The 144,179-nt window shown below is 37.9% G+C and overlaps 8 protein-coding genes, 1 non-coding gene and 1 pseudogene across 29 annotated transcripts; 7 read left to right on the top strand and 3 right to left on the bottom strand.

The window, feature by feature from the left end:
* Positions 1–2,365, top strand: part of LOC122137314 — a 4,425-nt pseudogene extending 2,060 nt beyond the window's left edge.
* A 1,403-nt stretch (positions 2,366–3,768) lies between these two features.
* On the bottom strand, positions 3,769–7,042 carry LOC122137311 (ATP-dependent Clp protease proteolytic subunit, mitochondrial-like). Of its 2 annotated transcripts, none has more exons than XM_042723132.1 (8): positions 6,904–7,042; positions 6,626–6,718; positions 6,191–6,292; positions 5,951–6,022; positions 5,757–5,853; positions 4,731–4,918; positions 4,551–4,656; positions 3,769–4,440 (listed from the first exon to the last, which is right to left on the bottom strand). In XM_042723132.1, exons 2-8 carry the CDS (start codon positions 6,635–6,637, stop codon positions 4,214–4,216), a joined length of 804 nt encoding a protein of 267 aa, XP_042579066.1. In that variant the 5' UTR covers positions 6,638–6,718; positions 6,904–7,042; the 3' UTR covers positions 3,769–4,213. The 2 variants fall into 2 exon arrangements, with proteins under 2 accessions (XP_042579066.1, XP_042579074.1); XM_042723140.1 differs by having other exon boundaries at positions 6,626–6,734; positions 6,904–7,017.
* Positions 7,043–7,593: 551 nt separating this feature from the next.
* Positions 7,594–9,905, top strand: LOC109053342 (guanine nucleotide-binding protein G(I)/G(S)/G(O) subunit gamma-5-like). Its single transcript, XM_019070746.2, has 3 exons — positions 7,594–7,797; positions 8,535–8,661; positions 8,761–9,905. Exons 1-2 carry the CDS (start codon positions 7,711–7,713, stop codon positions 8,658–8,660), a joined length of 213 nt encoding a protein of 70 aa, XP_018926291.1. The 5' UTR covers positions 7,594–7,710; the 3' UTR covers position 8,661; positions 8,761–9,905.
* An 892-nt stretch (positions 9,906–10,797) lies between these two features.
* LOC109050087 (histone-arginine methyltransferase CARM1) lies at positions 10,798–24,276 on the top strand. Of its 8 annotated transcripts, none has more exons than XM_042723104.1 (16): positions 10,798–11,051; positions 14,173–14,298; positions 14,685–14,791; positions 15,000–15,104; positions 15,519–15,629; positions 16,308–16,485; positions 17,369–17,459; positions 17,644–17,725; positions 18,664–18,749; positions 18,875–18,964; positions 19,698–19,835; positions 19,933–20,022; positions 20,101–20,198; positions 20,347–20,427; positions 21,314–21,382; positions 22,517–24,276. In XM_042723104.1, exons 1-16 carry the CDS (start codon positions 10,910–10,912, stop codon positions 22,663–22,665), a joined length of 1,743 nt encoding a protein of 580 aa, XP_042579038.1. In that variant the 5' UTR covers positions 10,798–10,909; the 3' UTR covers positions 22,666–24,276. The 8 variants fall into 8 exon arrangements, with proteins under 8 accessions (XP_042579038.1, XP_042579017.1, XP_042579027.1 ...); XM_042723083.1 differs by having other exon boundaries at positions 10,799–11,051; positions 20,347–20,445; XM_042723093.1 differs by having other exon boundaries at positions 10,799–11,051; positions 20,101–20,213.
* LOC122139132 lies at positions 18,380–18,577 on the top strand. The gene has a single exon (XR_006156007.1). It is a non-coding gene; the product is annotated as a small nucleolar RNA SNORA74 (small nucleolar RNA).
* Positions 24,277–24,634: 358 nt separating the features above from the next.
* Positions 24,635–29,103, bottom strand: LOC109050098 (protein YIPF1-like). The gene is made up of 9 exons (XM_019067770.2): positions 28,857–29,103; positions 28,697–28,773; positions 28,465–28,613; positions 28,271–28,351; positions 27,372–27,459; positions 27,119–27,235; positions 26,659–26,825; positions 26,399–26,581; positions 24,635–25,251 (listed from the first exon to the last, which is right to left on the bottom strand). Exons 2-9 carry the CDS (start codon positions 28,725–28,727, stop codon positions 25,147–25,149), a joined length of 921 nt encoding a protein of 306 aa, XP_018923315.1. The 5' UTR covers positions 28,728–28,773; positions 28,857–29,103; the 3' UTR covers positions 24,635–25,146.
* On the top strand, positions 29,097–31,375 carry LOC109050106 (mitochondrial import inner membrane translocase subunit Tim29-like). Its single transcript, XM_019067780.2, has 3 exons — positions 29,097–29,219; positions 29,596–29,939; positions 30,252–31,375. The coding sequence occupies exons 2-3, from the start codon at positions 29,843–29,845 to the stop codon at positions 30,923–30,925; spliced, it is 771 nt and encodes a 256-aa protein (XP_018923325.1). The 5' UTR covers positions 29,097–29,219; positions 29,596–29,842; the 3' UTR covers positions 30,926–31,375.
* A 16,933-nt stretch (positions 31,376–48,308) lies between these two features.
* On the top strand, positions 48,309–58,074 carry LOC109048032 (calcium-binding mitochondrial carrier protein SCaMC-3-like). 2 transcript variants are annotated; one of them, XM_019065709.2, is made up of 10 exons: positions 48,309–49,323; positions 51,294–51,417; positions 52,147–52,234; positions 52,446–52,557; positions 52,664–52,822; positions 52,936–53,082; positions 53,181–53,294; positions 54,713–54,880; positions 55,740–55,890; positions 56,049–58,074. In XM_019065709.2, exons 1-10 carry the CDS (start codon positions 49,123–49,125, stop codon positions 56,228–56,230), a joined length of 1,446 nt encoding a protein of 481 aa, XP_018921254.1. In that variant the 5' UTR covers positions 48,309–49,122; the 3' UTR covers positions 56,231–58,074. The 2 variants fall into 2 exon arrangements, with proteins under 2 accessions (XP_018921254.1, XP_042579001.1); XM_042723067.1 differs by lacking the exons at positions 48,309–49,323; positions 51,294–51,417; positions 52,147–52,234 and having other exon boundaries at positions 52,420–52,589.
* Positions 58,075–59,240: 1,166 nt separating this feature from the next.
* On the top strand, positions 59,241–66,674 carry LOC109113586 (BUB3-interacting and GLEBS motif-containing protein ZNF207-like). 3 transcript variants are annotated; one of them, XM_042723047.1, is made up of 12 exons: positions 59,241–59,395; positions 60,222–60,348; positions 60,507–60,645; positions 60,737–60,913; positions 61,002–61,077; positions 61,200–61,270; positions 61,397–61,542; positions 63,862–63,942; positions 64,666–64,887; positions 65,203–65,359; positions 65,974–66,158; positions 66,346–66,674. In XM_042723047.1, the coding sequence occupies exons 1-11, from the start codon at positions 59,355–59,357 to the stop codon at positions 66,132–66,134; spliced, it is 1,398 nt and encodes a 465-aa protein (XP_042578981.1). In that variant the 5' UTR covers positions 59,241–59,354; the 3' UTR covers positions 66,135–66,158; positions 66,346–66,674. The 3 variants fall into 3 exon arrangements, with proteins under 3 accessions (XP_042578981.1, XP_042578980.1, XP_042578984.1); XM_042723046.1 differs by having other exon boundaries at positions 65,974–66,674; XM_042723050.1 differs by lacking the exon at positions 63,862–63,942 and having other exon boundaries at positions 59,242–59,395; positions 65,974–66,674.
* A 13,545-nt stretch (positions 66,675–80,219) lies between these two features.
* On the bottom strand, positions 80,220–137,334 carry tnrc6c1 (trinucleotide repeat containing adaptor 6C1). Of its 10 annotated transcripts, none has more exons than XM_042723021.1 (23): positions 136,592–137,334; positions 128,796–128,898; positions 128,240–128,261; positions 109,166–109,456; positions 92,741–95,104; positions 91,847–92,041; positions 91,350–91,513; positions 91,181–91,258; positions 90,895–90,952; positions 90,669–90,817; positions 90,415–90,546; positions 90,139–90,282; positions 89,892–90,011; positions 89,663–89,746; positions 89,264–89,510; positions 88,624–88,788; positions 86,159–86,347; positions 85,196–85,345; positions 84,799–84,900; positions 84,080–84,295; positions 81,990–82,063; positions 81,754–81,893; positions 80,220–81,654 (listed from the first exon to the last, which is right to left on the bottom strand). In XM_042723021.1, exons 2-23 carry the CDS (start codon positions 128,856–128,858, stop codon positions 81,276–81,278), a joined length of 5,526 nt encoding a protein of 1,841 aa, XP_042578955.1. In that variant the 5' UTR covers positions 128,859–128,898; positions 136,592–137,334; the 3' UTR covers positions 80,220–81,275. The 10 variants fall into 10 exon arrangements, with proteins under 10 accessions (XP_042578955.1, XP_042578952.1, XP_042578960.1 ...); XM_042723018.1 differs by having other exon boundaries at positions 136,597–137,334; XM_042723026.1 differs by having other exon boundaries at positions 92,741–95,101; positions 136,597–137,334.
* Between the last annotated feature and the right edge of the window lie 6,845 nt (positions 137,335–144,179).

The following is a 144,179-nucleotide window of genomic DNA, read 5'->3' as shown; positions in this document are numbered from 1 at the left end:
GGTGTGCTATTTGATAGCAATCTTTCCTTAGAAAGCCACGTTTCTAGCATTTGTAAAACTGCATTTTTCCATCTCAAAAATATATCTAAATTACGGCCTATGCTCACATTGTCAAATGCAGAAATGTTAATCCATGCGTTTATGACCTCAAGGTTAGATTATTGTAATGCTTAATGCTTTATTGGGTGGTTGTTCTGCATGCTTAATAAACAAACTCCAGTTAGTCCAAAATGCAGCAGCTAGAGTTCTTACTGGAACCAGGAAGTATGATCATATTAGCCCGGTTCTGTCAACACTGCACTGGCTCCCTATCAAACATCGTATAGATTTTAAAATCTTGCTTATTACTTATAAAGGCCTGAATGGTTTAGCACCTCAGTATTTGAACGAGCTCTTGTTACATTATAGTCCTCCACGTCTGCTCCGTTCTCAAAACTCTGGCAATTTGATAATACCTAGAATATCAAAGTCAACTGAAAGTCAATCAAAAGGCATCTACTTAAGATTTTTTTTTATTATTATTATTATTAAATGTAAATAAAAATAAATACTTTTTTTGGTCTTTTGGAAATCCACTGACTCAAACATCTGAGGAGGCACATCTGCAATATGTTTAACTCAAGTCACATCTTTTTTTATCAGGTAACTGTGCTATTCTGAAGCCATCAGAAATAAGTCGAGCAACCGAAAAGCTTCTTGCTGTACTCATTCCTAAGTACCTGTCCCAGGTAACCCTTGGGGAAAACCATATGGTCTAACTTAAAGGTATAGTTTACCCAAAAATGAAAATTTGATATTTATCTGCTTACCCCCAGGGCATCTATGATGTAGGTGACTTTGTTTTTTCAGTAGAACACAAAGATTTTGAACTCAAACCGTTGCAGTCTGTCAGTCTTATAATGTGGATGGGAATCACGGCTTTGAGAGTCAAAAAAACATATACAAACAAAACCAAATTAAACCCTGTGGCTCGTGACGATTCATTGATGTTTAAAGACCCGATAAAAACACGATCAGTCTGTGCAGGAAACTAGACAGTATTTGTAGCATTTTTTTTTTTATTTGTATTGATTTTTCACCGCAATGTCCGAACTGTCCTGAGCGTGATCTTCTCAACAGCAGATGCCTGACGCGTCTTCTTCTTGCTTTACGGCAGATCACAGACTTATAAGTCCATTACCACCACCCATCTCTCAAATGGACAATTGACACTCTATCTACAATCTCAATCAAGTATATAAACTATATAAATACTGTTCAGTTTCTTGCACAGTCTTTGATGTGTCTTTACACATCAATGTATCGTCACAAGCCGCAGGGTTTAATTTGTCTTTGTGTATGTTTTTTTGACTCCCAAACCATGATTCCCATCCACTTACATTATAAGACTGACAGACTGCAATGGTTTGAGTTCAAAATCTTTGTTCGTGTTCTACTGAAGGAATGAAGTCACCTACATCTTGGATGCCCTGGGGGTAAGCAGATAAACATAAAAAATAAAATAAAATAAAATAAACATTTTTGGGTGAACTATCCCTTTAACACTTCTTAGTCTCATAGTGCTACTGTGTTCATGATATGTACTGCAAACCATCCCTTATAAATGGGTTTGTTTGTGTCGTGTGTGTTTTTGTCTTGTAGGAGTGTTATGCAGATATTTGTGGCGGAGCAGAAGAGACCAAGACATTGCTGGAGAATAGATTTGATCATATCTTTTACACAGGTTAGAATTTGCATTGTTATTAATTACAGATTCAAAAAAAGTTGTCACCTTTCAATATTTGCTTCAACATCCCAAGTCTTCTCTTCTCCAGGCTCGCAGTCAGTGGCTCGTTGCATCCTGCAGGCCGCAGCGGTGCACCTCTCCCCAGTTACTCTGGAGCTGGGTGGAAAGTGCCTGTTTGATATATGGCCGGCTAGACATGAAAGCTGTTGCTCAAAGGCTGGTGTGGGCAAAGTTTTTCAATGCAGGGCACAGTTGTGTGGCTCCAGACTGTTTTATGCACTGCTGAGACGAGAGACATGCTGTTACCTCATATGAAAGAGGCTCTGGAGAGTTTCCACGGATCTGAGCCCCAGCAAAGCCAAGACATGGGCCATATTATGACAAACAGGCTCTGGGACCGACTGGTTGAGCTGCTAAAAAAGTTCAAGGGAAAGATAGTAATAGGAGGAGAAAGTGACAGAGACCAAGTACATTGGTGAGTAAACAAGGTGTTCAATTTATATAGTTAATACATACACAAAAGGTATGACAGTTTCCACAAAACTATTAAGGAGCACAACTGTTTTCAACACTGATAACAATAAGAAATATTTCTTAAGCAGCAAATCAGCATATTTGAATGATTTCTGAAGGATCATTTGACACTAAAGACTGGAGTAATGACTGCTGAACATCCAGCTTTGCATCACAGGAATAAATTGCATTAAATTGCAATATTCATTTTTTTTTAACAATCTCTCTGTAATTTTGGTTAAATGCAGCCTTGGTAAGGATAAGAGACTTCTTTCATTTAAATAATCTTACTGACCCCACACTTTCGAGCAATATACCAGTTCAGTGCATTGTATACAAATATCCTACTCTTACTATTGCTGTAATATGTATTTTCAGAATATATCGGTTTCTGCATGACCTACAGAAACACAAGCCTTATCTTTGGATTTTCATTTAAATCACCACCAGAGGTCAGCATTGAGTTGCTTCTTCTGGATGCTTCTATGGTAAGAGAAAGAGGCTATTTTACTAGCAAAAGAATTAAGTTTATTTTATCTACCATTGTTTGAAAACACTACTCAACTTTTTATGTGCTTATTCGCATCTGATGATTTAAAAAATCCATTCTTTCATAAAATGGATCACCCATATTTATCATCAAACATGAGTATAAAGCATTATTTTACTTAAGGTAATTTAGCATCTTTACTGTTACATATTTTGCTATATAGCTCATAATAGTTAAGGGCTTTCTATTTACTGAAAATATCAAGGAGCATTTCTAGTTTGAGTTGTATGCTTGTGTTAGTTTCATCGTTAAAGTTGAATACAAAAATAAAGTCTGACAAACACGTTTTCCCTCAGAAAGCATAATGGGGATTTATTTATATTATTGTAATTGCATTTTGCATGTGTGTGTGTGTGTGTGTGTGTGTTTTGATGAAACTCCTTAAGGTTTTGATATAACTTCACCTACATCATGATGTAACGTAAATTATTTTGACATACAGTACTGTTAAATAGTCTGGGGTTTGTAAAAATGTTTAAATGTTATTTAAAGAAATATTCTGTGCTCACAAAAACTGGATTAATTTGGTCAAAAATACAGTAAAACTGTAATATTGGGAAATATTTTCTATTTGAATATATTACAGTCTTCAGTGTCACATTACTTCAGAAATCATTATCTGATTTTCTGCTAAAGAAACATCATCAATGCTGAAAACAGTTGGGCTGTTTTAGAAATCATGATATAATTTTTAATGATTCTTTGATGAATAGAAAGTGCAAAAGAATAGCAATTATTTGAAATGGACATATTTTGAAACAATATGTTTTGAAACAAGTTTTTACTGTAACTTCTGATCAATTTAATGCATCCTTGCTGAATAAATGTACATATTTCTTTTATTAAAATTCATACAGTCCCCAAAGTTTTGAACTGTAGTGTACCTTTGGTAAACTATTCAGAATTCATGAGCTTGAAACCTTTCACAATTTGAATTGTGCCCTTCATGTTTAGTAAAAAAGTTAAAATGACACGATAACCATCCTAATTTACCCAATGATTTATTTGAATATCTATCAATAAAATCTCTTGCTTTAAATCATTTTGACATATATTATATTAATCAAGGAGCACATTTACAACTCAAAAGTATATTGTGTAACATGGTAACACACTACATTCAAATAATACAGACTTGAAACCTTGTGCTGTAAGCTTGTGTTCCCACCGAGTTTGATTACTATTAACCTAATTCTTGCTAAAGATACCTACATTTGTACATACAATATAAATGCTAGATTGAGTATCTTTACACTTGCATCTGTAAAGTCCAGATTTCAGTATTGTCTAAATAAAATTTACAAAAGGAAGGTCACAAGGTTCAGATATGATATGTGAGCTGGTGACTGTCATCGCAAACATCTGCCAAAACAGACACTGAACCAGTGATGCAGTAGTTCACTCGCTCCTGCTCGGAGTCTATTTCAGGGTTCAGGTTTGTGTGAGGAGGGAGGGTTGCTGCCGGACTGGCCCGGCTCAGAAGCTTGAGGTTGAGGGGAGGTGGAGGCACTTGCGATGCTGGTGGGCTCTTTTTGAATAAGTTCCGGCTCATCCTGTCCAGCCTGTGGTGGATGAACCAGGACCTTGTCAATGATCCCGAAATCCTGCGCTTCTATTGGGCTCATGTACCGGTCTCTCTCCATCACGCTCTCTAAGTGAGGACAACAGAACACAGAAACTTGATATCAGGATGTCACGCAATATGCCTTTAATTAAAAATGTTTTATTATGATAATGAAAGATTTATAACAGAAAAATTACCTAAAGTCTCAAAAGGCTGCCCTGTGTGTTTGCAATAGATGTTGCTGATCTGTCTTTTAAGTTTGAGAATTTCCTCAGCCTGGATGGCAATATCTGTTGCTTGCCCCTGAAATGATGAATATAGGCGTTAAAGTTGTGAAAGCAGTTCCCGCTTTTTCTTCTTTTGTCCCCCATTCTTACCCTTACTCCTCCGGAGGGCTGGTGCACCATGATCCGGGCATTGGGCAGGGAATGCCTCATGCCTGCGGTTCCTGCGGCCAGAAGCAGACTGCCCATACTGGCGGCCTGACCCACACACCAGGTTGAGATGGGATTTAAGATGTACTGCATAGTGTCATAGATCGCAAGCCCAGCCGTAATCACACCACCTGCAAGACAGAGACAAAGAGACAAAAAAAATAAAAAATAGACTGCTGGCTTCAAACATTTCTGTATGGGCTATCAAAAACAAAAAGAATTCAACACTATAGCAAACTAATTATATAAAAAGTATATAAATATCAGTTGTCACTCTATTTCTCCCAGTAATATATCTAAGTAAGATGATATTTACACACAGTTTATAATTAAGGCGCTGAAGTTTTCATTGTGGGGTCAAAACATGTATTGCAATGCAATGATGGTTGCAAATATGCATGTTGTACAAATAAACATTCCTCAAATGCCTGTTGTATCATATTTGATGCATTTTAACATGATTTTTCTATCGTGCTTACAAAACAACATTTATTCTCACATTTACTTCCTAAAAACCACAGAAAAGACACGTGTGCCACAACCTGAAAAATAAACTTACAGGACTTTTACCTTGTAAACTTTTTATAAACTATTAATTAAATGACAGAAGACTGGTAAAAGATTGTGTACAACAGGTTTTTTTGTAAGATTTTTAAAAGTCTATTTTAGGACTTTTGTGCTTGAAGAACAAAATTATGAAATGGGAAAGTGTCACAATGAAGTGAATGAATGACAACTGAGACATTTTTTCACAATGCAGTACACAAAGTTCTGTTTTGTGTACAGCATACAGTAGTGCAATGCATAAGTAAACATGTGCCTTCAGATTTACAATACTGTAAGAATGTGAAAGTGGATTACCATACAGGTACCAAGCAATCTCATATGAGCAACAGAAAATTTAAGACGGGACAGATTAAGATCAAGATGAATAAACATTTTTTATGTCAGTACAGTTATGATTCTCACCAGGACTGTTGATGTACATGTGAATAGGCTTGTTGTTGCTCTCAGACTGGAGAAAGAGCAGCTGAGCGATCACCAGAGAAGCTACAGAGTCATCGATCTAGATAAAGAGAGGGACAGACAGGAAACGCCTGAAAAAAGGGCTTTCTGAAAACCATTTTAGATTATTTCATGTCTTTCCTTTTATTTTAACTTACTGGACCCATAACACAAATGATTCTCTCTCGAAGCAGCCTTGAGTAGATGTCATATGCACGCTCTCCTCGGCCCTGGAACAGAAAAGGGCTTATAAAGTAGCAGTCAAGTTCCAGCAGCACTAAGAAGCTGCACTATTAAACTATTGAAGTTACAGTCATGGGCTCTCAAAGTTACTTCTTGATACTAGATGATAAGTTTAAAGAAAGCCATCCAGAAAAGTGCTACTAATGTACTCTTACCGTCTGCTCCACAACTATAGGTATGAGTGGACTTCTCCAGGGCGCACTCTGATGAAGGCATCGACTGACTTTGAGTGCAGAAACACCACATTGTAAAACCCTCTATAAAGACAACAGTTACGAGGATGACAGACAGTCAGCATTGTGTATCCAAGGTCGTTGGACATTTCCGTGGCGAGCTTGACATCACTGTGCACGCGACAGAGCACAATTCAGCCTGATGACATTACGCATCAAGTTTGGTGAAAATGAGCAAAGCTTAAAGATGCCTCAGTTTAACATAAAGCAATCCTACTGGCAAAAGAACAACGGCTGTTGTTGTACAAAAGCGTGTTTATCATGAATGCCGTCGCTGCTACAGAGTTGTTTCACATCCAGAGACACATTTATTTTTAGAATTAGTATTTAATTTACAGAAGACATTTTGATACTTACACGTAACAACATGTTTCTATTGAGCAACCCTCACGCGAACCGTACTGACCCGGATGTGATATTCGGCAGCTTGATAGTGAAGCCGGAGATTCTCTATTGTAGAAAGAGATTGAGAAAGCGAGAAAGTCTACGTGTAACGTTTGCTGATCGCATATAAGTGAAGTGTCAAAAAATGAATCACACTTGTTTTAAATGTGTGTGTTTTTTTCATGTTATCTATGTTATTGTTATTTTTTTCTTTCATGTTATCTCTGTTATTATTTAATCCCGTTTGTTACCTTTGCCAGGTCTCTCTGTTAAAAGATAGTTTCGATCTCAATGGGACTTCCCGGTAGAATGAAATAAACTGGCACGTCTCTTCCACTGACTTTCCATCAAACAGATCCCGACGCGTTTAGCTGACTTTGGAGCCTCCCCTTGCGGAGAGCTCTTGAAGCACATCCAGTGTCACATACGCCAACACTAGGTGGCGCAATTCACCGCAGACTCAGCTAGAACCTTTTGTGAAAGTAATGTAATTTTAAAATAATAAAAAAAGCCTTAATAGAAGAAAAAAAATGTCTTAATAGCACGAATGTTATGTTACTAGCAATAATAGGCTATGCATTAATGATGCATCTCACCCACCTAATCCAGCACATATTCATTCATTTGTAAGTAAAACCTGAAATTGTATCACATTGTGTGGAACAGCCAACATACCCACGAGGAAAATGGCGTCATAAAAAAAATATTAGTTTGAATGAAAATGTAAAATGTGGATAGGTTTATTGAGAGGGTTCTGTGTAGAGAATAGAACATAGGATGAGCTTATTAAAAAACAATACAAGTGAACCGGGTTCCTTAGGGTGGTATTTATTTGTATGTATGTTTCTTTGTTTCTTTCTTTATTGCTTGCTTGCTTCCTTTTAATTCCCGTTCATTTACAGGTGAAGAAACGCTATTTAAACAGGCATCCTCCTGCGCTCAGTGCGCTGTCGTGGTTTAAACCAGTCGTTAGTTTCGACTATAGGGGCGCAACTGAGTTTCTGCCAAGTCAGTCGGGTCTCGACATTGTAGCAAACTTTCTCGGTCTGTCAGAAGACATGTCCAATAACAGCGCAAGCGGTTTGGTGAGCCTGCAGAAAAGCGTCAAGCAGCTGCGAAATGAAGCAGGAATCCGCAGAATTAAGGTGAGTAAAAGAAAAAAAAATACCCCAAAGATTGGAAATCTTTGCTAACAGGGTGTGACTAGACAGACTTGTTGATCCTGTCCGAACATCTTGCTACTTTGTGTAATTATTGTACTGTTTATTACATTTCCTTGATTCATGTGAGAGTTTTTACAACAATCCTCATGCAGGTGAAGTATAGGCCTAGTTCATAATGTTATCTGTTCGCCAGCTTTTATATTGTGGCAGGTTATAACTACACTTCGTTTTCAGCAGGTGACAGCTTACTTTTAATCGAATGCTAACACACGTTGTCATCTAACATTAATAATTCAATACACGTGTGAGGTGTATGATAATCGCGATCTCCAAACTTGTCCTCGCGTATTTGATTTGAGACTCTGTCCAGGCAGAAGCGCGCGACGCTGCTGTGACACAGTGGAGCTCTTTGTTGATTGTGAGCGTGTGACAGTGTCACATTTGTTGGCCGGGAAAATCCAAACCTATATTAGCTAGGCTACTACTGCCCCAAAAACACACTATTTTAAAAACAACACCAGGCTTTGTGTGCTGTTATTGAATTTATCATGAATCAAATGAACAATGTAACTTCTGACCGCGTGATTTCCAAGAATCTGTGATAGCCAATAGAATTTTTATTGCTCCACAAACCTCTTTTATCTGTTTGCATACATATGCATGTCTACATATACATAGCTTTGTCTGTTATATTTTATTTAATCACTCTTTCCCCCTAGGTTTCTCAAGCTGCGGCAGATCTGAAGACATTCTGCTTGCAAAACGCCCATAAGGACCCTCTCCTCATGGGGGTGCCATCAAGCGACAACCCCTTTCGACCACCCAAATCATGTGCGCTCTTCTGAGGTATCAACGATAAGCTCAGTATTACTTTTTTCTTTTTTAAAACAAGGAATATAAATATAAACATAAAAATGAATCTCTGTCTTTCTCTTCTCCCTAAAGGAGTCGTGAAGAATTTGGAGAAACTTCTGAACGTTCCTCATTTACACAAATGTTTTCACTACACAACCCTCAGATCCCCTTTACATTACAGCAGAGCTGGATCATCACTACTATTACACTAAATTTTTTCATTTGGAAGCTGTATTGTGACTTGAAGTCTTTCTCGTTCAGCGGTGTGAGTTACGAAGAAAACCTCTGAAAAGTGTTTAATTTGTATACTGTTAAATAAGGGCACGGTAGTGCAAAAATGTTACACTAGTAGGAGGAAATTAAAGTGTTCATTTGCTCAAACGGTCCATTGGAAAAGTGATGGCAAATATGCAAAAATATTCTTTTTTCTTTTTTATTGTGTAGCTAAGTTTGAACACCAGCCTACGAGAAAGATTGCAAAATGCTTTCTTGTTGTAACATGTTCAGTTTAGGATGAAACACTGATTTTCTTTGTTTATTAATACAGTTAGGCTTATATACATGGACTGTTGTTGCCATGAAACTCATGTATTTAAGGTATTTGATTGTATTAACCACAAAGCTCTGTTGAAGGAGAGAGATGTCTTGAATCTCAGGTTCTTTTTGATAAAGACTGATGCCGTGTTTCTGATATAAATTCACTTTTCTAAATACTGAATGAGGTACTACTTTTTATTCTAATGTATTTTCTCCAATGTAGTGGGTAAAGGTTTTGGCATCATTTTGACATTTCTTAACTGTTGTGCATAGGGTTTAACACAAGACACAAGTGCAGAATTATATGTGTTTTTAGTGATATTTGCTGGTGAAAGGGTGCTGCCTGCCTGTTGCGCTTTTACTCTAAGAATTTGAACACCAAATGACTTTAGGAGCGTATCGGATGGCCCGTTTTTGCATATTTTCTGCCCTTGCATGTTTATTTATCTCATTTTATATCTGTACTGTATCTTTATCGGTCAACAACTGGACATTTATCCAAATGTAATTTTTACTGCTGTCCTGCATTGTTAACATCTCAGTCTGTTTACCTCATGTATGTCTTGCGTTCTAGGTGATCGTGGCTACAAGAGCAACATCTGATTTGTTTGCGGCAAGATATATACCTTTCCTTACAAAACTGAATCAAGATGTTGTTGAAAAATAAATTAAAATGACTGAGATTGATAAGATTCTTATACTGTTTGAACAAGATCCCAGTTTCATTTTCTATGATTTTAACAATAAGAGCAACTATTACGCTGGAAACTATAACAGGGTTTTTATTGTTAACTAATGCTAAAACTATCGAAAATTTTTTGTTAATTGAAATAAAGCCGAAAGAAGAAATACAAATTTAACTTTTTTTTTACCAGTGCAACATTTTTTATTTTTGTTTAGCTTAAGTTATTAGATGAAAAACTTAAACTAAACAAAAATAAAAAAAAATGTTGCACTGGAAAATAAAGTTTAAGTTGAACTTGAAAAACTAAAACTTAGTTCTAGTAAAAATTCTAGTACAAATACTAGAATTAAAATGAACATTATGAACAAATGAAAATGTGAACATATAAAGCTATTTCAAAATACTAATAAAAACTAATAGTATATCTCCACTTCAGTAGAACACCACACTTTCAAATTTTATTTCTATCTATATTCTTAAGGTTTTTACAGAGGGATTTGTTCATATATTCCCTTGATTTATAAAACATTTAATATTCTTTTTTTTAAAGGTACTATAAAAAAAAAAAACATTTTGAACCTGGCTTTATCCAATATTCAGATTTCTGTTCTGAAAATGTATGTAAAGTAGTGTAAGCTACATTTAATTAGATAACAGCTTATTTAAATATTTAAAGACCATTTCAGAAAACTTGCAATACAAAACTGCTGTCTTACTGTACTCTGATCAATCATATCGGGAAGTATGGTGACGTCTAATAGGCCTTGTTCACCTGTGGTGTTTTTTCTTCTTCACAGCCTTCTGTACAATAAAGTTTTCAACCCACACATTTAATGTATTTATTAGTAAACGTACACCTGCTTTTTCTTTGTAGCCCGTATCATGTCTTGAAATTGAACGAGAGCTGTGGGAAAAAAGGAGATGTGGCCATGTGGAGGCAGTAGTAAGTCAGGCCTAGCTTGACCACTGATTCCGGGGAGATCTGCGCCGCTGCCTGTTACTCTCCCCAGATCGAAGATGGCGGTGTCCGTGTTCTCAGGCGTGCGCCTCCTCTCCATCGGAGACGCCAACGGAGACATACAGCGACATTCAGAGCAGCAGCCTCTGCGACTAGAAATCAAAATCAACCAGGACGTGGCTCTCATAAGCCTCTCGAACAGTGAGTAGACGCTGGCTTTGAAACACTTTGAATCCGGCCTCAGTTGAGCGGTGTATCCTAGCTTAGCCTAATGAGAGTGGTGTGTGTGCGGCATGTGCGTCTGTTGCGCCGCCTGATCACCGGGACACCGGCGTCTTTTGAGTTATGAGCTCAAACGCGGCCCATTCACCCCTGCATGCTTTCTAAAAGATGTAAAATTGCTGGAGCCATGGGTTTGGGTTCAACACGCATGCCACAAACCACGTTGATCGTAGCATGTTAGCATCCGTAAACCCATCGTATTGTGTTATGCTGTTTATAGTTAGTTACTACCCAGCTAATAACGCACGGCAGTCCAGCACTGGATGTATTACTACAGATAGAAATATACATGCATGTCTTTGAATGCATGAGGCTTCTTTAAGGCTTTCCTCCAGACTTTTAGCAGGACCGCAAGGAAGGGCTTTGGATAATGTGGATTGGCGCCTGTAAAGTTAGCCGCAGTCTGAACCTTCAGTCATACTATTGAGCTTCAGAAAGTGTTATAGAAATGTCTTTGTTTTGCACTGGGTTTTATTGGTGTAAACATTTGATTTGTCTGTTGATATCGTTTTAACCTGGTTGGTTGATGGGCTGAATGGATGCTGAGCTCAGTTTGATGGATTGCGCAGTTCTGCGCCACCTCTCTACTTTTACTATGCTGTACTTCACCATCAGACAGCCCGGTTTATTTTTCTTAAAGTGCAGAAAGCACTGTTAAAGTAATTTGGAATTACGCGGAGGTTTCTTGTGGCTGCACCAGTTGGACATTCATCTTTGTTCTGCGGGGAACAATAGCGGGTCCCCCGCCTCCTTTTCTCCAGTGTCCCGCCTGTTCATTCAGCGCTCAGGGCTTTTGTTTGGAGCCTCATGCTGCCGATGTCCCGTGCATGAGATGAATGTCTTACTGAAACAGATGCGCGACCCACATCGCATAGATCTCTTTTGAGAAGTTATTACTGCTCGAGCCCCAAATGCCACATCACTTACTATTTTTTTCGTCGAAAGCCCAAGTTTATTAAGTGTAATTCATATTTGTTTGTGACAGAGTTACATTTTGCACGTTTTAATGCGAGAGCCTGCTCTTAAATATTTATTGTTGTGTAGACATCAATAGCTAGCAAAGGTGCTGAAGTTAGTTTTACTCTTTACAAATAAATTAACACTTCATGGGCATATTTAAACGATTTCATTCCACTTTGTGTTAAATAAAAAATCAGTACCAGTCTGTTTAATTCTACATGGAGAGGGTCGCCCCCGTATGCGTCCAGCATTGTTGACGTCACATGTCTGACCTTGTTGTGCAGTGGACAAGGTTGCTAATGATTGCAATAATAGTAATAATAATAATTCTAATAACTGTCTTTACTGTATGTATGCTTTTAGCCAGTGTTCAATGTGCTTTACAAATCACAAACAAAAAATGTAAACATATCAGCATGTGAAAATCATCATAAAAAACAAAAAGGAGTGTGGGTTGACCAAATAAATTAGTATACTGTATGTTAGCCAGTGAAAAACGCAATACGTTTACCTTGAAGGAAATTTTTTTTTTTTTTTGCGCTTTCACTGTGGTAAACCCGTTGTCTCTTAACTTGTTAGAAACAGTTGTTTAGTCTTTTAGGATGTTTTAGGAGTCCAAAGAGTAAAGCCTTCAGTTATGAACAGTAGATGGCAAGCATCCATGGGCGTCAGAACCATTGTATGTGGGTGGGACAAGACCCACCCACATTTTAAAACCAATGATGGGCGTCGGAACCATTGTATTGTACTTTTTATGATCGAATATGTCTGTTCACTTTTCAGAGCGCCATCAGTCAAATCCATTCCACTTGAGGAATGCCCTAATACAGTGGTTCCCAATCCTGGTCCTGAAGAACCCCCAACACTGCACGCTTTTGATGTCTCTTATCTGACACACATTTGAGGTCTTGGAGTCTTCACTAATGAGCTGATGAGTTGAATCAGGTGTGTTTGAATAGGGAGACATCTAAAATGTGCAGTGTGAGGGGTTCTCCAGGACCAGGATTGGGAACCACTGCCCTAATAAATTAAAGTTCATTCAACGGTGTTTTAGTTACAGCCTTGGCTTTCATGCTGCTGCTTCCTCAAACCCATTCCACTTGGCTCATTCAGAGTCCATATAAATGAAACTCCATTCCGTGTTTTCAGTACTCGCGCCTGCTTCTCCTGCTTCACTCCCGAATGTAATCAAAGCATTTAAGAATATCTGCTGGTCAGGTGGGTCTGGCTGTGTGCTCACATACTGTGACGACATAAACTGTGATTTAAGGAAATGTTCATCATTTGTTCGCCTGTAGCTTTTAAAGGCATCATGTATTCTTTGTTGCAGCATTAAATTACAGTTACACTTACACTATGTTGGACCCACCCAATTTTTTTTTTTTTTTTTTTTGCTTCTGACACCCATGCAAGCGTCAGTCTAAAGCTCAGATTGTCATGGCCTTATTCCCCTGCCCTCTGTTTAAGAGGTGTTTTCTTGAGCCGCTGTAGAGACTGTACTTGTTTTCAACTCAATTATATAAATGAATACCAGCCTAATCTGTCTATGGAAAGCTTGACCTAATCCTACAGCAGCTGGGCAAATAAATGACAAAATCCCTCATCCTGGCATCACAGCTTACTTTTGCAGTGGTTAGAAGGCCAAGTTAATGTTTTTGAACTGGTCTAGTTTAGTTTGATTTGCTTGATTTTTGTTTAGGTGGTAGTAACCTTTAAGGGCCGAGCATAATTCGTTAATTTCTCCTGTCCAATTTTAAAGCAGTAGTTCACATAAAAATGAAATTTTTGTCATCACTTACTGTACCTCGTATCGTTCCAAACCTGTATGACTTTTTGTTTTTCTATTGTGCACAAATGTTTATAAAGAATGTATTTTTTTTGTACATAAAATGGGTCCAGTGTTGTTTTGGACCCCACTGACTTTCATTGTATGGATAAAAACTGTTAAAACATTCTTCAAAAGTAAGCAATTAATTCAGTTTTTCCTTAATGAAAATTGTAAACAATGAGATAATATCAGAACACTGATCTGTTTTAGGGTGAAGCATATTTACCTCCATGCATTTGCTTTCCTCCACAGATGAGGAGACGTGTGTCTTTAAGTGTTCAGTATCACGAGAGACAGAATGCAGTCGTGTTGGGAAGCAGTCCTTCATCATTACTCTGGGCTGTAACAGTGTCCTCCTGCAGTTTGCATCTCCAGCAGGTAAATCTCACCACCTTTTACAAGCACATCAGGCTTCACGGTAATTCAGCAGTTCATTGAGAGACAAGCGAAGCATATTTTGACTCTGTTAGGACTCTTTTCAGTTTCACTCTTTCCACTTTTCAGTTGACTCTTAAGAAACAAGTTTTAGAATTTTAATCAAAGATAAATCTATCATATTTTTAACCCCCGTTTCTCACCATGACTGTAGCCTTGTTAGCTGGCATGCCATTAACCATTAAACAAACAAACATTCAGATAAGCACAGCTGCAGTCAGTCATTGTGTACAGACTTTTAATTTAAATGATTGTGTGCAAACCTGAATGAAGAGATGGTGCTGTGAAGCTTTCTCTCTTGATGTATTCCGTGGTGTTGTGTTTGCCAGATTTCTCGTCGTTCTATAACCTCCTGAAGAACTGTCGTGGACATGGAGGTGAACACTCGGTCTTCAGTGAGAGGACGGAGGAGTCCTCAGCTGTACAGTATTTCCAGGTGTGCTTGGCTTCTAATTAACATGCATAAACAAAACACATTGTCATTTGTACAGTTGAACAAATTTTAATCCTGGTTTACAACCTTAAGAGGTATTTTTAAATAAGTTTTAAAAGGTATCCAGGCTAGCTTTTATTTCTAATGGAGAAAGTTGACTTGTAGCATCAGCAGAAGTGGCATGATATGAATGTCCTCTTTTTTTTTTCAGTTTTATGGCTACCTCTCTCAGCAACAAAATATGATGCAGGATTATGTGCGAACTGGAACATATCAACGGGCCATCCTCCAGAATCATACTGACTTCAAGGATAAAGTACTGTTATTTCTTTTGTTGATACATCTGTTACTGTATAGATTGTAGGTTATATGTTTGTAGATGGCATAGTGTTGAGTAGTTTCAGAATTGCTTTCATTGTGCTTAACGTAGCATTTTTTGTTCTCCATTTATAAAAAATTAAAAAAAACTCATTAGTCAGGCATTTTGGCTATTGTGTCCTTGACTTTTAGCTTTGATGTTGTCCAGACCAAAATATCTAAAAGTGGAATAGTTGACTTATTACAACTAAGTGAAAATGGACATTTGAGTCGACTTCATTTAAAACGGCTATTCCTTGTGAATGCTTCTCTGAATGAACTACTATTAAATTAAACCTGTAGTTTGGACCTGGTTGTGTCAAATCATGTTATTCTTGTTCTCATTCTTTCCTGTCCGTTCTTTTCATTTCAGGTGGTTCTGGATGTAGGTTGTGGCTCTGGGATTCTGTCATTTTTCGCAGCTCAGGCTGGTGCCCGTAAGGTTTATGCTGTGGAGGCCAGCACCATGGCTCAGCATGCAGAGGTATGACAGATTCCTCAATCACTAACATGCAGTACTGTTCAAAGATTTGGGATCAATTGAAAGACATCTCTTCTGCTCAACAAGGCTCCATTTATTTGATCAAACAAACAGGAAAACAGTAATATTGTTAAATATTATTACAATTTAAATGTTTGTTTTCTATTTGGATATATTTTTAAATGCAGTTTCTCTGATGACAACAGCTGATTTTTCAGCATCATTACTCCAGGCTTCAGAATCCTTCAGAAATCATTCTAAAAAATCATTCTAATATGATCATTTGTTGCTTTCCTTATTATTATCAATGTTAAAAACAGTTGTGCTGCCTTATATTGCCCAAATGTTTGAATGCTAGTGTATATTTCACATGTGTAGTCCCATTTAATCATTTATAAAAATGCAAGTAATTGAGTGATGTGGGATATCTGTACCAAAAATGTATGGTGATATAATTGATAGTAAACTTTAATTATATAATTGTTATCTTTTTTGGAGTATTGTTTATTCCTCTCCTTTAAAAGGACCTGAATGCTTGACAATCTAGATTTAGTATTGATACCAAGAAGCTGGTACTGTACCAAAATGCAGAATTTCATTATAAGATGGCTTTTGGCATTAGCTAATTGAAAGTCATGCCAAGTAGTAGAAGTAGTAATGCTAATAATTGTGTGTCCACAGGTTCTTGTGAACAGTAACAGGTTGTCTGAACGTGTTTTGGTGATTCCTGGTAAAGTGGAGGAAGTGTCCCTACCCGAGCAGGTGGACATAATTATCTCTGAACCCATGGGTTACATGCTGTTCAACGAAAGGATGCTGGAGAGCTATCTGCATGCCAAGAAGTTCCTCAAGCCCAATGGTAAAAGGGTTTTTTCAATAAAAACAACCAAACAAAGGCATGCTGATATACAGTGCCCTCCACTAAAATTGACACCTTTGGTAAATATGAGCAAAGTGGCTATGAAAATAAATCTGCATTGTTTATCTTTTTGGACGTTCATTCAAAAAACTCACACTATTCTAACCTTTCATTGAAGTAAAACAATTGAAAGTGAGTGGAAACTCATGTTATGAAATAAACGGTTTTCTCTAAAACACTTTGGCCACAATTATTGGCACCCCTAGAAATTCTTTAGAGTGAAATTTCTCTGAATTATATTCCCATTCATAATTAAAAAAATTTAGCACACCAGGGTGGCTAGGAGCATGAGATTGTCCAGCCTTGACTTCCTTCTTTAATGTGGTGGGCCTATTTGTCTGCTGGAGGTCCTGGACATGGCATCATGGATTCTATCAAATACCAACAGATAAAAAATCACTACCTCTCAGCCTTAATTAGAAATCTTACAATGGGCTTTGGTTAGATCTTCCATCAGGACAATGATCCAAAACAAACATCAAAATCAACACAAAAATGTGTCACGGAGCACAAAATGAAGCTTCTGCCATAGCCGTCCCGGTCCTCTGGCCTGAACCCTTTAGAAAATGAATGGGGTGAACTAAAGAGAAGAAGCACCATCATGGAGTTGGTGGAGAGATTCTGTATGAAGGAATGGTCCCTGATCTCTTGTCAGGTGTTTTCCAAACTCATCAGGCAGTACAGGAGAAAACTAAGAGCTGTTATCTTGGGAAAAGGGCGTTGCAATAATTGGGTGCCAATAATTGTGGCCAATGTGAACTATAGAAAAACTTTGAACATTGTATCAATATTTGTACATAACACGCCTCTGATCTCTTTACAGGCAAAATGTTTCCCACCATTGGAGACGTGCACCTCGCCCCTTTCACAGATGAGCAGCTTTACATGGAGCAGTTTACAAAGGCCAATTTCTGGTGTGTTTTCTAAAATGAGAATAAGGACATTGGGTGGGGGGAGAGTACAGATGCAGATGTCAAATAATAGTCTCAAATTGTGTAAATAAATGGGCAGTAATTTAAGATGGTAGCAGATGACCAAGACATAACTCTGGATCATTTCTTTTGTGCTTATACTTACTCCCAAAACTGATTCTTTCAGGTACCAGCCATCTTTCCATGGGGTGGATCTGTCTGCGCTGAGAGGAGCCGCAGTAGATGAATACTTCAGACAGCCGATTGTGGTGAGAAATGGGAGGGAATGACTGGCGGATTGGCTGTTTGCATGTTAATTCATAAAAACCTGCTAGCTTTTTAGAGTTAGCCACAGCTTGGAAAGTTCATTGAAGTATGTGTGAAGTATGAAGGTAACTGGAGATTTGTTTCCTCACCGGTTATAGATGAGCGGTGAGGGCTTGGGGGTAAACACGGACAGGATTGGGTTACTTACTTGAGCCCAAATGTGAATGGTGAGGATGTTTCTAGGAAATGGAGAAAGGCAGCATGCTTCATGGATTAGGAAAATAGATTCAGTGGCAGTTTCATATAGGAGACTCAAGTGAAGCATGTATGCTCGCCCTTGTGCCCGTGATCAAAGGCTTTACTTCATGGTCAGGGTTTCTGAGCTCACGGTTTGTGTGGTCAGAGGGGATGCAATGAGTTTAGATCTATCAGGGATTTATGAAGCACATCTTTAGGTGTACAAGTACTCTACGTGTGAAATTTTGTTTCTTGATTTTTATCTAGGATCCACAATGTTTTGAAATCCGTCAGAGCTACTTTTTCCACTTGCGTGCACTTGAGAAGCCAATTAAGTTGTGGATTATGTGCTTTTATTTTCAGTCCACAGATTTCCAGACATCATAATTGTAGTTTACAGTCTGTGTGTGTGGTTTATGTCCAGCAGTAGTCAGCTGTTTAGGCATATGCTATGCCTGTAATGGTGTTACATTGCTGGGACAGTGACCTGCTGTGGTCTGGCTCCAGAGGGTGCTGTTATAGTACCCTTCAGAGTTCAGGCTGAGGCGGGAGAGCCCTCTGAGCTAGGACTGAGTCTGATTAACTGTGGCTCAGCCCTTGACAAGAGGCCTCACAGCATGTCAGTTTGTTTTCTTCAAAATGCTTCATCCTCTTCTGCATGCAGATACCTGCCTTATCTCATTTATTCTGTCATCTCTTTCAGGACACTTTTGATATCAGGATCCTGATGGCCAAATCAGTGAAATATACAGTGAACTTTTTAGATGCTAAAGAAGAGGATCTTTACAAGTATGAGTTCACTAAATGCATAATTTTATTGTGTTTAAATGCAGCCTTTTGATATATGGGAAAAGTACAAATAGAAGTCTGTCAGCTTGTCACATTTTTATACATCCTTTTCTTACTTGTTTCAGGATAGAAATCCCCTTCAAATTCCACATGATGCATTCAGGGCTTGTTCATGGGCTGGCTTTTTGGTTTGATGTCGCATTCATTGGATCAGTGTAAGTTCCAACATATTCTATTCACAGTGTTTTCACACTTGAGTCCTCTCTCACAGAACCAAATTCAGACCATTTTAAATAGATTCAAATGTGAACTAAGTGAAAGAACCTGATTTTCTGTGCTTTTTTTTTTTTTTGTAATTCCGATTAATTTTTTACATTTATTTGAATATTGTATTAATTTTTTTTTTTGTCAATAATAATTTTGTCGCAGTGCAAATTATAAGATGAAGGGTTCAGTTGTTTTTTTTTTTATTTTGTTTAGTGTGGTGATGTGTAACTTCTGTCCAGAATTTTTGTGGACCACTGTAATAAACCAAGTTACCATTATTCATTTTTTAAATTCATATTGTCAGATTTAAAAAATACTTTTGTAGACCCCTTAAATTAATCAAGTTACCATTATTTTTTTTTAATGCATATTTTATTGTCAGATTTTAAAAATGCTTATAAGTGATTCTTGAATGATGACTCTTACTAAAGAATTGGTATGTGGACTAAAAGCATATGTCAGTTCAAATGTAGTCATTCCACCAAATTTAATTTGATTGAGCTCAAGTAGATGTGTGATCATTTATTTTCATTTCCTTTTGATTATAACCATTTTCAACATATGGGAATATAGTCATGATTTTAAAACGTTTTGAATACTTGGATACGAGGGAACTATTTGAATGTTTTGCAGTCGGAACATTTTGACAGGTCTGCTCTTGTGCTATGTCTCTCTGAACAGGATGACAGTGTGGCTCTCTACAGCCCCCACAGAACCCCTCACTCACTGGTACCAGGTGCGCTGTCTGCTGCAGTCACCTCTCTTTGCCAAGGCAGGGGACACAATGTCAGGCACTGCACTTTTAATCGCCAACAAGAGGTGAGCGCCCAGAATGCTTTGTGTTTTAACCCTCTAGCTGTTTCGCATTTTACTTCTCGTGGTCTCATTTTTTTTTTTTTTCCACTTCCTCTCACAGACAAAGCTATGACATTAGTATTGTTGCTCAAGTAGACCAGACAGGCTCCAAGTCCAGTAATCTACTTGATCTCAAGAACCCATTCTTCCGGTGAGAGGATGCATTGCTTTGACAAGCAATAAAGAATGTCTGAATGGTGTGTTGATTATGCTATGCTGTGTTCTGCAGGTACACGGGCACAACACCCACCCCACCTCCAGGTTCACACTATTCCTCTCCCTCAGAGAATATGTGGAACACTGGGGGAACCTACAGCATGAGCCAAGGCATGGCTGTGTCGGGTACCTTACCAGGAAGCCTCTTATAAAATCATTCCTCTTTTTAGATATATATCAGCTGACGTTCCTCCCATCCGGCTGCTATTGCATAACTGGAGTGATGACACTAATATTCAACTTTGTCTGTGTTTGTCAGGGATGCCTACAGCCTATGATCTCAGCACTGTCATTGGCGGCAGTGGGACTACAGTGTCCCACAACAATCTCATCCCCATTGGTACAGACACGCATGCACGTATGGATATTTACACACACACTCACACATATACACACATGAGGAGAATATTAATATCTTCATCTGTGTTTCAAAGATGAATGGAAATCATACAGATTTGGAACATCAGGAGGGCGAGTAAATGACTGAAGTTTCATTTTTGGGTGCAATATCCCTTTAAGTACTAAAGGCTGAGATGAAAAAAAAAAAAAGTTTATCATTTCAAAAGGGGCCACATCATGAAGGATCAAATTTTGATCTTTAACCTTTGATCTTTTGAGATAAGAACTTGATGTTATAATGACAAAATACTGTAACTTGCAGAACTCATCACCTCCCCTGTCCAAATAGACCTTCTATTAAAACTAAGCTCCTAAAATGGCCCATTCTGAATTTTCTGACATCAGAAAACACAATCATCCATGTGTACTCATCAGTGATGACTTTTGGATGACCAGAATTTTTACATTGTGGTAGAGTGTCACTTAATGTGGTAAGTGATGCTTTTCCCATGTGTAAAGGGTAATTGCATATAGAAGCATTAAGGGTGCAGCAGCAGCAAAAAATATTGATACATTTTGAAGGTCGGGGAGAGAGTAGAATATGGCCATAAAAACAGTCAAAATTATGTTTTGGTGCAAAAAAAAACCTATCTCTGGGGAAAAAAAGTGTATGATATGGCCCTTTTAATGTATACCACATGATTATTTTTATATCTCTTCTAATATCCTTTATAGTACAATTAATAATTGTTTATTGTTATTGAAAGGTTTTCTACACAACAGTACTACAGTTTTAGATTATATCACAACCTTTCTCCTTTAGCTTTGTATATCAGATTTTATTCTTGTGTAAATTGAAAATAGATGTCTCTTTGTTTCCCCGCCAGTGAACACGGGGATTGTGAATCACACTCACTCCAGAATGGGTTCGATAATGAGCACCGGAATCGTCCAGGGTGAGTGACTCTGCTCTCAGTGTTTTCACAGAGTAAAGCAGGACCTGGACTCTTACAGATAAATGTATACTTCTCCCAAAAATAAACATTCTCTCATATTTACTCACCATCATGTTGTATCAAATAGAAAAATAAGGCCTTTGTTCATCTTCAAAACACAAATGAAGATATTTTTCATATTCTCTCATCATTTTTGTCCAGACATTGAAAGTCTACACTTTACAAAATTCCATGCATAAAAATTGACGTAGTCATAAAGTACCTTTTCCGTAAAAGCTTTTATTTCTCAACCTTTCTCAAACCATGTTGCTTTTTATCTCCTCTCAGGGGCTACAACTGCCCAGCAGGGTCCCAGCAGCAGCAGTCCTTATTACCCCGTCACCAACCAGTTCACCATGGGTGGCCCGGCTATCTCTATGGCATCTCCTATGGCCATCCCTAGCAACACCATGCACTACGGGAGCTAAGGCCAAGGGACGACCTCTGCATGTCCAATTACCCCCCCACCCCACCTCACCCCACCCTACCCCTGCAAACTGACCGCAGCCAAATTCAGAATACCAAAACCAGTGCACCAGTCTCTGACCATCACTTTATTCTCACTCTCTCTATATATAGATATACATGTATACGTATATATATATATATATATATATATATTCTAAACTGTTTTTCACTGGTGTTTTATTCTTACATATCCGTCCCGCGGCCCTATAACGTCAGCGTGCGCAGGCATTCAGCCAGTTCAAGACATCTTAGGTGTATCATTGTTACTCTTTCCTCCCACCCCAAACACACACAGCACCTGCTCCACAACCTGCCACTAGGAGGCAGCACTTGTCTGTAAGCATGCTGAAAAAGCACAAACCAGAGACTCAAGACTCAATGTAAAGGACTGGTTGGCAAGAACACTGACGATGGGACACATTTAGATTTTTTCTTTTTATAAATGCTTTACAGATGTGCACACGTTCCCTCTTACTTCATGAACTCCCACCTTTTTTTTTTTAGCTGCATAAATGCCGTCATTGACTCATTGACTATTGAAGATCTAATGCAGGATCTTGCCACTGTTCCTAACAACTCCAGCTCAATTGTACCTACACTTCACCATCGGCTTTTTTACCTTTCCAGTGATCTCAACCGGCTATCACATCTCGATTCACTCAGCATGGGCTTTTGATGGCCATCTCAACTCATCTAGATGTTCACAACCTCTCATCTCTCTCCTCAAGCGACGGACACATTCTGTAGATGCTCACCAAGTTCATTACAACTACTAGCACAGTACCGCTGGATCCTGCCTGTAGACAACCATAGTGTAGATAGAGATCATCTTACTTTTGATTCCATTTCTGACTATGTGTGTGTTAATGTAGTGCAGTCCCAGATTTATGTGTCGCTTGGTGTTCCCTGAGGTGAATTCTGAGCGTGGATTATCAAGACTGCTGCTGTCAACCTCCGACTCCAACACGACGCAAATCTGACTTATAAATTGGCGCATTCATTTTTAGTCAATTATAAGGACACAAAGGTTTTAGGAATAAAAATACCAGCACCAAAACCTTCGATTACCAGCCAAGGAGGATGGTAGAGTGCTGGGAAGGACAGTCGGCACTGGGGGGAGGAAGACAGATGGATGAATGACAAACAGTGAGGTCCCTGGACACACACTGACTGCTGCAGCAGGAATTGCAGTATCCTAGTTTACATCCCCCGAGCCCTCATCTTGTCAACTTCTGTGTGTTGTGAGACTCGAGGAAACGAGGAGATCAAGTGATGCCTGACAAGCTATAACTTTCCTCCTCTTTTCCTCCCCTCTCTCCCTCCTTCCTCTCCCATACCGGGGATATTATATGACGAAAGCCCCATCCAAGACTTTGAAGTTGTATGCACCGCTTCCAGTCACTTTTTTTTTTTTTTTTTTTTTTCAGTAAATTCAGTTTGATTTAGAACTATCATGAGATGAAAACAACCATGTCTGTTAGTTTGTAGAATTAAGGTTTTGTTTTGTTTTCTTTCACAAAAAAAAAGCAACAGACAAAAAAAAAAAAAAAAAAAAAAGCAAATTAAATGTTGATGGAGAAGTCCCAAAGTGTGGCTGCTTACAGTAGCATTATTTTTTGTTTTATGGATGAAGTTGAAAAAAGGATAAAAAAAAAAAAAAAAAAAAGTATAAAATCACACTTGATGGTTCAAGAAGTTAAATGATCTGGGGAAGCGCACCCCTGGATGGGTTATAGATGGTGAAGCAGATGTATCTTAAATGGAGAAGAAAAGAAAATCCAGTAACACTTTGTATTGGCGTTCCATTTGTTTGTTTTTGGTATCATGAAATTCATTTTTACAGCATTTATTATGGTTAATGTCGGTTTATAAATATAGTATTGTTAATTAATTCTTGTTTATAATATGTTTATACATCTTAATGTATTAAAAATTATGTAGAAATGAACATTAACCAAAATAAAGGCTGCAAAAATAGTAGCATTATTGTAAAATATTATAGAATATTCTGTAACGTTACTTGTTGTTTGAAACCCATATGACTTTCTATCTTTCTGTCTTTAATGAAACAAAAAGGAGAAATTTTGCTGCCTAAGCTGCTCTTTTCCATATAATTAAAGCGGCCAGTGCACAATTTCAACAGTCACGTCTGTCTTTTTCTAATATAAAGCTGTTGTATTGTTTCAGAATACTACTTTTAGTCATAGGAACTCATTTTAAGGTGTTATGTCCTTTCTGTTTGTCAACAACTGGGCACTGTCCACTTTTCTTTTATGAAAAAGCGAAGATTGGACTGGATTGGTGGAAGAAAGAAAGTCATACAGGATTAAAATGAGGGTTGAGAATGAGAAAATACATTTTTGGTGAACTATCATTTTAAATGATTTTTGAAAAAAATTTATTTACTCGTTTAATTTAAAAAATATTACTTTCTTTTGTGGAACATAAAAGATATTTAAAGAAATAAGCGAAGCGTTTACTTCCATGCAGTGGAAGTCACCGGGCACCAAAATAGTTTGGTTACCAACACTTTTCAGAGCAAGTTTCACAGAACAAAGGTATTCAGGTTTGGAATGATATCATGAGAGTAAATGTTGACAAAAGTTTAATTTTTGGTTGAATTACCCCTAAAACAGACTTTTATATTAAATAAGTGCAAAGCATAACTTCTTAGAAATGTGTGGCCCAAGTAGGAGTGGTGATGCATCTGTCCCCAATCATACCAGACAAGCTCAAAATGACATGTTTGACCCTGACAAGAATGATTTTAATCCACAGTGTCAAACTGTCCAGGAAAGCAACATTAAATACTTAATACAGGTACTTCCTCTCAATTTACAGAATATAGAGAGAAAGTAGCCTAAAAGGAAAGGAAAAGCAGTCAGGGGTTATAAGGCAAACCTCAAAGCAGTTCACAGTAATACAAGACCACTCGTATAAATTACTCTATTTTGATCGAAAGAAACAAAAATGGGCAAATCCTCTTAAATTATAGTTAATAAATGGACACAAGTGACCATAACACTTGAGGAAAATAATAACAAGTAGGTCACTTTACGTATTAAAGAAAAATGGTACGAAATAAAATCGTTGTGATCTGATGGAAGTTATTTGTAAACTGGAAACACTTTCAGTGTGTTTGCTGGGAATGCTTGTGTGCATCCCTAATCTGAACTCCTCCATTGCTCGTTTATCATAATTATTACACATTTTCCATGTCCCTCGAATATAAAGACTCTAGGTTCCCATTCAGTTGGTCATTGATGCTTTCCCACGGTGAGTGTTGTATGATTTGCGGCTGGGGTAGTCTGTTGTCCGGAGTGTGATGATCCTGTGTATGTAGGCGTTTGGAAGAAGTAGAGCTAAAAGGACAGATGGAAATTATTATTAAGTATTAAGTACTAAAGCTGAGTGCTTGTTGTAATGGATGGTGTAATTTTACCGGAAGAAATGACGTGTGCGTGTGCAGTTGGAAGGAGAGGTAATGCTTATGCTATTCATCTCAGTCCTTCTTACAGGATACACTATCATTCAAATATTTGGGGTCATTAATATTTATAAAAATACAGTAAAACAGCAATATTGTGAATTATTACAAGTTAAAATACCTGTTTTCTATTATTAAATATTTTCAAATGTAATTAATAATTACTCCAGTTTTCAGTGTCACATGATCCTTCAGAAATCACTCTAATATGCTGATTTGCTGCATTTCTTAGAGATCTTTTTATTATTATCAATATTAAAAACAGTTGTGCTTAATATTTTTGTGGAAACTGATTTGACATTTTAATACAAAGTTCAAAACAACATTTTATTTCAAATAGAAATCCTATGTAACGTTGTAAATGTCTTTACCTTTACTTTTATCAATTGAATGCATTCTTCTTAAATAAATTAATTTAAAGTGTGTGTATAATATATATATACACATTATATATATATATATATATATATATATATATATATATGTATTTATAGATATACACACACACACACACACACACACACACACACACACACACACACACAAACACACACACACACACACAAACACTGACCCCAAACTTTTCATTAGTAGCGTGTCACATTATTAATCACTTTAAGCACTATCAACAGCATATGTTCTTGTCAGTTGCCACATAATTTAATAATTTAATATGGGTTTGTAAGAATGAAATATCTTAAAAAGTTTATTTGCTGTGATATTAGACTGGTTCCAGTTAAGTGTGTTAGCATAAGACTGGTGTGAAAACAAACACCAATCTCTAAATCTGCCATAACCAACTATAAATGTAAACAAAGCTACTTTTCCTTTGTTTGTATTCACAGAAAGATTACAGGAATTATGGTAACACATAAGCAGTTGCTCCTAAAAAACACTTCCACCTTAAAAATCTATTTTAAAGAGTTTTATAGCTCAAAGATGAGTCAAAATGCTTTCAGATATAGCTGATTGCGTTTAAGGTGTATTTGACTTGGAATAGTCCTTTGAAGAGTTTCTCTCACCTTAAAGCCAACAGCCAGAAGGGCATGAAGTGACACTATCACTGCCATGGTAGCGAAAGCCGTTAGCTTTGTGTCATCACGAATAGCCGGCCAGAATGTCATTACCAACACTGAGCCAGAGATCACCATGGCAACGACAATCAATAGCCACTCGAGCCAGTAAACGGGAATCATCCATAATATCTAAAAACAGAGGCCGAGTATGATTTACTGGTCTAACATCAAGTCTGACAGTGCCTTGAACATTATCTCCAACTTACCGAGGCAGGGATATAAATGAACAGAGAGTAACCGTAGACACACACGGTCTCTAAAAACGTGTAACCGCTGATGTGTCTCTCAACACTTTGACGCCACGTCAGGAAGCCCCAAACTCCTAGAGGCACCAGCCATGCATAGAGGAACACAGTGACGGCTGCAATCGAGACTAAAACCAAACAAAATCTGTATTTAGTATATTCATAAGGGATTGACATAAACAGCACTGTCTGCTACATGTTCTTTTTAATAAAAAATAAAAAAAAGACTCAAATCTTGAATCTATTGAGTTGTGGGTTTAATCGGTGGTTGACCTTTAGATTACTGAAACCCAAATCTGATTGGTTGTTTATATAATAATATTTAGTTTATTTATATATAGTTGAGTTCTTTTATACCAATTACTCTTAAAGTACTAAAAGAATCATTTTCCATAAATTTCCATGTCTGCCACCGTCTCACCTCTGTTGAACTGAGGTCTGTAGTGATACCCTGGGTCTCCCATTCTGATCAGAAATGTGTAGAGGTCTCCACTGATGGCCACTGAGAACACTAGAGTCACACAGATCCAGAAAGGACCTGACGAGAGGAAGGATAACAAAAACTACAATGTCTGACAGTTTCATGATAATCCACATCCATTCAAATATTAAGAAATTGTTTGGCTGGGTTGTTAAGAGGTTCTCTGCAAGATTAAAAATAATATCTACATTACCATAGAGATCAGGGTTATTTCGAATGTGGTGTTTAACGAAATTCCGTCCTGGCAAAGGTATGACTGAGCCCTTTATCCTATCCAGCACCTAAAACAATAAAGATAACAGTATATACAATTACTAGGGCACTAGAGTTGTTGATGCTATGATTTGAATGTAGTTCCAAGCAGCTAAATGACCAAGCAACCAGAATCTCCCTTTAAAATATTAATAATTAGTTCAAAATTACCAAGATATAAGATAAAGGCTTAAAGTTAAATTTTCTATTACTATTAGTACTGTCAATGTTGTCAAAAACACTGGTTAACCTCTTTTATTTTCCTTGATATTTTGTGACGTTTCTCATTTAGAGTCATGAACATGAATGCAAAATGTTCTATGTTTACATCATTTGCAGGTCAATCTGCACAAAAACTGTATTTATTTTGGTGGCGTTGTCTTTTTCTCAACTACTCCCCAAGTGTATTTACATTTATGTATTTGGCAGATGCTTTTATCTTAAGAAATTTACACCGAGTTGACAGCGTACATTTTTTTCGAACCCGTGATCTTCGCATTGCAAGCGACAGGCCTATGCTTCTTCTGTTTAAGCATTAGCAAAGCACACAGAATAAATGTTTTTACAAACTTCTTCCATTTTAAATGTTTAAATGCTTTAAAAATTGGTTACCAAATAGTTACAATACCTTTTATAAAATTTACAGTTTGTAAAAAAAAAATATATATATATTTTATTATTCATATTATATATGATTACTTTATGTATTTAATTATATATTTCAGGTTATGTGTGGGAACTATTAATGTTAAAAGTTTACTGTTTTTACCTGTGTGACCAAAGATTCGTTACATAATATGAGGGGTACAAAGAATACCATAAGTAAGGAAACACATGTACCTGCATCGTATCTACATTGAAGAATGACTGATAGTATTCAAATGTCCAAAAACCACCAGTTTGTTTTTCACCTCCAAGCAGCTGTGGGGAAATGGAGCAAGAAAAAAGGCTTTTAACATGACTTCTAAACTAAGATGCACACGAAATGAGCAGCTACTCGTGACCTTATTTGCCTGTTTGGTTTAGCAGCTCACCTCTGAACTCTCTTGCCGACTGTCTTCATCTTCTGACAGATCCACTCTGACATCTGCAGAGGAGGCTGCTGCTCCGGGGCCGGGGCCGGAGATGCTGAGGGTTGAGGCTCCAGGATCTGAAGACAGGAGATCTGCGGCTTCCTCAAACTCTGGAAACGCGCAGAATTAAGATTAAAGTAGAAAGACAGAGAGACTAAACAAGAAGGTACATATAAGACACATCAGAAATTACCCTGAAACGTTAAATCATGTGGACTAGCCATGACTGGAGATCACAGGATACTCAGAGAGTTCTCATAAGAGTACTGTCTGCACGGAAAGAAGACAATACACAAAATATAACCAAACGACAGCCGTCAACACCAAAATCATATTTAGTCTAATTTTCTCACCTGTCTGCTACAATATGGTAATCCTTCGGTAACTTACGCCAATCCTGACTCCTTCTGGCAACTTTAACAATCAAGCTTGTTTCGTCAGCCCGGATGGTATTTAGTGACTTTCGACTAACTGAGAAAAATCATTAGCCGATTCGACTGTAGCTAGAATAGATCTGACACCGTCTTAATACGCAGGGATTTATCGTTTTTGTCCCCATATTCCACGTCACCTGCAGGGTTCCGGTGCGTCAAAACACAATCACGTGACCGGAACTAAAACTGGAATGTTTTTACCTGTTTTACCTCTTTTTCTAGTATACTGATGGCTTAAAGTTAAGAATCAGCATGGCAGGTTGTATTAGATCTTAGTCAAAGGTGTGTGTTTTATATATATATATAAACCTTTGTATTTTTATATATATATATATATATATATATATATATATATATATATATATATATATATATATATTTATATATATATATAAACCTTTGTATTGTTCCTATTAATTCTGTTGTTGTAATTAGGCTACTTTGATAAAACAATTTCCCAACTGTCATATAATAGTTTCATATATTCGACAGTCATATTTACATGAAATTGTCAAAAGTGTTGTGCATTAAATTCATAGCGCAAAAGGATATTTGCTTGTCAAATTCTACATTCAGTTCCAAATATTTGATACAAACTAATTCTAGACCTGTCTTTTTTGCTTAACATAAAGACTTTAAAAACATTATCTGTTTGCAGTTCCTTTCTTAGAGACATTGCTCATAAGAATGCATGGTGGAACCGAAAAGACAATATTTTGTTTCCCCATCGGGCCGATAACATTACACGTACAGTGTTTCTCGCCATTTTGGCTCATCAGTTTCACCAGCCTCCGTTGCTACGTTGAGCCAGTGTTGGAAACTGTCGCCAGGAAGCTCTTCCTGTGCTACATCCACCGTGAACTGTGAACTGTGAACTGTCACACTTCGTGAGTTCATTTGCGAACATGGCCGCCTCGTGGCTGCTGAAGAGATGGTGCTCCACAGCAGCTACAGAGACAACCAAGGGCACCAGGTGGCAAAGACTGAGAAACAGTCGCGCAGGTAAGACCAAGCCACGGTTATAGTTTTTGCTTCAGACATAAGTATAAAAATACTGTTCGTATTACGAGTTGGAGGTCAGTCACGTGGGTCAAGTGTACAGTTAGTTATCATCTGAATTGAGTGCAGGCGTGTTAATTATTATATCTACGAAAATACAGCTGTATTCGTTTGCTAACTAGTTTTCTAAATCTGTAATAGTGGCATTAAAATGTAATTTCATATTGCTTTATTTTTTTTCTTATTGCGTTATCTTTCATACAATTGTATTAGCTGAACATTAATCAAGACTTGCTATTTCTTCACTGTTTTTAGGTGTATGGTGCCGTAGTCTTTTAAGCGATTATAAGGAGGCTTGTCGTGAGGCAGTGCTGGGGGCCCGGGAGCGACCCCTCAAAGCCTCGGTCTACTTGGGGCTTCTGGGAGGAATGTACGCCTGCCATTACACCAACCCTGATGATGCCTCCTTTGAGACCAGCCTGCTAGAAACCTCCAACCGTCTGGCTCTCCTGTCTCCATGGATACGCAGTGGCACCTCAGATGGACACGTCCAGACCCTTGTGAAACTGCGAAACGAGGGCAGGCTGCGCTATGCCAGTCTGGGCATTGCATCTTTGACTTATTACACAGACTACGACTCCGAGTCGAGCCTGTATGAGGCGCATTGCTCGGCGATCTCTGTGCCCTGGGCAGAACTGCCAGAGCGTGTGCTGGATGTGGGCTTTACAGGACGCTGGTGGGTGCTTGATCATAAAATGAAGGATTTTGATATAAATGAGGAGGAGTTCAAACATCTTCCACCTGCTTTGGTGGCAGCAGTTCCACTGTCACCCCAGATAACAGAAAGGAATGAAAGAGTGCATCAGGAATCATGGAAAGCCGTGGTGATGGAAGATGAGAGCGATGAATTAGATGGTATACAAAAAGCCATGGACACGCCTGTTAAAGGAATAGAGAGAAACACAATAAACAAAGCACAGACCTCTTGATCAGTGTGTTAGCTTTAAAGAGGACCCCTAAGAAACATGCTTGCTAGAATCAGCTGTTGATAAGAAATGAAAAGTAAAGGACACATTAACAGGAATCATTATTATATTATGTTTATGGAAGTAAGCAATATAATAATGTAGACTGTCAATTTTACTACAAAAAAAATTGTGCAAGTAAGTGTGATTGGTTAACTGCAAATACATTAAATCAACTGCGGTGTATGCCGACCTTGTTTTATGTGACAGAATAGCAGTACATTATCACTACATAAACTGATCAAAAATATAACTTTTATACAAACTTAATACTACTACAATTTTTATATAATAATTCTCAATCTGTTAGAAAGAGAAGCAAGTTTTTTGTTAGTTTTTTGTAATTTTCAATAATGGTGCAATGTGTCACACAAATAATTAATAATATGAATAAAATTAACATTTTTAAAAATTCATTTTTCAAATGAATGGTTTTCTTCTGAACTTTCTATATGTCAAAGAATCCTGAAGAAATCCTGATTTACAGTTTCCACAAAAATATTAAGCACAACTGTTTTCAACATTGATGATTAAAATGTTTCTTGAGCAGCAAATCATCATATCAGAATGATTTCTGAAAGATCATGTCACTCTGGAGACTGAAGTAATGATGCTGGACATTCAGCTTTTCCATCACAGAAATAAATCACATTTTAAATATATATTTAAATAAAATAGCTATTTTGAATTGTAATATTATTTTACAAAATTCCTGTTTTTACAGTATTTTATTCATTATTTAAGGTGAAAAAAATGCCATGGTGAGCACTGTTTCTTGTTAAATATCCAATTATATTTTTGCTGGCTTTCAAAAGGAGTTAATTTAAAATAGAGTTGAGTTAATTATGTCCATTAATCCCGTTACCTTTGACCTTCTATTTCACAGGCCGACTTTGATTCATTTTCAGGGGAAATCCTTTTTTACATTAATCTCTTTACTCTTCCACTCTCTGGCTTGTCTTCCTCCATTAGTCTTTCGCTCGCTCCCCCATGCCGTCCTTTTTAAGATGGTTGGTATTGATTTGCTGGCTGACGGAGCTGCATTCAGCTCTTTTTTTTCTGATTGGTATCTCAGCTTCTTGAGAGGATTGTTCATTCTGATCGTGCGGTTCTTCTGCAATAAAACATGTGAACGCTCTGCTGACCCGTTCGTGTCAAGCTAGAGCAAATCATATTCTCACTAAAAGGCCAAATAATAAAAGTAAAGGATAATACGCACTTAATGATGAAAAGCACTTAAGATGCGCTAATGAAAGTGTAGGATCCCATTGGAAGACATTTCTAATAAACGTAATAGTGGCAGACTGCAGGGGCTTATCTGAGTGTAACTTAACCCCGCTACAGTCAATGTTGAAATAATAACGCCATTACGGTGCATTTACAAACTGCCTAACAGAAATATTGCATATCACTCGAGACGTATATTAATGAGAGAAGACCTATGGCTTGCTTCAGGCGAAGGCTGAACCATCTGAAATCCTAATGATCCCCTTTTAACTTCTCTGCTGTTATAAATGACTCTTACTGTTGTATATTGAATTGGTCGCTTAGCATTATCACACCACTCTTATCCAATCACTAAAGATTTTCAGCCGGTAGGAGGATGTTGCTTTAGCCTCGGCAGTGGTATCTGATGTGTCTCGAACCTCATAATCTACTGAAGCACTCTGTCTGTCCATCAGGGTGTCCACAGGGACCCAGACATTGGCTGATTGCTAAAATGGAGGAGCTTTTCTAACAGTGTACTGCTCTCTGCAAGACACTCCCAGCTCAGACACGCCGCCGCTGCGTCCCAGTGCTTTTAAAGTGCGGTCCCTGGCCTGTCTTATTGCCTTCAAGCTCACTGATCTGAGATAACTAGGCAGTGGGAAGCAATGGAGCGGAAGCCCACCATGTTTTTCAGGTAGTGTCACTGCTGACTTGTTTGTGTTTTACTTGGCTAAATGATAAGGGAGATGGAAAACTGGTACTCATTCATTTATGAATTTGTTTCACCTTTATATTTCAAAGATCCTTGGGTCTCCATTGTCACAAACAACTTTTTTCCCCATAACCCCAAGAAACTAAAATAGCTAATAGAGTCTTTAAGGGATAGTTCAGGTAATAATCAGCATTTACTCACTCTCATATTGTTCTATGACTCTCTTTGTTTTTAAGAAACACAAAAGGAGATAATCTGAAGAATGTTTTTGGTCATACAATGTCTAAAACTACAGAAGTCCTGAGAGGCCATGGATTATTAATATTTTTCTTTCTTGTGATCACGACTTAATTAGCTTGTTATCCCGTTCTCGAGAAAACAACAAAATTATAAAAATTCGTAAAAATTTCAGTTAAATGAATCATTTTTGTTGACGTAATTAAATGGGCAGTACATCTGTAGTTCCCAGCATGTTTTGCATGGGACTGCGTTAAGAGAAAATGTTGAAATTGAAGTGTAATTTAATGTTTTCAATTTGTTAGTGTTTAATGCTCAGTTATGATGGAGATTTAGAAGAGTTTCAATTGTTTTTGAGTTCTGTTGTTACCACTGTGCTGAGGGTTACCAGTTATCACTCAGTTAGCAATAACTATATGCTAAGTAGTATGTACTAGTAGCAAGTGCTATATGCCAGTAATGAGATCAGTTGCTTATTGCTTGCTAATATAGCTAACATGCTATTGTTAGTTATTATCTAACACAGGTACAACATTAATTTGGTACTAAACATTATTTGTATCAATTAACTTGTTTTAATCTTGTTGTACAAATCTAAACTAATTATGTGGAAGAATGTTCCTTAATTGAATTAAGTTCATTGAACTATTTTTTGAGTGCACAAAGATATTTTTCAGAATATCTTCTTTTATGTTCCACAGAAGGAAGGAAGTCATACATGTTTGAAACAACATGAAGGTGAGTAAACGATGGCAGAATTTTCATTTTAAGGTGAACTGCCCCCTGTACTGCTACAGTCTCCCTCCTCGTTCACCCTTCGATCGACATGATCCTCCCCCACCCTCCACAACCCGTGTCCTGTATTGACTATTGACTGTCACTCTATCCATCTTCAGCTGCCAGTGTCAGATGGATACGGTGGCTGAGGCCGATCGGTGGTCAGTTTGGAAAGGGGGAGCTTGGGGTCAGCCAGGGCATGTTGGGAGAGGGGTGGGGGTCATACGCAGGGGTGAAGGAGTCTAGCCACGGCACTGACCCCAATGACCACGACGACTCCACCCCCTCCCATTATGTCTGATCAATATGTCACTATGAAGGGAGAGAATATGGAGAGCGTGAGGGGGAGGAAAATGTTAAAGGCATGTCGACTTGACCAGACACTGGATCCGTTAATGCAGCGTCTGAAAGTAGTGTGTCTGTGGGGAAAATACTTTGTATAGTTCTTTTCCTGATACCACATGTACATCGGGTGTCTTTGTGATGGCAAAGTCTCATGCATGTGCCATCCGATAAATTGAGTTTGTAAAACTTCACAATTATTGTAGGCAGAATTTTTTTGCAGAAGTCTCATTATTGATTGGAGGTATTTGTACATTTAGTGTGGTTCTAGCACAATATACTGAAACAAACATATTGAAAGCAGCTAAATCATAAGCACTTAACACAAGCATTTATGTATATTTTAGATATTGTGTACTTTTTTCTGCCTGTTACATTTTTGTATGTTCAAGAAATATTTAGGGTATGTAATTAAAATGTAACTACAGAAAACAAAGTATAATATTTGATATGAAGTTCAAAAAGAAAAAAAAATGTTTTAATCTAATAAATGTAAAAACTGTTATTTTCTATTTTCCAAGTTGAGTTGCATGGTTTATTAAAAGTAAAAAAAAAAAAAAAAGACTTGCCCGAAATGGTTAAATGTAAGTTTTAATAAGCATTTAAGACCAATTACTGAAAAAAAGTAGTCTAAACCTAAAAAATGGATAATATGTGACAATAATCAAAATATACAACACTGAATAACCATTGATATTGTCTGACACCAAGCTGCATAAACTATTTTTAGGGTAGTGGCTCACAGAATGCAAAGGGTTAAGTGTCTGGCGCACAGCGAGGAAAGCATGAATGTGTGTGCATGTGTTTAAATGTGGAGGACAGAGAGTGAGTGATGAGAGAGAAAAAGAGGGGAAGGGGGTAAGTATAAAAATATAAATTCTGTCTGGAGTGTGAAAATGTTTGAAGATGGGAGGGAATACAGACAAAACATGCACCCAAAAGAAGGTGAGAGGAAAAAAAGAGTGCGCAAGAGAGTAGGGTGGGGATGAAGGGGGAGGGAAGGAAATGAAGAGAGAGGGAGAGAGAGAGAAAGAGAGAGAGAGAGAGGGGGAGGAGAAGGAAGCGGAGCGCATTCACAATTTTCATTCAAACTGACACAGCCTGTGTGTCCCGGTTTGCACTCCCCACTAGCTCTCTCTTTCTCTCTACACACACACACACACACACATACAGAGAATGAGAAACACCAGACCGTCTGCAGTTAAGTTAATAGCGGCTAGAGGATGGCTTCAAGAAGAGTGAGAGACCGGGGCGAGAAAACCTGAGGAGACTGGCGGAAGGGGTGAGAATAGAAAGAGGAGGTATGGAATTCACAAAGAGATGTCAGGGTGGAAGGTGAGTAGGGAGAGGACGAAGAGTTTTAAAATAGAAGAGAAAAAGGGAGGTGGAGGAATGCATGGGGTTGGACGGCCGAGCTCGACGTATGGAGGGGGCAGAGATCGACTGGAGCCAGACTGGGTGTATGCATCTGAGAGAGTCACTGTGGTAAGTGTGTTTTTCTTCTCGAACCCCTGCCACCTCCTCCTCCTCCTAAATGAAGAGCCTGTGCCCTACTGTGACTGCTTGAGTGCATGCGAGAGGACTTTTCCATTAGAATGCATTGTCATCCTATTAGAATGTTATACAAATTTGATTTGACAAATGTGACAAGTGTTGCTTATGCGTTCAGACATCACTGCAGGACATTTTAATGTGATGTTATCCACCAAGGCATGCATGAGTGTTGTGTTTCCATGTGTTTGTATGCTAGTTAATGCTGCTAGTTAATGTCCGGGAGCTTGTTTTTTTACATTTATGCTTTTGTAAGAAACATAAATGTCTTTTTTTCAACTTCTAACTTTGACTAATTGTTGGTTGTAAAGATTAGTATAGAGAGTGTGTCACTATATGTTGGACATAATAGTCTCCTAATGATGTGTGTGTGTTTGTGTATGCATGCTAGGTGATATCAATCCCTATGGAAGTGAATGGCAATTGGATTAAACTATTGATTTAGTCTGGAGCAGGTAGACATACACCCAGTTGGCCAGACGAGGGGGAAGGGCCATCCACATTACTGCAGACATCTTCATCAATAATCCTCTTGCACCCAAAACTAAACCAACAGCAGTGACCGGCACAATAATGGCATGTCAAGTGTTTGGCCCTGCTATAAAAGATCAACTTTTGCACAAATAGGCACATGCAGACTACCACGTGAACTTTATAGGCACGTCATAATGTGCTACTTCTGCTAACTTTTTTTCTTCAAAAGAAATGTGTGGTCAGTGTCTTTGTGTGTTATAACTTTTTTGTATGTCATGATGTCATTTTATATTTTAAGAGGACTTTTATACTGTTGGAAAAGACTGGATTCTTGTAAAAACGCTTTAATAATTTTGTCAGCTACGAGAGAGTTAGAGACACCCCTTCTAGAGTTTCCCAATTATGTATTTAAAACTTCTATATCCAGTTTTAAAAGTTTCCCAGCAAACTTGCTTCATCCACAAAACTGTCTGTGACGCATATGAACTCATTCACCAGAGGGTCATGAGTTCAAGTCCCAAGTGAGGGACGGGGGCTGTCATGGTAGCCTTATTTTTTCTTGCAGACCCTTCCCCCCTTCTTTTCCGCATCTCACACGACCGTCATTTCGACGGCTGGACAAACGCATGCGTCAGGCCTGTTACTTTTGCCTGCTCATATAGTCAGAAGTTCGACCTTCACCTTATAGGCCAGCAGCTGGTCTTGTTTTGCACAGATATGGGCCTTAAGAACAATTTCAAGTTTTTGATGACAAATAGTTGTCATGTAAAGCATAACTCACTCCAACAGTCCTTTCAAACTTGCTCTCATGTTTGAAATTGCGTACACACCACGCCGTCTGTTTGCATGTGCGTACGTGAGTGCGTTCCAAACACATCGAATCGACAAACGGACGAGGCGCGTTTCAGACAGCCCCTCTTTCATAGGAAATGAGACCCTTTGACCTTTGCCATTCAGTCTGTCTGGAAAAGCCGAGCCTGGAATCGATCAACACCCCCTTGCCCAGACATGCACTCAGCACCTCCACTCTTCTGCCCGCTCCCTCGATTCCTCCTTCCCCCTTCCATTTTTCTCTTTCTCTCCAATCGGCAGCCCCCTGTTCCCGCTCACTCTCAGCTCCTGCTCCCTTCCCCCCATGATCAGATAATAGACCCCACAGAACTCATGCTATACTGTGCACGCTTCCTTGTGCATATGACCAGATCTCCACAGGCCCTAGTGCTCATACAAAATTTCCCCTCAGAGAGTGAGTGCACAGCTGTGCACAGTCCCGTATGGCCTAAGAGTATTTAAAATATGCTAAATATAGGTTGGAAACAGCATGGCTGTTTTTGTTTAAACCTTCAAATGCCATATATTTTGCAACATACACTTCCAGGGCTAATATTGTTGATTTATGTGCTTTAATACAGTTAACATAATGAAAATTTGATCATACACACACACACATATACATATATATATATATATATATATATGTATATGTGTGTGTGTGCATGCATATGTATACATAATGTGCATGCATATGTATACATAATATTTACATTTGTGTACATATAAATATATTTTAGACATACCTTTGTCTCTTGTGAATCTGCAAATATATTGTGTATCTGCAAATTTTGCTGTATGGGATGGATGGTTGAATTGTTGATGTGCATTAATGTGGCTAACATAATGAAAATATTGTATAAAATATATTTAAAAAATATACATTTAACATTAAACATATTTAAAAATGGCCAAAATATAGGAGGAAACGTATTAGACTAAAGGTATTGAATACATTTGTAAATATATTTTATACAAAATTTGTTTTTGTTTTTTTTGTACTGTATGTGTCTGCAATTTATATTTTTGCTTTATGAAAACTAGTTGGGGTGGGAATGTTAACAATATCATGTGAGCTACATGAATGTGTTTATGTCAGACGTTGGTGTGCATGTCCAAAACCACACAATTCCAGCAGTATCTGAAGTGTGTGTCAGACTCTGGCGAGTCACAGTGAACATTCAACGCTGTCGGTGAGTTTGCAAGTGAGAGAAACCATCGAGTGTTGAGTGTACCCTGCCTCTCGAATGTACTCTGACCACACGGACCTTCAGAATGCCAGAGACTACATGTGTGAGTCCATTTTGTTGCTGAGCTGGCCAAGATGGCTGCTGTAGTGTCTCTGAAGCTGTCCCAGCTGATCAGTCAAGCGAGAGACTGTATTCTGCATCTACTGTCTGTCACAGCTCTGGGTCCTGATTCACATTCATTGCTGTCGGTGGGTTTTATCTCTTCGACTCGCCGGACAATGAATGAGAACTATGGCCCCTCCTGCACTAAAATGAAAACTATGGGCTGTGAAAATAAGGACTGTTAATCTTGTTCATTATTAGACGTGTCACTCAACACACTCACATCATAGAAGGTCAATAAACAGGATGTGAAATGATAATTGGGAATCTGTTGTTGTCTTTTACTGCAGGTTGCGTGAGTTAATTTTCTAAACTTGTATGGAACACAAAGAAGATATTATTCGAAATATCTTCTCTCAAAGAAAGTCATACTGGTTCGGAATAACATGAGGGTGAAAAACATGAAGGAATTGTTATTTTTGGGTTTTGGGTGAAGTTTAAAGTTAAAAGATTTATTTTTGTTGATGGTGGTATTGGTATAAAAGAGTCAGAGTAAAAGGATAGAACTAGAACCAGCAAACCAGCTCACTGACCAGTGTGACCCGTGCAGACAAAGACAGAGTCAACATTACTCACAGCACAGTGTTCTTCCTCAGGCACAGTGTGCATGTAGCTAAAAATGGTCAGGGCGAATCTAAGAGGTGGATCACCAGGGAAACTGTCATGACTCTACAGAGGATATACAAGTGTATTGAACTCCTCAAAAGACAAAGCTTTGAATTGAGACTAAATAAAGGAGCTCTCGAGGAACCGTGCGCTATTATTAGGTTCCTTGTGCGCAAAGAGAGCACAGTCTTTAATAAATGAACCCATATGTTTTGGGGTTCTGTGACAGAGCTGTTCCCACTCTGTGAACAAGAGCTTCGCTTTACCTCCCAGCAGCAAGCCATTAGAGAACCACAGCTGTGAGCAAGAATCACAATCTTCAACCAATTACCACCACAATGGTCCTATACCCAAACAATAATAGGTTTATGCAGCATGCTGTGTAACATCAGAACATAACGATATATAGCTGGGAGTCTTCGATACAGTGCATTTGTGGCGGCCAGTGGGGTCGGCAGCCAATTAGAGTGTGACTCCAGTAATTGTGTTGGCCGGATTGGTCTAAAGGCAGGGTAAGTGAGACTGATTGGAGCAGTCAGCTGTCTGATCTGATTGAAGACTCCACTGTAATCAGCAGTGCAGAACTCTCCACTGCACTCAAAAGATTGTTCTCTGCCAGTCAGAAACATATGAATCATACTTAGTTTACTACACAGATCTATGTATTGTTGTTCCCTCTGAAAATCATTCGTTTGTTTGTTGCAAATAGTGCTTGCCTGGTTTACAGACAATTCTGTCAAACAAGAATGCAGAATGTATATTTCATTTCCTTAGTCTTTTTATTTCTATATGCTCCATTTTTATTTCTTATTCAGGCAACTTTATTTTTTTGTATTCCCTGTAATCTTAATTATCTTCTTTAAGCACTTCTGAGTGTCTCAATCTGCTCTCTACTCTAGTAGTCAGTACACTAGCAAGGTGCTCAGCCATTTTTAGAGTCAGCATGAAATTATATCAATTTTACCCATTTTGACTGCTAGCCTACATTCCATTTTGGGTCCTATGCCCAAATCTCAAAATCCAATCAACATCTGTGTGATAGAATCCCTAATGTGCATGAAAGGTATTAAAATGGTTTTAAAAAGTGTTAAGAAGTATTAAAATAAATATTTATTTTTATTTGCTTTATTTTCTATGTTTATGTATATTATGCAATTTATCATTTGTCCATGCCATAACATATGTACTGTACATTATATTTTTTGCTTAATTAAAAGAATGGTTTCATAATGGCTCTGTCATTTTTACAACAAGCATGCATGTGTGCTATACAAAAATGTTTTCAATAAATACCAGCTACGCTTTAATGTAAAACCTCAAATTCATGTAAACTGTATTCTCATTCATGATAGCGGGAACAGAATTAAACATACCCATGAATTTAAAATAAACATATATTCTCTTCCAAACACAGTACTCATTATCTTCCTTTATCTTCATGTTGTGTACACTCTCCACTTGTTATTATATAATTTCAGTTCTTTCTGGCAGTCTCCACGTCCTGTGTTACCACTGCTTTTCAAACACACACGCTCGATTTCCCAGGCCAATGCTGCTATATCCTGTGAGCATTAGACACTTGGAAGGAAGGTGAAGGGAGGTCAGAAACACTTTGTCTTGTCATCACATGCATCCATATCTCAGATAGTGTTGAAAAGCACTCCTGTCAGTAGCCACTTTTTTGGTGTGCCACTTGTTAGTAGCAGCTGAACACATACAAACAATATAGGGAGAACATAAATACCATCAAAAATGTTTAAAGTTAGAGGAAACATCACAAAGTCTATGAATTTTGCTGAACAAAGAGATCATCTGAGTTCTACGGTCCCAACACAATGATAGCACAAAGTCTATAGACTCTATGGGCTGTGACTGGGTTTCAACTGCTGAGACGGGCAATGTAGGTACAGGACTCAAGGAATTTGAGCCTCCTGTGAATTCTAGACGCAAATCCTCTCGGCAGCCCCATATAGAAACATATGTCAACAACAAGATACTGTCTAAAATTGGAGCCATCATTTCAACTTAGCACATGGTGAGAGTAAAGCCAGGAAACAATAAACATTCATAAGATGGTTTCATAGTGACTGAACACCACATGAAAGGGCAAGTGAGAGCGAGAGAGAGAGGACAAAATGCGGGTCACACTTTAAACTGTGCGAACACAAAAACAGTTTTTGAAAAGGCGATTGGAAACATTTCAAGAGACTGTGCTGCTCCGACACAAAGCTTCTGCAATTTTGAGCAACACACTGAGGCACAATCGTTCACAGTCGGATGATAGATTTGTATTCATTATCATGGCAACAGAGTTGTGGTGAAGAGAGAGAGAAATTGAGACCGCGATCTGGGCAGGCCTGCAGGGCTGTTACTTCTGTCTGCGCTGATGATGAACAGTCACTCGGTCATCCCCAGTCTGCACACGCACCAGAGACCTGCATCACAACACGGTGCAGGCATCCGTCTCAGGCACGCAATCATAATTCATCCCACTGGCAGCTTGCAGGGGTCATCGCAACATAAAACACCGCATGTGAGTGCCGCACAAAGGAAACATTTTGTGATGGCTGGAAGATGTGCATTAGAAATGAATTCTTTCAGAAGGGCTGCTCTCTCTTCACTTCTGAGAGAACACCAGTTTGTCTTGTGGTCAAAAGATAAGAACTGCTCACTGCTTAAAATACAGGTGTGTGGGCAGAGCAGGTAGAAATAGCAGGTTTTAAATCACAGAGATGAGATAGGGACCTTCATACAAATAAATAAATGGCTTTTTTCTTAATCATTAAAAGCCTCTGAATTGTGAAGCAGGTCCAATATTTGTGCAAATACAGTGGCACTTCATTTAGTAAAGTGGTGCAGTAGCAATGAAAAAATATAAAAAATGAGTTCTGTATATAACTAACACCAATCTTTTTGACTGGTGTATTGTCATATAAAGTTTTATATAAAACTTTCAAATTTTACATTTTACACTATCTACACAAAACCCAACCCAGTCAAATGAGAAAATGCAACAATTTCACTTTTTGGGGCGAAATGTTGGTGAATTCACACAATTTCATTTGTATGAAAACATAGTAAAAAGTATAAAGGTCCATTCCTAAACCTAATCGTCAGTGGGGCATAAATAGACTGTACAAAACATACGAATGAGATATGAATTCAGCATCAATTTGCCACAACATAAAATAGTTAAGAATTTTGAGAAACGAGTGGGTTGAGAGTGTGGCCTATACAGGTATGATAATTAAATAGCACTTAATTTAAGCATTGTATATCTTCCAGTACAACATATGTAAATGAATAGTAATTTAGTCAGGGTAGACACTATATATAATTTTACAGCATTGAAAATAATGCTTTTAGGGACTTTAACTCAATTCGTTCAATAGTTTGTGCTGGGTGTACCTTAGCATCAATTGAACAAAATGTTGGAAATATATCATGCCACAGAAATTTCAAGGGGACAAAAATAGAAGAAGAAAATAGACATGGCATGGGACTCTCATATTTTATAAGCCAAGGGATTTGCCTTTTAAAAACTGTATACTTCAACAACAACATTATCAGAAGTTCAGTCTATGATTTGGCTTGTTATAGGTCACATTACCTCAGTCCTTCTTTATCTCAGTTTCAGTGGGGTTTAGTACGATTAACCAGTTTTGAAAAACTCCTGCAGGTGTTTACCTATAGACAATTAGTCTCAAACTCACAAACGCTTCTGTCAGGAGCTTCACTGTTTGTGTGTCACCTTTCCCTATCATTACAGGGGAAATTAAAGCCTCTGTGGCATGTGTAGTGGAGGAGAGAGACCCTGAATGCTGAAAAGCAAGTATTTATCTCCTTGAGAGAAAATTACATGTTTGCCGCTTTCTCTCTTGTTGGAAAAAGCCTGAGTATTTAGGGTTTCGATCTCAATACATTTTATTTCCAGGCTCTATTTTACTTCATAAGGTGCAGTGTGATCATGATAATAATTGGTTAGATTTTCAGATGAAGATGCTCAAAGGAGTAAAAAAATAGAAAAATAAAAGACTTGGGGTTTGAAGAAAAATACTGTTTTTGTGATAATATTAGAAATCTCCAATAAAAAGCTAAAAAAGGTCTCAATTTCTCATGAAGTGCATATTAAATCATGCCATTCCAGCTCATTATAATAAATGTTTCCAAGCATTGTATTTTAATTATATGTCCTCAAGCAGGATTCAATAAAAAGAGAGAGGGCAAGACTTCATGCACTAAACAGATGTAAACCTGCTATCTCAGCCACCCACATCTAAATCTTATGGGGTTGCGGTTTGACTGATTCATAGTAAGCTCTCTTATTAGTCTTCATTGTGCTATTGCTTTGATAATGCTGTATTTTGGGCATGAGTCCAACTCTCAGAAACATCTCTGCAATTATATATATGAATCCATTAAGTAAAGCATAATGTATAGTAAGTTGGTCACTATTGCAAAATAAACCCCAGCAATGTGATCAAGACTTATACTATAAAGAAGCGGTTTGTGACAACATACAAAACATTTACTTTGTAAATATGATTTTTCCCGACATTACACACCATGATGTAGCTACAGCATCATCATGGGATGGATATATTAAATCTAAAATATTTAATTTCCAAGTTTTGTGATGACAATCTGCTAAATCCCAAGCCATCAATCAGTTGTAATTGATTATTCCCAATGAGAAACACCATTGAAGATTCACCCTGAAAAAGCCTTTGAGGAAATTGCTTACTTGGCACAGACACCTAGATCCATGTTTGGAAAGGAAATATAATTGTTACTGTGGTGCTGTTATAAATCTGGATTTCTATATGTTTTTTTTTTCCCTTACCCATTGCTGGAAAGAGAAAATAATTTGTTAGTAAAGAGGATATTCATGTTACTGACAATGAATGAGCTATATCAGCATTAAACAACACATCCACCAGGCACACAAGCCAATCTGATTGTGAGCTTAGTCAACCCTGACAACACCCCGCCAACCACAGTCTGTTTGTGTTGGTTATGCTGTCACGAAGACTCAGTTTCTAAACCTAAGAAATGTCACAAACATTCAGAGCTGATGATACCACTCATTCGCATCATAGCTCAATATGATCTATTGCATTAACACAATGCCATTCATGATGAAAAACACTCAGCCACTTTATAAATGTGATGTCTCTCGGTCAGGTTTGATTTATAGTTGGCTATAGATTAAACATTTTCAAAGACTTGAAGTGAATTAGCTATTGATCCCTTACTGGGCTGGCTCACATATAGTGCAGGCTGTGATTGTGAAGTGTGAAGTTTTAGCTGGTTAAAGAAATGGAATTATTGTATCCTATTTAGGTTAATAAGGGAATGATGTAGATGAGTTTGCTCAGATTTCGACCAGTGTGCATGATATGCAGACTATCACAGGAATTTGTTTTTCCTGCTTTTATGTACCTCATAGTTGGATGCCTCACTAAAAGAGAATTGAAACTGGCTGCTGTCCAAACTAAACAGACTGTGGAGACACGGCACTACTACCTGACAGCCAAGGTACCACCTGTTTGTCACGGCCAGCACACATACTCCCACCACTCTCATCCTCTTGTTTTCTCTCTTTTCCTCTCTATCTCTCCCTGAGCTTTTGGCGTGCGTTCTGGATGGGCATCTTGGAGCATCTGTGCCTGCCTGAGGCACTGGACTGTGGTAGATGTGGGTCAGAGCTGTAAATCCTGTGTGGTCTTGTACCATATACAGCCATCGCAACTTCAAAAGACACAGCAAAGCCAGATGCCAAGTGTTGATGATGGATCGCAGGAGCAGCATGCAAAATAATAAAGTCAATAATGAAGGTCATAAGTCAACTTAATGGTTTGTCTGGTGCTTGGCCCTCCCTTTCATAACAGAAATCCACAGCGGACGCATCCAAGTGAGGAAATTCCAGTTCATTACTGCCACCTCCTGGTCAGAGTCTAAAAAGTCATTTTTAGACACTTCACTGACATCGTAATACATAACGTCTCAGATGCGCAGTTTTACCCGATGAAAAACATCAAATCAAGTGGCTTCCTCAATCGCTGCTGGACAGCAAAACTTGTAATCCAGAAGCACTGGATCTCTATTTGAGTTTTTAAAGGTGCACTTGGCATAATAAAACGCGAGGGCTGTGAGAACAGAGAGTGTTGACAGCCTGCAGTTGAAACAGTATCTCACCCACTCACACTGAGGAGCTTTGAGGGCCGAGGGCTGTTAAATGAGGAGGGAGATAATGAGAGAGAGGCAGCAGCATGGTAATCAGCAGGCCTCAATTTCCTCACTGATGCTCCAGATTAGCCCAGCCTCACAGGCTCCCTTAGGCATGTCTCATCTTCTCTCGCCCCTCAGAGAACACTTTGGATGAAAGGAAGAACTTCTCCATCCAGTCTGCTGTCGAACCCCATGCTGAGGCCACTGCGCAACACGCTGTTGATAATCAAGAGTTTTTTTTCATTTTTTTTTTTCATTTTCAATTCATTATCTTTTCCATTGCTTTCTGGTCCATTAGCCACACTTTATGCTCTAAAATAATTGTTTATGTAACGTGTTCCTTGTGTTGTATGTCTTCAAATACACACCATTGATTTTAACTACAATTTCCACAGCCTTACTGAAAGCAGATGAAAATTAGGTTTTGTTATTACTGTTTGTGTCTTTGGAGGAGCTGTGTTGAATAAATCAACCACAAGTTAACAGGCATCTTCAACCAAAAATACTGCCAATTAACAAAGATCCTTCATCAGCATGAGGTATACTATATTATACCGTTCAAAGGTTTGAGGTCAGTTGCATTTTTATATAATGCTTTTGATTATAAAAATGTTACTGACCTTATTCTTGCCAGGGCTGCATTTATCTGATAAAAAAAATACAGTAAGGATAGAAATATTGAGAGATTTTTTTTTTTAATAACTTTATGTCTACTACATATTAAAAAATAATTTATTCCAATGATGGCAAAGCTAAATTTTCAGCTACATTTTCACATGACCCTTCAGAAATCATTCTAATATGCTGATTTGGTGCACATAAAAAAATTCTTATTATCATCGATGTTAAAAATTGTGCTGCTTAATCTTTTGTAAAATATCTTTTATATTTTGGTTTTCATTTTGTTTTTGATAAGCTTGTTTTTGACATTACACTTGATGTTTGTTCACGGAAAATTGCTTAAGCTTTTTTCTTCCTCCAAAGGTTTTTTTTTATCATTATTATTATTATTTCCCAATGATGTCACAATAACAGTACATTGCCAATAGCTTCTGAGCTTTTACTGTGATCAAAGAAATTTAACTTTTGGATCCCCCCTGTGGCCTTTCGTGTAATAACTATTGCTATTCTAGAAGAAATGAAATGCACATTTCTAGAGTGCAGGTCTTTGTTCATTTGCAATGTACTGATTGTCAATAACCACTTTTATTTTGGTTTTAAAAATGTGTCTAATTTAGAGGCATTATGAAGCAGCAAACTGATCTATATGCCCTGAGAGGGATGTGAGGCATGGAAAGCAGCCATTATTTTCATTTCATCCTGTTTTGAATGTGGCCAGGGATGTGTGTCAGTGACATCATTTTGGCCACCGTTAACAGCAGTAATTTGTCTCTGCCATAAAGCTATTTTTTATCAATAATTTAAACATTATCTTTGAACTGTTACATATTAACAATATTTAAGAAATATAAATTATGTAAATGGATTACTTGTACCAGGAAATCTGTTCCATAGCCCTGAACCATATTAGTAAACATTAACTACTGAACTACTTTTGTTTGCTAAAAAGGGATTTAACTGGAAGCAAATTCATTTTTATAACTATCATGATAAGATGAATAAATTGACTATGAGTGATTAACACACATTTATGGATGTTTGTTCAGTCTGTGTGTGTCTCTGCTCACAGGTGGTAATATTCAGTGCCAGTGGAGGTTGCCCTGGATACATGCTAAAAGGAACAGACAAAATAATCTCTATTATCGCACTATGGGACACTTCATGTTTCATGTCCCTCAGTCTAATAATGTGACCTGAAGTGTGGAGAGCTCTGTCTGGTCGACAGTGGCACAGTACACCTTAGATGGCAGTGATGGTGTAACCATGACAGATCAGAAAATACTGGAGAGGAGAATGAAGTCCTTCAGAAGGTTTTATGTGGGAGTGTGATTGAGAGAAATGATTTTTCATAGCCAGAAAGCCTCTGTGTGGACTGTGCCAAGAATGACCATCAGGGGTTGTCTACCTTTGTACTTTCTCCTTTCTCGTTTTAACACCAATCAAATAAATGTTTGTAAATGAGAGCTTAGTGTGGCTCAGAAATACACAGCATAAAAACACCCCCTTTTTTTGTTTCAAATCAAAGCATTGCTGCTGGTGACAGGATCATCGCTCCTGCCAAAGATTTGAAGTTCAGTTTTTTGTGACCATGAGTAGGCTGTTTTTTGGAGTTCTCTATTGTAGTCTAGTGGACTGAACTATGCTGTAATACAATGCTGCAATACAAGCAGAGCTATTGATTGCCATTCACACTGCACTGTTAATTATGACAGTTCATCTATTATGTTGGACGAGATAAATAATTGAATACAGTTTCAAAACTATATCATGCATAAATTATTATATGTAAATGCATTTTTCTTTTTTATATGCCATTATTAATGGTAAAAAAATAGTAGCTATTAACACAAATTCCATAACATCAATGCATGTAATTAAATTCCTTTTATAATCAATCGCTTTCTTTCTTTGAAGTTGACCTTAAAATCATGAGATCTTTATCGTCATAACAAAATCCTTCACTGGGTTCCGTCTAATCTCGCACTATCCTGCAAGTGTTGACTCAGTAGTTTCCATTCATCTCACAGCATCACACTACAGAGGGTGTAGCCTACGTCATCTGCACCCGAAGCGCACCCTATTTGTCAAAGTATAGGCTATGTTGTGCATTTTAATTTTGTTAGAAACCGTTAAAAAAACAATCAATAAGAATTTGTAATTGTTCTGTGTATGAAAAAGAGTAATTTTTTTGAGTGATGTCACTCAAAAAAAAAAAAAAACGATAGTAGTAGCCTATGTCATTTGGGAAACAACTGAGGCTTGAACACCCCCGGAATAAATGTCTGGAGGTGGGAACAATTACTTTTTTGGCATAGGCCTATATTTGCATACAGGTATAATATTTTCGCGTTTTAACAGTGTTAACAATAAAATGTTTTAGAAAATCACAAAAGTAGCCTAAAGATTGCAAGTCAATAATCGGCGCGCGTTCACTAGGCGCTCGATCCTCGCTTTCACCAGAGGAGGTTACTATAGCAACAACTGCTGAAGCACTTTCTCTTAGGAAAAGTGCTACAGTCGGTAGCCTATTGCAATTATTTATGACTTTATTACAGTTTAAGCATCAGAAACATATCACAAGCATCTAAGTTGGCCGTGCGCGAAATGTGCGAGGGGCGCCACAAGACGAAGCCAGGAAACAGACCGACGCCAAAGCCAGTGAATAATTTGCACAATCCAATAAAATGATCAAAACACGCGGATCGTAAAGCTCGTGCGAGCTGTGGAGCGTTCAGCTGCTGAGATCTCCGTCGCGCTGCGATGCGGTAAACGGTGCAGGCGGCGCGCTTACTCTTGATCTGATCTGAGCCCAGAACAGGACATTTTAATAGGAGAGAGTTGATGGACTTGGGTTTGAGAGAACCGATGGAACAGACACGGGGATTATTACTCTAGCCAGAGGGGCAGAAGTTTAATACTTCCCGGATTAACTCTGCCGTAATCGGCACGGGCTTCAGTGGAGCAACACAACCCCGGCTGAAACGCTTTTTAATCATACACTGCGGCGGGACCCTGACAGGTGAACGAGGCTATACATCAGAGGAAGCAGTATCTTTTTTTATTTACCTCAATCTACAAACCCTCAAAGTGGTCTTTGCTGAAGAAGTACCTGTGTTTGGGAGATAGGATGTAGTTCCTCTATACATAATATATGGGCTCTGGCTGCTCTGATTCTCGAGAACAAATCTGCACCATATATTCACCGAGAACTGTTTCATATGGGCGAAGCGAGAAGCCGGTTCTCTTCGTGTTGGACATGGGCTCGCTGTCAAGATAACGGTGTGTCCGATCCAGAGCGGGAGAAACAATGGGCCGAACTGTTCGATCAGCTGGATCTAAATAAAGATGGGAGGATCGATGCGAACGAACTGCGCACCGGATTAAGCGCCTCTGGGATCGCTCGCAGTGAGGTGGACGAGGTGGGTCGTTCGGGAAGTTAATAGCCTAGTTGTTCACCCTAAACATGTTAGTTTCTGTGAGTTTAGCTATTAGGTGTGGTGAATAGCAAACATATGAAAAACCAACATATCAGGTCGTAAAAACGTCATGCATTGTATTAACCGTGTGTTTTTTTTGTTTTTGTTTTTTTTTTGTTTTTTTTTGCCATACTTAGCTACTTTTGGCAAGAGTGAAACTTAGAATACTGCCGTGTCTGCGACCAAGGACAAATGATCCCGTGTAATTTATTTAAGAGTTACACGTCTTTTTCCACAATGCAATATTGACAAACCTCCAGATTAATTTCGTTGCTTGGGTAGGGAAGACTGAAAGGGTTGTAACGCAGGGTGCCTTAACCAGTAGGCTACTGAAGAACGAATCAGTTCTGAACATATAACTTCTGAAATTACTTCTGAATTATATCATGGTTAATGATTTAATATATTAAATTAATTAATTACATTAATGCAATATATTAACAACAACAACAAAAGTTTGAAAAAAAAAAACAGCTTTGTCATAATTATCCTAAGGGCCCTCACTTCGAATAATGTTTTGGACAACAAATTTAACCAATTAGCTACTCATATGAACTCCATCCTCCACTATCCCTGTGTATTTCACATCTGCTTTTATAATTTACTTTGTGAGCATGTTAATTAATGTTAAATTGACATCTGCCATCTATCAGCAGGTCCTGTTGTTAATGTGGAATGAAATACTTTTCCTCTACATGTTCAAGTTCATGAATAAGAGCTGCCTGGATGCATGGAGTTGAAACTGTATCACTTGTAGATCTACTGGAACAAAATATAACATGCATACTGTCTGTTTTGTTTTTAGAGTTTAACATTGGATATATAACCATATTTAGGATATATAACAACAATTATTTGTAGTAGTAAATTTGATTCACATAGTAAGATTGATTACTAAAATAAACTGATGCACAAACATCCATGTTTTCTATTAGTATTACAGCCCCACTATTGGTTGTGTGGTAGGTCTAGCATCTTTTGTATTTAACATTAATTTACACTGTTTAGGCATAGGTTGAACATACTATATAGCATACAAATATGAATATGGAATCATTAAGTTTGAGGCACAAAATAACACTGAGGTACAGATGTTAGAACAAAATGGGTTACAACACTCCCCAGACTCCCCTGCTATTTTAGAAAGTGATGTCACAGATGGTACAATCATAAACAGTAGAAATAAATCTGCACCACAGGTTTAAGCTGCTTGAGTGGAGGACTGGAAGTGCTACTGAGGGACTGCAAGTATACGATCTACAATGTATTTACTGTTTTTGTATAGACTGTAGTTGTATTGGTTCCACAGAAACCATATTTTACAAATCTGCAGTAAGGTCTCATATGATGATTAAGACCTTATCACACACACACACACACACACACACACACACACACACACACACACACACACACACACACACACACACACACACACACACACACACACACAGTTCAGCAACATTTACATTTTCAGTCATGTTGTGAACAGACTCCTTTCTGCCAAAGTGACTTACAAGACGATTGATGATTACTTCAGCAGGTAGCTATAAATGCTAAGATGAAACCATGAAAGTGCCATTATGAACATAACTTGGAGACTTTCAAGTTTCTTTGGGGAGAGCGACACTATGTGCCAGTGATATGTCTGTGCTGTTGGGTTGTGTGAATGTTAGTCATGTGCTGTGATGTAAGAGGAGAGATTAGCTCTAGTTCACAATGTGTTTGTGACTGGATTCGCCAGACAGCTGACAGGGCTTTGCACACAGAAACCTTGCATCTATAAGCTTAGAGCGATGCCTTCTCTCTCTTTCTCTCATAGGCATGGGTACAGTTAAATAAAGTTCACATATAACTCCAACCCTCACATTCATGCCCTTAAACTTGCACTTTTCTCTTCCCCCACCCCTTAGATCGTACGTGTTAGTGACACCAATCATGACGGCCAGCTGGACATTAAAGAGTTCACACAGTATCTGCGTGCACATGAGAAAGAGCTCAGACTCATGTTCCGCAGCCTGGATCGCAACAACGATGGTCTGGATGATCTTTTCATACATTATAATCTTACCACACAATATCACTGTAACTGTGACCTCATAATACTTTCCTGAACATACACTTTTGCACTTTGCATGATTGCTTTTAAAGTGTTTGTGAGATAAATCAGCACCTTTGTGCTTCTCTGTCTTGCAGTATATGCCATTCTACTGTTCATAAGTTTGGGGTCAGGAAGTTTTCTTTTGAGAGAGAAATTAATATTTTTATTTAGCAAGGATGCATTGAAGTGATCAAAAGGGACAGTAGAGAAATGTATAATTTTATAACTACATTATAGTTACAAAAGACTTCTATTTGAAAATAAACGCTGTCCTTTTGAACTTTTTGAACTTACAAAATGTATCATGGTTTCCACAAAAATATTAAGCAGCACAACTGCTTTCAACATTGATGATAACAAGAAATATCTCTTGAGCAGCAAATCAGCACATTAGAATGATTTCTGAAAGATCATGTGACACTGAAGACTGGAGTAATGACTGCTGAAAATTCAGCTTTGCCATCACAGGAATAAATTACATTTTAAATATTAAATTAACAGTTGTTTTAAACTGTACTGAGATTTTACAAAGTGTTCATTCAGTAAATGCAGGCATGGTGAGCATAAGAGACTTCTGTCAAAAACATAAAAAAAACTTTTTGTACGATAATGTATCTTTTGCTGCCCATGTACAAAATAAGCATTGAAATGTTTTATGACCTCAGGTCACATAGATGTTGCAGAAATTCAGCTCTCCTTGAACAGCCTTGGAGTGAATGTATCTACAGAGCAGGCCTCCAGAATCCTGCAGAGGTTAGAGCACTTCAGCTTTTCACAAAACACTGTGTTTTTATATTTTTTAGTACTAAATCAATGTCACATACACATTTAACTCCCACTCTGGCTGTGCTTTCAAAGGAGTTTGAGATGTTGCTGTTAAGCCTCCTCATGTTGAGTCACACTTAGTTTCAATGGCCATAGAAAAAGATTGTTTTAACTATTTTATATTCCTTTTGTGTATCAGCATAGACAGAGATGGTACTATGACCATTGACTGGAACGAGTGGCGAGACCACTTCCTGTTTAACCCGTTGCACAATATGGAGGACATCGCCCACTACTGGAAACATTCTCTGGTTCACTTCCAGCTCTTTTCAGAAATTAGATTGTAGGCCTGACATTCACAGATATTTTAGAATGTAAACTTAGCTGTTCTTTAAACCAATGATGTATGTGTTTCAGGTGTTGGACATTGGAGAGCAGCTGACTGTGCCGGATGAGTTTTCAGAGAAAGAGCGGCGTTCAGGTGTGGTGTGGAGACAGCTAGTGGCCGGGGCAATGGCAGGAGCTGTATCGCGAACAGGAACTGCTCCTCTCGACCGTCTTAAAGTGTTCCTTCAGGTTCAGTCAGCTCTTAAAAGTGTTTGATTAAAGCTTTATTGTCTCTATCAATTATTGTTGTATCAAATAAGCAGAAATAAATATATCTTACATTGCCAGTGGGTTTTTAACAGGTCCATGGCTCCAGTGGTGTGAGTTTGTTGGGTGGTTTGCGGGGAATGGTGCAGGAAGGAGGATTGAGGTCATTATGGAGAGGCAATGGCATCAATGTCCTCAAAATTGCCCCAGAATCAGCTATCAAATTCATGGCTTATGAGCAGGTAAATACACCAGAATCCAGTAGCTACTCTGTTTCTAACAAGGCCTAAGGGTGGCAGACTGTCTAATGTAAGTTAACAATAATAAATGTCTTGTGTAGATCAAATGGCTGATCAGAGGCAGTAAGGAGGGTGGCTCTCTAAGAGTTCAGGAACGCTTCATTGCTGGTTCACTGGCAGGAGCTACAGCTCAGACCATCATCTACCCCATGGAGGTGAGAGTGGAGGTGCAGGAGACATGAAGAGACTTTCACTTTTCAGCTCTATAAGAAATGTAACCACAGACCTTATCGTCGAAAACTGGCTTTCTAAAAGTCCATTAGAAATTCCTGAGGGAATCCTTGGCAAATTAGACTTCCGGGTTAGCCTACAAATTGACGTCATGACTAAATAGCTCTATAAAGATAAGACCTGAAGAATTCAGTGGCTCTACGTCTGTACTTATCATCTTTTTTTATCATAAGCACTTCTACAGATATTGTTTAAAGTATATGGATATAAACAGAAAGATCTGTCCCAGTCTTAAAAAGTGGACATGGAAAACTTCAGAATAAGCTGTCAAGCTGATGTCTCTAAATTATTATTTTAATTACAATTATAGATTGACATTAGTACAGTAAACTAGGTATTTATTATGTTACAGAGGATTCTATTTTAAATGCTGTTCTTTTGAAGATTCTATTCATCAAAGAAACCTGAAAAAAATCATGGTGTTGACAAAAATATTATGCAACACAACTGTTTTCAACACTGATAATAAGAAATGTTTCTGAAGGAGTGTGACTCTGAAAACAGGAGTAATGACAATTCACATTAATAAATTAAATTTTAAAACAGAAAACAGTTATTTGAAATGGTAATATTATTTCACAATATTAATGTTTTAATAATTTATGGTAGTGTAGATAAAAAAAAACAGTATAACAGATATGTCCAAGTGCATTGTGTTTCTTCTATGTTGATCACTGCAGAAAATAATTTAAACTTCTGTTTTGCATTTTTATGAGTAAAAAACAGGTTGAGTAAGACACATACAATGGAAAGGCAATAAATAATAAAATAAACACTTTTTTAAAAGTATAACTACAATACTTTAATATTATATGTAGAATGTAGTAATATTGATATCTGGATGATTTGGATTATCAAATGAAATCTTGTACTGGACCTGCAACATTCCTTTAGTGATCTTGCTCATATAATGTCTGTGCTGTAAAAGTATCTGTAATCTCACGTAATGTTCATAGCTGCTAATGTAAAGTACAAATACCAGACAATCATGTAACAGGGGAAGGTGTTGTTTAACAAAGGTTGTTCCTAACTGCTGTTTGCCTGTTAACACATGTTATTCTAAATGCACAAAAAAAGAGTAAAAAATGAGCTGGGCCTGGTTGACAGATGCATATACAGATTGTCTTTCTATTCCTAAATGCAGAAAACAAGCTGCTTTTCTGGCTTCTAATGGTGTATTTAATGAGGCAGATCAGCATCACATTTCGGAAGCCAAGTCCTCCATTTATTTATGCTGGAAGGAGCTGCTGCAGCTTAAGTTACCAGTGACCTCTATACTCTCATTTATTTATTTATTTTTTTAAATCTCTATATTTTTACTCTATTCCTATTTGCTTCCTAGGTGTTGAAGACGCGTCTGACCCTCCGGAAGACAGGACAATATGCTGGCATGGCAGACTGTGCCAAACAGATACTGCGTAAAGAAGGAGTGCGCGCATTCTACAAAGGCTATGTTCCCAACACACTTGGAATCATCCCGTATGCTGGCATTGATCTGGCTGTGTATGAGGTATGGCTGTGTGTGTGTATTTTAACACATTTAACTGTTTTTGCGAATCCCTGCTGCCACTGTCCATCTTTGGGAATTCATCATCCTCAGTTGCAGTGGTTGGTTAAATGATTTATTATGTATTTACGTTGTTGAGTTCTATGGTCTCCTCCTACAACTCACAGATATTTTCAGATGATAGTCTTGAGAAATCTGTTAACCCCATTTCATTCTTTCCCATATAGCAAAAACAGCACAAAACAGCAACAACAACAACAAAAAATATTTGGCCAAGGATGCACTGAATTGATGAAATGTTAAAGTAAAAACATTTTTAATGTTACAAAAGGTTTATATATATATATATATATATATATATATATATTAGATATATATATATATATATATATATATATATATATATATATATAATATATATATATATAAAAATTTAATGCAGCCTTGGTGAGCACAAGAGAAAACTTTAAAAAATCTTTCTGACCCCAAACTTTTGAAAGATAGTGTATATTGAGCATAGCTTGACTGCTGTCAAATTGAATATATATTTGTGTAGATCTTCAAACTCCAAAATATATTACAAAAGATACATGTCTAATTTTAAAATACATTTTGAGTAAATGCAAAATACATTTAAAAAATAATGATTATGTTTTGGACACTGTAAATCATTTTAGGATGGAAATTTTTTCTTAAAAATTGTCAAAAATGACAAAATATAATGAACCTTAATGTGTCAAGAATAAATGTATGCTAATATTCTTTTACACCTATATTAACATACATTTTTAGACTTTTTTTTATATTTTGAAAAATATTTAAAAATATATCTTTATTGCTCTTTTCTGTCTCTTTTCAACAGACTCTAAAGAATGCTTGGCTACAGCGGTACTGCATGGGCTCGGCTGATCCTGGCATCCTGGTGCTTCTTGGATGTGGCACTGTGTCCAGCACCTGTGGGCAGCTGGCCAGTTACCCGCTGGCTTTAATCCGCACACGCATGCAGGCTCAGGGTGAGCGAGACGAAACAGATTCACATCATTCTTATTGCATGTCCATTCTATTCATTTTGTGATTCGTTATGAAAAACAATATGTTCACAACAATGAAAACATTGGAAATGCAAATGAAATGATAACCTCACACCTCCTCCTCCCTTTCTTCTTGAAAGCCTCAGCAGATGGCACTCCTCAGCTGACGATGGTTGGCCAGTTCAAGCACATTGTGTCCCATGAAGGCGTTCCTGGACTTTACCGTGGCATTGCCCCCAATTTCCTCAAAGTCATTCCTGCTGTTAGCATCTCTTATGTGGTCTATGAGCATATGAAGAAAGCACTGGGAGTGGGATCTTAAACTAAGACAGAATCAGAATGAAAAAAGAAAGAAAGAACCTGCTTTAAAAAGAGGACGATGAAACTTCTGGACCTCATAAAAAGAGCCTTAGGGAGGCATAGAGGGCCCCTAGAGAACAGAATAAGTAAGACATAGTCAGTGAATGGCCTAGAAACCTCTAAATTGTACACAATCACATTCCCATGGCAATTTGGAAAAGATAGCTTTGGGCTGAGTATGTTCAGAGTGTTTCTCTGTGACTGGCAGCTTGGAGATCTCAGGTTTATTGTACACCGTTTATCTGCTGTTTCACATAAACAACTTCTTATCTACAAAGGTGAACACCACTGAATAGTATTTCATTTTACAAGGAATGTGATGTAATTTCCGTGGTGATAAATGTAGCGTGATTGTGTAATAAAAGATACCTAAAGACGGGGAGTGATGGTGACATTGGGCCTATTGCAGTATTTGTAGGAAGATTAACAAAGTTTTATATATATATATATATATATATATATATATATATATATATATATATATATATATATATATATATATATATATATATATATATATATATATATTTAAATGACAACCAAAGTTTCCCTCCTAAAACTGACCAAAATGTTGAAGAAGGTGTTTTAATGTACACATGGCATACTTTAAATAGCGTCTTCTGACTGATGTTTCATAACATTTACGAATGATTTATAAATTGTAAAGCATGTTTCAGCAGGGATTTACACTGTTGTATATTTTTGTAAAAGTCAGTGAGAGGTAAGGATGGTATTTGCTACACTTTAATGATCAAAGGTATTTGCACTGTTAAAATGATTGTAGAATTTATATCTTAAACGGACTTGAACTGATGTTCTTTTATGACATCTCTGCTGCTTTGCTACCTTTTTACAATTTGAGCCTTTTCGGATATTTCAGTCTTCATTGTTAAAAGTGTAGAGTGAAATACAGGATTTAGTGTTAAAATGAAGTAAATGCTATAAATAACTGCCTTGAACAACTTGCAAATGGGGCAACGACAAGGGTATTAGATGAAAAGGGGAGTTTATTATTAAATTTGGATACTTTGTGTTTATTAAGAAATTTGCTATGGTGAATGCTAAAAAAATGTGTCTGAAAGTAATTTCTAAATCTATACACAAAGGGCTTTTGAGCCACAGGTAGTGCATGATGTAAGTGATCTAAGTAGTTTCACAATTTGCATGTTTTATGTGTTTCAAAAGCTCTAATCCATATCAGAAATATGCAAAGCACTGTTATATTTAAAGCTGACAAGAAATGTGTTTAACATAAATCATAACTGCTGTTACCTGACTCTGTTTATCTGAAATACATTATTCATATTTTTTTAATTAATTGAACTGGGGTGCGTTTCCCAAAAACAACTATGGTTGCAAGTTCCATCGTTACCAATAGATTAAAGTGGAACTAATATAGATAGCTAACGATGCTTTTGGAAAAGCACCCCTGGTCAGTTGCATCTAATGCAGATTTTGCTGAATCTAAATATAAAAATGCCTGCCTTTAATTTTAAGTATGAAATATGGTTTAGTTATAAATACTACTTGATTGTAGTTATTTGAGAAAATAGCTTATCTTAGAAACAATTACCTCTGGAGATTGTATTTTGGAATTTATGTAGTTGTTTTATTTATTTTATTTTAATTATTTTATTTTTTGCTTGAATGCATTGCATTGAAAGTAGTGTGCCTTTTCACTTAATAAGATGTGCATGCTGTTTTTATTGAGCCAGCCTGGCAATGATTTCCTGCTTTCTTTATGTATGATACAGAAAAAATAAACGTATTTATAATAAAATAAATAAATAAATAAAAATTTACTGTCCCCCCCAAAAAACTTACTGTCATTTATCTTTACTTTTTACTTGATTTTTATTAAACCTTTTAACATGCAGAGCTTTATAAAGTTAAAATGTAGGCCTGTACAACAAAATAAAACGTTGCTCATATTTTACTAACCTTTCTTTATCTGAATCAATATTTGTTTTTCAAAAAAAGGCAATTAAACCAGATAACGCTGACTAAATAATGTCATAATACAATGGCGAGGTCAACTCAGAACTATATATTTAAATGGATCCTATTATGATATTTTACAAAGTCTTGATTTTGTTTTGGGGGTGTAGTAGAACAGGCTCTCATACTAGGTTGTTCGAAAAACACATTATTTTTCACATATTTTACATTATTATAACACTTCTCTCCCCAGTCTGGAATAAACAGCTCGAATAGTTCCTGTATCAAATGAAGGCCCGCCTTCTGAAATACGAAATGTGCTGTGATTGGTTAACTGGGCCAGTGTGTGTTGTGATTGGCAGCAATTGGCGCCTGGTCAGGAAATGTCATGCCCCTTACCATAGCCACCAATATTGTGTCAAAATCAAATAAATTTGAGCGCAATTTAAACCCTGATGATTGTAACCACTCTAAGCTTGTCTGTCTTGGGAAAGCTTGCATGTCTCCGACATAGTGATAACACTCGGTGCCTTCTCTAGTGCAGCTCAGTCAGGTCTTGTCCCATTCGTCGATCTTTGTGATATCACAAATCCCGGAAAAAATGCATTGTAGTCCAAACGAGTCGTTCGTTGTAGTTTTTAAAAAGTGATTTCTGGTAAATAAATATCTCCTTTTGAAATGGACTTTGAGCTTTGTAACTTTGCAGGTTTTTTTATGCTCAGACAGCAACATTACAGGCTAACTAAAGTTGAAAAAGTGAAAAAGCATAATAGGACCCCTTTAAGTTTTATATTCTTCCTATTTTATAGAAGGGTGACTAAGTGATGAATAAGGAAAGTTAAATAAGGATTAATGTGCAGTCATGCAGAATTAATAATTGATTAAATAATTAATTAATGAAGTCAATTATTAAAAAAAATGGTTATTTTAGTTCTTTATTTTATTTTGTAATTTTTGCTGTCATTCGAACACCAACCAGTTTCCAAAGACGTGCGCCTCCTGTCCAGTTGGAGGCGGTATTCCTTATGACGTGTTGTTGTAAGCGCGTGGAAGAAGCTGTCGTCATGTCCTATTTTCTCCATTTTAGTTTTGCTAATGTTTTGGTAGTCGTCAGTGTGGTGTTCGCGGAATAGGCTGATAAATAAATCATGGGGAGAAAAAAGAAGAAGCAGATGAAGCCCTGGTGTTGGTATCCTTCTTTAAAAGCAGTCTTACCTTGGTTTAATATTTTTCGAATAGTTTATTAGTAGGAATTTGCCCACTTCCTGTTTACGAATGGCTAATGCATTGTTTCTCTGATATCAAGGCCGTGTCTCAACATACTGAGCTGCGTTCCTGTACATCATTGGCGCTTTGTGTTTGAACGTTCGCGAAGAGAAGACCTAACGTTACCAGTTAGTCTTAAGCATCAGGTTTAAGTTAAAATAGTTTTATTTTCTCTCCGTAATTTTTTGTTTGTTTTTAATGTTGATTTTTTTAAAATTTACGATGATGTTGATAGAATTTTATGTTGATTTTATTAGTAGATGAAATATACAGTGTTTTAGTTAAGAAATTTACCACTGCAGTAAATTAACCCAATAACTCACTTCCTTTGTTTTTTTTTTTTTTTTTTTTTTTTTTTTTTTTTGAAGAACCAGGAGTCCCGATGTCTAAAAAAAAAGAAACCATGGAAATATTCATTTTTTTTAATACAAAATAATAATTTTAAAAGAAATTCACGTAAAGGAATAAAGTTTTGTAATTTTCTTAGGAAGAAGTGATTGTGGGAAAAAGAAAAAAAAATATTATTGTTGATCCTTGTTCAGCAAGTCATTAAAACCTGAAAAAGTCCTGGGCCCTTTGAATATGTTTGTAGTCAAAAGGAGGCCTCGTTGAGAACAACATTACTAGGGTATAATCTTGAAAGAATTGTGCAGAAAGATTGAAGCATCCTTCTGCTGAAAGTGTTGTACATTTAAGTCCCTTCTGCTTGGTGTTTTTTCTGGTTTATATGACTTTAACTGCAAACTCAGGTACTGTAACAGGGATTTTGACGATGAAAAGATTCTCATTCAGCATCAGAAGGCCAAGCACTTTAAGTGTCACATATGTCACAAGAAGTTATACACTGGTCCTGGTCTAGCCATCCACTGTATGCAGGTATAAAGTTATAAACTTAACACACACACACATAATATATATATATATATATATATATATATATATATATATATATATACTATATATATATATATATATATATATATATATATATATATAGTTTAATTTGCTGTATGTTTTTGTTTGATTTATTAAAGGTTCACAAAGAAACCATTGATGGTGTCCCTAATGCAATACCGGGAAGGACTGACATAGAGCTGGAGATCTATGGAATGGAGGGTATTCCAGAGAAAGACGTGGAGGAGAGGAGACGTGTGCTTGAACAAAAAACACAGGGTAGGACATTTAAATTCCAGTTTACTCATCTGTTCTTTTTGTAGCCCAAGTAAACCCATAGTAACTATATTCACCTTTTTTTTGGAAACAGACAATCAGAAGAAAAAACAGCAAGATGACTCAGATGAAGATGACGACGATGAAGAAGCTGGCCCCTCCTTCCAGCAGCCAGTGACAACCGTTCAGCCTCAGGGAGCCTATGTCCCTATGACCCAACCAGGAATGGCCCCTGTCCCAGCGCCAGGGATGCCACTTGGAAGCTACTCAGGTGTGATTTGTAATAATACAAAACACCCCATTTAAGATGTAATGCATAGTAAATTTATTATGCGTCTCTTAAATTGTTTCTCTTAAAGGAATGCCCCCAATGATGCCTGGTGTCCCCCCAATGATGCCAGGGATGCTTCCTGTCATGCCCAGAATGCCTCCAGGGTAAGAGTCAATAGAATTAGAATTATTTTATTTGTTCTTTTTTTTTTTTTTTTTGATTGATTAATCCATGCTTCTTGCATTACTAGTTGAAAAAAATCCTTCCTGTTATTTTAAACTAATAGCATGATGCCAATGAGTGGGATGATGCCTCCTACACATGGAATGCCCCCAATGATGCCAGGCATGCCACCAGGTACAGGAACCTTTCAGTTGATCTCTTTATGTATATGAGACACGTGATTATGTTTTATTATTTTTTTAAATCTATTATTTTCTTTTCTTTTATATTGGTTAGTAAATATTTCATTGTTCTGCTCAGGATTACCTCCTCACATGGGTCATCACCCTGGCATACCCCACATGGCTCAGGCCCCTCCTACTTCCACCCGGCCAGCTGTGCCTGCCACCACAGTGTCCACGCCACAGCCGAGTGTCTCCAAGCCACTGTTTCCCAGTGCAGGACAGGTATGATGCCCTTTCTCTCTACATTGAAAAACTTGGTATAGAACCTTTTTGCCACTAAGAAATTGCTAGTAAGTATAAATAACAAAGAAATGGCAAGTAACACATTGAATTAACTGTGAAATTTAGAAGTAGAAAGACTGAAAAAGTATTGTCTTGTAAAATGTTGAGTTTGTTTCAAAAAATCGTTTTGAAAGGCATCTGAATAAATTTAAATGGTTTATATTTCTTATTACATCACTTTCGGGGACTGATTAGATTGGCCATACAGTATTTTTCTTTGGTATGAGAGTTTTGTTCTCCATCAATTATTTGGTTAGGAAAATAGAGCAGTGAAGTGTAGTGCAGTGAAGACCTAAAATAATCTGAAAAACAGTAAAAAACTAAGCATGTAAATGCTTGAATATGAATATCTCCTCAAACCGATTCAAAATACCTGAATGCATAATGTTTAGCAGAGCCCTTTTATAAGATCTCTGTTTACACAAGTTTTTCTTGTGATGAACATGCACTTTTATTTATTTATGAACTGGTCAGTGGGGGAGAATATTTACTAAATATTCGCTAAAATAAAGCTCTTCTGACATATGTCAGCTTTCCTTTTTAGTATGTCATTAAGTCAAAAACAGCAGTTATACTCTCAGTAGCTCTGGGGGTATTCCAGAAAGCAGGTAATGTGACATACCCGGGTACGTTTAAGGGTAAGTAAGAGGATAAAATCAACTTTCGGTTCCAAAAATGGAGGTAACGTTCAGGGTATGCAAGTAGCCATAGCAGCTTATTTTCTACATATACTGCTCTGGAGCAGGTTCTGTTTCAGGCTTAGTTTACTTCAGCACTAACAGAGCATGTGTGACCTGTTGACAAGACTCCAGTAGGCCTGGCTGATTGCGCTCAATGTTAAATATTATTACAATATAGTTATACAGTATAATATACAATGTTCATATATTTATATATATATATATATATATATATATATATATTGAATGACATGTTAATTATAAAGCACTATTGTAAGTGAAAGTGACGTGACGTGTGGCCAAGTATGGTGTCCCATACTTGGAATTTGTGCTCTGTCTGCATTTAACCCATCCAAGTGCACACACAGTGAACACACACCCAGAGCAGTGGGCAGTATATAATTTTATATTATACTATTCTAATATGGTCATTATATTTATTTATTTTTGACATATATAATAGTCATGGGTATATATCAATTGTAAAACATCAGGTAATGTATTTTATTCTATTTCATTGTCATCTCACACGTCATGGATCTGCATTTTCTATAAAATATTTCTATAATAAAAATACATGCGATATGTCTTATTACTTAATTAGCATTAAACAAACAATATAATTCTTATTCTCAAAGATTAAAGATTAAACGGAAAAAATTTAAAATGATTGCACAACCACCAATTAGGTGGCTATGTGCACTAAGTATGCAAATGACCATTGAACAAATGAAGAAGGAAAGAAAGAAAGAAGCAGCATGGCATGCTTTTTCTTAGCATCGGTTTCCATGGTGACTCGTCGATTCGTCGCTCTGTTGAGAATGTCCGTGAACATACTGGACTTACTCCTGGATGAGTTTTTGGAACCAGTATACCTCGAGCAAGCAAGGTTTGGGTTAATCAACCAAGAGTTCAGGGTATATGTGATGGTAAGTTAACCTTGCTTTCTGGAAAACACCCCTGGTGACATTATAGCAGTGCTTTCTCCAGTTCTGAATGGGGCACTGTGCAAGTTTGTAATTCCATACACAAATGCACATGTAAATGAAAATGTGAGTCATATTGAAAACTTTATGTATGTTTATATAAAAAGAACTTTTAGAATCATAAATTGTATTGATGAAAATTAGTGCATGTAAACAAACCTATTGCTGCGTCACTTCACTGACAGTGATGTTTTCAGGTGTGCAGATGTGCTTCTCCTACAGGGGTTTTCAAAACTCATATTATCTAAGAGCTGCTAGTTAAGTGCTGTTCTCCATCAGAGATTGGCCATCGGTTTCCCTTAAAAGTATATTAATTGTTATCTTATGTTAGTTTATTAAAAATCATCAAATTTCTGATGCATATATAAAATGTTGCTTTATTTTTATTATAAATTGATTGATAAAATCGATCCTTTTTTTTGGCAGACAAATAATAACAACAACAACAACAAAAGATATAAGTTTGAGTGTGTCATTTTAAATAAACTGAGGTTCAGTGTTAAGTGTGTTGATGATAGTTTTGGTGAGCAGCAGTAATGTCCAGAATCAAACAGCTGAGGGTCTTTATTGTGTGCTCTCTCTCCATCCTGCAGATGGGGACTCGAGCTCCAAGCACAAGCTCAGGCTCCTCCAGTCTGGACAATTTGTCAGCATCCTCTAAACCGCTGTCCCAAGTATGCAGTAGCTTGCTGACTCGGTGAAAGAGTTGCTTTATAAAACTACTGATGGCATGATATAGCAGATAGATCTCAGACTGCCTCTTAGAATAATTGACTTTGCTCTAGAGAACGTCTGTAGTGCTTCAGAAGAGTTGAAAGAGATTGATTTCAATTAATTCTCTCTTTTAAACTCAGACTGTTTCTCTCTCTTCTGGTGTTTAGTTGTTTTAAAATCCACCTTCATAGTACTTATAACTGTATGTAGGCCCCAAAAAGTATTTGGACACATGATTATGATCCACCTAAAGCCTACCAAACCTAGTTTTGTTAGGGATGCACCAATATTAAAATTCAGACTGAATTTTATGGCTGATATTAATTCTAAGCTGTAAACAGTAAGCTAATAACATTTAATTCTACAAGTGAATTTACATCACACTTTTAGAATGTACTGTATGAAATGTACAGTGTTATGAAATTATCAGTGTCTTTGAATATTGAAAAGCTTTGGTAATAATGATTATGTGCAGTTCAGTATTTAATATCAGTCAGTAACTAATTTATACCATTTATATTGTGCATCTCAAATGTTTGCCTGAAAAGTGTGCTTGTTCTTTATTTCTAGATAAAGTAGATAACAAAACCTCAAATCAAGTTACATTGGCCAAAATGCACCTAAATGCAGAATTAGTTGAATTGCTGAATGTATCTGATTTGCTCCTTGCTCTCATTCTGCAGGTCCAACAGGCTGGTTCTGGTGTAGCGGTGAGCTCCTCTGCACCACCTTCTGCTGCTCCCAAACCAACATTCCCAGCTTACACCCAGTCCTCCGCCACTGCTGCAGCCAACACCAGCAGCACTGTGGCCAAACCGGGCACCCCAGTCACAAGTAAGCCTGCCACCCTCACCACCACCAGTGCAACCAGTAAGTTGATCCACCCTGATGAAGATATATCACTGGTAAGTGAACTTGTTTCTGTGCTTTGATCTTTATCCTTTGCAGAAATAACTGGTCTGCTTTGGAACGGTGCATGCTTTCATTTGATAAAACACCTGTTTGATTCTTCCAGACCTGAGACTTTTCTTCTGCTGAACATACATTTGAATAATGCTTTTGTCCATACATTGAAAGTCAATGCCACCAGAACAACACTAGACCACACTGACTTACTTACTTCACAAAATCTTTTGCATTCCACAGAAGACAAAAAGAAAGCAAAAAAGCCAATATTTATGTCTTACCAGTTTGTGGGTTTTGTGTTTTGTGTTTGACAGGAGGAGTTGCGAGCACAGCTGCCTCGCTACCAGTGTAAAATCCCTAGTGCAGGACAGGCCCACGTGACTTCCCCACCTGTTGCACCAATGGGAGGTGTGTTGCCCCCTCAGCAGGGCATTCCTGCACAACAGCCGGGAGTTAGGCACCCCATGCAAGGTATTTCAAAATAAGAGAGGAAATGTCACTACAGTTACACTACTGTTTAAAGCTTTGGGGGCAGTGATATATTTAAGACTTTAATTCAGCAAGGATGCAATTAAATTGATCAAAAGTGAGAGTAAATACATTGAGAATGTTAAAAAGGATTTTTATTTCAAATAAAGGCTGTTCTTTTGAACTTTCTATTCATTAAAAAATCCTGAAAAAATACAGTTTCCATGAACATTTTAAGCAGCAAAACTGTTTTCAACAATTTTCAACATAAGCAATGTTTCTTTAGCAGCAAATCAAGATATTAGAATGATTTCTGAAGGATCATGTGACACTGAATACTGGAGTAATGACTGCTGAAAATTTTAAAGCATTTTAAAGTATATTAAAATAGAAAACATATTTAAAATTTTAATAATGTCACAATATTACTGTTTAAACTGTATTTTTGATCAACTAAATGCAGCTTTGATGAGACCTCTAAATAATTAAACAATCTTATCAACCAACCAGCTTTTGAATGGTAGTGTATCAGGGAAGAATAACAGCGCAAGATAAAACCAGATTTTGAACACTTTGAATCATTTTCAAATGCAACAAATCTATTTCCTCTCATGTAGGGCCATACGGTGCTCTGCCGCAGGGAGTGCCTGGGTACGTCCCAGGAGGAATGCCTCCTTACGGTCAAGCCCCACCCATGGTCCCTCCCTTCCAGGCCGCCCCCCCTCGGCCCACCATAGGCATGAGACCTCCTGTAATGTCTCCTGGAGGCCGATACTGAAGCGTCACCACTGGACTTCATTAGGTTTGCTGATTCAACCATTTTACCATCTAGTGGCCTGCTTTACAATCCAGATCAGTAACCATAACCCTTCTTGCAATGAGGAGATGGAGTAATCAAACTGTGTAGCGCATGGGACATTTAATTATTATTTGGACCTACCCTTTGTTGCAGATCATACAGTCTGGCTTTTTTCTCATGTTTTGTTTAGGTTTTTAGAAGTGAAGTGTAGTAAATATGTTTCGTATTAATTTGAAGCGGCTGGAGTTTCGTACAGCACCTTTATCAAGGCAAGTCACTGTAAATATACTACTGTACTAAAAGTGTGAAGCCTTCGCAGCACCCATAGGTGCTGTTGGGCGTCCTGTCCCCAGCGTTGCTTGGTGAGGGCTTCAGATAGCTGTCACTGTTGGATTGATTTTTCCAAGTCTGCTTGTCTACATTTACAGTGTTCTCTCTGTAGGGCCAATAACAAAAAGACTCCTGTGAATGCTATCTGTACTGTTCCACTATGACTTGTAATAAACTATTGAAATCTAACGGCTGTTTTTTCATTAGCAAGTAAAGGACAACCTCACAAGGTTTGTACTACAAAAGATCCACACAATGGCTGTTATTTGTATGAAAGCTGTGTTTGCAGTGTGCTGGAATGTGTTTGTGGGTGAGAGGAAAACTGAAGCATTTGCATCCACGTTTGATGTTCGTACTGGTCCTTTCATATTCAAGTTTGGATTTAAAGGGGTCAGATAATGAGGAATCAAGTTCTCCTTGATCTTTTAAGAGAAATGAGTTTTGTACCATGTCAACTTGATGTCTGTTACAACTCAAATCATCCTCCTCAGTCCAAAAAAACGGTCATAATAACATCTCACAAGTAATAATAGAAAACTGGCCGATGGTCCCTTATTATTTTAGTTTGTGCTGCAACAGAAAGGGTTACGACTATTTTTGATGGGAAAAAAATTATGTAAATATAAGATGACCCCTTTAAATTTTCAGCTTCTTATGCAAGGACATATGGCTGCTAGATGAAAAGAAAAACAACCATTCAGATAGCAGTCTTCCTGAAAATCACAGTCTTCTGAGAGAGATTGAAATAACGCTTGTTAACCTGAGAGTCATTTATGTCCAGGCTACGGCTCATTACTTGTGGTTTTCAGGAAGAGGCAGGTAAGAAGGTGACTGTAGTTCACTGTGGTTGTTGTCCTAAACTGAGGATTTCTCTTCTCCTTGTAGCGATGCCATGGGACTGGCTGAGGCAGAGTCTCAGTGTTGCCCTGCACAGGCTGAGGCAAGTCTCACATTTTCTCTCTTTCCTCTCTGTATTCAGGGGGCCTCACAGCCGTTTGGCTGTTGGATACACATGTCCCCAAACTTAGAGCAAGTTTGGTGATGGCCCCTGGGTTTATTAATATCAGGGGAGTTCTCTTAACTAACTCATAGTATAAGCTAACATGTTAAAAATAGATACACGTGCTTCAAAAGTTTGAGGTCAGTAAGGTTTGTAATGTTGCATTGAAAATGCATTGAATTGATCAAAAGTGACCGTAAATACAGTTGTTATAAGATTTCTATATCAAATAAATGCTGTTTTGTTTTGTTTTTTTCTGTTCAAGGAATTCTGGGAAAAAAGTGACACTTTTCACAAAAATTAAGTAGGACAACTGTTTCTATTAAGTAGGACAACTCTTTTCAATATTCATAATAATAAATGTTTCTTGAGCAGCAAATCCATAAATCAGAATGATTTCTGAAAGATCATGTGACACTGAAGACTGGAGTAATAATGATGAAAATTCAGCTTTGACATCACTGGGATAAATTAAATTTATTCAAAATATTCAAATAGAAAAGTTACTTTAAATTGCAATTATATTTCACAACTTTTTACTGTATTTTGAGAAACTAAATACAGCCTCGGTGAGTATGAGACTTCTTTCAAAAACATTTAAAAAATCTTACCAGCCTCAATCTTTTGAAAGGAAGTGTATATTAAAGTAATATGTTGAGATGTTTTCTACCACATCTGTGGCAGACTCTGATTCTGACTCATCTCTCAGTTTGTAAGAAACAGCTGGGAAATGGATATGTATTAATTGCAATGAAAGTTTAGCAGTTATTCAAACTAAGCCTTTAGAAAAAGCAACTTGCTCATAAACATGAGACATTAGCACTATACTTGATCTGCTAACCAAATGTATTTGTGCAGTTACATGGAGTGGATGTCTTAAAACTCCACCACAAGAATTATGTTCATAAAACACCAGAAGCTCTTCCGCATTACAAACTGAAAGATGAGGTTAAATTATTCAGCGTGCCTCAGATTCTTTACTTGAGCATTGTTGAAAATCCAGAATATTCATTTCAATCTGTAGTAAGATATTTCTATACATATATAGTGTGTGCTTTTGATACATCATAGAAGTTTCATAATTAGAACTAATGCAGTTGAGCAGTAGCACTGTGTGATTTGTTTAACAAGCTCTTCCATTGGTTTTGGGAAAGGTTGGCATGTTTATTTGCACTAATGGTGTGTTTGATGGATTTCTGTCCACAGTTTGGCTTTGATATCAATCAACTAGGTTTCATTTAGCATCTAGCCAAATATATGAGTCAGGTGGTTTTGTGTTTTGTAAAGTACTGTCTGTGAGTAGTTTGTGGTTGTTTCTTTTATCTGCCCAGTTGCTACTATTTATTTACTCTTGAGTTTTGATTTATTTTATTATTTATTTATCTTTATTTTTTTACAAAAATGTAATCCAGGACCCCCTTTAGAGGTTAGACTGAGTATATTACTCTGGATTTGTAAATCTCTGTTTACCTGCTGTTGATGGGTAGAGATTTGGTTAAATACAGGAGTCATCGCTTTCCTGTTCACTGTCAAATAGTTCTGTGCCCGAGTAAGTCGACTGGTAAGTTTACGACTTGTACAGGTCCTTCTCAAAAAATTAGCATATTGTGATAAAAGTTCATTATTTTCCATAATGTAATGATAAAATTAAACTTTCATATATTTTAGATTCATTGCACACCAACTGAAATATTTCAGGTCTTTTATTGTTTTAATACTGATGATTTTGGCATACAGCTCATGAAAACCCAAAATTCCTATCTCGAAAAAAATTAGCATATCATGAAAAGGTTCTCTAAACGAGCTATTAACCTAATCATCTGAATCAACTAATTAACTCTAAACACCTGCAAAAGATTCCTGAGGCTTTTAAAAACTCCCAGCCTGGTTCATTACTCAAAACCGCAATCATGGGTAAGACTGCCGACCTGACTGCTGTCCAGAAGGCCATCATTGACACCCTCAAGCGAGAGGGTAAGACACAGAAAGAAATTTCTGAACGAATAGGCTGTTCCCAGAGTGCTGTATCAAGGCACCTCAGTGGGAAGTCTGTGGGAAGGAAAAAGTGTGGCAAAAAACGCTGCACAACGAGAAGAGGTGACCGGACCCTGAGGAAGATTGTGGAGAAGGACCGATTCCAGACCTTGGGGGACCTGCGGAAGCAGTGGACTGAGTCTGGAGTAGAAAACATCCAGAGCCACCGTGCACAGGCGTGTGCTTTTGAACCAGAAACAGCGGCAGAAGCGCCTGACCTGGGCTACAGAGAAGCAGCACTGGACTGTTGCTCAGTGTTCCAAAGTACTTTTTTCAGATGAAAGCAAATTTTGCATGTCATTCGGAAATCAAGGTGCCAGAGTCTGGAGGAAGACTGGGGAGAAGGAAATGCCAAAATGCCTGAAGTCCAGTGTCAAGTACCCACAGTCAGTGATGGTCTGGGGTGCCATGTCAGCTGCTGGTGTTGGTCCACTGTGTTTTATCAAGGGCAGGGTCAATGCAGCTAGCTATCAGGAGATTTTTGGAGCACTTCATGCTTCCATCTGCTGAAAAGCTTTATGGAGATGAAGATTTCGTTTTTCAGCACGACCTGGCACCTGCTCACAGTGCCAAAACCACTGGTAAATGGTTTACTGACCATGGTATTACTGTGCTCAATTGGCCTGCCAACTCTCCTGACCTGAACCCCATAGAGAATCTGTGGGATATTGTGAAGAGAAAGTTGAGAGACGCAAGACCCAACACTCTGGATGAGCTTAAGGCCGCTATCGAAGCATCCTGGGCCTCCATAACACCTCAGCAGTGCCACAGGCTGATTGCCTCCATGCCACGCCGCATTGAAGCAGTCATTTCTGCAAAAGGATTCCCGACCAAGTATTGAGTGCATAACTGAACATAATTATTTGAAGGTTGACTTTTTTTGTATTAAAAACACTTTTCTTTTATTGGTCGGATGAAATATGCTAATTTTTTGAGATAGGAATTTTGGGTTTTCATGAGCTGTATGCCAAAATCATCAGTATTAAAACAATAAAAGACCTGAAATATTTCAGTTGGTGTGCAGTGAATCTAAAATATATGAAAGTTTAATTTTTATCATTACATTATGGAAAATAATGAACTTTTATCACAATATGCTATTTTTTTGAGAAGGACCTGTATGTGAATCAGCAGTCCTTGTTCTCTAAATCATTACTTCTTTTCCTTTTTACAGGGAAAACCTTGCGTTTTGTTTCAGAGTTTGAAATGAAACATGCATGAAATGAAATGAGCCCATGATCTGTCTATTGTTTCTGTTTTTGTCTTTCTTTGCAGTAGAGTGCAGCAATGAGTTTCCTTTTCTTTTTGTCCTGTTTAAAAGTAATAAAAGCTGAGATAAAACCAATGACATGTATTCTTTGTATTTTTGGTCATACAGACACGCATATATTTATTTGTGTGTGTGTGTGTGTGTGTATATATAAAAATTAGTAAGAAAAAGAAGTGAAAGAAAGAGAAGTTCCATAAGTGCTTTAAATAATGTTTATATGTCAGGGCTGCAAATAAATCCAGAGAATGAAATCATTAGGGAAACTTCACTCAAGAAGCATTAAAACACAAAAACAGACATATGTCTGCTGAACTTCCTGTGCATTGGGTGGAGCTCTCTGGAGATAAAAGAGAAGAGAGCAGTGATAGCAGCGAGTGTGTGCAGCACAAGCATCGGTTTGAGGAGAGCTGTGTAACTTGTCTTGGATATTTAAATGATATTTAAATGTTTAGTAAGCGCACCATGAGAGCCTGTCTATTCCTCTGGATTTTATGGGATCAGACTTTAGGTACGTCACTCTGAACAATGTTTTGTGTGTGTGCTGTAGCCTAACTCTTTCCAATAAAGCTCATTCTGATAGAAGTTTAGTTGATTTTATTAGAAAAAATGTCAGAACCTGAATAGTCTTAAGTCACAAATCATTGTCTCGGGTATCTTAATTCTATTTTGTTTTACCTCAATTTATACATTTACTCTTACGATAGATTGATATATCTCTGACAATAACTATATATATAGGCCTATATATGTCACCTTTATTTATAGTGCTTTACACAATACAAATGATCAAACGCTGCTTTGCTGTGTTAAACAGAAAAAACTTAAGCCTACTTTAATATGTTATATATATTACACATTTTAAGTATTTTAATTTATTATTTGTGATATTTTAAGTTAATCTTAATGACGCTGTTATGTAAGGCCAACAATGCACATATTAACCAAAACCAGTTGAAAAAAATTTCATGCGACGGGTACATGATTTCTTTTAATTATTTATTCATATTTTATCAAGACTTTACAGCATCTGAAGATTTTCATTACATCCAAAGGCTTGAGGGTGAATCGGTGGACATTGATTGTGTTGCAGAAGACAGTGAACCCCGGCCATCGCTTCTGCACCTGAGACGAAGGTTTGCTCCTTCAGAAAGTGTGCTGAACGTCTCTGAAGATAAAGTCTTGAGAGCAGATCCAGAGTTTGAGGGACGAATCAGTATCTCCGGAAAGCTGAATTTACTCACGGTTACTCTGACTCTTTCTCATTTAAGAGACTCAGACACGGGGCTTTATGTCTGCGATTTCTCAGGAGATCCGTCAGATCCGCTCTCGGCGAACACAGCTCTCTTTCTGCTGGTAAAAGCGGCAGGTTGGTGAATGCGTTGATTTAAAAAGCTTTTTTTCTGGTTGTAAAAGGGGTAGGTTGTTTTTTGGGTTGATTTCAGGTGTTTATTCGTGAATTTTTTTTTTTTTTTTTTTATTAAAAATCAAGAAAGATTAGATAGCCTAAATACACTAACTTTAAGTAATCGACTATCTATTACCATCAGACCAGCTTCAGTGATTAAAGACCATAGAATAGATCCTTTAGTAACAGACGCACACGTTAGCTAAGTAATATTATCGATATCACTGCACTCACACCATCAGGACCAAAACTGAATTAACAATAAACTAATTCAAGCCAATAACCTCACGGTTGCCTTCTGCAGATCTGATTCTGGCCCCTTTAAGATGGCTGTAGTGATGGAACAATAAGCTCAGATCAGATTTGTTTGTTTCAGGTGAGTTGTGCCCCTGTAAGAGGTATTCTCTGCTCATCTATTCCATCACAGGAGGAGTGAGTCTGCTCCTACTCTCGGTCATCGCTCTCTTTGTGACACATTATGTAAGGTTCCCCAACAACACAGCTGAATACTTCATTTTTCATATAACAAGCAATATTGTGTCATTCTTAATGTGAAAACACCCCTCTAACTTGTCCTCAGGAAAAGCCACATGCTCAGCCAGAGTATCAAACCACAGTTCCAATTTATGAAGACATGTCAAGTGTGACAGGAAAAGGACGCAGTCTTCGAATCTGTCCACCAGACCCTGAAACATCTGCTCCAGGGTGGAAGACTACGCTGGAAAACCTCTATGGGTCCCATAATCGGACAAATGTGGGACAGCATCAGGAAAAGGAATCATCATAAAATTAAGTTAACTATGTAGTATATTCATTTCCAGGGTCATGATAAAGTTTATAAGGAGTAGTGGCTTTTTCTACAAGTTAAAATGTATACAGTATACATGTATATGTGTGTGTGTGTGTGTGTGTGTGAGTGACCCTGGACCACAAAACCAGTCAAAAGGGTCTTTTTTTATTTTTTTTATTGAGATTTATACACCATATCAAAGCTGAATAAATAAGCTTTACATTGATGTATGGTTTGTTATGATAGGGACAATATTTGGCCGAGATGCAACTATTTGAAAATCTGGAATCTGAGGGTGTAAAAAAATCAAAATATTGAGAAAATCGCCTTTAAAGTTGTCCAAATTAAGCTCTTAGCAATGCATATTACTAATCAAAAAAGTTTTTATATATTTACGGTAGGAAATTTACAAAATATCTTCATGGAACATGATCTTAATGTCATGATTTTTGGCATAAAAGAAAAATCAATAATTTTGACCCATACAATGTATTTTTGGTTATTGCTACAAATATACCCCAGCAACTTAAGACTGGTTTTGTGGCTTAAGGTCACACACACACACACTCACACACACACACACACACACACATATATATATAAATGTGCAGTGTTCATGCAGTCACAATGGACTATATGCATGGAGCGTTGATTAGAAATTGTGAATTAAGATAACCCAGGTTGTAAACTTACAGTGACGCTCATATGATGTTTTGCTATACAGAGACTCCTGAGACTCTCACAGAAATCTCTCCTGCCTCGTTCTTTTCAGAAACTGAGAAACAAAATAATTGCAAACCCGTAAATGATGAAAGTGGCATCAACATACAGTTTCATGTTACAATATTAACATTGTTACATGTTAAAATTTTATATGCTGATCCTGGTAATCTCAGCCTGGGCTGCATTTCCCAAAAGCATCATAAGCCTAAATTGATCGTAGCTCCATTGGTTTCAATTTGTCTACGATGTACTTAAGCTTATGATGCTTTTGGGAAACGCAGCCCTGGACGGTTAGCTGAACAGTAGACAGAGTAGATTAACATTGGTGGACGAAAACTTGAACTGTGTATTTGAAACAACATAGCTTCCTTCTGATGTTCATTCATGTTTATTCCATGCTATAATTAGTAAATATTAAGAGATAATCGATTCTACAGTGATCTGTCACAACACATTTATTGTATTTATACACAAAATGGTATTTATTGTTTGAATTTCTAAAAAAAAAAAAAAAAATTTGAAAGCTGAGACTTTGTTTCATATCAAAAGTAACCAGCTGTCTTGTGTTGTCAGTGTCCTCTTTGCTCTGTTAAATGAAGTGTGTAATGAGCACCATGGCTTATCAGATCTAGCAACAGTAACTAAAGGGGCCTTTGCGAAGGGTCAATTCCTAGTGTTGCACCATATTTAAATGACCATTTATTTAAATGACTTTTTTTTTTTTTTTTGGACAAATGACAAATGTGACATTTTAAAAAATACAAATATTCTGTCATCCCAGTTAATAAATGCATAATAACAAACAATTGCCTATAACAATAAATATACCAATTACACTACAAATATATATATTTTTTTTATAATATTAATAACCTAATGTATTTACATAGAAATTGGTGGAAGTTCTTATTTTTACACAAAATGATCAAACTGAGTTGTAGCTTTCCCTCAAAACAACATTTTCCAGTTCTTTACTCATTTAAAACAACTGGGTTGAAGTAATTTTAGATAAAGCAGGGTGAATACAGGCTGCTTACTTTCTGATAATTTATAATGGCCATTTTTTTATGGGCTTTCCAAATTGCTACACAAGTCATCTCGCATTAATAAAAACATTTTTCATTCTATCAGAATAATACAATGACAGATTATTAAGCATCCCACATTAGCTATATTCATTCTATAGCCCATAACACTGCAGGATACTGCTTCCCATCTGACCAAACCAAATGACCAATCCAAATTAATTACAGCCAAGAACAAAAATGCAATTTATTAATTGTTTGAAAGAAGCTCCATAGTTCAAAACATTTTTTTTTCGGTGCATGTCAACAATCACATTCTATGAGGAGAGAAAAAGAGAAAGAGAGAGAAAACAAAAACATTAAAAGCCACTGACTTCTTAAAATCTCAGTACAGACTTATTATTTTTTAATTTTTAATATAAAGGGGAAATATTATCTTATTATTTAAATTTTAAATTATAAAGGAATATGTGTAAAGACTTTTTCCTTAAAATTTAATATCAGAAGGAAAAAGTATGTAACGAGTGTACACACACACATGCACGCAGAACACAGAATACACAGCATGGTGATGTACTGTATGTAAGAAACATGAAAAATGGGAAATAAGACGGGGTCGGTGGGGGAGGGAGACAACAGAGCAAATGTGCACAATAATAAATGGACATAGAAAGAATACCTCTAATCCCAATGACAGATGGGTCACAGAGGCTTTAAGAAGCCCACCCCACCCCTTGTGCATAGATCATGATCCATATAAACCAGCTTTTTTTTCTCTTTTAAATCGATCAATTTGATACCCTGTTCCCCCCAACCCCACTTTTTAATTTCTCATTATGTAATACCCGCCACAAGAGACAGAATGAAAAAGAGGAAAGAAATAGTAATGCACAATGGTCCTGATTTCAACAGGAAGGGACCTCATGTTAAGAAAATACAATAAAGATTCAAACATACAGCATTTGTATGTTCTTTCACCATCTTTTGAACAATCAAAATCATTGATCATTTTGTTTAAAATGTAAAGCAATTTCAATATATAGATTTATATATAAAGCACTCCATTTTTTAAAGTTCATTAAGAGTTCATTATTTGGTAAATATGTAACTGCTACGGATTTAGAAACAAATGCATTTTCTTCTTCTGAAATCCATAACCTTCAGTGCTTATGTTTTTTTTTTTCTCCTGTTATCCTCTTTCTCTAAAAACGAACATTAAATGGCGTGGAGTTGGTACTCTGGAACCCTTTCCTTCCTGAGACATGATCCACTTTTTTTTGTGTGTGCAAGATAGTGAACATTTATGTCTTTTTTCTTTTTTTTTCAACAAAGGAAATGTTTTTTTGCTTTGAAAAAAATAAAAAATACAGGCTTTGATAATCTATGAAAGCAACATAGCCAACATAAATAAAAAAGAACAAAAACATGACAACACTGATCAATCCCAGAGTTCTGCAAGTAGCACAATAATCTTCATTCCGTAAAGTGTTTTTGTTATTCATCTGATGGAAGTATATGTCCTTTAGGATTTTTTCTCTTCTCATGACAATCCCATCGAAAAAATTATTTTCCTTGAACTTCAGAAAAACATGAAATGCTTGTAAACTGTTAGTGGCCTTGCACAAAGAAGATAGTGAACAAAAACAGGTACGAACATTGACCAAAAAAAAAAAAAAAACCCAAAAGGTAGGAAAGCAAACCAGAAAGGTAGGCACCTTCTTCTCCAGATGTCTATCCAGCTCATCATGGTGTAACATGGGGAGTTACATAAGTCCCTCTACATCAATCTATGGCCACAATTCTTCAGAAAAAAAAAAAAAAAAAAAAAATCCCCACATTTCATATTTATATTTTTTTTTTTTGTTAGTATTTTGCATTTTTTTTCTGTTTATAATCTGAAAAACAAAATGGTGCAATACTCAAAATAATCAATTTCTTTATCATGGATTATTCCACAATAAAAGCCACTATAAGGTAGATAATCGTATTATAGATAAAAAATAAAACACACACACACTTGTTATTTTTCTCAATAAGTCCTTGAGTAAACATTAACACATGAATTGTCACCTTGTCCCCTCAGTACTTTAATATCATGTTGTACGATTAGCTGAATGAGGGGAAGCAGACACTCAGTGCAACTCTAATAACAAAGCTAATAACAAATACGATAACAATACATATACGAATATATTTTTGACTAGCCAACAAAAGACAGATAAAGAAGAAAAAAAAAACTTAAGATGCTTAAAATGAAGCAAAGGCGTAAACAAATCCACTGTAATCACTAGCATACATTGGTTTGAACCCACTCACACAGGCAAATGAACGCATTCATCCGTCATACAGTACACGCAATCTTGTGCAAACACTCACATACAACCCATGTCACTTTGCGTTTTTTTTTTTTTCTTTTTTTTTTTTTTTTTTTTTTTTTGTTTGAGTTGGTGTTGTTGTTATGAATGTAAGTGTCATGTCGACAAAATTACAAAAAAAAAAAAAATTCACATTACATTATTGGCGCTTTTTATGATTCAAGTATTTGTGTTTTTTTAATTTGTATAATTTTGATATGTTTATGCTTTTTATCATCTAGGTAAATTTATGGAGAGAAGGAAACGGGGTTACTCGGGCCTGAAAACCAAAGTAAAGGTAAATAAACAGAAAGGTAACCAGTTACATACATACACAGGATTTCAGTTGTACATGTATATCAACCAGCATGTGCATATTCTAGCCAGGACCCTAAGAAAGAGGATTCGTGTTTCTTAGAGCTTCTCTCCACCCAGGCCCTGTGATTTTGTATCGAAGCAGCCTTCTTATCTAAACAAAGTTGCATCTGAGCTGGGGAACATTAGTCCTATAGATAAGTATATGCCCACAGTGGAGGACACAGTGGGCACTTGTTGGCTAGCTAGCTAGTCTGCCAGGCAATCCTCTGGATTTTAAACACGGTTTGGACGTTTGTTTTTCATGGTCTCGAGTACAGCTTAGACAAAAGGCAGTTAAAAATATATATCTTCAAAAACAGGCAATAGTGATTGTTGCTAGTGTCACTCGAGTGTGAAAAAAAGGTATTTTCCCCTTTTAAGACTTGGTATCAGCTGGCATGTAACCCAGGCCTCCTGATACAATAGGTCCATTTATGGACCTGGACCTGTTTAAAAAAAAATGAAAATAAAATAAAAAATGATCTGCACCATTCCCATACTATCGGGTCAGGACAGAATTTAATACCATCAATACAGCAACCCCAGAGTCATCTGTCTGCCACATCAATCATCTGTAGGGAGATTCAGTTCGTTAAAGAGTGCTTTAAGGGATTAGAGTTTTCATTTTTAAGTTTTTTTAATAATAATTATAAAAATAATTATTTTTATAGTTTTCATAATTATTAAAAAAGTTTTTTTGGTTTAAAGATATAGAGTGGATGTAAACATTCTGGATTCCCTGTTTAATTGTCAGCAGTCCTCCCAGACGTACATATTTGAGACCCGGGACAAGGTGCTACCCGTCTGTCTTGGTGCCAACCTGCATTCTACCTCTCCATCTCCATGTGCTCTTTACAAAACCAAACATTAAAACAAATTTCAAGAAATAAGAAGTTCCACTCTGACAGATTCACGACTAGGTTAAATCTATGATCGAGAATAGTTACATTAGGTTTTCCGAGTCCACTCGCCCACCCATTTAGCATCTTTAAAGCCACATTGGATAATGCAACAACACCCTCCTTGTAATGATAAAACAGTTTGGGGGCTCTCTGAGGCTGCCCTGAGACTGCATGTACACAATGTAAGAAATCATTCAGAGAGTAAACAGTGAGGGCCTGGTCACCAGTTCAAACAAAGCGGGCCCGTTTCTTACTTTAGGCCACACTGTAAGGAAGCTGCCTTCTCACAATCACCTGGTTAGCTGAAGAGTGGGCTTGGAGAGAACTACAGATTGAAGGCCGTGAACTGCACCTCTCGGTCGGTCTTTGCATAGAAGTGGAGAACCGAGTCTCCGTTATCATTTGCTTTTATTACTGTGAGAAGTGGCGACCAGGTAAAGTAGTGTACTCTGCCTGCCCTTTGTCGTAAGCACCAGTGTGAGTGTGTGGCCCATCGGAGCGGAGGAAAGTGCAGAGGAGAGGCAGAAGACAAACTGAGCACCATCGACCTTACTCTTCGTTTTTGCCACTACGTGCGCTCCGTCCTTGAAACAACCCATTTCCGTCACTACGAGTGATTCTGTATCAATCGCCGCCGTTTACGCTGAGGTGTGCCTCTTAATCAGAGTGTTTCTGCATATGTGCAGCAAGAGGGGCTGGTGAGAGCAGCTACCATAGAGACCACTGCATTGACACACACAAATCGAAAAACGAAAAAGCGTAAAATAACGATATAACATCAACAACAGCAACGACGATAACAACAGCAATGTTGACCAAAAAAACCAACAAAACAAAAAAACACTGGCAATTCCAGAAGGGAAAAACCCAATCGATTGTAAAAAGTACATAAAACGAACCTGTCCACTTCCAGCTAAAGTGATCTTTGCATGAGAGGGAGAAAGAGAGTCTATGAGAGTGAAGTTGAGACGAGGTCGAGTGCTGGCGCAGTAGTAGTACGTACTGATTGGCCAGGTCTGAAGGAGCCACTGCTCCGGCCCCAGGCGGGTCCGTTCTGGCATCTGGTGCGCCGGCCTGGCACAGCGGGTCAAAAGTCAGAGTGTGGGCACCTGAGGCGCCACAGCAGATAGGCACTCAATGGCCACACTTATCATACAGGTAGGCGGGGCCGCCAGGGCAGGGGGCCCCGCAGAATCCATTAGAAACATTACAACACGTCTAGCATCTCCAGACAAAAAGGCTAATGATTTTGGAGTACTGTAACAGTGATATTTACTTTGATATATATCATTTAAAGAAAACAAAAACACGTGAACGCTTCAGTCTTGTTGCGGTGTTGTTGTTTTTTTCCTCATCAGACATCCTTTCATTTTGCTACCATTTTTCGAAATGTCTGACTTCAAAGTTGAAAGACTGTGGAAGGACGAAGACGAAGAAGGAAGGAAACGGCAAAATCCGTTTAGAGTTCAAAAAGGAGCATGGAGGAGAAGTTCGGTAGATTGCTTTTTGTCAGTTTCACAAGTCCATGTGTAATTTGTTGGCATTGAAGTCGGAGCTTGACGCTCTTGCTAAGTGCTATGAAGAAACCACGCCTTCTTTGTTCCATACTTTTGTACCAAATACAACAACAACGAAAAAAAATGCACTTTGTCTACTGGGTTACAAGAAACACCTCTTATTTGGTTTGAAGCCCCTGTTGCCCCGTAGTCACACTTGTCCTTGTGTGTGTAGAGGAAGTGCTTGTGAATGTTTCATCACCGTGGGCTTACACACTGAGAGAGTCCTCTTCTGTTCAGTCCCACACTTGGTGGACATGGCAGGAGACAAGTCTTTGATTCCCCCCCCGTCCCCTTCCCCGTCCCCATCCCCATGGCAGGAGACAAGTCTTTGATTCCCCCCCCGTCCCCAGGCGAGCTCCTACCGTTTCACCGGCAAAAAAGCACTATGTAAAGATGGACGGAAGAGTCTGTGGCATATATTGCACTTCAGACGAACGACAATGAGGGCTCATGTTTTAGTTTTTTTTGAGAGAGAGAGAGACCGAGGTTGTTTAGGAAAATGAAAGAGGAAAAAGTAGTCCATCTGAAAAAGTGTTTCCTGTACAGTTTTTCGTGAGCAGTGGTTAATATATTCCTCAGCTGTCCACGTGTCCTCTCAGCTTAAGAATAAAAGCCTCAAATGTGCAGAAGGGTCACATATCTGTCCGTCCTTTCGAGAGTTATGAGGACAGATGGCAACCGAGGGAAACAGGAAGGACGAATGCGCGTACGCTGCGGCTGAAATCGAAACCATGACAGTCCTGGCTCAGAAATGAGAAAATGTGCAATTCTCAAGATGAGTTTCTTCAGAGTACAAATGGAGTGGGACTGATCAGCAGTTAAGGCTAAAGTTTAGTGCTGTTAATTAATCCATACGATCCAAAGGACAACTGAAAAAAGCCATGGATCCAGTCTAAAAGACAGGAAGTAGGGGAAGTCAGTTTGGAATGACGCACGTTTCTTCGGGGACAGGACGATATGTTGTGATTGGGCTGACAGGATGTGCTCGTGCCAGAGGAATTTTAAAAAATGGCAGCTTGTCTCATCGGTCTGTAGTAAAATACACTTTCACACTGGTTTCAGTTATTAGAGATAAGTCTTGGTAAAGGTTCACTTCTCTTTTAGTCACGGTTCTTCATAAGAAGTCTTTAGAATACTGTAACCCAAGCCTAATGATCAAAATAACACAGATGAAGAGACACAAAACAAAACAAAAACAAAAAAGTAGAGGAAGAACGTCAGCAGCCTCTATGCAAGTGTGGCCTCAGCCGACTGTCTCTTGGTTTTTCACAGTTCCACTGACGTTGATTATCGCCAAAATGATTTGCTTGGTTTTTGCTCGTTAAGTTTCATATTTCGCTGCGGTTTAGGGGGTTTGAGCGCTTGGCGCTCTCACATGGACTCTCCGCTCAGCAGGTCTCCAGGGAGCAGCGTATTGATTGGGGTGGGGCTGCCCACCACTCGGCCGTCCTCGGCGTTGGGCGGCCCCCACAGGCTGGAGTACTGTGGTACACCCCCCCACAGCAGCTCGTTGCTCGCCTTCCCGCCGGACCCTGTCCCGCTCGCTCCTCCTCCTCCAAGACCGCTGCTGTTCCAGTGGCCGATGGGGTGTGTGGCCGCCGTCCCTCCGCCCCCCAGCCGTGTCTGATTGGTGCCGGGGTTGGCCTGCCAGCTGGTGGTGGGCGTAAGGGACTGACCCTGTGCAAAGAAGCGGTTCACCTCGTCTTCTCCAGCAAACTCTGCCAGTATAGTGGTGTTTCCCAGAACACACCTGGAAAGCAGGTATTTAGAGAAAGAGAACGGAAGACTGTGATGATATAGCGAAGATTTATTCTATAAAAAGACAACAGCGGTAAAACATTCAACGTACATGTGTAGGGACTTCTGGGCTTTGGCAGCCTCTTCTTTAGAACTGTAGCGCACCACAGCATTGCCCTGCGTCAGGTTGAGATGGAATGTGATGAGCGGGCCGTGTTGCATGCACAGTGTCCGCAGTGTTGAACCATCAATCTAAATGTCACAGAAAACAAAGAGGGTCGTATAACACTGCACATGATTAACCAAGAAATGTTAAGTGAGTGAACATATCAGTAGCCACAAGGATACCTGTGGTGTGAGGTTTCTCAGAACCAGCCAGCTAGTGCTCCTGCTGGAGCTATCTGTACTCCACGTGGTACCTACTTAGAGAGAGAAAGAATTCTTTAATGCTTTGATAAACTTTTATAAGATAGTCCATTATTACAACATAGTCTAAGCATTAAAGTACCATGTGCACTACTGTTCAAAAATATATTTTTAAAATAATTATTTTATTAATAAGTTTGAATGAAATTTATTAAAAGTGACATTTAAGACATTTGTAATGCTACAAAAGATTTTTATTACAAATAAATGTTCTTTTAAACTATTCACCAAATAATTTAACACTGGAGACTGGAGCGAAAATGTAATTTTGCAATCACAGGAATAAATTTTAAAATATATTGAAATAAAATGTTATTTTAAACTTCAATAACATTTTGCAATGCTACTGTCTTTACTGTATTTTTGATAAAAGAAATGCAGTCTTGGTGAGCATGAAATACCGGACCCAAAGCTTTTCAAATTGTTTCATATGTGTAAGGTCACCTCTTTAAACATTTGTTTTTATCAAAATATAATTCCCATTTAGACAAAATAGTATTAAGTTTAGTATTGTCCTAAACCTGAACAGCTCATCGGTATTGGGCACAATTTTAATATTGGTTCATCCTTTTCTGCCATGATGCTTGACAACCTCGATCACCCTTCACTATGATTGTATGGAAAATAACTATGTTAAATTTCAACATCACATTTTTATACAAAACAGTCTGGCAAACAATTGCGCTTTAGTTAAATGTCATGAAAGTGTTATCAAGCAACAGTGTGGGAATGTTGACTAACACGCGACATATGCGTGACCACAAAACAGTACGTTCGCTCAGAGTTCCAATCCTCACCCCCACATTTTGACTAGCTTTTACACCCACATAAAAGAATCAACTGACATTTCAACTGCTGTTTCAGTACACCCACACCTTTGCCTGAGAATAGCTGCACAAACACACATCCGCCTGGGAAACGCCAGGGGTCGTTGTATGCCTAAAACTGCCAGCAGGTTAATTTTACCCATGCACATGACTACTGTTTTGATATTGCTAAATAACATATTATTTCACTGTATTATGCCACTGTCTTCATAAAGAAGTGTCTAGAGTCATGAAATGATTATGTCTAGAAATCAACTATATTTTTGTCCTGTTGTTCTATGGTCAAGGCTTTTTTTGTGTAGGCTACACTAATCACTTTTCATAACGGTCAATAACCTAAACAAGCCTGCACTGACAACGAGAATAAGAAGGAAATAAATACATATTTGGGTAGTGTAATATTATAATACTGTGTTAATCAATATTAATCAATATATTAAGATGTTATTTAATTTAGTAAAATAGAATAATGAGCAAAAATTCACCACACTGCATAGGATGTATGATGCGATGACAAATTCAAGTGCATAGCTTTACCTAATTAATTATCAATTTGTTTAGTTATATCATTTATAATTTGAATTAGAGAACAACAAAGCTTCAGGAAATAAAAAAAAATAGGTTTTATTCAATACATCATAGATCAGATTTTTTTTTCAAAAAAAAAAAGTTTGAACATTTATGGGTAGGCTAAAACATCTAAATATGATATCTGGATCGTTGTCAGATGCTGAGCCGACCCAGGACGCATCACTTATCTCCCCATCATCAGACTCTCCACCACTCATGGCATTTGGTGCTTCTAATACCTCTTCGGTATCCATAAATTGCATTCTTTTACTCATTTTGTCTTTATTTATGAAACAGATAACCGCTAATTCAGTGAGTGAAAGGCATTGCCTAGCAATGTAAAATGTTAAAAACATAAGTGGTGCGAAAATGACAGCGCGAAAATACAGGCATTGTATAGAGGGTCAATCTGACCCGCTGGCGCTTATAGGAATAAATGCCCCATTTTTTGTTCTGGTTTTGTCTTAACAATTTTTAACATCAGGGGATTGTAAATTACACAACTTTAGTAAAAGTCAATGAAAATCTGTTATGTACATTTGAAAAACGTAAAAAAAAAAAAAAGTTTTACCCCGTGGCAGTTCTGGTTTTAAACTGCAACTTTTATGCACACACCTGAAGAGTAGGAGCTGCTCCAGCCAGCCACCAGGCCCAGGGTGTTTCCGCCCCATGTGGACGAGGGCTTGGTGTTGGTCAGGCCTGGGGGCGGCCGTGTGGGAGCTGTTGTGTTCCGGGGTCCTTGTGGGACTTTCCAAAGCTCATGAGAGAGAGAAGCCTGGGTGTGCGAGATGGGCCCCGGAGACCAAGTGGATTTCATGTCAGACAGCTTCCCTGTAGATCAGAGATGTAAATGTGTGAAAAAGAGCAGAGGAGGAAACTCTGAAAGAGTATGCATCTTACTGACATCTTACTTCCTGCTTCAAATTCTGTGCGCCCCAGAATTAGACATACTAAGTGATGAAAGGTGTTCTCACAGCAGTCACAGTCACTGAGGTGCCACCGCAAACAGGCCCATGTGTTATATTGTAAGAGTTCATGTCTCACGAATTAAAGAGTGCCTTCTCAGCACTTCCACCTCACAAAAATCACAGATAGCTGGTGACCATGCTGCACAAAGGGATAGTGCGCGACTAACACCACTGAGGGGATGTACAGATGAATGTAGGCAGGATAGAACTCTCTACAGGGGAAAGAGCCACACTGGAGTTGGATGCTCTAGATATACAGGAATGCGACCACCGTTTTAGGGCCCCATGCTAGGTCGAACAGTAAGTGGTAGGAAAAGAGTTTGATGAGCAGGACTGAGGGCAGGAAGGGGATTCTGGGAGTTGTACCTGTGCTGGCTGCCTCTTGGGAGGACAGACTGAAAGAGCTAGTGACTGGCCAATCGCTGGAGGGAGGCAGAGCCTCACCCTGTGAGGAAGTTGGGGTGGAACCTACGATATGTCCCGAACAAAGCAGGCAATAATTCAAAGTTGAAATCAGAAAAATAACGTACGTAGAAAATACAAAGAAAAGAAAATACCAACGACAATCTTAGTGGTTGTATTATGTGAAAAACATTTAGACATTCTAAATAAAAACAGTACCGCAATACGCAATACCTTTTATTCAGAATATATAAAAATATTTAACTAGACATGGTGTTATGGGATTTATTCAGGCTTTGTGCTTTCAGTGTCATCGGACAGAAACTTCACTGGTAGATGGTTTTTTTTTGTTTTTTTTTACCTCCACTCCTGTCTCTTAGCAGGTAGCGGTTCACGTCCTGAATGTTGGTATTGATGGTGGGCCCACTGGGAACACTCCCTGGGGTCACATTGGGGTCAGTCTCAGGGTCAATATTCTGCAGTCCTTTCCAGGGCACTCCTGGACAAAACTCTGAGGGATTTTGTACCAATCAGATCAAGCAATGACACATTGTTTATTAATACATACACATAATATTTGGTACACTTAAAAATGTAAGATTGTCTTTGCATTATATAACATTTATCCAATCTAGGGATTCCAAAACTGTTTCATTAGCTGTAACTGTCATATTCCAAAATATTTACCTACAATATTTACTTAAAACCCCATTTAGATTTTAAGTTAATATTTTAATAATTTAACAACATATTTGTCAGTTCACGGTTCTCTGATGTCAGTTAATGATCACATGGCATGCAGGTAAACTAATAAATTTCAGCTTTTTTAATAACGTTTTCATTTGGATTGTTTTTATATTAAAATTATTCATTTTAATTAACATTTTTTATGATTTAAAAATGTTTTTAAATCCTGCAAAACCCTGATCCAATCAATAGCATTTATTAAAAACAAATATGTAAAATAATAGAAAAATTATTTTAATATATATATTCAAAAAAGAAAATATTTCATTATTTTATGATTTTCCATCGTTAGTTTGTCAAACAGTGGATTATGTCCATAGTTAATGTTGTGAACTACGCCTGTAGTTATTCTGCTGGACAACTAAAAGTCCCTTAAAAGTCATTTTGAAAAATTAATAATTTTTTTCCAGATGCTACATGGTTTAATGTTTAATGTGGGTTTTAATCTAGTGTAATGACATTCGGTAGTTTAGAAGGGTGACCTAACTGTCCAAAAATATCCAAACAATTTGAAATCTGTTTAATGCTTTCATAATCCTTCTAGTCCAAAGAGATTTTAGAGAGGCCAGTTAGTCACCTGGAGGCCAGCTGACATTGGTCCCATTGGAGATCTTGTCATTTGTGTTCTTTCCCTGACCCCAGCTATCATGTGGTGCCAGGGGGCTGGCAGGAGACTCGGAGCTGGGAATCAGATTGTAGGGATTATAGGAGTCATCCAGTGTGGGTTTACTTGGGGGACCCAGACTGGGGCCTGCAGAGATGGCACCTGTGTAATATTGGTGATATGGAATATCATCAGTATCAAGCCTGATATTAACTTCTATGCCACATATAAGTGTTAATTTTGTCAGCTATTTTTAATTTAGTCTTAGTCTTGTGTCAAATGTAACTTTATTTTTTTTTATCATATTTAGTCAACTTGTCCTGTTTTAGTTTTAGTCAAATTTTAGTCGACATAGCTTAGAGGGTTACTCCACCACAAAATGAAAATTTTGTCATTATTCACTTCCCCTCATGTCATTCCAAACCCGTAAAAGCTTCGTTCATCTTCGGAACACAATTTAAGATATTTTGGATGAAAACAGGGAGTCTTGAGACTGTCCCATAGACTGCCAAATAAAATACACTGTCATGGTCCAGGAAAGTATGAAAAGCATCGTCAGAATAGTCCATCTGCCATCAGTGATTCAACTGTAACGTTATGAAGCGACGACAATACTTCTTTTTGTACGTGAAGAAAACAAAAATAAAGACTTTATTCAACAATTCCTCTCCTCCGTCTATCCAAATCAGCGTAGCGCCATTTTGGAAATTTTGAGTAGTACGCTCTTCTGTGTCAGGCGCGCTGCGCCGATGCGCTGTTTCCTTTTAAACCAAAGTGTAAATACACATAAAAAAACATATCCTTGTGGCGTGGATAAAACAGAAGAGCATACGCCATCTGCGTACTGCTCAGATTTGTCAAAATGGCGCAACGCTGATTTGGAGAGACACAGAGGCGAGGAATTGTTGAATAAAGTCATTAATTTTGTTTTCTTTGCGTACAAAAAGTATTCTTGTCATTTCATAACGTTACGGTTGAATCAATGATGGCAGATGGACTATTCTGACGATGCTTTTCATACTTTCCTGGACCTTGACACTGTTATTTATTTGTCAGTCTATGGGACAGTCTCAAGACTCCTTGTTTCCATCCAAAATATCTTAAATTGTGTTCCGAAGAAAACAAAGCTTTTATGGGTTTGGAACGACATGGGGGTAAGTGATTAATGACAAAATTTACATTTTGGGTTGGAGTATCCCTTCAAGCCTAGTCCTAGACTAAAATGTAAATCAACTGAAAGAAACTTGCACTGACTGATCTTAAAACATGTCAGTGCCTTTGTTTTGTCTTAAGATGCACACCAGTAATGCTTTTTTCTAAGGCATGTTTATAAAAATTACTTAAATGTCCCAATTGAACTATGGCCTAATCCTGGTTTAGGCTAAGCCCTGTCTATGAAACGGGGCCTAAATGTCTAATTTAAGTCTAGTTTTAGTCAGTGGAAACTTACACATTTTCGTCATATTTTCGTCTTACTGTATAATAAATATATTTAAAAATATATATTATTTTGCTCAATTTTAATTGCAATGATTGTTGTCATTTGGGAAATGTATTTTTTTTTTTTTTCATAAGTTGTTTTTTTTTTTTTTTTTACCTCATCTAACATTAGTGTACAGATTTATAACAGGATATTAATTAGAGGCTAAATAAACAGCAAATACTTTAGATATACACTCACTCTGTCTACGTTATAAAAACTGGTGTAACAAAAACCTACTCTCTAATATTATAACAGAGAAATTCCTGATAGTAATTCCAGTAATTCCAAATTGCATTAATGTTATTCTCTTAAAACGATGGCAAAAAGACTCATTGCCGCACAGAGGTTACGTAAGTAACATTACAATCAGCAACCACTATAACAAACAATGCAGTCGAGATCCATGACAGAACACAGACTGGCTGAATGACTTTCATTTAAGCAGAATACCTCAAATGGAGATCGCTGAACTCCAGCTTACTTCTACAGTACTGCATGTTCATGTTTTCAGATCACGGCGCCTCCACCGAGAGAGCGCATGTGAATGGTTGCCAGATTGCATAAAGCAAAAAGCCGGGCAGAGAACATATCCGTTTAACAGAAAAGCTCTGATTGGGGGATTTGAGCTCTTGATATATGGCAACCACAAACATGAACGCTCGAGTAATAAGAGTATTGTACAGCAGTCTGAAATGTTTTGGCTCCACTTTTTTCAACAAAAATAAAAAGGTTTTGGTAAAGTTTTTGTTCTTTTAACTACATTTTAGTCTTGTCTTGATATTGCATGTTCATTTAGTCTCAGTTATCGTTTAATGACCTTATCATCATCTCGTCATCATCTCATTTTCGTCAGGAAAAAAAAAAACATTTTTCGTCATAGTTTTCGTTAACAAAATGAACACTACCACATATTCACAATATGCATACTGGTATCTTTAATAATAATAATGTGTACCATGCTTGCTGAAGTTGGGCTCCATTGGAGAGGAGCAGCCAGAGAGGTTCTCCATGGAGTTTGGGTGTGTCCACTGTGACAGGCGTGACTGAGGCTGAGGAGAGTCCTTAATGGACAGGCCACCCACTTCCATGCAGTTTACATTCATGTTAGGGTTCAATCCAGCTACAGATAAGCACACATGCAAGAATCAGGTTGAATTTAGGGTGAACTGGACTAAGAGAGAAAATAGCTTCCCAAAAATTCCCATGACTTTTCGAATTATTTGTTACTGAATAAGGGCTTTTAAAAATCATTATGATTCAGACATATTTTCCAGTGAATCTTTTGGGTTCATTTGTGAACCAGTTTGACTGACTCATTGAAAAGAAGATTTGCTCACAAATTGAGAATCACTATGCCAACAGCTTATCTGCACCAAAGAGCAATATCTAGCTGATTATACATTTTAGAATGGACTAGAAAAAAAATATAAACAAAATATCCACTAAAGAAATGCACATGACTTTTTTCAAGACTTTCAAAATTCTGTGGCAATTCCAGGTTTACTAGGACTGTGGGAACAGTGTATAGAAGAATATTTAGATCTTCATTAGTCTGAACAGAAAGGATACAATAACAGAGAGTGCTAGTAACTCACAAATAGTGTAGGGTGAAAAGGAGTTTGTAGAAGACTGCGGCTCTTTGGTCTGAAGGTCGGAAACAGAGAGGCTGGAGACCTGGGGGTGGGTTGGAAATGTGTCCAGAGCTGATTTGCCTGCACTGGGATGCAAACCCGGGTGTAAGGTGGGTGGCTGCTGCTGCTGTTGTTTCATCAGCAGAGCCTGAGCCAGCTGCCGCTGGTGCTGCTGGATCTGTTGCTGCATGTTATTGATTGTACGTGCAACCTGTGAGAAGACATGCTTGTGAACACAGATCATTTATAGAAGTTTGAGATTTAAAAGTCACGTTAGAATTTAAAACAAACAAATCAGTTATTGAGGGTTGTGAGGTTTTAATGGTATCGGGGTGACACTAGCTGTGGGAAGGAACCGCTCACTTGCTGCTCTTGCTGTCGGATGGGGCCAGAAACACTGCGCTGTGCCTGCAACATCTGCTGCTGAATTTGTAAACGCTGGTACGCCTGCAAGATCAAAATGACAAGCTTTCATTACAATGAGAATTTAGGAGTGAAATTTAAGATTTTTGACAAAAAAAAAACCAACAACAAAAATCAAAACATATTCTTTAATTCCAGATCAATAAGATGTCGAAAGATTGGCACTTACCAGTTGCAGCTGATAAAGTTGGTTCAACAGGGTCATATGCTGAGGGTTTATTGGTGAGGTTAAAAGTGCAGGGTTGAGACCAATGTTTTTTGCTGCAAACTGCAAAAGCTGTGCTTGAACCTGTCAGCGAACAAAACGGTCAGACTTCAGCATGATTTCATCAAGTGGTGAAAAACTATGTGTCACAAAATGAAGTCAGTGTCAAAATAAGGTGCTAAACGACATGCATCTATGTCTGTTTGCACACCTGAGGGCTGAAAAACTGAGGCACTTGAGCACGTAGACTAGGCTGGGACGAGTTGAGAGGTGGCACTGACGGCTGGGGAGGAGGCTGCTGCTGCAGGGCCCGGGCTTGTGCTGCTCCGCTACTACCAAACACTCCACTCTGCATCTACACAAACACACAAAACAACTCATTCTAAATCAGTTTAACATTGGGCAATAAAGATATCAGTATCTTGACAGCCAGGTGGACAATGATTAACACAATGCTGAAATACAAAATAGATCCTCACAGACCCACCTGTCTGTTGTTCAAGGTTTGTATTGCAACTCCAAGGCTCTGGCCAGGGAGTGCAGCACTACCCAATGGGAGCTTCAGGCTCGGAGAAGGCATAAACGGTGAGGTTTGGGCATCATCTGCTAGCCCAGCATCCTAATGAGCAAATGACAAAATAAATAGCTAAGACAAACAAAATCCAGCACAATGTGAAGTCTCTTTCAGATGCAATAATTATAATTATAATGTGCTGATTTTTAATTGTGAAAAGTACATACCTTGTCCAAGAAGGGGGGACGATCTGAGGAGGATTCTTTGGAGATGACTGAAGGCCTGCAGCCCATTGGTTTATTGACTAGGCCGTTGTTATAATCAGAGATTCCCATCCCCCGTTTATCTAGTTCGGTCTTCTTCTCCAACAGGGCACCTACCACACAAATGACATTTGAATACAATATTCTAGCAAAGAATGAAAAGATGAAATTTTCCCGATATAACACCTACTCATGGCCTGATCCAAGTTCATGTTGTTGCTCTTGAGAGCCTCTTCTGCAGGGTCTCTCTGCAAAGGCAAACACAAACACACAATAAACAACATATATTAACCATTTGGATGAATACTTATTGCAAATATTAATTTTAATATTTTAATACATTTGCAACTGGATATTTTAATAACTATAAGGATAATGTACAATTAGCCAGTCAGTATCGCTAAAGTAATCCCAGGGACAACTGTAAAATATACAGAGGGAGAAATGCTATTTTATGAAAGATAAGTAGTACTCACAGGGAAGCCCATGTCAGTCAGCTGCTTGATAAGACGATTCATTATCCAAATATCATCCTGTTTGTTTGGGACTTTTCCCTTTAAAGAAAAACAGATGAGCTGTATTTGCAGCATGTAATGACACCTACATTCAATTTATGTAGGTTTTTTTTTTATTTATTTTTTTTACCTTTGGTGGGCCCTTTTTGGGTGGGTTACCCCAGGAGCTGCAGGAGGAATTGCTCTCTTGAGATGCAGTGCTATTCCACATGTCACTCTCATCCTGCTCCCACTGCCCTGCAGACAGGCCCATGTCCTCTCCACCACCCCAGCCATCTTGCATAGATTTGGGGGCTGGAGGAACAAAAAGACAGATTACTGAATGTGTCCAGAGTAGAAGCACAGATTAACATTTGCTACTGGTTATGTTCACAATCAATATAAATAACTAATTTGTCCTTACTGAGATACCAAAACATATAATCCTGTAGTGCATTATTTATAACAACAGGGGGCCCTGTTGTTACACATTTCAAAGCTCTGATAACGACCACCTGACCAACATTAATTTCCAACTCAAATCAACTGCATCTGAATAATTGCATGTGATCTTTTTTAAATCAGTTAAAGCAACTAAAAATTATTTTTATTCAAATGAATAAATAAATGTACATTCATAAAACTAACCAGGTTTGCAGGGGGCAGTTCCAGGAGGTCCACTGCCTCGACCATAGACCTCAGGGCCATTATCACCCCAGCTGCCACAGCCACCTGAGGGTTTACCCCATGCTGAAGTGCCATTGTCCACACTTGCTGCAGGGGTGGCTGGCTCTCCCCATGAGGGCTCAGGTTTTGAATGGCAATTTGTCATCTCGCCCCATCCTGCAAAAAAATATGACAAAACTCAGGACAAGAGCACCTTTAGTCTTCACTGTATCATAAACCATATACTAAATTCTCTTGAGGCTGGCACCATGTAGTATACAGTCTGGTCCAAAAGTTAGATATTTAGTATTTTTCCCTTTATAAATTATATTATTAGCATAACAAATTTAAATTAAAAAAAATAACACAAATTTCAAAGTTTATTTATTTTGAGACATTTATTCTAATTAAAACATTTATTTGTTTAATTATTTTCAAAAAACAAATGTAACTTTGTAGACTCCTCTGTCATAAAATGGAATATTAAGCTGCAATATTAAATGTCTGTTTAGTTCTTGGCACAAGGGAGATCTGAGGATGCCATGCTAAATACAGCTTTGACAGAGGGAATGCAAAGCTACACACAAACAGCAGAGGGCGTCGGGTTTGTTCCAAGTATCCTGCTGAGGACTAGTGATACTCCCCACAGATGGCGACCCGACTCTAATTATACACTTCCTCCTGGCTCAAATGCTATGCTGAACTACACTTGTAGACAGAATGTAAACACTATTCTGTTGACTGATTTATCTGAAAAAAAGTTTTTTTCTGCTAGCATGTTCTCTTAGCATGAACAGTCAGGTTTTTTTTCTACACTTGTGTGCCAAAATAATCAAACAAACAGAGTGATACATTTTAAGCAGATAAAGGTCTTACCTGGATTCATGAGGGTTGTTCTATTGTGAGGTGGCACTGTTGGATGTGGACCAGCGTTATCAGGAGAAATGTGATTATTGTTTGAATTTGATCCCCCATGACTGTGGGTCTGCATGGGAGGCTGGTTATGGTGGGGATGATGATGATGGTTGTTGGGTACATTGTTGGCAATGCCAGGTCCTGGTTTGCCTTGCATCCCAGGGTTATTCCTGTCCCAGAGATTGACTGTTTTGTTGTAACTGCTTGGGTCACCCCAAGCTGAGGTACCGTCATCAATCTCCATTTTACGGCGAATGGAGTGTGGAGAGGGCTCGTCCCATCCAGTGGGCTCTCCAATATGGTCAGGTTTAACACCTCCACCATTTCCTCCTCCCCATCCAGAGCCACTCTGCTTTACAGAGCTAGGACCTCCCCAAGAACCCATGCTTCCACTGCCACTATTGCCATTGGTGCCCTCCTGAGGCTTGTTATTCCATCCTTGTGATGGCATACTGGGGTGTTGTGCATCTCCCCAGTTTCCTCCTACGCCCGAGGCAGGCTTGCCCCATCCTCTGGAGCCCTCATTCCAGCCAGTACCCTCTCCATCCCAGGTCGAGCTGGAGGGACCATTTTTCTTTCCATCTCCAGGTTCACCCCATTCTCCGCCAGACCCGCTTTCTCCATCAGGTCCCTTGCTCCATCCATGAGAAGGGTTGGGACCCTCAGGCCAGCCCTGTGGTTTGGCTTTAGCATTACTATCTTCCCAGGTAGGAGACTTCTCCTCTGAGCCCCAAGTCTGACCACTTTTCTTCGGGTTACCACCTGGGGTACTGCCCCAATTTGTAGGACCACTGGAAGGTTTCTTGTTGCTTGTAGGACCTGCCCAATCAGAGCTAGCCTGGGGTGACGGCATGGCTGTGCCCCATCCAGGTCCAGTACTGGGGCTGGGGCACTCATTCTTGCCCCCAGAGTCTGGTCTGGATGTAGTGCCAGAGTTAGGGTTGGCACTGCCAGATGTTGGTCCTACATTGGCTGCCTTTGAGGATGAGCCCCAGGCTTCAGTTCCAATGTCATTCTTACAGTTGGAGCGTGCAGCTTCTTCGGTCTCCCAAGCAGTGTGCTGACGCACTGGTGTTTGTCCCCAGCCTGTGTTACACAGAACCCGAGGGTCCATATCCTGGGCAGGCAGAATAGGGGAAGCCTCATCTCTTGATGAACAGAGCCTCCTATGAGGATGGCATTCCATGCTGTCACTGCTTCCCTCACTGGCTGGGGCTTTGGCCCCATGGACCCAAGAATTGAGATGTTGCTCTTGGGTGGGAGAGCTTGAAGAATCCCATCCTTTGGGCTCACTGTTGGAATGCTTACCCCAATCTCCAGTTGAGGCAGCCTGTCCCCAGTCAGAAGTGCCTGAGGCCCCTCCTTGTCCCCAGCTGCTCCCTGAGTCCCAACCAGAGTCTTTTGTGCCATTACCAGACTTGGCATCTCCATTACCCCAAACAGGTTCTTCATCCCCATTGACCTGTGAGGCTCCTCCTGGATTTTGAACAAATGATCCCATGCCTGCAGGCCCAACCCCCCAGTTAGGCAGGCTGTGGCCAGGGCTTCTGGGGTCATGCTTAGTGTGATTTGGTCCATCAGTGTTAAGGTTCTGAGGTTCGGAGCTGAAAGACACATTCGTGGATGGTGTGGAGTGTGACTCTGATGAGTCACTGGGCACAATGTTACCCCATGTGGTGCTGCCATTGCCACTGCCACCATTACCTGCAGAATTTCCATTGGCACCACCTATACTGCCACTGCTGCTAGGGCCCTGACTGGGCAGAGTGCCCGGTGGGCTACAGATATTAGGCGGAGGAGGGTTGCTTCCTCCAGAGCTGCCACCACCTATGCCGGTCCCTTCATGTCCCAGAACTGGCCAGGCAGAGGGATTGGCATTGGGGTTTAAGTTCAAGTTAAAGTTGGAGGAGCCCCAACCCCTGGCTCCCACTGATGTGCTGGAGACTTCATTCTTCCCTTCTCCTCCACTGGCAGGAGATGGGCCAGAGCCCCAGCCTCTGCTGGCCCCACCCTGACTAGAGAGTAGACCTCCTGAGTGGCTGGCATTGGCTTTGCTGGGGTGATTGGTGGAGAAATGGCCTTGCTGGCCAGCACCTGTGGCCATGCTCATGCTGCTGATGTCACTGATACTTTCAGTGTCCGAGGGGCATCCTGCAGGGGTTTGGCTTTCTTTGCATGAAATGGAAGGCCACGCCTCTGTATCGCGCTTGTCAATAATCAGTGGATCCCAGCTGCTGCAGCTATTGGTAGAGGCTGTAGTGGGACTGCAACTGGGGGATATATTCTCATACTGGGCTGCCAGGCCACTCTGTGGGGGCAGCTCTACTGAAAGAAAGAGACAATGAAAGAGAAATTATTGAAATACCTTGCCTGTAAACTATATTAATTTCATTCATTCAGCTAATCATTCAAAACAATTTAGTTATTATATGCTTATGATAAAATACTTATAACTGCAGTTAACAATACTGTAAGAGATTTTAATTTAATTAAAGTTTTGGTATTTAAGGAAATAAAACACTGATATGGAATTAAATCTATATCAATATTTACAAATGCAAAAGTTCTCAAAAGATTTATATTTCACTTCAAAAACAAACAAAAAAATGTTTTCATATAAATGACCATTTACTGCAACATCTGGCTAGATCGATCATAACATTTTTTCTTGGCTTGCTTTAAGAAAAATTGTACATTACATCAGCACGGTAGCTATGGTCAGAACTTATATAATTAAAAATGTATAATATAATAAAAATGCACCAATAACTGCATGTGTTCGTTCACAATTGCTAGCCTGGAGTCATTGTTTTTCACTGCCGTCACTGCAAAGCCTTGGTTCTCCCAACCACAACCATCTCCCTCTGCTGGACTGACAGATTACAACCACAGACTTTGCTTTCAAAGAAATATGTTCATTCTAAATATGACACATTGATAAAAACACCGAAAGCAGTGCAAATGCCTACATATGGATACCAGGATCCTGTTGTGTTAATTAGTTGGCAAATGGTGCCCAGCCTCATGGCACTCTCTCAACACTGTTGTTGTTGTTTTTGTGTGGCTTTACATGCGCAGACACGGCTCAGTCTGTGTCAGATCTGAGCAAAGCAGCAGTGCTCATGCACACCAGTCTTTCTGTCACCAACCACGCAAAAAAACACTTTCAACTAAATATAAGAAAAAAAAGGAGGGAGTCTATGAAAGAGAGGATGGTGCATTTCCACAAATGCTGTCATTCTGTACAGTCACTGCGTAGTAAAGGACGCCATTTTAACAAATCTGAACTGAAGCCAAAAAGCTTAGCGCTGCCATCAATATCTTACAGTGTCTTGCTAAAGAAAGCTGGTCAGATAAGCATAGCAAACCTCTGCCCTGCATTAATCTCTAACAAGAAATGCAATAGCTTTAGGGATTTGCGTTTTGTTTGCTGTTACACGAATGCTACACTTCCAGATCAAACAGCAGCAGTGCAGCAGAGAGCAAAGCAAAGGAAAAGCCTGTTATCAGTGCGTGGAGGATCGTACTATAAGGTTGGTGGGGGTGGGGTCGCAGAGAAGTGGAAAAGTACCTGAAGAGAGATGTCGCCCGACCATCCTGAGAGAAGCACTAGGCTGCGTGCAGAGCACTGGCCATCCCTGTTACAATATGTCTGCTGCTCGCAAGGCTTCTGAGGCTCATATTTGAAATGCTGCCAAGGAGCTGTAGCTCAGTATGCGAGCGACCGCCCCGTTCATCCCACACGGTATCGGCAGGATCTGATCTCTGTTCCCTCACCCGGGCTTTATTTATATCTACCTCTAGCCTCTCTAGTGAGGGAGGGGAAACAAGGTTGCATGGGAGTTGAAGGTTAAAGCCAAGAGCATTCCGTTGTGTCATTAGGAGGGAGGAAAAACAAAACAAAAAAGAGGGATTCCTTTTCTTGTGTGCCACTCTTCTCTTTCATGCTTTCAAACTGTCACAAAACATTTAGCCGAGACCATTCAGGCTGCAATTAGCACCACTGCTCACAATAGAGCGAGCTGAATAGATGCACAAAAGCAAGCCTGTCTCAGGGCATAGGCTGCACTGCAAGGACTGTGTATACACAGAAACACAAACACAGCTCCCTGTCATACTGGCTGATTTTAAGTATTCGGTTTTTTTGTAATATTCAAAGTACAGTGGGTGTGTGAAGTTGTAGCTCTGCATACCAGAGGTGCAGTCCCAAATTTAGAGGAAAACAACACTTCAATGGCTGAATGGGAAACAGGATAAACACACCAAATGAGGCTCACATGGAGGTGGGCAGGTGGCCAAAGGCTAAATATCTGTGCAGAGTGTGCCCGCGCTTTAATGATGCAGAGGAGAGTGAAAGACGACTGGAAAGCATGCATGCTGGGAGGAAAGACGGGATGGCTCCAGTAGAGAAAGAAACACCGAAAACGAGATGAACACTTACAAAAGCACACTAGCTCTTGGCATCAAGGAAGGCATTGTTTACAAATGATCCCAGCACCTCCCATACACACAATACACCAAAGTCTGAAGAGAACAGACTCTTATTATACTCCAACCCAAAGCCAGCTTTTTCCAGCCAAATATGCAACGATGTAATCATAGCCTCATTATTGATTATTCCCTTGCCTTCAAATTACCCTTTTATGAAAACCCCAAACAAGTAAATCTAAATGCTGGCTTTGGGTTTCACTACCTAAACAGTTATTGGTTGGTTTTGTTTGTGTCTTTCTGTAGTAACTCTTACTAAGAGTCAGAGTGCCAGAGTACAGTACAAGCAGCACAAAGGAGTTTACCATCCCTTCTTGGAGACAAATTAGTCCAGATAAATGCTTGACCAATTTCTGCAAAATGAAAATTGAGCGCTACAAACATCCAAAGACACAGCAACACCGACTAAGAACATGAAGAGCATGCTTGGCAACATTAGAGAACATCCTTTAAAACAAAGAGGATGCCATTTGTTACTTCGATTAGAGATCTCCCACTGTTATTTTTAAATCTTGTAAGAGATATACAATTAAAGTTGAGCCTAAAGTGAAAGGTGTAGATCTATACATTTCAGTGTATTAACTGTGCTAATTTTAAATTGAACTGAACACATCAAGAGTTTATATAATTCACTCAATAATAAAAAATTACCTAAAACTTCTCTATTCATGCTATACTAAATAGGGCTGCACAATAAATCGCATGCGTTTATAATGCGCATCTTGTCAGTAAAGCTGGTTCTGTGATTAGTAGTAAATCTCTATCACGTGCGTTCAGATGGAGCGGCATTTACTACACAGAGCTGTAGTTCGCTGACAAGCTATGCAAACAGCTTTCATTATCGCAGGTGATTCATCGCTGATAATGAACGCGATATTGCTTTACTGACGAGATGCGCATGACAAATCACATGCGATTTATTGTGCATCCCTAGTTAGTTGTCAAGGCAACATGTCTAATTATCATTTCATTTGTTTAATGTTTATTTTATTTCATATGAATTTCAAATAGCTTTTTTTAGACACTCTTAATGTGTTCAGTTCAATTTAAGATTAGCACAGCTAATAGACTGCAATGCATAGATCTGCGCCTCTTTCTCTTTAGGCTCAACTTCTATACTTCTCACAAGATTTAAAAATAACAATGGGAGACCTTTAGATACGAAAACAAAGCGGAGTTAAACATTGCAATGCATTTCACTAGATTTTCAGAGATAAATCTCAAGTCTCTCGACCCCCGCTTCTATTCCTTACCATTGCAATCCACCTTACTGTTTCAACTAAAAAATGTGTCCTGTATGAATGGAAGCATAAACTATATCCAAGAGAACAGCACCATATGCTGCCTGTGTTTGTACATGCATTCATGAACAAATAAACAGCAGTGGTACTGTGGGGTGAAGAACAAGGGGGGTTTGCTGACGTTGCTATTTGTCAGTTGCAAAGATGCTTGGTGGGAGAATGCGGGGAGGGGCCAACATGCATGAGGGTCTTATGCAACAACCATGAGTCTTGATGTACTGCACCACGCTCCCACTCATTCATGGCAGGATGTGACATCAGGAATAGGCAGCCACTGGGCGACCACCAGCACCGAACAGCAGGGGGCGACTACAGTACAACAGATGATAGCACAACTAAAACAGGCATGACATCAAGAACTAAACCGTAAAAAAAACTCACATAAATAGAGCAGGTTATTGTTATAGTTTGATGACAAATCCTATTTTCTGGATCTCAGTGCCAGTATGTGTGTGTGTCCTCTGTAAACTATAGAAACTGAAAATTAGCTGTTTTGGCTTAAAGCAAAATAGTCTGTCAGAATCTTTTTTCAGCACTTACTTTGGGAAAGGAGAGAGGCTTCATGCCATTGTACTTGGGTAAGTCCCTTTTGAATCATAAAATTACTATTGCTTTGCATTAATAAGTGCAATTACTAATAATATTACACATTTATTTCTTGGTAATGCACATTTGACAGTAAAGCACTGAGCTTAAGTTTGGAAGCATACAATGTATTTATTCTAATCTTATTAAATGTACCATTATTCTATAGTATTATACTGAACTGACCAAAATCTACAGTGATTATATAAGGACCGTTCTTTACTTGCTTTATCTGATTCAGTCGCAAACTGAAGCCACTTTGTGACTTTTCTTATTTCATATACAAAAAGTGCAAAACTCTGACAAAATTAGATTTTTTGATGATTTTATATTTTACAATAGTGATTTTATGATATCAAAATATAAAGTAAAAAAAAAAAGTGGAAATGAATGACACCTGAACCAATAAGTGCTCCTCTGCTGCCATTTACTGGTAATAGTGGTAATGTGATGTACACAAGTAAACAAGTGTTTGTTTACCACAGAGTATATTTTGGTCATCCCATTAAAAATTACATTTAAACTGGATCATTTTTAGAGCTTTAAAGTGCTTTAGTTGTGTGAAATACTTGAAAGTCATTGAAAAGTGCTTGAATTTCTCTCTCAAAAGGTTGTACAAACCCTGAAATGAATGCCACAACACCATGGTTATAGTTAGCGTAACTACAGGTTTCTATGTCAGCACTGTTTGATCTGTTTATAACAGAGAATTCTGTGCAGAATTTGAATGCTTCTCACTAAATCTCGCAGCAACCATTCATTCTGTGGTGAATTCAAATGCTTCTCACTGGATTTTGCAGTGCTATGCAGTAAAAGTGTTGCAAGATCAACATTGGTTCCCAAGTAATCCTGTTCTGAGCTTGGGCCAGTTTGCTTGCACTGCACTCAATTATTGGTCAGAGCTGATAAGCGTTCTGCCCTGCCCTCTCCGTCCTGTTTATTGATCTGAATTATGTTACTGAAATCTCCAATTTTGGTAGATTCTGGTAATTCTCCATTCAAGTACATAGAACATGAACTTGCATGGCTTGAAACTTACATGTTTGTGCTAATAAATATGGCCACACAGAAAATTGACTTGCCTTAATTGACTTTGATTGTAACTAATCCAAAAAGGAAAAAAAAAATTATTTGCCATTATAATAATCATCTAAGAACTATTCTAAAATGCTGATTTGGTGCAGAAGAAACATTTCTTATTATTTCTTATTAATTTTGAAAAGTGTTGTACTGCCTAAAGTTTTTGTGGAAAACTTTTTCAGGATCAAAAGAACAGCATTTGTTTGAAAAAAAAAAAAATACATCTGTAACATTATAAATGTTTTTACTATCACTTTTGATCAATTTAATGTATCCATGCAAAATAAACATATTACTTTCCATAAAAATTTTTACTGACCCCAAACTTTTGAACAGTAAATAGTAAGTATAGCTGTTCTAGAATTCTCTGCAATTTTTTCATAGAAGAATGAAACAGATAGGCACATAGAAAATAACATACATCATCATTAATTTAAGTCGTAATCCTATATATACACAGAAACATGGACAAGGGGCATCAGGCCACGCAAAAGTAAAATAAAAAAAGCATAGTCTCCTACAGGTTCTGAAGATAGGAGGCAAAGTGTTTATGTCCCTTGGGCTGTTTTACATTAGATATCCATGTGATGACTGTAGGAAAGATGGGGGGAGCAAAAGAGACAAGTTACATGAATACAGCCTCTGTGCTGTTGGCTTAAAGCAGAGCTGTGGGCCATTCGGCTGCATTCCAGTGGCTTCCTGTAAAAACACACACTCACACAGAAAGCTGGGAGCTCTTATTACTTGTTGGGCTCCCAATGTGCATTAAGTAACATCCAGCGGAACCACAGCTCAGAGCACGTGCCGGCTCAAAACATACCCAAAAGCAAACTCAACCAGGAGAGAGAGATGGACAGAGAGAAGGAGAGAGAAAGAGACAGAGAGAGAGAAGAAGGAAGCATGAAAATAAATGCAAATGTATGTCGATTTTTAAAAACCATCACAATGCATTTTGGGACTGCCATACATGCAATACTGTCTAAACATAAATAAGCCATCATGAATAATAATGCTAGCTAAGCTACGCTACGATTATTGCTTCCTAACCCTTATGGGTGAGAATCACATGGATTTTAAAGACTCCTATTCAAGTTACAATTATGCTCAACATTTCCACTTCATTAATGGCTCCATTATCAGCTATCAGTTTTTCGAAGGAGAATTATTTGAGAAAAAGAAACAACACTGCATTGCCAAATAATGAGGAAATTACATCAATCAAAAAATAAAAATTAAAACTTCTTGCAAAAGGTGTTTATATACAGATTTTTTTAATGACTTTATTCTTTTCATGAGGTCATGTATTAAATAAGAATAATAAACGAAAAAAGTAGAACATTTATTCAATTATTTTCATAAAATATTATTGACAAAACTGTCACTGCTATGTGAACAACCAGACTGTAACTATACTGACTGTCTCACAGTTGTAAGTGCTTGATTCAATAAAAAGAACGGACTCAGAAGGAATTGGACTATACTAGTCACTGAATTGTTTTGGATCACTAAAATGAATGGGCTTATGGGAGTCTATCATTCAGGAACTGGAATACACTAGCTGCACTGTATTATTTTTATTCACTTAAAAAGAGCCCATAAGAGTCCTTCATTCGGAATCAGACTACACTTTTTAAAATTGTATGATTTTACTTCACTACTAAGATGAATTTTTACTGAGTGCCTGTGAATCTAACAAATAGAATTCATCAATGTCTTCTGTCGCCACCTTTTCCAGTGCTGTCTCTGGATCTAAAAAGAAACTTTTTCCAGAGCCAATTTGAACATCAGAACGTTTGAAAATGAGAAGAGGAAACCAACGAGAGGCTCGAGAGGGCGGTAAAAGTGGCAGGTAAATTCCACTGGCTTCATCAACACCTAGATGAGAGATACCAAAAAGAACAATGTTCTATTTAATTTATCTAAAAAAACAATTGTCTGATGATCATGTAAGTGCACTGAAAAAATGTCTTTCCTTCATTCCTTTTTTTTTGTTGGATCATCATTTTTGAAATGATGCGAAACCGAAATCGGTGAAACACATTTTTAAATAGGTGCTGTCTTTATAAATAAACCACAGATTTGAGTTTTAAACAACTACATTCTCACCTGAAATACTTTTAAAACTACATTTCATGACACAATAACAGTAATATTTAGAAAATTATCCGAATAAATGGTGGTTGAAATCACAATGCTGTGTGAACTCTAGAGCTGAAACAACTAATCGATTTAATCGATTAAAATCGATTATTAAAATAGTTGTCAACTAATTTAGTAATCGATTCGTTGCTAAATAATTTTTATTTGCCGTAAGCGGCTCATTTCGTGCATATTTTAAATCTGCGGTGACCAAAGTGTGGCAGTAATGAGCCTCCGGAGGTTTTACTCAGCCAGTACAGCAGGGAGAAGCAGCGAATAGCCAATAGCTGGCCTCGTTTTATGTCACGTGCTTCCCGCACAGCGTCTCTCTGTCTGCAGCATTCAGCGTGATGGGTGAGGCAGGCGGCAGTGAAGTAAGCTCGAGTAAGAAAAAGAAAAAAGCGGAAGATAAAACTAATCGGACGAAGTCATCCAAAGTGTGGGAGCAAAAAGAGAGCAAGCCTAACTGTTAAGCCCTGAACATTTGGACATGTTGACGTTTTTTGCACTGCAATGCAAAGTTTTTTCTCAAATAATGAGTGAATAGTGTTCTGCCTCATTTCCCACAGGTAGTCGAATTCCTGTCAGTTCAGGCATAAGCTGTTTTGTTAACATTTTATCGCTTTATTACATTTTTGAATTTTGCACTGTTATAAGGACCACTACATATTTAAATCCGATGAAAATCACAGTGTGCAAAGACTTTTATTTGTGCAGATTCTGCAGTACAATGTTTTTTGCAAATGTTTAGTCGTAAAAGCTGATAACATTGCTTTTTAACAATTAACATTTAAAGCTTTGTCGTTTACCAGTTCATAATTCAGTCTTGCAGCCTAATTATGACTGACTGAGAGAGGTTAATGTTTAAATGTATTTGAAATTGACTTTTTTCTAAGCATTCACTGCTCTTTTTCACACAGCAGGTTTTTTGTGTGTCCAATTTTTTTTTCTGGACAACCTTCTGATGGATTTTACTTTAAATTTTACTTTAAAATGTGAGTACCATTCAGGTTTCATGCCATTGGCACTTTATTGGAAGGATTGTTTACAATTTCACAGCATAAGCTATAAAGCTGTTTCCCAGGTATAAGCTGTGTGTTTACAGGGAAAAAAATAATAAAATGCAATTTACTGCAATTTTAATTCTGTTTTATTCTTATTCTTCGTGATAATATGTTCTGAAAGATTCCTTAATAAGCTTTGTTCGGGATGTTAAACTAATTTAGGAGCCCTAAGGACTGCCATGGTGAAAACATTATTTGAAATCTCCTTGTGAAATTTGCTAAAGTATGTATGGGTCAGTGTTTTGATTGCAGAAGAGTTCGACAAAGGATAAATAACACATAATAAAACACAACTCCAGGTATGTTTTTGATGAGGATATGACAATGCAAAATGGTTTAAAATCTCTAAAAAGTCTATGTTGAATGATAAAGACCCTTTGTTAATAATTTACTTGGGGAAAAAATGGGCAAAACTAAAATATAAGTACATAAACCGATTCATCGATTAATCGTAAAAATAATCGACCGATTAATCGATTATCAAAATAATCGTTAGTTGCAGCCCTAGTGAACTCAACCAATCAGCATGTTTTGCGCCCAAGTCCCGCCCCCAAAAGTTCCGGACCTTTGAAAAAGTACTACCTCGTGTGCTGGGACTTTCTGAGGGGCATTTTTTACCCGGAACTTTACTTAGATCCTGGTTCCTGCAGTGGAAACACACCGAGTACCAGCCCAAAGTCCCTAGTTCCAGGGTAAAGTTCCAGCGGTGGAAACGTGGCTATAATAATCCTCTTTTGAGAAATGTGAAATTATGGTTACGTTTATATGTTTTCTTTTCCGGACCGGAACAGAGGAAGAGTTGGTGGATTTTGGTAATTTTCTTAATTCCAGATTTGCATCTTTTCGACGGAGTGAGACCAAAGCACCATTCATTTGTTGCATGTGTAAATGGTGAGGGACCACAAAAAATTAAAAACTAACAATCCTTGCTGCTTATAGTTTTCATCCTCCTTTGTTAAAAAAAGGTTTGCCATTTAGTCAATTTCATCGATTACGTAGAATCTGTGACTCGGAGCAAAGTTTTGAGGAACAATCTTGTACAGTGTTTAGCAAGTTTAAATGTGTGGATATCCACATGTTTGGCTATAGTCGACATACAATAAAGATAACGTTTTAAATAGACAACAGTTATTAAAAATTTTGTGTATATTAACGTGTTTGGGTGTTTTGGGGTTATTTTTTCCTGATAACCCCGAAAAGAACTTAAATTACACTTTCAGTTTTGATCGTACAGATAAGAGCAATACATCAATCGAATCTGTAAAGGGTGTACTTTTTTTTTGTATACAGACATAATAACAAACAAAACTTTGTGCACTTATAAAATAAAGATAACAAACCAGGGAGTGCTGTCTGCAGCCTTTGTCTGCGCTGATCTTCAGATACAAATGCGTCATTAAAATGAACTGTAACTCCGTGAATACTCAACGAAGAGACACGAGAGAGATATCTATAGAAAGCCTGACATGTCTACTTTTAAACTAAACAGGTGCTGCTGAAAACAAATATTCTGTGATAAAGTAATCCATATGAAAACAACGCGATGTCCGTTTTTTTCACGTCTCACTTCATTATCTTCTAATGCGACCACGCCCCAGCGCGGGAGCGCGCTTTTTGAGATTCAAATGTTTCACTGAAGCGCGCGGCTTTTGAATACGCCCACACAACAGAAGACAACGCAGGGGGATTGTTCTTCAAGTTTTTTTTATTTTACTGTTTGCTTCGCGATGAGAGGAATAAGACATAATTCTCCCCAAAAAGATGTGATGTGGTTGAGGATTTGAGATTTGGATTTCCTCAGAAAAAAGAATGAAGCACTTTATTCAGCAGAGATCATAAACATGAGTAAGTCTCTTATTTATTTATATACTTGTACTAGTTTTCACATAACGTGTAAACATTTTACTAGTTGGACTTTTTCCAAAGACTTTTCCAAACTATAATTCCTGACTAAATGTATAATCAAGTGAAATATTATGAAGTTTCAATAACAATATACACTACTATACCATTCAAAAGCTTGATGTAAATAATATAAATGTAACAATAAATGTAACTGTTGTAACAATCATTGCTGTTCTTTCAATTTATCCCCCCTAAAAACCGGAAAAAAATATTCTCAGCTCTTTTCAACATTAATAATAATCATAATAATAATAATAATAATGATGATGATAATAATAACATAAAATGTTTTTTTTTGTAGAAAATAAGATTGTTAAAAGGATTTCTGAAGGATTGTGTGACTGGAGTAATGATGCAAAAAATTCAGTTTGAAAGTCAGCTTTGATTGTTCCTTATAAACTGTTTTTAACTGCACTCACAAGTGAATATTAAATTATGTTGTGGGATAATTAAATATATTCTAAATAAACTACAAACATAAAATTATATAGATTTATTTTGTCCTCACATTCTTTCTTGTAACTCTTCCCTCTCAGTGACACAGCTGACTGAATGGCTCATTATGCAGCTCATTATGCAGGCCTTTGTCTTCTCAGGTGTGAATTCATGATAGTTGACGCCTACTCGCATATGACTTTTACCAACAAAAAGTGTTTAGAAAATTTAAATCAAATATATTGTTTTCTGTAAGTGAGTAAACAAGATGATTTTCACATCATTTAGAAAAAAAAAAAATTCTAGGCTACAAGCTCCAGTTCTCAAAATTCCTGGGAACCAATTTTCTATATGTGTTTTATTGCCTTATTCAAGTGATTTAACATTTTTAGTTTTTCACTAACCACGCATAACATTTTTTTTTTTCAAAAACACAATCATGTACATACATGCTGCTCACATATTATTATAGCCCAGTTTTGTGCTGATTACAGTGAGATTAGACTTTAGCCATTTAGATATTTATAAGAAACTGAAAAAAGCACAAATGTCAGGGCATGACAAAACTTCTCCAGGCCCCAAAAATACCCTTAGACTCCAGAGGGTTAAATCAAGCTCATGTAAAACAAAGGAAATCTTTTTCAGTCAAATGTGTTAACTTTAAACAGTCTTATCAAATCAAGGAAATCATAAATAATATTGGAATATTCTCTCAATTGATTCCTCTTTAGGCAATATTTTTAAAGATTTTCCTTTTTTTATTCATAAAAGATCCAATAATATAGCAAATATACTGGTATAATTTGATATTTTATATATATATATATATATATATATACACACACACACAAACAAGACAAACATTTATAAATGGTTGTTTCCCCTGTAGGAACTGTACCCCTTGCTCATCGATAATTAAAACTAATCAACTCAGTGGAAAAACATTCTTTATTAAATCATTAATTACCTGTTCCATATCAAATGTGAAATTGTTAGTGTTCACTAGTCGCCTTTAAAAATTTGTATTAGTGAACATAAATCTGCGATCAGGAGATGTGATGTGAATTCACCATTTGCAAGACATTTTCATGACTATAATAATGATATTAAGGATTTAAATTATACAGCTATCAAAAAAGTATTAATTTCTAGAAGAGGTGGTAAGGTAAGAGAGGAAAAAACTTTTACAATGATTAACTTATCGGGTGTATCGATTAAAAGCATGTCTCCCTTGTGTCTTAATGAAGATTTTGATCTTTCTCGTTTTCTTTAAGAGGAAGCGAGTTTTTTTTATTGTTATTTATTGTTTGTTAATAGTGGGCGGTGATATGAACTTATGAATGGCTTTCGGCCTGATGTGCCAGCTCGCCCACCACCTTCATTCACATCAGTTTTTTCTATAAATTTGTTTGGGGAATTTTTGATTTATTTGTGGTGTATATTTTGCGCTTGTACTATCATTTTTATGTGTTGAATGCTTTGTAATTATTATTTTATTGTTCGCCTTTAATTTACTTGATTGGTTGATTAAGTTCATGTTAAATAGCACCTGTTATTTGATACTCCACCTAGTGAATATTGGATTGCTATTTTTTTTTTTTTTATTCTTCTGGAAAGTGCTATTGTATGATTCGCTGAAGAAGGCTTGTTGGTTGTTGACTGCTCTGATGCAAAATAAAAAGAAACTATAATTTATTAAGAAGATCCAGGAAGTGCGGATCCTTAATCTGAAAGTGCCTATGATTCCTAAAAATATGATCCAGGTAAACAGTTCGCTAGAAATTGGGACAGGCCTTTGGTCTTGCTACTAACTAGGACTCCAGAGCTGAGAAGAACACATGATTCCTTCAGACCACAAATAAAATTCAATCAATACTCTGGGAGGAGATAAGAACAGTCCACGATTCAGCCCATTTATGTGCCATGCCAATCAAACGTGAGTCCTTCTGAATCACGCCCATTTACTGTAAGCTGTGAATCACCCCTGCCCACAGAGCTGATCGTCTGCCATCTCTCCCTTTTTCTCTCAAACTTATTCTTTTGCTTTGCCACTGCAATCGAGAAGCCACAGACACACAGCAGAAGACTGCCAAGTCCACGTCCAAACTACAACACTCTTGGCACACCCACATGCCTCCAAACACAGGAAGTCGCAAAGCACAAATCAGCAAGACCGTTTCTCTCCATCTAGCTTTCTTTGCCTGCAAAAAAAGAGAAAAAAAAAAAAAACTGCATCCACAACTACCTACTGCACAAGCACAGATGAATAAGCTCAAACAACACTATATTACAAAATGACCCTGATTAAATGTCAACAGATGATTTCAACAAGACCTTGTTTGTGTGATGAACAAATTAAGCCATTTACTACCTATTGAACCACATCTATTGTGCCACACTCATAAGGGGATGTTCACACAAAAGTAATTTTTCATCCCACTGTGCTACTTTTCCATTGTTTTTCTATGTAAACATACGTGAGATCGATGTATCTGACTTGCTCTGCGTCTTGACATGCCATTCTAAAAATGCACTGCGCTCAAGCTTAAATAAGTTCAACTTTACACAAAAATGCCTCTCATACGTGTTCTGTATGAAAGGTACCTTAAAACACAGCTTGACGCAGGACAGTGGAATGGAGAAAGCAATGGTTCTTGAGACAATTGTTGTTGTTTTTTTTATATATAATTTACAAGTTTAAATTTTTTAATTAAAATCTCATTATTAGGGCTAAATTAGATACAGATTTCCCAATACAATTCAAATTCCAATTCACAATTTCAATACCATTCTGATTTGGTTCTTGGATTTATGTTTGGGTACATGAAGAGCAATTAATCAAAAATAATATTTTTTCTTACTCAGCCCACCCTATTCATTTTTATATGCATATAAATAGCATTTAGTCTATACAAAATAGTAAGCAAAAAGCAACAGAGAGGGAGTAATACAAAAGATAGCATGCAAATGCAAGGCCATTAATCATTTATAAAATAAAATGGCAAGGAAAATAATCACATTTAAAAGTCAGCATGAACCAGAAATTATGACCAAATTTTCTTCCCTATTGTGACATATATCAGATTGAAACAGCTTCTTGAACAAGGAAAAAAAGTAGGTTGCTAACCCCAACAAATAAAAGACGGACACAAGAAAGAAGCTTTACATTATCGTATCACACTTAATGCTGCATGAGAAGGGGCTGATAGCCTGTACAAACCAGCATCCAAACACCCCCAGCCACAACCAGCTCTTCTACCTTCCTGCAATATTACATAACAAAACAACAAAACAGACCACATGATCACCAACTATGGGCGCTAAGTGTTTTCTGGACTGCACCCTGATTTAGCAGGCTGCCCTGTGTACATCATGGAGGAGAGGCTGACCTGGGTGGGTCTGGCAGGAGAAGAACTGAGTCGTAGCGTTGGTGGACACTGGCTGCACAAGAGCCGTACTTCCGGTGGGCAGAGGTTGGCCTCGCTTCAGTAGCTGCTTGTGTTCGTGTTGACGGAAACGAGGGGGCACCTCTCGGGGCGGGTAGCGAGGGGCTGCCGACTGCTGCTGTTGGTTGCCGGAGGGTGCGCGCTTGCCATTGCCACCAGTGCTGCTGCTGGCTGAGGGCACGGACGGGTTGGTGGGGGGAGGAGGGTTGGGGCTGGGCTTGGCAGAGTCTGGCACTGTGGACACAGAGATAAAAGAATGAGAAAAAGAGAGAGAAGGGGGAGAGGGAAGGATAATGTTAATTTTAGCACATGCCATAATGAAAGCAAACAGGAAGTGTCTTTAGAGGGACAGCTATGAGAGGTTTCGGGAGGGATGAGCGGGTGCGAGTCGGTTTGCCTGTCTCTACCATCACAGCCAGTCTAGACACTCTGGGGCTCACGGGGAGGGAGATGAAAGGAAACAAAAGTGTCGTTTATCTTTACGTATCCATGTTGTGGAGGAGGTAGAAACGGTTACACAATTAGCCATCAGAGAGCCTGATCAAGGCAGATCTCCGCCTGAGGCAGAGGCAAAGATGAAGCACAAACATCTGCGTGAATGAGTACCGGACTTACGCAACGCAGACGGGAGAGATGCTTATTCTGCTGGGGGATAACCACCGTCTGGTGGTGGAGCAGAAGCTTGGAGGAGAAAAAAAATACTTTAAGTCTACTACTTGTGTTTCTAGGCTTTTATTGATTTTAGTAGCTTCAGAATTTTTAGGCAGAGTGACAGTGTGAGAAATAGCAAAATGCATACAAAAGATAGGTCTGATCACTGAAATTATTCACAGGAGGCCCTCATCGAACAGACCACAAAACTTCAAAAAACAGCTCAGCAAATGGTAAATACAAATTGTTGGTTTGTAATAAAACACTTCACTTAATTTCCCTGCTTGTTCTTTCTATATAAAATGTCAATAAAGAGGTCTAAACCATGAATCAAACCAACCCACTTCAAAATGTAATTACATCATCGCAATCTTTGCTTTGAAGTATGTAAAAGTGCAAGTTTATAAAAATAAGGAAAACAGACAAAGGTACAAGACTGTGTAGTTAATGACAGCTTTATGAATGGCATAAATCAAATGATGGTACATACATACAGCTACTAATATATAGTCATTATTTATATATTAGTAAGACATAAAATTACAAAATGACTGCAAAGCACTCATGTACATTAAAAAAAAAAACAAGTCGTTTGAGAGGATAGGGAGATTGATTCATGATGTGTTCATCACTTGGTACAGTCTATTCAATAGTTTACACTGTTGTCTACTTTTGGTGTTAAGCGTTCACCAAACAAAAGACTGAAAATACACTGAATTTGATGATTGAAATGATTTTTGCTGCTTGTTTACTTAAAACATCAAAATTTTCAAGATTTCATAATTTTATCATGTTCAACCAATTTACTTCAAAAATGTGGGACTACAATACATGAATGCTTTTGATGAAGTAGCATCATAGGAACTGGGAACAGGATTTCCACAACCTATCATGCTTTGCATGGGACTGGATGGGGAGAGTAAATTTAGTAAATAAAATTATATTTTAAGCAAGCTGAGAAAAAGGGATACTGTTTTTAGGTGATTACCATTGAGGTGAAGTGTAGAGCATGTGCTTGGGTTGAGGATCTGCTAACAAGAAGTCAAGTAACTTTAATAAAAATAAAAAAAAAATAATAAAAAAAGTAGTAACTATGGGAATGCAACAAATGCAACCAGTTCAAGCTACAGTTCAAGCTATATTTAGCTTGCTAGTATGTGCAATTGTTACCCAAGACATTTTTTAAATCACTCAGGTGAACTACACCCTCCAGAATCCACTGCTTCATTCCTATTGGCTGAAAAAGAGGCTCACATACACTATAGATTATATACTGGAGAGGCCCAATGTGAAACAGCCCTAACGATACATGAAAACATGATTCCTGAGCTAGCGTGAACATGTCCATTCAATTTCTCTCTTTCTCTCTCCCTCACCCGCTCGTCCCTTCCGCCAGTCGTGGCCCCTCGTTCTCTTTCATGCAATGTTTGCAGCACAGACGTTCTCTAGTGGCGCAGTCTCAGTGCTAAGCTGGAATCAGTGACGCCAATCCCTGATTAAGGCCAGCTCAGCCTGCCTGCCACGAGCTGGGCCAACCAATCGCTACAGTTTCCCTGTCCTTGCATCAGAGTCGGCCCATTGCAATAGCCAATTATGAATGTGTTAAAGAAAGCATATGGACATGTCTAATTTCTCTTGATTATGCTGAAAGTACCTGCATACTCTGTCTTTCACACTTTTGCCCCAGGGCCGTGAAAAATTACTGCAGTCAGGGCCTTTTGATGAAAGCTATTCTAGAAGCTTCTGTGGAAACAGTCAGCGCCCGTCCAATCACAACACAGCACCGGCAAGGGGAGGTTTGAGAGTGGAAGGGGGAGGGAGATGCAATGAGCTCTCGAATGGGAGATGAGAAAAAGAGTGTGTATGTGTGCATCTAAATCCAGATCTCTGTGCAATGGACACTGATACACAGCACAAATCCTCAACCAATTATGCAGTTATGAGATTCATATGAACTGAAACGCTGTAACTGCTAAACAATTTACTAAGGCTTACTTTAAAGCTTTGTTGCTCTGATACACACTCACGAGTAAATGCATTAATTCAACTCGCCAGAGCCTTGGTACAGAGACCTGGACAGGGAAAGGAAAATGATGGGTTCAATACAAGTTGAGCTCTAGCAAACAGTATTTGTAGCATAATGCTGATTACCACAAAATGTAATTTGATGATAATAAGAAAAAAAGTTCTACAAATATACTACAAAACAATTAAATAATAATAATAATAAACTATAAATAATAATTATTTGTTTTATTTTCTATAATTTTTCAATGTTAATGTTTTCACACTTTTAGACTTTTAGTTTGCAAATTTATGTAATTTATGTAAAATTCTGGCACTTACAATGCAAGAACATGTACACAATAAACGGTAAAACATCTTTAACATGATAATCCAATGAATACAAGACAACTTTTACATGAATTACTGTGATGAATAACTAATTTGCCGGCCCTGAATAGAATGAGAATGATGATTAGACTCAAAAAAATAGATGTATTATTTATGACTGCATAATTAATGTGCTCCACATTTCTGCTTTGACACCCCCCATTGTGCAAGTGCACATTGTAAGTGCCTTACTGTTACTACTACAAAATTTTTTTTAAAAAAATGAGAAATTATTGTTGCTGTTGATATACATTACCTTACTGATGCTGGGAAATTCTTTTAAATCACCATTCTTTTACAGTTTACAACTGCAACAGTTAAGAAATGCTGCTTGATCAGACAAGAAAGCTTTTTTTTTTCAGTATTCACTATTTATTTATTTTTTTTTAAATCAAACAGACACTCAGATATATCATAAAAAAATAAAATAAAATAAAAACGCCTGGGATGTTCTTGGGATGCTGTCTCAACAAAAACCCAGCCACTGTTCTAGAGCAGGAAGAAAAGACTGACACAGGAAAAAGCACACATCAGATTCTTTTGTAGAGGCTGCATTAGAAATTAAGCTTGTCTGTTTGTGAAATGCACACTGAATTCCCAGTGAATTAAGAAGCATTTCATTACAAAGAGAAAAAGAAAAAAAGGCGTATTATACATCGGCCCGAGGGACTATTTTCCATCTCACGGTGTCACACAGATCTCTCTTACTTTCACAAAGACATCTTCATTTACTGACTGATGAGAAATTAAATCCTGCATTAAACGGTCAATTCTTCGACTACACAGGACAGATGAAAGCACTAAAGGTACGAGAATGGTGTAACACGTCCTGGAAAGGCTGAAATTACAGGACCTGAGCTCAGTCTAAGTACAGAGGAGACACCATAAATGTAATTACAGCACACTGACTGCGCCTCCTACTACAGACACACACTCCGCACATGCTGCTAAAGCGTAATGATAGGCTTATCAAGATGAGCCGTGACTCCAAACGGAGGTCAGAAATCGCTGAGTGAGTTTATTTTGATCAATAGCACTTTCCAGCCCTGTTTTCAGACTGTGATTGAGCTGTGAGACGAGACAAAGGCATTGTAATGTGGAGATGTGAATCAGACCTCACAGAGGGAACAGGTTTTTGAGGTCAATATAATTGAACGTCGCTCGCTCTCAATGGCACGTTAGCGGCCATCTGTGGAGGAGAGTACAGGCAGAGTTTATACTACCAAATCATTATCTGTCACTCTGACAGACTCGGTTGTAAATGTTTTGCCATGATCTATTTTAAACTGTCCTTGTTTTCCAGAAAATTATATAGAGTTTATAAAACACAGGCTGCAATGAAAGTTAAGCAGCTAAAATCATGTACTGGTAAGCATGAGTTTGGAGAAAACAGAAAGTTCTATTCATTCAGTCATTAGAAAAAAAAATAACCACAACATAGTTAAGCGCATTATTAATAAAAAGCATTTTAAAACATACAAGTATAAACATTTTTAAAGTTATATTATTAATTTACATGATTTTTGCAGGTCTAGAATTAAAACTATGAAAATTATGAAGGTGAGGGTGTGAATTAAAATAAGAAATAACATGATTTCTAAATATTTGAGCTTATTTAATGCTTGTTTTGCCTTTAAAACATTTTAAGTCATCTTAGAGGCCCCCTTTGAAGCTTGCTGAGTCCCCCTAGTGGGTCCTGGCCCCTAGTTCAAAACTACTCTTCTAATCACATATACAAACTTTTATGACTTTTCCAGGCCTTGAAATCACACTTGTACAATTCACTGATAGCTCCAGGTTTTCCAGGAATGTGGAAACCCCATTCTGTGGCAGAACTGTCGCTTTTTTTAATTCTGTTTTTGAAATGTAAAGCAAAAAATAAAACCAAAAAATATTGTGATCAGTCACTCTCACTTAATTCTCACCCTCATGTATCAATTCTTATATATTTCTTCATGTCAATTTTCATGCTTTTCCACAATTCTTTTTCATAATCACTAACCCCTATTTTCATTCCTTCCTGTGAGAATATTTTTTTTAATCGGTCTAAATGACAAAGCATTTTGTTACGAAAGTGACGAAAGTGACGTGACATTCAGCCAAGTATGGTGACCCATACTCAGAATTCGTGCTCTGCATTTAACCCATCCGAAGTGCACACACACAGAGCAGTGAACACACACACACACTGTGAACACACACCCGGAGCAGTGGGCAGCCATTTTATGCTGCGGCGCCCGGGGAGCAGTTGGGGGTTCGATGCCTTGCTCAAGGGCACCTAAGTCATGGTATTGAAGGTGGAGAGAGAACTGTACATGCACTCCCCCACCCACAATTCCTGCCGGCCCGAGACTCGAACTCACAACCCTTCGATTGGGAGTCCGACTCTCTAACCATTAGGCCACGACTTCCCACAATTTCATTTTTAAGTACAGTAAATGAGGGAGTATTTTCTGTTAATGCAGCCCCAGTGTACAGAGGGTATATGTGCGTGTCTTCTGGAGCTAGACACACAAGCAATTCTCCTTAAGCCCTGTTCACACTAGCAGCGACTTATGTCAGGGCTTGCGATGTGGTTGCTAGTGGGCGTTCTCAATACTGGTTGCCTTGACAGTGAATCAGGTTTCTTGCTGCTAAGTACAAACATTTTGGAGGCAAAAGACTAAATATAATCTAAATCTATATAAATCTGTTCATACAAACAAAATGAATGAGAAACAGAGCCTACTTTCTTCTATTGCGTATGATATACGGTGCTGAGAGGAGAACAATCACATGATCTCTACCGTCTTCTTTCCTATTGGTGTCACTCCTGAAAGTCGATCTTCATTTGCATAAAGTTGAAGAATTCTTAACTGTCACATTGCTGGACACGCCCCATCCGGTCGCCAACGGCCGCTATCTCTCGTGTCGCTGGAACTCACCAGCTCTCCATTGAAGATGAATGGGATTGTCTCTTTGCTGTTGCGTGTTGCTTGTAATGTGAAAGGGGCTTTAGGGTGGCACTTATTACACAGACACCTTGTGATGCCGTGTGCATCCCCAGGTCCCAGACTATGCTTGTTGCTATGGCGATACACACCTTGCAGTTGTTTTTTTCACTCTGTCTCTCCCAGATCTCATCAGAGCAGAGCATCTGTCACTTCCTCACAACACAAACAAACCTCACTTAGGCTGTTACAGGACTCACAAAATGTAATAATCTGACAGGTCTAAATACAGGTATGAGTGAGCAAATGTTAAAAGATAATATAGTTTTAAGGGAGGCGGTTTATGTGCAGTTAACCAAGAGGTTGGCAAAGGAAATGATGGGTAATGCTCTTCATGATAATTGCTATGTAAGGAGGAGCTATGTAATTTGAAAGGCTATGGGGAAATCGCATTTTGTGCTTTGTCAGTGAGAGAAAATGCAATAACCAAACACATCCTTCTGCATGTTTAGAGCAACAATAAATATATAAATATATATAATAATATATAATGTATATATAAATAAATAATAACTCAATTAAATGAATTTATCAGACATGAGACCGGCTTACAATAATAATTTTTAAGTATATATTTAAAAAAGTATTAACCACTAATCAAAGTTTTTTTTTTTTTTTTTTATTTTTATTTTTTTTAATAATTAAGCCAATTAAATACTTTACAAATGCTAGGTACACTACCATTCAAAAGATGGGGTCTGTAAGACGTTTTTAAAGATATTAATAATTTATTATTAAAGGGGTCATATGATGTTGCTAAAAATAACATTATTTGGTGTAATGAAATGTGCTTATTCAGTTTAAGGTTCAAAGGTTATTTTCTACATACTGTACATTATTGTTGTTCCTCTATGCCCTGCCTTCTGAAACGTGTTGTTTTTTACAAAGCTCATCGTTCTGAAAAGCGGGGTGTGCTCTGATTGGCCAGCTATCCAGTGTGTTGTGATTGGCCGAATGCCTCAAGCGCGTGACGGAAATGTTACACCCCTCATCATACTGTGATGAATGAACGAGCCATTTGTTGCATCAAGTGGGGACATAATTACAGATTACAATGACTTATACTGTCTTTTTATGCGTTGCGTTGCATCACGCAGCGTAAACAAAAAACCATGTCTGCATTTGTGATCGGAGAAACGACAAACAAGCAGCGCTACTCTACACTGCTCAAAACTCACGTTTAAATAGTCAGGGGCAAATTCTTTAAATATGAAAACATACTTACAGACTGTGAGTCAGAACAGCCGGCATTGTAGGCTACTCTCCCAAGTTCAGGAAACAGTCCTCCATAAAATGTGCTGCACACATCTAAATATTTAGGTTGAACTGTTCTGGAACAGTGTTGTAAATATAACTTAACCACTGATTTCTAGTTGTGTCCTCTTTTGGAAGACCAAACAAAGTAGTTTTGCATTCACAATGAAACAGCGTCTCCACGACATGGCGCTGGCGGCAACAGCGAGAATCAAAGGTTAAAGCTTCTTCCTCTGAATGAACATTTGGACGGCATTATGCAAACCTTTCCACATCATGACATAGACATGTGGGGGCGTGTTTAAATAAAGCGTTTTAGTAGGGCGTGGATGGGTCTTAACTATTATAAAGAATATCTCTTTGGGTTTGAGACTTTAGTCTTTGCATCTTTAGGGATCTTATCTATTCACGAACAGCTTGTAACACTCCAAAGAGAAAGGAAAACTTGAAATCTCATCATATGACTCTTTAATTTATTTATTTATGTAAAGATTTAATTGATTATAATACAGACTTATTATGAATTTATTATATTATTATATAGACTTGAGACATTTATTATGTCTTATATTTCTTGAGCAGCAAATTAGTATACTAGAATGATTTCTGAAGGATCATGTGACACTGAAGCCTGGAGTAATAATGCTGAAAATACAGCCTTGTCAAAGGAATAAATGACATTTTAAAATATATTAAAATAGAAATGTTATTTCTAAATTAAATAATATTTCACAATATTACTGTTGCTACTGTATTCAGATTTAAATTAATAGGCTACAGCCTTAGTGAGCATGAGACATCTTTCACAAACATTCAAAAATCATCCCAAACCTAAACTTTTGAACAGTAGTGTGCTCGATCTCTGTTGATTATTTTCCTTTTTATTTGGCTATTGATGGAAACAATTTAAACATAAGTGTAGTATTAATGCACAAACAGAGTTAAAAATCAAAAGGCTAAAAAAAAAAACAAAAAAAATAAGAAGATTATATTACTAGTATGACTAGACTGAGTCACGTCTTAAGCCATCATAAAATAGCCTATATGAGGAAAATGAGTTTTCCGCTTGAGTGTCAGATATACCACAATACAACTGAATCTCGGGCCACATAAAATTGGCTTGCGGTCCGCATGTGGTCTGAGTGCTGACTAGCGCTGCCTTAGCACAAGCGAATAACCTTTTGTTTTATAGTATCAAACCCTAGATGTCAAACAAAATAGGCAGCTCGTGGTCAGTGAGTTCAATACCCTGCAGCAGTGAGATTAGCTCTAATACAATCTACACAACAGAGAGTGACGTGCAACCTGACCCTGCCAATGGACACATTTCAAAGGCTTCACGCATAAGTTCATGAATCAGTGGAAGCCATTGCAGGGAAATCACCATAATGCTCGCCTATCATGCTAATCTCATCGTTTTCCATGTTTAACCTTGCAGGAACGAGAAGAGTCTGGAGATCTTAATTAGCGGCGTTTAAATATGCAGCTGTATTTAAGTCCTGTGCTTTCTCGTGGAGGGATGAAAAGACCCGCATGAGAGGAAGACTGGGAGCTGCTCTACATGAAAACTGGAGTGACTGGGGACGTGCCTCATGGGACAAGAACAGAGCAGAGAGAAATCCTTACCATAGACACCCTCAATTAACTGCACTTCATATGAACACTTGAGGCGAGCCACCTGAACGGGCAAATACATAAAAAAGTATGTCAAAACACCCGTCCTGGCAAGTAACATTGTAGCTTTAACAATGATTAATCTATGTTGAATTTATACACTGGAGTACAGATGCACCGATCTACTGGACATTTTTTGTTTTTTTTCAGACTATCTTCTGTTCCGTGCTCGCACACAAACTGCACTGCAATCATTTCCCCAATGGCCATTTGTGAGGAAATATACGTTATTATCAATACTTAGTCTGTAAACGGCCATTATCAGAGGCCAGAGATGCTGAAGACAGACACAAAGAGAAGAAAATACTGTAGCAAGCAGAACAAGATCACTGTTCACTGTTTATTTACGAAGGAATTCCAAACACTGAATTTTATATGAATGTGTTTCTGAGAGGAACTGAACTGACTGTTTTCAGAAATGGCATTTTCTTTTCATTTTGTCTCCGTATGATGCATTTAAATTGGTGTTAATACACGTGGCACTGCTGTGTTTACAGCAGTAACCAAGGAAATGCTGTATTACTGTACCATATTTATTATAAATACAGTAGTTCAGCACTGAGTGATCGCTTTTCTTCTATTGTTTGATTAACATTAATGAGACAGACAGCCTGTATATCAAGACCTACTGTTATGCACGGAACATCAGACATTGTTCCCCAACATTTCACTTAAACATCACTCAAAAGTTACATAACATGTTTGCATGAATACTTGGCAAGACAGATGTTTTGAAATATTGTAATTCTGTGTGTATGTGTATTGGGATCGTGCACTGACTGAGAGGTATCTTTGTGCGCACACTTTGCATGTCTCAGTCAGCGCGAGTAAGAAGATCCTTTTTGTGGCTTATCATTCTAAATAACTCAATCAAGTCCCACACTTTATTTGCTTTGCTTTGATGGACAAACACATTTTTAAAATAAAGAAGGTAGAACTCTCAAAAAACGTACAAATAAAGATAATTTTAGATGTTTAATTAGTATGTGGAACATTGGGAGCGCTAGATGAGGGTTTAATAAACTAATTTTTGTAAAAAACACAAATGCAACCAAACCATTTTTCTCTTGCAGCTCGTAATTAGCATTTGTTATTAGTAATCGTACACATTCAGACTGATTTTGCCAGCATGGGTCACATATCTTTATTCAGGAATCATGCATTAAATTGATTAAAGTGGCAGCAAAGACATTTACAATGTTACAAAATATATATATTAAAAAAAAAAATAAAAAATTATCACCATTTCCACAAAATCAGCATATTAAAATGATTTCTAAAGGACCATGTGACACTGAGGACTGGAGTAATTGCTGCTAAAAATGGGCAATGGTAATGTCAGCTTTCTTAACATAGGAATAATTTACATTTTAAAATAAAATAAAATAGAAAACAGTTATTAAAATTATAATAATAATCAAATAAATAAAACATCAAATCAAATATAATTCAATTATATAACATAAAAAATTAAATAAATAAAACCTTTTGGCCGGTAGGGTATCTTCTTTTAATTTGTATATACATTTCTTTTCTTTTATTAGTTGTATTTAATATCCTTATTGCTTTCGTGTCAGAAAAATACTGCTCTAATTTTCTTTGACAGTTATAAAAAAGAATAAATTTTGTCCTCTTAAATGGGTGAAATGTAGTTGGTTAAAAACAAAAGCATTTAGTAACTTGTAAGCGTAGGTTCATAAAGGCTGTAATTTAATTACTTCAAATTATGATTAGCTTTGTCTCAAAGTAACTTTCCCAACATTGCGTCATAGCAATGAGGCCACAAATTTCACTAGGGAATCTGCTATCTCTGGACTGAGACACTTCTTAAACCAAAGTAATTTGCACAAGCCTCTAATCTAGGATGAAGCACCACTAACTGCTAAACACTGAAGAACCGCACAGTAACCTGCCGCGTCTGACACCAGGCTGGAATTAGTGAAGAGGAGCAGGTACAGCCTGTGGAGCAGATACCAGAGCTCAGCTCACTTGACCTGTGCTACCGGTACGCATGTGTCTGCGTTCTTTCACTCCACATTCCACCAAACTGTTTGACATTCAGATAGGAACATTATGAAGACAGACAGCTCTATTATAAGCCATTCTGTGCTTTCCCCACCACCCCTTTGTTCTACTATTACTGCTATAGTGGGGCTTCTACGCAGAAAGTGATCAGCCTTACTTTGAAACTCACACTCAAGGACAGCATGCTTATAAGAAGAGTCATTTTTAAAGGGAGATCAAGTTCATGCGAACACACACACACACACACACACACACACGGCAGGAAAAAAGACAAGATGGCGGAAGGCTGCACTGCCTGAGGCAGGCTATAAATACTGACCCAGTCAGAGAAAGTCTCTGTCTCTCCACACACACACCACCTCCAGCAGTTCAAACACATACAGACACACACACACAATCCAAATCAGAAAACCACCAAATCTTCTTTCGACCATTCGAGAAATTCAGCAACAGCAGCATGTCTCACACTGAGTCTGACCAGTCACAATATGATAAAATAACAGCAGCATGTGATACAAGGTTCTCTTCTGTGTTAACCTGTGCGCAACAAGCAGCACGGCCTTTTGTCGATCACTTGGTTTCCATTTCTGTCCTGTCGCACTTGGTAGCCCAGCCCACAGTCAAATCTCATTGGCCTAAAACCCAGTTCTACAAAGCTGTTTACCAAACAACAAAGGTTCACTACTTTTTACACAGTGCTAAGTTAAACTGACATTTGACCAAAAAGATGTGCACCTGAAGATACAGTTATATTTTGATGGCAAGACTAAAAAAAAGGCCTAAATTTGTCTGATTAGCTGTTTAATCCGTGACTTTCCTTGTAGTAATTGTAGTATAAGTCAATTTTCAATAAAATAAATGTAATCAGCCAGAGTAAACTGTGCTATCCATTCACACTCACATACATGCAGCAGCGCAAAAACCTAAAGAAAAGAAAGCAGGAAGGCATCAGCATATTGGTGAGGATTTGCATCGCCATTTGTGGGATGTTGTAAAAATAGTTACCTTTGTACAAGTGCACCAATTCAACCACAGTGTCTTTGGTTCTCTATGCAAATCAGCGGAGCTTCTTTTTAGAGCCTGATGCTTCTCAGAGGAACCTGCGATGCTGCTGACTTACACGTATATGAACGTGGAAAGTTTCTTTTTGAAATTTAAACTGTCTGCTGTTACAGAGAAGACTTTGACAAAAAGTTGGAATGACAGTTTACAGGACATGTACATGCTCAGCACGTGCATAGTAGTTTTACTACTGATGAAAATAGATGGATTTATAATATATGCCATTTCCTATTTCTGGGATCCTTTGTAAAGGTCTCATTTGGGGATCTTTGCCTTATAGAATCGACTCAAAAAAGTGAAAGTCTAAGAAACCAAGAAGCCCATTTCATCCCACTGACTCCATGAGGGCATCTCAGTAAAATAAAGCTTCATTATTAGACTGCAATTTACCATATAATGCAAAGTGTTTGTGTAATTAAATAAATCTGATACTAAAACGAGCAGTGAAAAAAATCTTTTAAAAACTTGCATGTAAATGGACTGCTCTAAGAGGATACTGAAACATTAACATAACACACCTATAGCATATATAGATAAACAAGATTATGTAACTACATGTACAACAAATAAATGTCAAATCAAATTGTTTTCATATCAGGTTTTGAGAACATATTCCACCATCCAAAGTCATTTGATTCAGAGACTTGATTCAAGTAGTTACCATTGAAGCAACGTCCATAAAATATAAAAGTTATAATGTAAATAATATATATAAATAAATTATATAAACTCATATATATCGCTAATACATTTTATTTAAAGGTGCTGTATGTAAGTTTTTGACTCTACTAAAGCATAAAAATACCATAATATGTTTGCAGATATTTAAGAAACATGCAAAGTTAACATTTGTTTATCTGAAAAACAATGCTACAGTCAGTTATTCTCCTTTGAGAATGTGCGTTCCGGGCCAGAATGTGTGTCATTGTTTTGGTTTGTGAAACCCGCCTACTGCCAGTTTACCCAATTGTATTTCAGCACCCGGGTTGCCAGTTGGCAGGAAACACAGCGTATTTCATTTCAGTTATGGAAGCTGGCAAACGAAAGGTGTCAGAGCGGGAAATAGAACTTTCTGATCAACAACGGTATAATACAGTGTACGGCTCAATGCTTTCCATCGTCAGGTGTGCTCGTTCCTGTTGGTGTCGTCAATCTGGCAACCTGCATGTGCTTCAAGTATGAGGAGGAGGGACCGGGTGAAAAAAACCCTCTCCAATATTTTGTATTTGGACTGCAATACCTAGTTCAACCACTCATACATACAGCACCTTTAAATATATAACAAATAAAATGATTCACAATGCCTTTGCAATAACAGAAAGGCACAAGACTGTTTCAAATGGGATGCCAGCTATAGCACCAGCCTCCTTCCGGGGGTAAAATGGCACTTAATTTGATGCCTGTGTTACTGCCAAGAGACGTTTTACCAACAAAAGTGAATTTCTAAAAAGCAAGTTCAGAGCTTGAAAAGAAGCATCCAAAAACCATGCTTCACTAGACCATGAGTCATCCTTCTGCTCACTGCCCTGCATGCACACAGTGGGTAGCGGCTGCCCTCTCAGATGGGCTGTCTGTGTAAAGACTCGTGGAGCAGCAGCCTGTGCTCTGCCGTACAGCGCATGCCAAGGTCTCGGGGGATCAAACTCCTCCTTACGAATGGAGGAACTCAAGGACAACCAGCCAGACTGAGTCATTAGCAGTAATTAACGATGGCCTAACTCGGCAAGTATGGCATAGGAAAGTGCTGTAATGAGCAGGTCCTTAAAGCAGAGCAGGTGTTAACTGACAAACAACCTGTGTTGATGTTCAGCCTGACGTAGGCCTGCTGGGTAATGGACCCTTCTAGAACTGCCCCTGACTGCCATATCAAACAGACTAAAAGATGTTTACACAAAGAACAATAACTATTGCGATATTAGCATCCACATCAATGGACAACAAATTTCTGTTTACTATAAAGCCATGCTGCAGGCATGCTGTCTGCCACTTAAATAAGGTGGATTCTGATTGGCTGTCAATGTTTTCATCATTCATCAGTTGGAGTAAAAAAAATGATTCTAAAGTTATCCCAACTATATTGTTCCTCTGTGTCATCATTAATAAAACTTTATAGTTATTGTATACCAGTGTGAACAGGCTGCAATACAAACAAGGATGTCTGAACAATAAAAAGAGTTGCTGCTCATGCTTTCCTGATGTTTAGGAATTAGTCAAAAATCAATGAAACTGCAATACAATACAATGGCATTCAAACATTTGATTGACATGCAAAGTGCAAACCTTCGTAAATCCAGCAAGTAGTGTACACAAACCACTATTTCCCAAGTAAACAGTACCCACTCAATAACATTCCTCAAGATACAATGCATATGTAAAAATTCAATACATTTCAATGCATCACAATATCATAATTGGATTCAAACTGAAACTGTCCTGTCAAGTCGGTCAGACCACATTACAAGTTTACGCTTATTTAGACATCCAGTTTCTTTATTACTGCGAAGTAGGGCAAATGTTATGTTAAAGACAACCAAAAGCATAAAATAAGTGTGCAAGAAAAAGTACCTGTGACTGAAGTGAAAAAAGGGTGCCTGAACCGGAAAAAATGAGCAGAAAAAAAGCTGAAAATTCTTTTTTAGCACATCAAAAATTAGCAGCAAACCTGATTAGTCCATGAGGTTTGTGTATATGAGATTGAGATAAGACAATAAGTTAAAAAGTGAAAGAGAAAGAAATAGCTTGGGAGAAAAAAAAGAGAGGTGAAAGGGGGTTGGTTGTTTTCTTTCAGTTGCCTGAGTATCTGCCGAGGCTTTTGAGTCTCTCTGTGGCCAAAACCAAGAGACTTGAGCTGACAGGAAACTTCAGCAGGTTCTCACTCTTTCTTTCACAGAGCTCCATCACATTCTTCCTTCACTGACACAGACACCTACGGTGGCTTTCCATCAAACTTTTTTCTTCTGATATTTCTCTGTTCATTCCACAAAAATACGCCGTTGGTTTGGTAAGAGCACTTCCCTGTCAATTTCTCCAGGTTGTGTGTGTGCATGTGCCCCTGTGTGGGGCCTCCTGGGCCTCTCTTGAAAAGAAAAAGATGGCTCTGCAGTCATCTACTGCTCACTATGTACAGAAGAAAATGCAGCTTCCTCCAGGAGTCTCTCCAAAGCTTCAAGCCTCAAACCTTACCCTCACCTTTCTCTAATGATACAAATGCTCTTTAGGTGACATCATACCGAATTTAAAATGTCCATCTAACACTCAGAGAGCAGCACATATTCAATATACTTTTACTAGAAGGAGGCATGGTCAAAATGGTAAACTGAGTAAGTGAGGTCAACTACTTTTTTTTTACTTTTTATGTTGCTTTAATGTTTTTAGTGGCAGTGCTTTAAAGGGATTTGCAGTGCAGAGCAAGCTATAGCCTAAATCACAATTTGTTTGTGATTAAGCTATAGTGTTTGTGCATTTATACTAACTTCACAGAGAACGCTTGAGCAAGCTGAAAGACTAAAAGAAGTTGCGTTGAGCCTTGAAACTTCATAGCTTTAACAAATTTCATGACAATAATTGTCAGTCTTCAAATCACTTGCTGTTATTAATGCGTAGGTCTCTGTATTTATAATGACTGATGACTTTGGTTGCATAATTCAGTCATTTTGTTTGCTGAATACCTGTCAGTTAACCCACTGAACAACTGAGATTAGCATCTATACATCTTAAAAACACATCTGGCATCTAGACATGCTCTAAACCAGTCTAGATATACAGAGCTTCCTTTAAAGGGGTCATATGATGCTGCTAAAAACAACATTATTTTGTGTATTTGGTGTAATGAAATGTGTTTATGCGGTTTAAGGTTAAAACAACACATTATTTTCCACATACTGTACATTATTGTTTCTCCTCTATGCCCCGCCTTCTGAAACAAGTTGATTTTTACAAAGCTCATTGCTCTAAAAAAAGAGAGGTGTGCTGTGATTGGCCAGCTATCCAGTGCCTTATGATTGGCCGAATGCCTCAAGCGTGTGACGGAAATGTTATGCCCCTTAACATACTGTGATACCCTGTCCTGCCGGAGCGACGAGACATAAACATAAAACCCATTATAAACGTGATATAACATGTTTTCTAGTCGTGTCTTCTTTTGGAAGGCCAAACAAAGTAGTTCGCTTTCTCAACGAAACAGCATCACACATCGCAGCCTTGATTAAGTGGAGGCCAGAGGCCTAGAGTAAGCTGCGGCCGGCTTCAGTGAGCAGAGACGGGCGGCTTGAGGTGGATTTTTCGAAGGAGCGTACCTTGGTCTTGCGGCAACCACATGTGAAGACCCCAGGCTGGACTCCGCTTCGTCAATGGTGAAAGCCGATCCGGCGATCCACAGTGCAAAGTTGATGTATTTCCTCAGCGACCAGCACGGATCAGCTCCAGGCATGACGAAGCGGATATCGTCCTCTTTTGGAAGGCCAAACAAAGTAGTTTCACTTTCACAGTGAAACACACAGCGTCTATACAACAAGAATAAAAGGTACGCCTTCTTTCTTTGCGTGAACATCTGGGCAGTGTTATGCAAATCTTCCCACACACTGACGTAGAGATGTGGGGGTCTGTTAGAATGAGCCGTTTTTAACAGGGGCGTGGATGAGTCTTAACTTTTATAAAGAATATCTCTTTGGATTTGAGACTTTATTCTTTGCAACTTTACAGATCTTCTTTATGCACCAAGAGCCTGTAACACTCCAAAGAGAAAGGAAAATTTGAAATCGCATCATATGACCCCTTTAAAGGGATAGTTAACCCACAAATTTAAATTTTGTCAATATTTTGAATTGATATTTTGAAGAATGCTGTAAACCAAACAATTTATTTCCATTGTATGAACAAAAAAATGACACATTTCTCAAAATATCTTCTTTTATGTTCTACAGAAGAAAAATAGTGCTCATAGTTCTCAAATCACTCACTGTATCTGTTTGTTTGTATCACAGATTCGTCACAAAGACGATATCTTGGGTTTAGAAGGCTTAGACATATAAAGGTCAACATTGCTCCAGGAAGGTTACACTAAACTATCCCCATCGACAAATCCTTTTCCACAAACAAGCACTTTGGTCTATCTTACTTTTCTTTACGCAGAAGAAATCTAGCAGAGATGTCAAGCCACCCAGCACATTCAAGATCTAACAGGCAGAAGGAAGAGACATATCTTCATCAGCTGAAGATAATGTGTGCTTAGGAACCGTGGCCCAAGAGGGGATAAAGGAAGATGTGAAACAAAGCAAAACCAGATTAGATCTAATTAGCAGAACTCTGCAAATGCCCCTAGTGCACCCCGATTAAAGAAATGAAAGATTCTCAGCATTGACTCATGCAGTGATAAAGAAATTTGGGGGATGAAAGTGTGAAAGAACGACAAAGACAACTCAGTTCCCTGGAGTATTTTGTAATGGAAGGTCCTTGTGAGCACTAAACCAGCATTTCTTCCTGCGTCAAGTCTGATGTTTGAGAGTTCCAGCATTAGCAGATGCTCTAATGAGATTTATGACTGTCTATCCCTCACATGACATAAGCCCCTCTCCCATCTGCCCCACGACAGCCCTCAAAAATCCCTTTCTGCTGTCTTAAATGTACTGCCTCATACCTCACCGCTCTCAATGAAGGGGGCGTAACCTGTCCTATGGGGTGAGGAGTCCTGAACCATACACGTCAGCACATACTTTCCTCTCTTGCTCTCGCTGTCTCTCTTCCAGTGCTGTCACTCTCACCTCTCCTTTAATTTGGGTCATGTCTTAGACCTGCTGTTTAACAATGATTTAACAGAGACTAACATAGACTAACCCAGGACAGATACAATTTAATAAATGGGTGTTTCTTCAACTACAAGAACTTTTATGTCCTACTGGTTAATTTTTTCAGCTTTTTTCTTTTTGTAAAACTTTTCTCCATCATTTAATTGTCTACTTGGCAAATGCTTTCAATGTATAGATTTTAAAGTTTTATACTTGTCCCAGACACAGACACAAAAAAAATGCATAATTTTATTAAGTTTAAAACTATAATAATCCACAATGATTAAAAAATAGACATTTTAATATTTACTGTGTGAAAATCATTTAATTCTTTATACAAACTACAACTATACTTTGGTTGTCAATCATAATAATAAAGAGTTGAAAAACATAAGTGTAAAAATTTAAAGAAATTTTTTAATTGTGTGCATTCAGGATGAATAAAAAGAGAGCTATGAAATCAAACTTTGCAAGACAAAGGAGTTAGCCATTTTAAATCGGGATTTTCACTTAAAATATTTGAAATGTTATTTCCACCACAGAATCCTTATCAAACACAACTCATAATTTAGGGTATGAGGAAATGGATAGATTGCTATTGCTAACACTATTATTAGTTAGTGTGAATTTAATAACACTTTTATCATTTTTGCATATTTCCATAACAATAATAATACTAATAAAAACTGTGAGCAATGTAAAGTATTTTATGTGCAGCATCATGTTTGTGAATAAGTCATTACAAATAAGTCGACATTACATTAAGGAATATAATTCTGATTTGCTGCAGGGCCAGTTACAAATGCTCAATATAATTTACCGTTTAAATGTTTAAAAACACAAATGTCTAAATCCCTCAGCAGTTAGCAAACATGGCAGATTGGTCTCTACCAACTGTTTGTTGCACAGTCTTTTGCCAATTCATTCAGTTCGCCCACATACAGTAAATAACTGCACAAACCCTGATCAAATGTATTCTTTACACCTTCTCTACTCTCACATTATAAAGATGCACTAGCCAGTTAGCATTTTACATTTCTGGAGCACATGTAACTTCTTGTTTTGCTGCTCTAGTAGTGTTTGAGGAGATGCATGTGGTACAAACATATGCATATGGTGAAGATCCTAAACATTTTTTTAACTTCATGCTTCATTGCAGCATCGCAAAGAAAATCATAACTGACCTTTGGTTTTCTGTTCAGCAGCCTGTAAGGGAAGAACAAAGGTAAACACAAATGAACACTTTCACACATCCAGCGTACAAAAGCTTCATAACAAAGAAAGGAGCAGAAATGAATAGTGGACCATAAATCTTGGAAAACATTTGATTGATCATAATTGATTCATTAACTATTTCAGTATTATGCTAAATAGAGATCTAGATGAATATCTGGTATGAAATCAATCCAAGGAGCAGCAGGATGTGGCCTGTGTAAACTCAGTGAAGGTTGCATTAGTTAAAGCAATATGAGAACACTGGCTTTGTAACTCCATGATGATGTCTAAGAAGTGAGCACCATAATAACTGTCTGTGTTTGAACAGAGCTTCAAAGGCAGACGCTAAACAGATTGTTGTGAGCTCTAGGTGTCCCGCTTGGTACCTGTGGCTACGTTAGTGAAGATGTTTCAGAAGCTTATGACAGACTCTGTCTGTAAGGTGCCCGCTAAGCAGCTTTTATAAGAAGGATGCAAGCAAAAGATTCTATGTGAAAGCTTGTGGGTCACAGGAAAGAAACTGACCTTTTTCTGAGCAGCTTCCTTCTTTTTCTTTTCCTCTTGCTTTTTCTTTTTCTTTTCTTCCATCAAATGGTTCTCCTCTTGTGTGACGTGTTTTGTGCCAAGGCTGTGGAAAATAGATCAGCTCAGTTATTTAGTCCCAATCTTTAAAACAAATACAGACAACTGACAAAGTAACTCTAAAACACATTTGTTTGAATACTCAATTCTGATTGGCAGGCAGGTATGCATTAAAACTGTTTAATGCACAGGTAGTTCCAAGTCAGTTTGATCACCGTTCTACATTAATGCACAGCTTTCAGTACTGACGCACACAAACACATCACTCACACCGAGAGAGAGAGAGAGAGAGAGAGAGAGAGAGAGAGAGAGAGAGATCAATATATTATATGTTTGTTCATGCAGAAAGGGAACCTACAAATGTAATCAACTTAGTGTGGCTTTTCAGACTAAATCTGGTTTACCAGTTACCACCAATATTTTTGTAATAAATTTGGTTTGGCTTTTCAGACTAAATCTGGTTTACCAGTTACCACCAATAAAACTGAGCAACAAAATCTAAAATTTCAACTTTAGTTAGTCTGTAATGTTGCCGTTTTTTGGAAAAAACATGAAAAAACATAAAGAAACGCAGCTCCGCTGTGCGAGAGAGAAATTGTAATAATGTGCAGAAAATATGTGAACAGGTAAACTAAACAGGTAAATAATGTGTGTTTTTCAAACAACAATTTCGTTTATAATAAACCTAGTATGAGAGCCTGTTCTAGTACACCCCCAACTTTTTCAACAAAATCAAGACTTTGATTTCAAAAGAGCAAACAACATAGTTTTGGCCCCTTTTACTTTAAAACATAAGCTCATGTAATCTCTAGTATTCAGGAAAAAAAGAAAAATGTCCCTCACCAACACATTCATTAGATAATAAAGACCAACCTGCTTTAAGACAAAGTTAAGCAGAATCCAATCTGCTTTATTGCAAAGTTAATGAGATTAGAATGAGTTAGGATTGCTGCTTTAAGACAAAGTTAAGCATGGCTCCTAAGGTTTTTTTCAAAAACCTCCATTTGTGAACAGAGGTGAATTGTGAAAGAGCTGGTCTGAATCTTTGGACTTTATGGTAAAAATAGCGTTGAAAAGAAAGTTAACAGGAAATAAGTATGTTTTGTGCTTGGAATGTCCCTTCAGAGATAATAAAACCACTTCTTTTAGGAATAAAAACACTGACTTTAAAACTTTAGTTTAAAAAAACCTCCATTTGTGAACAGAGTGAATTGTGCCGGAATCCTGGACTTATGCTAGACAATAGCCAAAAAGAATCGTTAACAAGAAGTTTCAGTAAACTAACACTGACTTTGAACTTTGTTCATTATTTGCCTCAGAGACAAACAAATGTGACATGAATCAGAAGATGCACCAAGGCAAGACTGATGGAAGCTGATGCATGCAGAGATAAAAAGAAATATATAAATATATCAGCTCTTCTTCCCAGATAATCATTATTAAAAATTTTAAACTAGGGATGCACAGTATGTTGGTGCAATACCTGTGGTCAGACTGATACTACTGATACACTACTGTTCAAATGCTTAGGGTTTACTGTTTTTAAAAGAAGTCTCCTATGCTCATGAAGGCTGCATTTATTCAATCAGAATTCAGTAAAAATATAGTAATATTATTACTTTTAGGAGCATTACTCCAGTCTTCAGTGTCACATGATCCTTCAGAAATCATGTTGATTTAGTGCTCAAGAAACATTCCCTATTATTATAAGGGATGCACCGATGTATCAGCCACCGATATTTATCGGCCGATTTTTCCTCAATTTACAACCATCGGCATATCGTCTATGTAAGGAAAAAAGCCAATATAACAGACTGATGGTTTATTAATTAACTGCGTGAAGGCACTGAGCTGTATGATGTCTGTTACATTTGCTATTGCACTTTAATGCTAATCAAATAACAAAAGACAAAAAAAAAAAAAAAAAAAAAAAAAAAAAATCGCACACTATTCTTGACTAAATAACTTTTGTAACTTTCATAAGTGTAGCGGACCTCATCTGAATGATGACCAAAACTTTACTGATGTTTTATTAAGTTTATTGTGTCCTTTTTCACTTAAAAAAAATCCCCATAAGAGCTAAACAAAACACAGCAATGGAAAGTGCACATTAAACTTTCTCTCTCAGTTGTATTATCATCAACATACAGCGAATCACACAAAACACTTATTACAACCAACAGTAAACAATATTCATTTTTTATACTGTACATTAAGACTTTGTGTACCATTTATAACAATGATTTTAAGCGAATATTTTTTAAATGATTAAACAATAGTACACAATTTATTTTTGCCTTTTTATTGAACAAAATATAAAAATAATTACCATTATCAGTACATAATTATGTCTCAGTCCAAAATGACCTTTGCTTTACCTGTGTGTGAAAACCTTTGATGCAGGGGAAGAATAAATGCATTAAATACACATCCCACAACGTAACAGCCTTCATTCTTGTCCTAATATGTATTAATAAGCAATCCGGTCCAAGTCACAGTCAGTGTGACAGCGTAGGAAATAGTGGTAGGTGGAGGAAGGGAGAGGGATGAGCGAGTTGAAGAGACGGTGAAGATGTGGTGGTAAGGGGTTGGTGGGGGTTGGGGGGGCTAGACGCTCTCTGGGCACAGAGCCAAAACTGTCAACGCTGCAAGACAAACAAGAGAGCTGAGAGCCCTCAGGAACCTGCTGGCTGGCAACAGCAGCCTACAGAGGAAGAAATCTGCAGCCCCTCCATCCGACACAGTCACACATTAGAAACCCATAACTTCCGAGCCATTTGAGAAGACCAGACCTGACATGCCAGTAAACCCCTGGATAATAAGAAACTCTCCTTTAGTCACCCAGCCACACTCAACAACCACCAGACAAAAGATGAGGTGAAAGAAGCTAAAGTCTGATTTTATTTCCGCAGGCGACCAAACAGTGGTGAAATTGCGGGAGAAATCCTGTTCTATGAATTCCAGACCATGTGTAGCCACATTTTTAATTCAGCAGAAGAAAACTTTCTAGCCGGAATGCCAATGAAAAACAGTGAAAGGTGATTTTTTTCATATGTTCAGTTCCTGGCGGGCAAACAGCCGCTAAAAATAGCTTTTCAGTGGACTGACTCGCTGTCATAGCAGTCCAATGACTTTCATCTTCCTGCAAAGTCACTATTGAAAGCACTTTCACAAGCTCTGCTGACAATTTATTGCCCTAATAGATCACACAAATGCCTGCCATAAAGACCCCTGTCATTATACCCAAATCACGTAGGTCTTTCAGCGATTGCACATTTGTCTCAATAAAATGCAAAACATCCAACAGTTCAGCACGCTAATGGACTTAGCATAAGAGGAGATTCATGTAACAAGGGCTAAACTGAGAGTGATCAGCTCTAAGATCATTAGTGATGCATCAAGGGGGGAAAAAGCTGTCAAGTGAATTTTGAGGCAAGGGGGTGGGGGGGTTGTCAAGTGAAACCCTGTAATCAGCTGTGGCTTTTCTTCCTTTATTCTTTCAGTCTCCAGAGAGCTTTATGTTGGACCTATGAAACATTACTGCTCACCAAAAAAATAAATCACCCTTATGTCCTTCCAAACCTATATGACTTTCTTTCTTCGGTGGAACACAAAAGATATTTGGAAGACTATCTCAGAGTTTTTATTTATTTATTTATTTTTATTCAATGCAAGTCAAGGTCGTATGAACTATGCCTTCAAAGCGACCAAAGTCAATGTTCGGCTAGCTAGTCCCAGCCTCAGACGTGCCTAATGACCACCCACAATACATTCACTGACCATCTGATGCACACTCCACACAAAACTTCTGAAAATCATAAGCTCCAATCAGACTGGAGACTGCTACCTTTAAAAAAAATAAAAAAATAAAAAATAATAAAGTAATAATAATAATAATATAAAAATAATAATACTTTTATTCATCAAGAATGCATTATATTGATCAAAAGTGGCAGTAAAGACTTGTTTATTTTTATTTCAAATACATGTTTTTGTTTTAACTTTCTATTCACCAAACAATCCTGAAAACAATTAATCATAGTTTGCACAAATATATTTCATCCCAGATAATAAGAAATTTTTCTTGAACACCATATCAGCATATAATGACTTGACACTGAAGGCTGAAGTAATGGCTGCTGAAAATTCAAAGGAATAAATTACATTTTTAAATATACTAACATAGATAACAGTTATTTTAAACTGGAATTATATTTCATAATATTACTGATTTACTGCATTTTGATCAAATAATTGCAGTCTTGGTAAGTATAAGAGACTTCTTTATAAATAATACAAAAAAAAAAAAAAAAAAACTTATCAACCCAAAACCTTTAAAGGGTACTTTATGCAAGCACAATGTATTAAGAGATTTAAGTCACTTTATATCAAGCAAACTAGATCTTACTTTATTTTCTGTCTGTGAAATAAACAATAATAACTACTTTTAGGGAATTAAAAACACTGAACGCCAATTCTGAACATTTCTACAGTTCAGAGAAATCATCATGGCTTATTCTGAATAAGATTTATCTGAGCTAGCCTATTATTGTGATATCCATCCATTTCAGAATTACCTGCCCCTAAACACCACAAACTGTGGCTTGCTACATGTCGGTCAGAGGGTCTCTTCCTGTCTAAATGGGCATTTCTTGGCCAGAATAAGCCGCAAATACTCTGAATACCACAAAACATGAATCTTTTAGATGAACTATCAAATAACTGCATGAATTTTAGCGCCCCAGAATTGCTCCGGAACAGTGTATTTATTGCGATATAGACTCCATCTTCCAGTCCTATGCATTACTAAAATGTTGTTGATGTTAAAGGGAAATACAAGTTAAGCTATTTTTAATAAAGCCTGAGAGTTTTCGGGTCCCTCTATTAAAAGTCGAGGTAACCAAAACTTAAATCATCCAAAAAGCTCACAAAGATGTCATAAAATGAATCCATATGATGAGTGGTTTAATCGCTTTATCTGATGAACATATTTAATAAACAATTTTAATTTACATCTGAACAGTGATCAACACACATACACAGAGTGAACCAAGAGGTTTGCTCTGTTTATATGGATTAATTTTACAACACTTTTATGACCTTTTTGGATCTTCTATGGTTACCTGGACTTTAAATGGATTTATTAAAATATCAAAATATCAAACCAAATGGGTTAAGATCGACAAGAGAGTAAGTAAATGTCTGAATTTTTCATATCTATTTAAGTCATCCTGACAGGAAAGACTATATGCCTTTACAGTAACTGAGGGCTGCCATTTTGCATGCAACCAAGCAGGTGAAATATGCCAATCTACAAATAAAACATGACTTTTTAAAAGGTTAATGAATTCAGAGAACTGCTACAGTGCGTATCTAAATTTGTCCTTGAAAGACTCATCTGAGGGGCCTTTTGGCCTGCAGTTTTCGACCAATCAAAGAGGAATGTAAAGCTTGTGCCAAAAACACAACCTGTAGGTAGATAAACTCAACCTCCTTAAATCAGCCCTGCATGAACAGAGAAAAAAACAGCTCACAAAATACATAAAAAAGATCTTATGGCTTTTCATGTGTAAATAAAGTCTCAAGAGACTTAATCTCAATTCTACAGGCTTATGTTATAAAGATATTAAAGGCCAATCTCTACATCAGTATTAGACCTATCTATCATCATGATGAGCAAGTCCAATGAAGGTCAGTGGGACACAGATCCAGTCACAATCTTCAGAGGTCAGCATAAATCTAACTTTGGGACTCACAGCTGGTTCCTCTAGCTCCTCCTCCTCCTCAAAGACCTCTGGTACAATAACACTCAAAAATAGTTTTAAGGTGCCTCAGAAGGGAATGTGGGAATTAATAGGACCAAATCATTCAGCTATAAAACCGATGAGTGATTCCTTAAGCATTACTAGTTTGATACCAGTGACTGTGAGAAGCTCAGATGGGAGTCTCTTTTTTGGATCTGAATACAAATGCTAAACTGATACATGTGCCAGCAGTGCAATGTGGCATATCACCAACAAGTGTAGAAAATAGCAATAGCAAATAGCAACAAACTTTAAAATGTAAAAAAATGTGCACCAGAAAATTAAATACACAAAAAGAAGCAGAAAAAAAGTTGCTTGCAGAATATAGGCAAAGATATAAACACCTGCAGGATAAAGCTACCTTGACATTATTTGTTTGAAAACATTAACATGAAAACAAAACATTATAATATGGATTTTGTTTAGGAAACCAGTTAACTCTTACATAGATCTAACCACCGAAATGAGAAGCGATCCATGGTTTAATCTGTGCGGTCACTGTGGTCTTGCTCAAAATGCCACAGTTACTATAAAAGAGCAGTTTCATAAGGGAATCACACACCAGACTCGGCAACCATGATTCCACTTCAATAACCAACAGCTACAAATGACCAAATATGAAGCCACATGGTGCAAATCCCTAGCCACAGTAATGCTGGTAAGGCTTCATAAGAACAAGCTGAGAGGGGCAATGTGACCTAAGCTTTATGGTAATCTGAGCATTAAGTGGCCTCTTTTTTCCTGACCCTTTTGCACTCCTGGAGAACACACAGCCCTTTTCAAAGGTCTGGCTCTGACAAGGGGGCCCCTAACCATGTGAGGGGAGCAGAAACTCTCCCTGCCAAATTAGCAACTGCACCACATGGACAGCCATGGGGACGTTTGACATTGGTGCTGTCCTCAGACGGTAAGCAGGTTAGCATTATCCTGCACTACAGGGAAGACCTATTCATCGCCCTTAAGAAAATTCGCCATAGTGTCCGTCTAAATATCAGTTACCACAACAAAATAGTAATAATTTGGCATTGCCAAGCACTCTCCATAAGAAAAACACTGACTGAAACATTCTGACAGCTTACGTTGTTTGAATCACACTTTTAATGAATTTACCACAATTTCATAATACTACATAATACTACCAACGTAATTACCTTGCTGCAAACTATTAGTAAACATATAATTACTCTCTATTGATATAAACACCATTTCGCCAATAAAACCTCTTAATATTTTTCCTTGGGCAAACACAAGCCTTGAACATATAGAATAAACGTGCATTTTTGTTATAAAATAAAATTGTTTTGAGGAATCAGATTTTTTTATTCAAGGGCAACATGACCGAGCATCGAGCATACAGTGAATCAGAGCTTTAAACCAGAAATAAAAGCAGCTCTTCGCGCGATATTTCCAATCCAAACACCATGGAAATATAAACACCACAGCGGTTGTTTCGTTATCGTTCATTGCCAAGGCTGCAGCATAACAATACAATCTCAAAAACTAGTGAGGTGTCTTCATAGACAACATTTTTGAGCATCAAAACGACGTGAAGAGACTCCCAGCAAATACTAGACACGTTTACACACCGTTCGAGCGCCGAACGGGCAAACTGGTCACATTGGCGTACATATGACTCTTATACACGACTGGAATCAGATACGAAAGGAAACTTATCTCGCATCGGTTTAGAAAACGGGCCAATGTTGATGTTTGGGGGAGTAAACACTTGCAAACGCAAGCTATTTCTAGCCATCAAAACATAACAGAAAGCACATTATTAAACAAGAGAGCAGGTGATTTCAATAATTCTGCGCTTCTTCTGCCAGAAACAAAATAGCACATAAGTAAATGCTACAATGACGCATTGTCACTGTATACCAAAATTATCACACCCCGCCCACTTAAATATTATAACTGTTTTTTTAAATGTCTCACCTTACCTTAATTTCGCACACGGAGCACCTGCGGTCTGCTGTTTAAATGTGATGCATGAGCTGCGTGGTGAAGGAGGATGTTGTCGATACCCGTACTGACACTCAGAACAGATCCTACTCACTCACTCACTCTTGCAGTGAGCTGCAATGGCGAGCCCGACTTTCCAGTTGAGAAATTCACCTCTCATTATGCAGTGGAATCTGTCCAGAGAGGGGGGTGGGTGGGGGGAACTCTGAAATACCAGTGCAAACAGTGAAAAGGACATTAAACGACAGTTTTGCACGTCAGCAAGCAAGATTAGGGTTGATCATCTGTAACATTTCGGCGATCCTCAGGAGCAGCTACACACGCGCGCACACCCACACAGACGCGCGCGCGCACTGGCAGCTTGAGCTTTTGTATGCTTTTGGATGTAAATAAAGTGCGTGAAGGGAATATCTCAGCATGCCTTTAGTTCACAAAAACGTATGTAAACGAGCCCACGCGAGTTAAATGTCCCGATGCTCAAAAGGTAGGGAAATTCCAATGCATCCATTGAAAAGGATACTGCGCTGACGTGAAGCGTTCACTGGGTTTTCGTTTGTGGCGCTCCAGCAGCCATTTTGTTGAAACTGACAACAGCGTCTCGAGTCGGTCTCAGTAGAGTAAAACAGGAAGAGCCCCATTCCCCAGCGGCGCGTCACGTGACTTCAACCAACAAACAATCCAACCCCGCTGTTAAAATATCGCTCCACCTTTGTTGTTGCTATGACAACGAGGGTCGAGGAACTACCTCCTCCCTCCTCCACCACCAATAACAACACACACACACACACACACACACACACACACACACACACACACTGACGTACACCCAGACATCCCTTGTGTAGCTCACTTTGAATTAATCATTAATTGGGCTTTCTCAGCAAGACTATAAAATATATATAAATATAACACAGAGAGCTCTTGCATCCATTTTAGTGACTGGGTTTACCATCCCTCCTCAAGTATGTTTTTGTTTTAGACACCTTTCCACCAGCAGGGGGCGCAATTTCAACAAACCACTAGACATCACTTGAAAAGCATCTCTTAATTATGAATGAACTTATTAACTGAAAATTAAAAAGAAATGACCAGATAATCATTTAGTGCATTACCAATTTATTTATCCCTCACTGACTTTGTTCTCTCATTGCTGGTTTATTGGGCTGCTTGAACACTCTCTGGACTCAGACACAACTGACACGAGTTATCCTCTCTGTGGCTGGCCAGCTCCATTCCAGAGGCCTGTCTACGTGGTGGCCAGGGGTGGCACCGGCCCCCCCTGAAATTTGGCTGGCCACCCCAGTGTAATCACTGAGGGTGTAATCACTGAGGGTGCTTCTAAAATTAGTGAGGGTGCTCGTCTTAATGCCCATTTTCACATATTTTCTCCCGTCTATTGCTTTGGTCATCATTGTCAATCACTGCTACTTCGAGAGTGAATCCCACATAAATATGCAGATGTCATTCCCGAAACTTTGCAACGTGTGTGTTAATGGATCATAGACTAGAAAGCTTTACCACTAAAAAAGCTGTCACTCTTTGTTTAGTGAGTGTATACACGATGTATTTTAACATACATCGTGCCGCAAACCATAACCCCCACCCCCGGCCACCCTCCTTTGAGCCAGTGCCCCAGACTGGCCACCCCATTTAAAATGCTCTAGACACGCCCCTGCTCTATTCTAACTGCACAGCCAGAAAAAAAAAAAAAAAAAAACATTTATTTGCATTGCAAGCACATTTTTCTCTTACAGTACAAACATCACAACCAAAACTAAAATGATGTGCACCATTGTTATTTGCAGAGTTTGATCAGTTACATAGAAAATACACATAAAATACACAAAATATCGCATAGAATAGATCAAATTTCACATTCAGGCACTCACACAGATTTTAGTATTTAAACAGCCTTTATTTGCAGAGTATTAAGAAACACCACTCTACAATACACTTTTTTTTCTACACAAAATATTGTATTTTAGAGGTAATTCTGAGTATGAGAACGTGTAGCCTATTTATGAACCACTTTATTAATATGTTATATTATCATATGTAAGTAGATGGGAACATGGAGTATTTTAACATTTTATCTGCAACTCAGTTGTCTTTACATCTCAGAAAAAATTATATATTTATTTAGAAATATTCCCCCCCAAAAATTTTGTAACAATTCCCATTTTTGTACACACAATATGTAATTGCTTTTTACCCACAAATCCTTATGTTTTTACACAAATGTGTTAACTTTCCCCAACACTGGTCTTCTCAACTAATTTTACTTTCATAGAGCTGTATGTTTCCACAATTTGGGACACATCACCAAGTGTTACCATGCATGACTTTAAAGGGGTCATATGATGCGATTTCAAATTTTCCTTTTTTCTTTGGAGTGTTACAAGCTCTTGGTGAATAAAGAAGATCTGTAAAGTTACAAAGACTAAAGTCTCAAATCCAAAGAGATATTCTTTATAAAAGTTGAGACTCATCCACGCCCCTCTGAACTCTCATTCTAACACGCCCCCACATCTCTACGTCAATATGTGGGAAGTTTTGCATAACGCCACCCAGATGTTCACGCAAAGAAAGAAGGCGTACCTTTTATTCTCGTTGTTGTATTGTTGTTGCTGCCGCCGCCACGTCGTATAGATGCTGTGTGTTTCACTGTGAAAGTGAAACTACTTTGTTTGGCCTTCCAAAAGAGGATGATATCCGCTTCGTCATGCCTGGAGCTGATCCGTGCTGGTCGCTGAGGAAATACATCAACTTTGCACTGTGGATCTGAATCAGCACTGAATCAGCTTTCACCGTGGACAAAGCGGCATCCAGCCCGGGGTCGTCACATGTGGTTGCCACAAGCACAAGGTACGCTCCTTTGTGGAATCTGCCTTCCGCACCGTTCTCAAGCCGGCCGCGGCTCACTCAAGGCCGCGGTGTGTGACGCTGTTTCGTTGAGAAAGCGAAACTATTTTGTCTTTGCCTTCCAAAAGAAAATATCATGTTTATATCACGTTTATAATGGGTTTTATGTTTTTGTCTCATTGCTCCGGCCGGACAAGGCTTCACAATATGTTAAGAGGTGTAACATTTCCGTCACACGCTTGAGGCATTCGGCCAATCACAACGCGCTGGATAGCTGGCCAATCACAGCACACCTCGCTTTTCAGAGTGATGAGCCGTGTGAAAATCGACTCATTTCAGAAAGGCGGGGAATAGAGGAGAAACAATAATGTACAGTATATGGAAAATAATGTTTTTTTTTTTTTTTTTTTTTTTAAAACCTTAAACCACATAAACACATTTCATTACACCAAAGACACAAAATAATGTTTTTTTAGCAGCATCATATGACCCCTTTAATAGTGCAAATTATTCAGTCTATGTCATATTGAAATATGGGTTTAAAAGATTTTTAACATGCTAGTATGCATGTCAAAATTTCTTAGGGCATTTTTAACATTGCAACACGGTTCCCCCTCTGTCCCGCTCCTGCTTACAGCTTCATTACAGCATGGACTGAGGAAGACAAATATGATCAGAGAGCTGGCCAAACATTTCGCTGAGCAATGAGCCAAAACCCGGCCTCACTAAAGACTCATCTCTCTCGCTCTCATTAGCATTCATCCACCCAGTGACAGCCAGTGCGCTTCTGTTGGCCAGATGAATATGAGGGGATGGCTGGGTCGCTTTAGGTAGTTAAAAGACAAGGGCTTGCCGATAAAGACATGCTGACAGACCTTCAAGGGGCCAATTAAATAACAATCCGCCCTAATGTCATCTGCATATGGATAACAGCTGAGATATGTAATGTGGTGGCAGTGGAGAAACGTGATTACTGAGTCCATTTAATGATGAAGTACGTATAGAAGCATAAAAGCTCAGCTTGGCAGGGAGGGCTGATCACAGTTCATGGCAATTAATCTTGCTTGTCGTGATAATTCAGGTCCATTATTCTCCACTTCACCTCTTTAGTATAGAAACAGTATCACAGAGTTGCGAAAGGGGCAACCCAAACTCATCCAGACAATGAAAAGTGTATCAAGTCTCGTCTTTGGTAGCAACTTAAGACAATAACATAATTACCTTTAGGGTGCATGTGCATGTATTGGGAATGTGTGCTGATTTACAGTCTGATGACATGGGTGCAGGTTGCCACAATTATGGACAAGGCATTTCTGGGCTGGATTAATTTCCCTTGAGACCTTTGTAATGGATAAGGGCAGGAGATGGAGTCGGACCTGGCATCTTAGGCAACATCACAAATCTCAATGTGACACAACTGTCACATTCAAAGAAGAGTATTGGTAAATCATGTCCAAATAAGCCAGATAAATGATAGAAAACAATGGTGACAAGTCATTTATGAATTAATTAACCATAAACAGGTCAACATGCAGTCTGCATGGAATCTGTGTTATTTGAGTATTATTTATACTGTTGTAGCATTTATCAATATTTAGAATTAATAGCTCATTTTAAGCTAATAATTAGCATTTACAGCTTTTTATATTTTTAGTTTTCATTTTAATTTCAGTTTAAGTTTTAGAAAATGTATTATGTGCTTTTAAATATGACTATATATTTCAATATGATATTTTAAATATTTCTATTTCGTTTTTATTTTCATTTCAGTAATTTTAGTACTTCAGACTTGTTTTATTTCAATTAGTTGCTAATGCAACATTTCTAATTTTCTTTTTTTTTAAGTTTATCTAATATTTATATTTTATTTGATTTCATATTTTAATTAATGAAAATGATTTTAAACAATTTTAGAGGATTCTACACATTTCCTACATCCTATGTGTTTATTATTTTATTTTATTTTTGATAATTTAAATATGCTATCCAATAAATGTTTAGGACTTTTAGCTCTGTTTAGCATATTTTACCACGTTTACATTTATTCTGTGTAATGACACAGATGAAATACAAATTATACATAAAGGTACCGATAGACCTCCTAAATCACCACAGAAAGAGTAAAAAAAAGAACATATAAAGGCCACAAACTCTTAACTTTTCAGCTAACAAATTATCCATCTTAGTTCTTCAGCTCATATGTTCATGTTTATTTTAGCTACACCAGCACTTGTTAGCTTTACTTATGTTATAATCACACACACTTGTTGAACAAGCATTAGACCTTTGTGCTCTCCATGGCATTAGGGGAGCAGTGTAGACAGGCTAATCAGATTTACAGCACACATAACCATAATTGGCTGCCTTTATAGATTCAAATGGGCAATTAACTAAAAGCAGTCTGTGTTGCACTGTCATTGAAAACCTGTGAATGTGCTGCTATAATAGTTTTGAGAAGAAGACCATAGAGGCAATCAGAGCTTCTTCTAAATCCTTTGAGCGGAGCCTGCAAAGACTTACCCAGTGCTTTTTGGAATACTTAATTCTGATTGGTCCATCGTGACATTCAGCAATCTCATATTTCCTTAAATTCACCATTACAATGGCAGCCCTATATTAGACCAGTCATTGTAGTAACTGAAACCGGTGCTACTTTCTTGTTTCTTGTATAAAACCATAATCTTGTCTTGTTTTATACATCCAATCAGTTATAATCAACTGTTATACCAGTTGGAATAAAAATGATCTCAGAGGACTTCAGTATTAATATTACTGTAATATTGCAGTGTTCGTTTTATTTCTCAGCTGATTATTTTGTATATTGTAATGGACTTTTTTTTCTCAGCCAAAGCTTTAAATTGTTATATGACATTGCTAAAAGAACATTATTTGGTGTAATGAAATGTGTTTATGCGTTTTAAGGTTCAAAAAACACATTATTTTCCACATACTGTACATTATTGTTTCTCCTCTATGCCCTGCCTTCTGAAATACGTCGATTTTTACAAAGCTCATCGGTCTGAAAAGCAAGGTGTGCTCTGATTGGCCAGCTATCCAGTGAGTTGTGATTGGCCGAATACCTCAAGCGTCTGATGGAAATGTTACGCCCCTTACCATACTGTGATGCTGTGTCCTGGTCAGAACACTGGCGCAATGAGACAAAACCAATAAAACCCATTAAAAAAAAGAGGCATTTGTTGCATCCAGTGGGGACATAATAACTGAATATAATGACTTATACTGTCTTTTTACATGTTGCGTTGCGCCGCGTAAACATAAAACCATGTCTGCATTTTTGATGGGAAAAACGACAAACAACAAGCGCTACTCTATACTGCTCAAAACTCACGTTAGTGAATAGTCAGTGGCAAATTCTTTAAATATGAAAACATACTTACAGGCTGTGAGTCAGAATAGCCGACATTGTAGGCTACTCTCCCAGGTTCAGGAAACAGTCCTTCATAAAATGCGTTGCACACTAGGGTCATGCCGATAGACGATAGTATTGTGTATCGACGATAGTCAGAGATATCGATGATAGCAGTTGTCTCTGTCGATAGTCAAGACGATATTAGGCTCATTCTCATATTAATGTATTAAATAATAATAATAATTTTTATTTTTATTAGGCTGTCTTTTATAATTCGGCTATCAATCTGAATCTGCCCAGCTATTTCACTTCAGCACCGCATTCTACACACGTGCACGCAAATGAGGATTAGCCGAAGAAGAATTCTCCATCCACAAACAGACGTACATCGTCTGCAGATATAAGGTATTTCATTGTACTTTAACAAGTAATCTGAATGGGCTATATATGTGCAATATCTTAAATGAGCCCTCACTAACAGAGTTTAATGCCACAGTTATGTTAGAATGCATCTCATTCTTATTTCTGTGGGGGTTCATCGGCCTCGTCATGCGGCGCACAGTCCGGAGCGCTGTATGACTGATGCATCAGTTCAATTGAACTTTACTCCAAATATGTGAACTTACCTGTTTTGAATACTTTATACTTAAGTTGTTTATGTCCAATATTAGTGTTAAACTATTGAAATGAAATCTACTATAGATTTTCACCGTTGACTGATTTTGCAGAACATTTAGACTGATAACTTCCGTGCGCAGATGCTGCAAATTTGTCACAGGATGCACGATATGACAGTTGCGTCCGACTATATATGAACTGTGGGAAGGAAAAAGTGTGGCAAAAAATGCTGCACAACGAAAGAGGTGACCGGACCCTGAGGAAGATTGTGGACAGGGACCGATTTCCAGACCCTTGGGGGACCTGCGGAAGCAGTCGTGGGACTGAGTCTGGATAGAAATATCCTGCCGTGCGCAATCCGGGGCAACGGCACGGGCTCGCGGCACCACATCGGCATCCAGCAAGGCCTCGTTCAAAACCAGCTCGGCCGGGCCAGCTACAAACATGTGCCGCCACGGTCCTCGGCAATCGCGGGCAACCATTCCTCGGCATCTGGGCACCCCTCGGGCACAGCCCCAGTCCACCGGGCAACAGCCTCCCCCCCGCCTCGGGAACCACATCGGGCACCGCCTCGCCCATCGGGCACAGCATCGGTCACCGCCTCGACCAGGCATCGGGCACCGAAAACGGCAAGTCACTCGGCACGGCCATCGTCATGCCTCGTGGGCCCTCCGCAAAGACTCGGTTTTAACCAACAGCCTCGGCATCGGG

The sequence above is a fragment of the Cyprinus carpio genome, chromosome A3, assembly GCF_018340385.1.
Source record: "Cyprinus carpio isolate SPL01 chromosome A3, ASM1834038v1, whole genome shotgun sequence".
NCBI classification, from domain to species: Eukaryota; Metazoa; Chordata; class Actinopteri; order Cypriniformes; family Cyprinidae; genus Cyprinus; species Cyprinus carpio.
This window is presented reverse-complemented; position numbering and strand designations above follow the sequence as displayed.

Coding starts and splice junctions, on each gene's coding strand:
- LOC122137311 (XM_042723132.1), bottom strand. Junction 6,023..6,190: donor CTATAGTTGTGGAGCAGACG/GTAAGAGTACAT, acceptor TTTCTGTTCCAG/GGCCGAGGAGAGCGTGCATA. Junction 4,657..4,730: donor AGCCCTCCGGAGGAGTAAGG/GTAAGAATGGGG, acceptor TCATCATTTCAG/GGGCAAGCAACAGATATTGC.
- LOC109053342 (XM_019070746.2), top strand. CDS start 7,711: ATGTCCAATAACAGCGCAAGCGGTTTGGTGAGCCTGCAGAAAAGCGTC. Junction 7,798..8,534: donor CAGGAATCCGCAGAATTAAG/GTGAGTAAAAGA, acceptor CTTTCCCCCTAG/GTTTCTCAAGCTGCGGCAGA.
- LOC109050087 (XM_042723073.1), top strand. CDS start 10,910: ATGGCGGTGTCCGTGTTCTCAGGCGTGCGCCTCCTCTCCATCGGAGAC. Junction 14,792..14,999: donor CAGCTGTACAGTATTTCCAG/GTGTGCTTGGCT, acceptor TTTTTTTTTCAG/TTTTATGGCTACCTCTCTCA. Junction 20,214..20,346: donor CCAAGGCATGGCTGTGTCGG/GTACCTTACCAG, acceptor TGTGTTTGTCAG/GGATGCCTACAGCCTATGAT.
- LOC109050098 (XM_019067770.2), bottom strand. CDS start 28,727: ATGGCTAGTCCACATGATTTAACGTTTCAGG. Junction 26,826..27,118: donor CAGACCTCAGTTCAACAGAG/GTGAGACGGTGG, acceptor GTTTGGTTTTAG/TCTCGATTGCAGCCGTCACT. Junction 26,582..26,658: donor TCATTTATATCCCTGCCTCG/GTAAGTTGGAGA, acceptor CTCTGTTTTTAG/ATATTATGGATGATTCCCGT.
- LOC109050106 (XM_019067780.2), top strand. CDS start 29,843: ATGGCCGCCTCGTGGCTGCTGAAGAGATGGTGCTCCACAGCAGCTACA. Junction 29,940..30,251: donor ACTGAGAAACAGTCGCGCAG/GTAAGACCAAGC, acceptor CACTGTTTTTAG/GTGTATGGTGCCGTAGTCTT.
- LOC109048032 (XM_019065709.2), top strand. CDS start 49,123: ATGGGCGAAGCGAGAAGCCGGTTCTCTTCGTGTTGGACATGGGCTCGC. Junction 51,418..52,146: donor CCTGGATCGCAACAACGATG/GTCTGGATGATC, acceptor TTATGACCTCAG/GTCACATAGATGTTGCAGAA. Junction 53,083..53,180: donor AATTCATGGCTTATGAGCAG/GTAAATACACCA, acceptor TGTCTTGTGTAG/ATCAAATGGCTGATCAGAGG.
- LOC109113586 (XM_042723047.1), top strand. CDS start 59,355: ATGGGGAGAAAAAAGAAGAAGCAGATGAAGCCCTGGTGTTG. Junction 61,078..61,199: donor ATGCCCAGAATGCCTCCAGG/GTAAGAGTCAAT, acceptor TTAAACTAATAG/CATGATGCCAATGAGTGGGA. Junction 64,888..65,202: donor CTGATGAAGATATATCACTG/GTAAGTGAACTT, acceptor TGTGTTTGACAG/GAGGAGTTGCGAGCACAGCT.
- tnrc6c1 (XM_042723021.1), bottom strand. CDS start 128,858: ATGGAAGAAAAGAAAAAGAAAAAGCAAGAGGAAAAGAAAAAGAAGGAA. Junction 109,457..128,239: donor TGCTGAACAGAAAACCAAAG/GTCAGTTATGAT, acceptor CTGTGTCCACAG/TGCCAGACTCTGCCAAGCCC. Junction 90,953..91,180: donor TGACTGACATGGGCTTCCCT/GTGAGTACTACT, acceptor TTGCCTTTGCAG/AGAGACCCTGCAGAAGAGGC.